Below are 144,179 nucleotides of genomic sequence, written 5' to 3'. Positions count from 1 at the left end.
TTCCTCTACCCCGCATACAGACAACGCCTCAAGCAAGCCCCCCCAGTATGTACTACTGTTAAAGTGTGGAATGAAGAAACTGAACTGGTGCTTCAGGACTGCTTTGGTAGTACAAATTGGGACATTTTTAAAGCTGCTGCTACGGGGACTGACTGTATTGTGGACTTGCAGGAATATGCCTCCAGTGTCACATGCTACATCCGTACATGTGAAGAAAACATTGTACCCACAAAACGTCGCAGGATATACCCAAACCAAAAGCCCTGGATCAACTGTGAAGTTCGGTCCATGCTACGTGCACGCTCCGCTGCATTTGCCTCAGGCAGCGCTGAGGACTACAAAAAGGCCAGATATGACCTGCGTAGGTCCATCAGAGATGCCAAGAAGCAATACAGACTGAAGCTGGAGGGTTTCTACTCCACCACAGATTCCCGTCGCATGTGGCAAGGACTGCAGCACATCACTGACTACCAGCAGGGGAACAGATGGGCCACAACCAGCCAGCCCTCACTACCAGATGAGCTAAATGAGTTCTATGCCCGCTTCGAGGCCCTCAACACCAACCAACAGAGAGGACCACTGACCACGGAGCGTGCACAAGACTCACCACTCACCGTGACAACAGCTGAGGTGCGTACAGCTCTGAGGAGAACAAATCCACGGAAAGCAGCCGGCCCAGACAACATCTCCGGGCGTGCCCTCACGGTCTGTTCATGGGAACTGGCTGATGTGCTTGCTGATATCTACAACCTGTCACTAGCACAAGCTGTTGTTCCTGTCTGCTTCAAATCCACCACCATCGTTCCCCTCCCAAAGAAAAACATTGTGACCTGCCTGAATGACTATCGTCCCATTGCACTCACCCCTATAGTGATGAAGTGTTTCGAGAGGATAGTCATGACACACATCAAAAAGAACATCCCGGACACCTTGGACCCTTTACAGTTTGCGTACCGTCAGAACCGGTCCACAGACATCAACACTGTCATTCACACCACCCTCACTCACCTAGAGGCCAAGGATACATACGTCAGACTGCTTTTCATAGACTACAGCTCAGCGTTTAACATGGTCATTCCCCATAAACTCTCTACCAAGCTCCTCACTCTTGGTTTGACACCTGGTCTCTGTAACTGGGTGCTGAGCTTCCTCAATGACAGACCCCAGTCAGTCAGAGTTGGCAACTGCACATCTCAAACAAGAACTGTAAGCATAGGGACCCCCCAGGGCTGCGTGCTGAGTCCCTTACTGTACACCCTCTTCACCTACGATTGTGTGGCCACCCAGAACAACAACAGTATCGTAAAGTTTGCGGACGATACTACAGTCATCGGACTGATTACTGGTGGGTGGGAGACGGCGTATAGGAGAGAGGTGGCAGAACTTGTGGCCTGGTGTCAGGACAATAATCTGTCCTTGAATGCAGAAAAGACCAAGGAGATGTTAATTGACCCGAGAAGGAAGACAGTGAAGCACATACCACTGTGCATAGGTGAGACAGAAGTGGACAGGGTGAAAAGCTTCAAATTCCTCGGGACTTACATCAGCGAGGACCTCACTTGGTCTCACAACGCACAGCAAAGGATTAAAAGAGCCCAGCAGCGACTGTACTTCCTGAGAAAGCTGAGGAAATTTGGCATGTCATCCAAAATCCTCAGCAACTTCTACAGGTTCCATCACAGTCTGGTAAGGAAACTGCACTGCCCAAGACAGGAAGGCCCTCCAGCGGGTGGTCAAAACTGCACAGCCCATCTCTGGAGCAGCCTTCCACTCACTTCAGGACATCTACTCCACCAGGGCCACCAGAAGAGCCCACAACATCATCAAAGACAGCACACACCCACAGCACAGACTCTTCACGCTACAGGAGTCTGAGATCCAGAACCACAAGAATGACAAACAGTTTTTATCCACAGGCCATCAGCTCCCTCATCAAGACCCCCCCCCCCTCCCTCACATCCCTGAACTGATCTACACACACACACACACACACACCCAGAACTGATTAACATACAAACACTGCTGCTACTCTCTGTACTGTCAATACTTGTTATCATTTCTTCCTAGAATCAATCGTGCAATATTGTCCTTGGATCTGTTCTAAGATTCCATTTTTCATTTTAATTTTAATTTTTTTTTTTTAGTTTGTACATTTTTAACTTGTTAAGTTATATATATATATATATTTATTTAATTTTTTATTTCTCTCTTTTTTTGTGTGACCAGGGAGATGTGCAAAGTAAGAATTTCATTGTGCAGTCACAGTGTGACGTCTGTCTTAACTGAACATATGACAATAAACCTCTTGAATCTTGAATCTTGATGAGTGAGTGACACAGCGCCACTTTCAGCACAGTACGTGAATGTGAATCACATCCTCAGCAATAGTTCTCTGTGTGCAGGCGAGTGAGTGACACACACTGACAGCGTCAGTCGCTTAGAAGACGAGATGATTCGGGACCAGCTAGCAGAGCACACAACCGATTCCAAGTTGCGGGAGAGGCTACTCGCTATCAAAGCCGGCGGAATTCGCCTTCCAGCTGGAGTCTACCGCTCTGTTGGTTTCGCACCTGGCAGCCTCTGACCCCACCCCCTCGCACTCTGCTCCGCTGGCACAGGCCGTAGTGGGGCGCCACAGCACGTCGGCCCTGTGGCTCTTCCTCTCACCCCACACGCGCACCAACCTGTCCAGCCACAGGACAGAGATGCCAACGCTAGGGTAGACTGAACCATTTCTCCAGAGTGTGCCGCTCTGTGCCCACCTCTACAAACCCCCAACCTCGTCTATCCCACCTGTCCAGCCCATCCACCATCCACTCTGTTGGCTCCAGTGTGGTACACCGTGGAGCTGGATGGTGTGTGCCTGCCATTGTTGTTGGACAATGCGGCCTCTAGGTCTCTGCTCAGCCAGTCCACATTTCGGCAGTCTTCTCCAAGCTTGACTTTCGCCAGGGCATCATCTGAGCGGCGTCACCAAGCAAGCTGAAAACACTCCTCAGCCGTGGACCTGGAGAGGATTCCAGCATTCTCCGTCCCCTAGTTAATAGTAACCTCACACTCAACACCAAGCTCGAACTGTTCGATGCTTTCCAATCCCTAGCAAACAAATGCTGTCTAATCCATAACCACATTTTAGACAAAGGGATTGACATTATGTGCCAAACCGAGACCTGGCATAGACCTGACGTATACTCCGCACTGAATTAATCCTACCCTCCTGGTTATACTGGCCATAATCCATCGCACTGGTCTTGAACACTGTTACCCCGCTCTCTTCTGAAACTCTCCACATTTGAATGTTTGGCAATTAAATGTAAACACCCACTCTCTTTAACAATACTTTAAGTAAATTTAACAATTTACCGCCCACTGAAAAACCACATCATCATCCAGTATACTAATACTTGTGGACCTGAACATCCATGTGGACACATCCTCCAATCACCTTGCTGCTGAGTTTTTAGAGCTCCTGGGCTGCTCAAACCTCAGACAGCATGTCAAGGTCCCCACTCACAACAAGAGCCACACCCTCGACTTGGTGATCACTGACTCTGTTTCCATTTCTAACCTCTATGCTTACGACCTATATATATATATATATACGACTTATATTTCGATATTTGTTTTACATAAGTAACAATTTTCTACCTCAAGATTAAATCTCTTTCTAATAAAGTCTTCTCCGTCGACATCATGGATGTAAATAATTGTAAGTATCTAAGGTTTGTCACATTATCTTTGAGACATTAGCTCTGTTCAATTCAACTCTTAGTTACGTTAGGTATTATACAGTTGACAGAGCTAATGTCTCAAAGATAATCTGACAAACCATAGAAACTTGGGGAACGAGTTCCAGACGGACAGCGACTCCAAGCCTGTGACTACTTCAGGGGCATTGCGCTGTTGCTCTAAAACTCAGTAGCCAATCAGCAAATAGCTTTCTAAATCAGTCAGAAATAAAGGTACAGTTGGGGTCCAATTATGTTCTCAAAAGTACAACTGCTGATGATGTACCCCCCAAAGGGTCATAGCTGATCCAGAAGTTACACATATGTACTTTTTCTAGGTTGATAGGGTACATATAAGTTCCAAAGTGAGAAAGGGTCCATGTCTATACCATTTTTTTAAAAAAATAGGGGTACAATAAGAAAAATGTAGGGGCAGCAGCACTCCCAACTGTCAGTCACAGTACTTTGGCGCGCAAACCAACTGGAGAATGGCACTGACTACAGAGGAGTTACTTCTCAAGTTGAAGGAGTCAGGTATACAAATAACTGAAGAGGAGGAACAGAGATTCAAAGGTAACGTTGATTTAAGATGATCAAGTGCGTTATATGTTCTATGCAACTTTTTTTGTCGAAATTGAATGAACCTTAACCAAACTGAACTGGCTAAATTGCTAGCTAGCATTAGCTAAAAAAAAACACCAGCCGATGGGTAGCTAATGTCAGCCATTTGACATCTGAAAATACAGAATGCAGACTGCATGGGCGAAATGTGTGGCTTTATAGACTATATCTGCTGTTTTATCCGAAGTTTTTTTCTAATTGAGTTGAACGGAATGGCTTACTTGCTAGCTAAAAAGATCGCTAGCGAGTTAGCTAAAAAGATCGCTAGCGAGCTAGCTAACTATTAACTTCAACACACTTTTAATTATGTTAAAAGTGTTGTCACTATTGTCATTTTATAAACAACTACAGTATATACGTTGTTTAACGTTATCAGGTCATTGTCTTAAACCCGCCCCATGTGAGATAAACGGTTGTGATTGGGGTGTCTTGGGGTGGAGTGGCTCAGTGGTTAAGACCGGTACCCTGTGTGCGAAAGACATCATGGTCGCAATGGTCGCAAGTTCGACTCCACCCTTGGCTGATTGTACTCAATTCCATTGTAAGTCGCTTTGGATAAAAGCGTCTGCTAAATGACATGTAATGTAATGTGATTGGTCAGCACAGGTTCAGGATGACTGGAAATCTATCTGGTACAGGAGCCAGGCATATCTGCCTAATGTTCTATTTCTACTACCCGGGTAGGTTTATGTATGATCTTATCTGTATCTCAGGTGAAGGAGCGGAATGATGATGGTCCCAAGATGCCACAACTGGCCACACTAGGTTCTTGGTCTCTTCACTGTCGAGTTCTGTGGTTAGCTCGCCACTTACCATCAGGGTCAGGTTCAGATGATCTCTCTCTCTCTCGTCCAAAAAAACAATCTATGCATACAGTACAGAATGCATTAGTTGCTATTGTCTCATTTCTATTGAAATCCAAACAACTCATCTCCATCAAATCAATTCACAACCATTTGCAAAGGATATAAAGACTCTAATCATTATACTGTATAAATGAATAGACACACCACATAAAATAGGTCAGTTCTGATAAACAATCAATAAATCGATCATGTACTTCCCATCTTACAGCATAAAAATAAAATCATGAAAGTTTTGAAACCAGATATTTATGTTTCTTAACATTTTAACTATTTTTATGCATCTTAATAACATTTTTAACATCAAGTTTTCATCAACCTTTTTAAAAATGTTAATTATTTTAACAAATAAGATGAACTTCTGTCTCTCATGTCCACATTTAACATGATGTATATCGGCAATTAAAATAACTAAATCACCATCATCTTACAATATGACAAGAAAGAGAGTGAATACTATTAATATGAACTATTAAATTACTATTAAATGGTTTTAAGTCAACAAAACTATAAAGGCACCTTTTGCAGTGAGAATGCTACCAACATTTCCTACAAAAATCAAAAAAAACTCACATTTAAATGCTAGCGATTAGCATGTGGCTGGCGCGATTAGCCCGCGGCTAAGGCAATTAGCGATCTTTTATAAACATTTCCAGCAACATAAAACAATCATAATCTGTGTCTATGTGATATCAAGCACTATGTATTAAGGTCAAAAGAACAGTGTTTCATAACATAATGGAGCACAGTTAGCATGATGCTTGGGTTAGCATTAGCATCCTTACCGGAGCTATCTTGAGGAGCTGGCAAATTTGTGCGGCTCTTCTCTCTCTCTCACAGCTTCCAACCTAATGGACAGACAATATTTTAATAGTTGGTACAAGCTTTTATGAATTTCTATCCCTCAGAGGATATTTCCATACCAGTCCTTAATGCTCTCTGGCAATGTCTCAACCAGAAGAAAGGAAAAGGTGAGTGCTCATTGAAAATTCCCAGGGGTCTATACGCCACCCTCTGGCGGAGTAAAGGATTACACTTCAGTAAACCTGTGAGGGTTACAAGTACAATTCTCAGAGCGACTAATGCAGAACTCTGGACTTACAGGGTCTGCCGCTCAGAAATTGTGTCTTTTTAGGCTCTTGCCTTTTTTAATGGCACACCGTAGTTGTGGCAAGAACTTTAAGTGACAGGCACCAAATGCGACAATGCTGGGAGTTTTCTCAAGACAACATTCTTAATGAATTAGGGATGGTTACAGGGACGAGTACAGAAACTACATTTTCATCACTCCCATTAGAGCTATGTTTCAGGGGTCATTATTGACAGTGTAAAATATGCATGTAAAGATGTATTTATTGTTGACTATTTGCATTCAGAGAATATTCCTCTTTTTTTCTTAATCAAATACATTTTCCATATTAACACACTGTGGCTTCTTTGCGGAAAGCTTCTTGTCCCAATGTGTTATGATTCACACCTGCATGCATACACAATCAAAGCTGATCCTCAGTGGAGTGTAATAAAACCAGCACAAGAAATGGACTTTCAGTCCTTGGACATGTACAATATTGACGATAAGTTGTATGTTACACTTAGAAACATCTGAAATGATTTAAAAGGGGGAGAAAATCAATATGTATATGCATATATAGATATGGATGTCCAGGGCTCTGTATATGTGTATATATATATAAATACATACATATATTGATGTGTAAATTGTGTAAATTCCAAAAATTGTTAAGGATTTTGAAATTTTGAATGTTTTTGTAAGTTGTTTTTTTCATAAATTTTAATGATATATTTGTGTGCCAAAATTATATAGTTAAATTGTTTAGCATTGATGTGTTTTAAATTCAAAAAATGGTTAATGTTTTTGAAATTTGTATTGTTTTTGTAAAATTTTGTAAGTTGTTTTTTTCCTCAATTTTAATGTGATATTAATGTGCCAAAATGATATAGTTAAATTGTGTTGCATTGATGCGTTTTAAATTCAAAAAATGGTTAATGTTTTTGAAATTTTTATTGTTTTTGTAGTGTTTTGTAAGTTGTTTTTTTCATGAATTTTAATGTGATATTAATGTGCCAAAATGATATAGTTAAATTGTAAATTAATGTAAAACATTACATTTATAAATACAAAGAAAGTTTATGTTAATAAACATTTTTCAAATTATTTTTGACTATTTCTTATGTTGTACTGGGTACAAATTTGCCATCATAAGGTACAAAGTGCTTGTCACTGGGGCAGTACCCTCTAAAGACCAAATTTGTACCATTTTCAAGGGGTACATTTTAGTCCTAGAGCACTTAGGTCCATAATTGATCCCAGGGGTACATACTGTATTTGCTCCCATAGGGTACAAACTGTAAGAGAACAAATATGTACCCTTGTTAAGGGGTACATAACAAGGGTAAAAATGTAAAGTGCTTTATAAATAAAATGAATTATTATTATTATTATTAGTATTAGTCTCTCCAGCGTTTTTTGGACTGATTCTCTGGTTTCGACCCTGCCTGTCCCTGACCTGTCTCCTCTGTTTCTGTTCCGGTGATCGACCCAGCCTTCCACCCCTGACTACAGATTCTGCTTGCTCCCTGCCTGTCTTCAATCAGCTTGCTGTAACGGAACAGCTCAGCCTCAGGTCCATTTCCTGCTATCTCCTCAGAGTCTGTTTGCTGCTTCAGCCACAGGGATCACCAGCTGCACCCCACGAAGCAGGTTAATACAATTGTGCCGTCTTTGAAATGTCCATTGAAAAGGTGAAGAATAAAAGTTATTACCGACTGTCTGTCTGCACTGTAAGAAATGTCCGTAGAAATTACGGTAAAAAACTGTCAAATAGCAACAGTAAAATACCGTAAAATCAAAAATAGTATATCACTGTAGTAAATACATTGAATTACCCTAAATCAAGAAACAGTAAATAACTTTAAATTTTACGGTCTTTGTAAGTAGAAAATACGGAATTTTACTGCAAATGTTATAAAAAGTTTACAAAATTCACAGTAAAATACCGTAATGTCACAAGCGTGTAATTACCCTAAAATTGACGGTATCATTCTGTCCGAATTGCAGATTTTGCTGGTGTTTACGTTTAAATTTACGGTACACAACCATTAAATCATCATCATCATTTATATAGAAAGTAGAATGTTAAAAAGTATGGTATATTTAAGCAATACATCAGGACAGGCCGTGGTATGTGCTTATTATATCACAGTTAAGGGGCGTTGTTCGGAAGCACTTAATGCAATTATATGTTAATAATATTATATATATTTTATTGTATGTAAAACATGACAATGAAAACGTTGTGTTTGTTGTTGTTCCATGTCAATAAAGCTTTATTGAATTGAGGAGAGAGACAGAGAGAGAGACAGATAGATAAGAGAGAGAGGCAGAGCGAGAGAGAGAGAGAGAGAGAGAGAGGACCACGGAGTTAACGGAACGGCATTTCTTCACCCACAGGAGCAGAAGCTCTTCTTCAGGTAAGCACATTCACAGCTCATTGAGACTGTCCGATTAACGTTAGCTAGCTGCAGAGCCACATTAGCTCTTATTCGTTGACTTTCAAGCAGAGGAGTTCAGGTAGCTATATCTTAAAAGTTGCTGGACGTGTTGCTATCTGCTTTTTGCATAATAGAAGAGTCACTTAAGGGCTCTGAGAAGTCGCTAGCTACAGCTAATGTTGCTAATGCTAGAAAATGTTTAGCTGTAACTTCTGTAGCAAGTCGGTTAAGACTTTGAGGGGTTATGTGCTTCATTGCAAACTCCATAGAAGGCACATTTTTTACCGGAGGCATAGTGTATCATCATCTGTTCAAACTGAATCAGATAACTTTGGCGCTCAAGTGAATGAGACAAGTACAGGGACAGTTAAAGATGAGGGTTATATGAATATATCAAATGATTTCAGAGATCTTTTTCTCAGAAATGTCTCTTTATTCTACTTGAAATTGCAGGGTGAGTTTGAGAAAATGTTTTTAGGAAGAGATGAGAACAGAACAGATAGGTTTGCTCACTATGTGCCTTAGAAATGTCTGTTAAAGTCCTTGTATTGCATTGGTGGAGATAATTTGGGCTTGCATTGCATTGGTGGCTTTACTGAAAATTTCCGTCACTCACAGTATTTTTGTAGGTACTGCCTAATAACCCAATCTCAATTTCAAGGTGACAATCCTAATCTGTGTGGACCAGAGCGCACCGTTGAGAATTACGAAGCAGCTGTCGAGCGCCTCTAGACTGAAGACACCCCAGATGTGGAAGGAGTAAAGCGCAAGTCAGTATTCAACAGTTTGAAATACTTTAATGTCTGTCAGCCAGGTTTGCCACCTTGCCTAGGTCAAGACATCTTTGAAGGTGTTTTGTCATATGATGTAGCACTGTATGTGAAGTACTTAATCAAGAAAAAGGCATGGTTCACCTACTCCTCTCTGAATCGGCGTATTAACAGTTCAAATACCGCGCCTCTGATGCTTCAACAAAACCATGTGAAGTTAGCCCTCAAGCAGCTAAACTCTCGGGACAGGCCGTACAGAACTGGAATCTTCTAAGGCTGCTGCCTCTCGTAATTGGTGACAGAGTGAAAGATACAGCAGATGATGTGTGGCAGTTGACTCTACAGCTGAAAGACATTGTGTGCATATCTAGATATTGTCATTTAAGAATATTTAGAGTCAAGAAATGCTAATACCCAAGTTTAACACCTTAGCCATACAATTTTTTAACAAATATTTTCACCTCAAACAGTCCCCTACTGTGAAATTTACGGTTGCCAAAACAGCATACCGTAATGTCTCATACATTGTGACCGTATTTTCCACAGCTGCCAGTATTTTACCGTAAATTCTACGGATTTTTTTTTACAGTATACGTGTGCTGCATTTGGGTCCTCCCCCGACCCATTACACGAATCAGTTCATGAAGTGATTCCAGTCAGTTTGTTCACTTATAAGATCTGTTTGTTCAAACGACACGTTCGTGAACAACACAATACTAATGTCTTTTTGTGATTTTGTAAGGCTGCTACCTTGGCCTGGTCTCTTGTAAAATATATTTTTAATCTCAATGTGACTTCCTGGTAAGATAAAAAGCCTTTCAAGGCAAATTGTGTTTGTGATGTTGGGCTATATAAATCATATTGACTTGACTTATCAAGTCACTTGATGGTTAATGATCTTACATATCATTTAAACACATGTTCTCTTGTACAAATATATTTTCAGTGGTTAGCAGGAAAGTACAAAATACAAGAGATTCACTGGGAGATCAGGGTGGAACTGCCCCATTTCAGTTTGTAAAGGTGAGCTGGTGCTTTTTGTTGAACAAACAAGCTCATGGTCCTTTAAGTGAGTTCAGCATAGCTATGGCATGTTTCTCATCTGCAGTGTGGGTGTCATGCCATCCACAATTTATTAGTTTAATAAGGAATGGAGCTCAAACATCAGATGTTTTGGTGTTGACAGTGAGGAGGAATGTTTTGCGTAGAGGAATACTTTACAACTTTCAGCTGCCAATTTTCTAACAATGCTCATTTGTCAGAGAGATACTTTTGGAAAGCACCTTTCATTCTTTTTGCAAATGTTGGGATTGCTTGTTGTCGGAGTTTGACAATGTGGCTTTTGTCTGACTTTCTCTGTTTCTTCATCTCCTTGATTGAATCACAAGATAAGACACAGCCAGAGGATAGACTCAGACTGAAGTATGGCACATGTACAGTGCACATAGTACTGCAGTGCTAATTCCAACAGAGACAGTTATCACTCACACGCACTGTAAATATACAGGAGGTGCATCAGTAACTGACACAAGTGGGTGGTAATAATCCATAAAATGATTACAAAGACTTAGATTTAACAGGAAAATTGAAACATCTCGTCACATTGAAGCTTGTTGTGTAATGGGTTTTTTTCTCTCGTTTTTTAAATCAGACACAGTCCAGCAAAATCCACTCAATGTTGTACTGGCAAACGGTCATCTGAAAAACAATCTGATAATCATGAGGAAGTTATACAGTTACTGTCAAACTTAGATACTGAAGGAAGTTCGGTTCAAGGAAAATTGAAATGAAAAGTCATGAGAACAATAAACAGCTACTTCATTCATCTTATGTAACAGGGAAATATCAACCCTGCTCTTCCATCTCATATACAATTGTAATGTTACTTAAGGACTCACCCACTAATAATGATAAAAACATTTTTTTTAAATAGAATATACATCGGACCTACAATGTAATACAAATTATAGGTATGGAATTCAATACAATGCATTTCCTTGCAAAGAAAATAAAACCTTGTCGGCCGGCAGAAGTCTCTATTTCATTCTTCACCAGCAGCAGTAGAACTTCCACAACAGCACGCAGGGGCCAGCGCTGTTGATTTATTGTTTTATATTTGTAAATAAATTATTGTTTTGCTATCAAAAGCTCTTTCTCAGTGTTGTATTTGTTGTTTTAAAGAAGGAAAACACTGTTCAGATGTTAAAGGTGTCACTAAAGCAAAAACTTTTAGCCCCAAAGTCACTGATCTGCTTGACATGCTTCTTTTCACAAAAAGCTTGTTTTCTCAGCTTTTTGGTCAAAAACTGATTTTGGTGATCAGCCTATGTTCGAATGCCGATTACTAAAGAACGGAAAAATGTAGAAATAAGCTTTTTTTCCAGATGAAAGAAGAGAGCCTACTCTTTCTTATGGTAGTTTACATAGTCATAGAACACAATATTATGTGGGTCTTATAAGATTGATCAAAATGCTCTAAAATGCCAGCTAAGAAAGAGAAAGGTGAAGGAACTAAAATCACAGTTGTCCGAACAGCAGTCGTTTTTCTCACAGCTAACCTTAAAAGGGAAGGCAGACACCCAGGCATCATTCAGGGTGAGTCACTTCATTGTAAAGCATAAGAAGACCTTCCAAGATGGAGAGATGATAAAAGAGGCATTAGTTGAAGCAGCTGACTCGTTCCAAGGAAAAGACAAAGCCATGGTCAATATGATCAGCTCAGTTAATGCATTCAAACGAGAAATGCAACGTTTGTCTGCAAAGTTGCAGCGCCAAGATTTGGGGAACTTTCATAATCTTGCGTCAGAGCTGGAGACACAACAGATGGCGTGTATGCAACTTGACATTGACATTGCGCTACAAAGAGCAGATTGGCAACTGTCTGGCAGAGTTTGGTAAATGGTTTTTGAACTTCACTTTAATCAAGCCTGTTGCTGCATTTATTGTTCTACCCTAAACAGGAAGATGTTAAGGTTGATTCACTGACATAAAAAATTGCAATGCTGTTTCACCTGAATCCGCCTGGAGTGGAGGATGAGATTTTAACACTACAAGCTGACATTCAGCTGAAGTCTAGGGCTCCTGGACAGTTCTGGAACTTACTCACAGAGGAAAAGTACCCAAACATGAGGAAATGTGCTACCTCAGCCTTTACTCACATGAAGATTAATACACAAACAAACAATATAAACACAACACTTTTGTTTTTGCTCCCATTTTTCATGAGCTGAACTCGAAGATCTAAAACATTTTCTATATACACAAAAATCACCATTTCTCTCAAATATTGTTTACAAATATGTCTAAATCCGCATAGGAGTGCCTTAGGTTGGCCACAATAAAAGGCCACTTTACTGGGGGGGTTTGGGGGGGTCAGAAAACCAGTCAGTATCCGGTTGTTACCACCATTTGCCTCACACAGTGCCTCTCCTTCGCATAGAGTTGATCAGGTTATTGATTGTGGCCTGTGGAATGTTGGTCCACTCCTCTTCAATAGCTGTGCGAAGTTGCTGGATATTGGCAAGAACTGGAACACGCTGTTGTATACGCCGATCCAGAGCATCCTAAACATGCTCAATGGATGACATGTCCAGTGAGTATGCTGGTCATGCAAGAACTGGGATGTTTTCAGCTTCCAGTAATTGTGTACAGATCCTTGCAACATGGGGTCATGCATTATCATGCTGCAACATGAGGTAATGGTTGTGGATGAATGGCACAACTGTTTTTTTAACTGAAGTACTGGCGATGGCCTGCATAAATGCTCCCAGAAGTTTTGGTCTTTTTTTGTTAGTTTTTTTTCTTTAAATATTTATCAGAATCAGAATCAGAATGTCTTTATTGTCATTGTCACAGATGTTACAACGACATTGGTTGAGCAATTTATCCTGTGTATTTAAAAAATAAATATCCACACATGCCTTCATATATAACCCACACACATGCACACTTCTGAGTAAAATCTACACATGCACACATATACACACCCACACCCACACACTTCAAACCCACCTACACACACTGTCTATTGCACATATTCCAAAGACCCACACAGCTATCAGTAAAGTGATAAAAAATTATAGAGACAACAGAGAAGGTGTCCTTTCCAAACAAGGAAAGAGTTCTGCAGGCATACTTTGAGGCCCAAACCAACCATGACTACACGTACAGTTGTGTGTCATGTGGATACAGCCCAGCGGTCGTTGCAATGGACCTCCACAAAAAAGGATTTTTTTTTAATATGCCAGGTGAGTTTCATAAGCTATTCTTTCACATATTTATCTTCATTCTTTGTATCCTCACATCGCTCTGAATTGTGTAACATCATATTAACCATGCCCTTGAATAATGCTGCATCAACTGTTGTGTTCAGAGTGTTTTTTTGTTTTAGTAATTGAGCTATGAATAACAAACTGTTGTTTTAACAGTGAGTGAAATCCCAAGACCACCTGATGGTTATGATGGTAATGTGGACATAAACCACTTTTGGTACGCTGTGGCCACAGAAATAATTAGTCAGGGATTAATTCCATGTAAGTCAAAATACAGAACAGCTTAAGAACAGTTGGATAGAGAGTTAAGTATATTAATATGTTGTTAATGTTGTGATAATAATAGCTAATACTCATCACATTTGTTCACAAAGATGGTTGGAAAAACCCTTTTGTTGTGCCCCTGAGCTATCATCACTGTGATTGGCCCACACACCCGGAGGTCAAATTCTGTGAAACATTCTCCATCATTACAACATGGCAAGGAACCAAAAAATTTAACACCAGTACAGCAGTAGTCTAAGGTATGCTATTGAATCTTTATGCACATTTGTTGTCTTCATCTACTTTACACAATAATGTATGTAGCATTTTTCCCCATCAGCTGCAATGTCAACAGGGTCATCTATCAAAGAACAAGATGAGTCTCAAGAGTGTGAGTCATTACTCTATTTTACACGTCATTAAAAGGAGAAATGTGACAGTTCACACTTAATTTTATTTATTTCATTGCTGCTTTTTACAGTAGTAAATGATGACAGTAAGCAGAGACCTCATGGAGACTTCACTAATCTCCACAAGTTATCAGCACACAAAGCATGCTGGGGACCGGAACTCCAAGACAGCCAGGAACAACTGGTAAAGTCAACCATTGTGTCACTGTGGTTATCTATAAATGTCATTCATATAATCATACATGTGTAAAGACTTTGCTTTATTTCACTAGCTGTTTCATGTCTTGGATGAGACCAAAAGTCACACGCAGCACCTCGCAATGGTGAATAACATCATCCTGACCCACTTAGACTATTGGACTTTGGGTTTGCAGCAGGACATAGAGGGAACGGCAGGCATAGAGGGCATAGGCGCATGGACACTCTCCCGGGGGGGCGCGAGTAGGCTACAGGATAAGAAGGAAAAAAAGAAAAGAAAAAAAAAGCCAGAAAATTCCCCCCATGTTGAAATGCAAGTGGTTGGATTATTATAACAAACAAATAAATCATCCTCATGGCGACTTTTTGGTACCAGGTACTATTTTTTAGTACCTGTAGGTACTAAGTAGGTACTATGCGATGATTGGTCAGACTGCCGGCCGCTGACTGGCCAGAGTCCCGTCACAGGAAGAGACGTCCCACACAATCAAGCCAAACAGCGCCAAACTGTAGATCATTTAAAACTACTTAACAATCCTAAATACGTGTGTTAATCTCCAACAACTACCAGGGAAACCTCTATAACAGGAGTCTTTTAAGTCTTTTAAAGTGGAGTGGTGTATTTAGGGACAGCACTGCTGATCGCGTGCGGCATCACAGACAGCTGCAGCTGTAGTCTGTGAAGAAGGAGGCTGTACTCGGGAGACGTGTGGACAGAAATCAAGCTGAACAGCGCCGAATTGTAAATTCATATCAAAGGTCTGGTGCCAATTCCCAATTATACCAATAGCCTAGTAATGATAATAGGCCTACTGATGATGATGATGATGATAATAATAATAAAGCATGTGACCTCATATAATTATATAGCAAAAGCCTAGTAATGATAACAGGCCTACTACTACTAATAATGCCTGCAAGCTCACATTAGAAGTCTGGTGCTGCTGCCAATTATAACAATAGCCTAGTAATGATAATAGTAGGCCTACTACCACTCATAATAATAATAATAATAATAATGATAATAATAATAATAATAATAATGATAATAATAATAGTGTGGGCCTAAAAAGAATTGCCTAGCCTAGGGCTATCTATCTATCTATCTATCTATCTATCTATCTATCTATCTATCTATCTCTCTCTCTCTCTCTCTCTCTCTATCCATCCATCCATCCATTTATCCAAGGGATGGTGTAGTGGGGGTGGCGCCGGGAAGGGGGGAGGCCCAACTGCTATGAACCAGCTTTGGGGGGGCCTAGCTTGCAAAAGGTTGAGAACCACTGAGGTTGCCGATCAGCACGAGCCAAGTCACAGACACACATTCTAATCCTAGGTTAATGGTTATTAATCACAGACACCATGAGCTGTGTGTGATTTGGCTCTCCTGGGGGAAAAAAAGAGCGGACTATCGCAGAACGAGTGGGACATTTCACAGAGCAGCATACAGCTGTTTGACCGCATTCAAATCACGATTAACAACTTTTATGAACATTTATCAGCAGAGAGCAACACAATTATGACTAACCTCTGGCATGTAAGAAAATGCTTTAAACGAAAGCGCGTGTTAACTCGCTGTAAAATAAAATCGCCCGATTGCCACCCGTCACTTATTAGTCACAACACCATAGGTGGGCACAGAGCGGCACACTCTGGAGAAATGGTTCAGTCTACCACAGCGTTGGCATCTCTGTCCTGTGGCTGGACAGGTTGGTGCACGCGTGGGGTGAGAGGAAGATCCACAGCTACCACAGGGCTGATGTGCTGTGGCGCTCTGTCGTCCTGCGACATTCACCTCGAGGACATCATGTGGGAAAGTGGGGCCTGAGAGCTGAGTCGCAGGCACCTCGGCTTGTGCCAGCGGAGCAGAGTGTGAGGGGGTGGGGTCGGAGGCTGCCAGGTGCGAAACCAACTCCAGCTGCAAGGCAAATTCCACCGCCTTTGACAGCAGCAGGTCATCTGGGGACATGAGCAGCCTCTCCTACAACTTGGGATCAGTTCATCATGTCAATCATCTTGTCTTCTCAGAATCAGAATCCTTTTATTGTCATTGCACAATGTACAACGAAATTATAGCAGCAAAAGAGTGTCAAAGTACACGTAAAAAAGTTCAGGTAATAAAAAAAAAAGGAACAAGGTGTTCAGTGCAAAAGGGATATAAAATAGACAAATAGATAATATGTACAGTGTTTTGTTACAATATATGCACATTGTCCTTGGGTGGTGTGTGTGTGTGTGTCAGTCAGTGTGTGTATGTGTGTGTGTGTCAGTGTTTGTTTGTGTTCAGTGTAGTGATGGCTTGTGGGTAGAAGCTGTTCCTGAGTCTGTTTGTTCTTGTTTCGCAGCATTAATGCCTTGTTAGATAGTGCCAATGTATGTTTGTGAGAATATAAGTGAATACAAGTGTGAGTGTGAGCTTAAAATTTAGGCTTAAACTTTACAGCATATGTCTAATCAGCCAATCACATAACAGAAACTTGCATTTAGGCAAGTAGGCACAATACAGACAACCTGCTGAATCAGAATCAGATCCGGAGATTCTTCCCCAGAGTGAGCTGGGTGGCGAGCTACATTGAATCTACTGATACTGAACCCCGAACGGGTGAAAGATTTGTTGATTTTCAGCTTCCCCACGGACTGTGTGGTAGGACAGAACAAATACACCACAACACTGATCAAACAAAACAGACAAAAGGGCCCCAACAATAACTTTGGGACAGAGGGTTTTGTTTTTTGCCAACTTTATTATTTTAGTTTGTTATTTTTCATCAAATGTTTTGTATAACATAACTGTTGTAAATTTTATGTGTTAATGCTTCCAGTGGCCACACAAAACTCCAACCAGTGTTTCCTGTGTCTTTTGGGCATTTATAAATTAAGGGCTCGTACCTTGTAGTCTTCTGTTATTGGTCCATTTATTAGTATTGAATATCATTAACCCGTGCTCAGTTATTACATCATAACAAAAGAGTTACACGCTCCGTCCTCCCCAGAGATCTCCAGTGAGCCCAGCTCCCCCTCGTGGGATTTTTATTAAACTGTCGCTGAACCTTGTGTTAAATAAAGGTCATTACCAACTGTCTGCCTGCCTCTGTGTACTGCATTTACTTGACCTGGCTTGAATAGGCAACTTTTACTAATACTTTTTTTTGTACATGTTTACGTACTGTATGTTTGATCATCAATTATATGTTTAGGTGTACTTTGTTTTAAGCATGATGTCGCAACAGCTCTATCCCTGCAAGGCAGTTTTCATATTTGCAGCTTCTTTGTATGCTTGTATAAACAATAACAGTGCGTCAGCCATGTGGAGTATTTGCCTGCGGTGGTTTAACCTCCCTGACAGACAGACAACACAAAACGTCTTTGTTTCATCTCTAGAACAGAAGTTGTATTGTGGTTGAGCTATTTTGCCACAATGTACTGTTGAGAGAAACCAATAAGAAACACACACCCAGCTGTTTTCATGACCGATAACATCACTGGCGTCATAATGATGGCTGCTTTTTTTGTGGATGTCCATTGCAGAAGATTTATGGTTTATTTATGTCATTGAAATGTACAGAACACACAGGAGGAATCTGGTCCGTACCAAATTTCAACAGCTCTTCAGAATATGTTTCCTGTTTGAGGTCATTGTTAGACAGATCTTCCCTACATGAAAATGAGGTTAGTAAATTTCTCACTCTATCACCAAAGTCCACTGCTGGTGGATTGTAGCTTAAGTCTAGACAAAGGAATTCATTGAAACAGTCAAAAATTAATGCATATGAACTTAGTAATAGAGGTACCATGGCGGTACCAACTTTGATAATGGTTAAGCTATCTATATTGAGCTATAATGTCTGGGGGTTGAATGCAAAAGTTAAAAGAGTGAAATGCTTAGACTTACTCCGTCGCAAGAATGTGGATGTGGCATTTATTCAAGAAACTCACCTTAGGGCGGAGGATGTGTCACACTTTCAAAATAGGCAATATAAAGTCGTAGCTTCAGATTGTGGGAGTTCTAACTCTAGGGGGACGGTCATCTTGACTAAAAGAAGCCTGGCCTTAGAGGTGGAAAAGATTAATGAATGGACATCAGGTCGCGTAGCATATTTATGTACATCTATATATGGAAAGAAAGTAGCCTTTGTATCCGTATACGCACCAGCAGTTTTTGACCCTCTCTTTTTTCCTGAACTTACCAAAGAGCTGTTGTCCCTATTAGATTATGAGCTGATTGTGGGTGGGGATATTTATTTATTTATTTATTTATTTATTCATTTATTTATTTATTTATTTATTTATTTATTTATTTATTTATTTATTTATTTCGGTCATGACATTTAGATCACTCATCACATAACAGTGCAGTTCACACAATATACATAACTGAAAGGGAAAGCGGGAGAAGCAAAGCTTAACTAGTCCCGCCCCCATTATCATCATACATTTCATTTCCTCTTTTTCTTTTTTTTTTTTTTAAACATGTTTCAGCATCCGGTAGCACTCAGAGATATAGTCTAGCTCTAGACAGTCAACTCAGACTCCATGTGTGTCTGTACATGTGTCCATGATGTTCTGTCGCGTGTGACATTCTCGACTTGTTGCCTGGCATATTCAACTTCCCAAAAATCACAAAATAATCCAATCAATAGAGGTCAATGCATCATATTTTTTTTTTTTTTTTTTTCCCTTTAGTCATATATCTCATCCCTAGGATTCGCCTCACTTTTCTTCTCCATTCTTTTCCTGGCACTGGCCGGTGAGGAAGAAGGACCAATGAAACCACACGTAATCTCCACAGGTCTCCACCCCATCGTCCGGGGCGGTAACGTATTGTGTCACTTCCTGTGCTTCCACTGGTGTTACGCTGTGTGTCTTCTGCGCTCTCTGCGGTTTTCTATCTACTGGAACGATCGACTGTTCTAACTGAACAAACGCTCGTTTTTATTACTAATACTAGTACTAAGACTAATATTCTCACCCACTACTTTTGTTCAAACTCTATCGTTTACGTAGATCACGTACGGTGTTTCTCTCTCTGCTAGCGTAAAGTTAGCTTAGCAGCGATGGCTTCTCTCTCTCCCTCTCCCTCTCCTTCTCTCTCCTGTGTTGTGTGCCACATGTTTAGCTACTCCTCTGCCTCCTTTAGCGATAAAAGTACTTGTAAAAATGTAGCTTGCTGGCTAGGTTGGAGGCGAGGCTTAGTGAAGTAGAAACTCGGCTCCGCACCATAGAAGCTAAATCAGTTAGCCACTCCCCAGTAGTCGGTGCGGACCACATAGCATTAGCTCCCTCAGCAGCTCCCGTGCAGCCGGGAGACAAACAGGGCAGCTGGGTGACTGTCCGCAGTAAGAGGCGTAGTGTTAAGCCTAAGAGTCCTGTCCACCACCAACCTGTTCACACCTCAAACAAGTTTTCCCCTCTCAGCACCAAACAGACTGAGAAACCAACTCTGGTGATTGGTGATTCCATCCTGAGGAACGTGAAAATAGCGACGCCAGCGACCACAGTCAAGTGTTTTCCCGGGGCCAGAGCGGGCGACATAGAATCTTATCTGAAACTGCTGGCTACAGATAAACGTAAATTCAGTAAAGTTATTATTCACGTCGGCAGTAATGACACCCGATTACGCCAATCGGAGGTCACGAAAGTTAATGTTAAGTCTGTGTGTAGGTACGCACAATCTATGTCGGACAACGTAATTTTCTCTGGTCCTTTGCCCAATGTAACCAGTGATGACATGTATAGCCGCATGTCATCATTCAATCGCTGGCTGTCGAGGTGGGGTCCAGAAAACAACATTGGGTTTTTAGATAACTGGCAAAACTTCTGGGGGAAACCTGGTCTCATGAAGAGAGACGGCGTCCATCCTACTTTGGATGGAGCAGCTCTCTTATCTAGCAGCTTAGAGCATTTTATTAGAAACCCATGACAAACCAGAGTTGAGACCAGGACACAGAGTTGCAGTCTTCCATGCTTCTCTGTGCTTCTTTACGAGCAGTCACCAATTAAAAACCATATAGAGACTGTGTCTGTCCCTCGACCTACTAAAGTAAAAACTAAAGTAAATAAAGTAAATAAATCAATAACAAACAGAAGAGGAGTTAGACATTCTAACTTAATAAAGATTAATACTAACAATAAAATAGAGTCAAATAATACCACTTTTAAATGTGGACTATTAAATATTAGGTCTCTCTCCTCAAAATCTGTTTTAATAAATGATCTCATTTCTGACAATTGTATTGATTTATTCTGTGTAACTGAAACTTGGTTACATGAAGAAGATTACGTTAGTCTAAATGAGTCAACTCCACCCACTCATGCTAATACCCATATTCCTAGAAGCTCAGGCCGAGGAGGAGGTGTAGCAGCCATTTTTAATACTAGATTATTAATCAATCCCAAACCCAAACTAGGATATTCATCGTTTGAAAGCCTTATTCTTAACCTAGCTCATCCTAGTTGGAAATCACAAAAACCAGTTATGATAGTCACAGTTTATCGTCCACCTACTCCTTATTCAGAGTTCCTATCAGAGTTCTCTGAGTTCTTATCTGAGTTGGTGCTTAAGACAGATCAAATCATAATTGTAGGGGATTTCAACATCCATGTAGATGCTGACCGTGATAGTCTTAGCTGCGCATTTAACTCGCTGTTGGAATCAATAGGTTTTATTCAACACGTTAATAAACCAACTCATTACCTTAATCACACCCTCGACCTTGTTTTAACTTATGGTATTGATATTGATAACTTAAACATAGTTCCTCAAAACCCTCTCCTTACTGATCATTATTTACTCACATTTAATTGTACAATAATGAACTACAATAACATAAATAAGAAATACAGCTACACCCGGTGCCTGTCTGATAATAAAATTAATACATTCAAAGAGACAGTGCAACCTTTATTTAACTCGGTGCCATATGTCAGTACATCTGAAGGTACCGTTTGTGATTTTACCCCCGCCCTCATAGATAACCTTGTTGATAGTACAGCGGCCTCACTGCGTACTACATTAGATTGTGTTGCCCCTCTGAAAAAGAAGGTGGTGAATCAGATGAGACGAGCACCATGTTTAACTCCAATACTCGTGCTCTTAAACAGGCGTTACGTAGATTAGAAAGAAAATGGCGTTCCAATAACCTAGAGGAATTTTATATAGCCTGGAAAGATGGTTTTGTAGCTTACAAAAAAGCCCTACACAAAGCTAGAGCTGCCTATTATTCTTCTCTAATTGAAGAAAATAAGAATAATCATAGATTTCTTTTCAGCACTGTAGCCAGGCTGACACAGAGCCACAGCTCCACTGAACCATCTATTCCTTAACACTGAGCAGTGATGACTTTATGAACTTTTTTGTGAATAAAATAACATCAATTAGAATAAATATTGATCATCTCCTCCCTCATATTGGGACTGACTCATCTTTTAGCACAAGAGCTTTAGAAGCACCAGGTGCACATTTAGACAGTTTCTCCCCTATAGATCTCCCTGAATTAACATCATTAGTTTCATCATCTAAGCCATCAACCTGTCAGTTAGATCCTATCCCCACCAAACTGTTTAAAGATGTCTTTCCTTTAATTAACAGCTCTATATTAACTCAAATTAATCTATCCTTATTAACTGGATATGTGCCCCAAACGTTTAAAATAGCAGTTATTAAACCCCTTCTCAAAAAAGCGACCCTTGACCCAGACATTTTAGCTAACTACCGACCTATATCTAATCTTCCCTTTGTTTCTAAAATCTTAGAAAAAGTAGTTGCTAATCAACTATGTGAATATTTGCGCATTAATGGCCTGTTTGAAGATTTTCAGTCAGGTTTTAGATTAAACCATAGCACAGAAACAGCACTAGTTAAAGTTAGTAATGATCTTCTCTTGGCTTCTGATAATGGTCTAGTCTCTTTACTTGTCCTGTTGGATCTTAGTGCTGCATTTGACACCATAGATCATAATATTCTACTGCAGAGACTGGAGCAGACTCTTGGTATCACAGGTGCTGCCCTCTGCTGGTTTAAATCATACTTATCTGATAGATTCCAGTTTGTTCATGTTAATGATAAAGCCTCACTACAAACTAAAGTTAATTGTGGAGTTCCACAAGGCTCAGTGCTTGGGCCTATACTTTTTACCTTATATATGCTTCCTCTAGGGAACATTATTAGAAAGCACAACATACATTTTCATTGTTATGCAGATGACACACAGCTTTATTTATCAATGAGGCCGGATGAAATAAATCAGGTTGTTCAACTCCAGGAATGTCTCAGAGACATTAAGTCCTGGATGACCTGTAACTTTCTACTTTTAAACTCAGAAAAAACTGAGGTCATTATACTCGGCCCTAAACACCTCAGAGAAAAACTTTCCGATCACATTGTCACTTTAGATGACATCACCCTGGCTTCCAGTTCCACTGTGAGGAACCTTGGAGTTACTTTTGACCAGGAAATGTCATTTGACTCACACATTAAACTAATTTCCAGAACAGCCTTCTTCCACCTGCGGAACATTAAGAAAATTAGAAACATTCTGTCTTTACGGGATGCTGAAAAACTAGTTCATGCTTTTGTTACATCTAGATTAGATTACTGTAACTCCTTATTATCAGGATGTTCCAACAAGTCTGTTAGAACCCTTCAGTTAATTCAAAATGCTGCAGCACGAGTTCTGACAGGAACTAGAAAGAGAGACCATATAACTCCAGTGTTAGCTTCTCTACACTGGCTCCCTGTACAGTTTAGAATTAAATTTAAAATCCTCCTCCTCACGTACAAAGCACTTAATGGTCAGGCCCCTTCATACCTGAAAAACTTAGTCTTACCTTATCGCCCTAATAGACCACTTAGGTCACAAAATACAGGCTTACTTGTGGTTCCTAGAGTCTGCAAGAGCAGAATGGGAGGCAGAGCCTTTAGTTACCAGGCTCCTCTCCTGTGGAACCAGCTCCCAATGATAGTTCGGGAGGCGGACACTCTCTCTGTATTTAAAGTTAAACTTAAAACTTTCCTTTTTGATAAAGCTTATAGTTAGAGCTGGTTCAGGGAAACCTGGACCAGCTCTTAGTTATGCTGCTATAGAACTAGACTGCTGGGGGATTTTTTATCTGTGGTGCACGCACATTCACTCTCTCACACTCAGGATATGATTTTGACTTTTTATATGTCATTAACCTTGTCTCTTTCTCTCCCTAGTTTGTGTATTTCCTTCCTTCCCTCTCTCTCTCTCTCTCTGTATTCTCATCATGCAGGTTGCGGGACCAAGATCCAGTTTTCGAGGCTACCCACATCATCACCATTATTATTGTGCTATAATTAAAAAGTCGATATCATTAACTGTATTAACTTGTAACTTGATACAGTTGTTGTGTATCTGCTCCTGGTCTCTCTCTCTCTCTTCTGTCTCTACCTCATCTCCCTCTTGTCCTTTCTCTCCCCCCTCCCCTTTCTGTCCTCCACCTCTCCTCTGTCCCCGATTTTCCTTTCACCCCAACCGGTCGAGGCAGATGACTGCACATTTCTGAGCCTGGTTCTGCCAGAGATTTCTTCCTGTTAAGAGGGAGTTTTTTCTCTCCACTGATGCCTAGTGCTTGCTCATTGTGTGAACTGTTGGGGTTCTCTGCTCTCTTTGATGTTGTCTATGTACAGTGCCCTGAGATAATGTATATTATGATTTGGCGCTATACAAATAAAATTGAATTGAATTGAATTGAATTGAATTGAATTTTCATGTGCTCGAGGGTTGTGGAGATGTCGGAGTGCAGCCCAACCATGACTCACTTTGTTATTTGTTTTTTTGTTTGGTTACAATTGCTTCCCCTGCCGTTTCCCACAGTGTCTACAGATTTCTGTCCCTGACCTTTGTCATACTTTCCTTCTGTGTCATTCTGTATCGATTAATAGTCATCTCTACATACTTATTTTTAAATACACTCAGTTTTGCTGATTTTTTCATCTCCTCATCCAGATTGTTCCACTGTCTGACCCCCGTGACCGATACAGTAAAGGATTTTAATGTAGTTCTTACCCTTCTCTGCCTAAACCTCATGTTCCCTCTTAGATTGTGTCCCTCCCCTCTGTTCAGGAATAATGTCTGTAGATTGTGAGGGGGGTTTTTGTTGACAGCCCTATAAATCATCTGTACTGTGCGGTATTTTATTAAGTCATAGAATTTAAGTATTTTTGATTTGGTAAATAGTTGATTTGTATGTTCTCTGTAACTGGCATAATGTAGGATTCTCAAGGCTCTTTTTTGGAGAATAAACAGGGGATAAGTAGTGGTTTTGTAAGTGTGTCCCCAGACCTCTGCGCAGTATTGCAGGTGTGGAGAGACTAGTGGGCAGTACAACAAGTACAGTGCCTTCTGGTTTAATAGTTTTTGTGCCCTCCAAAGTATGGACACACTCCTGGCCAGCTTGCCTTTTAACTGTTTGGTGTGTGGCTTCCAACTTAACATGTCATCAATAATCACTCCCAGCACTTTGTACTCATTAACCCTTTAATGTCTACTCCATTAACTTGTATGTTAATACTAGTCTTACAGCCTTTTTTCCCATACAGCATATATTTAGTTTTCTCTAAATTTAGAGATAGTTTATTTATATTAAACCACACATGAAGCTTGGCCATTTCATTATTGACTGTTTCCACTAATTGGTTTAGGTCTTCCCCCGAACAGAAAATATTAGTATCATCTGCAAATAATGTTAATTTCAGAATATTGGATACCTTGCATATGTCATTAATGTATAGTATAAACAGTTTTGGGGCCAGCACTGATCCCTGTGGGACCCCACAAATTATGTCCAAGCAAGTCGATGTGCAATCTCCCATCTTAACATATTGAGATCTGTTGTGAAGATAACTCTTGACCCATTCCAGTGCTATGCCTCTTATACCGTATCTCTCCATTTTAGCTATCAAAATATCATGGTTGATGGTGTCAAATGCCTTTTTCAGGTCTATGAATATTCCTATTGAATGTAATTTTTGATCAATGGCGTCAGTAATGGTTTCCACAGACTCAGTTAAAGCTAGCGCCGTCGAGTGGTTTCTTCTGAATCCATATTGGCTATCATATAGCAGATTGTGTTTGTTAATGAAGTTGTCTAGCCTATCGTTAAATAGTTTCTCCCGAATTTTTGACAATTGTGGTAGTATTGAGACTGGTCTGTAATTAGTAAATTCATGTATGTCACCTTTCTTAACCAATGGCACTACTTTCGCCACTTTCATTTTGGTGGGAAATGTCCCAGTTTGAAATGACAGGTTGCAGATGTGTGTTAAGGGTGAAACGATTTCAACTATTACTTTCTTGATTAGCTTCATGTCGAGGTCATCAACATCCGTGGATGTTTTTGCTACACATTTGTTGATCAGGTATGTAATCTCTCTGTCCTTCACTGGGGTGAGAAACATTGTGCTTGGGTTTCTGTCTCTGTCCTTATCAAAGTGGTCCCAGTGAAGGAGTGAGTCAGGAATGTCCTTTGCCAAATTCGGCCCCACATTGAAAAATTCATTAAATCTTTCTGCTATGATTTCTTTGTTATCTTCCTTAGTGTTTTTGTCCTTGAAGTAGAGAGGATAGCTAGGTTTTGTGTTTTTGTTTTTGATCACATCATTTAGAATGTCCCATAGTTTTTTAGTATAGCTCCTATTTTCTGCCAGAATGCAGTGTGCAACCTTAATTTAGATAGATCCACCATATCGGTTTCCCAGACTCAGCGGGCAGCCTCAGCTGCTCTTAACGCCATGGTAGAGAATGTTAACCTAGTTGATATGTGGCACATTCAGAACCAAGGCATTAGAGACTATACGTGCTTTTCTGCGTATCACAAATAACATTGGTAAATGCCATATCAGCCTTCACTGATGATATACTTATCTACTTAGCAAATATGAAAGGGTCGATTCCCTCTCTGTAAGCCATTTTTGAGGAGTTCAGTATATTATCTGGCTACAAGATCAACTGGTCAAAGTCAGCGCTGATGCCCCTTAATGAACCCGCAAAAGCAGTGGTTTTGCCTTAGGATATTCCCATTAAATCAGAGAGCATGTACTTGGGCATCCAGATTCAGCCTTCATTGCATAATATAATAAAAACAAACTATGAGAACATCTTTAAAGAGGTGGAGTGTGACATAGCTGTATGGACTAAATTACCAGCTTCACTACAAACAAGAATTGTCGCCATCAAAATGAATGTGTTGCCTCGCCTCAACTTTGTTAGCATGATGATTCCGCTCCCTCCTCCGGTGGGATATTGGAAAAGAGTTGACTCACTGCTATGACAATATATCTGGAATAGTGGACATCCCAATATTAAACTCTCCACCCTACAGCGCTCTAAGCAAAAGGGTGGGCTGGCTTTTCCAAATTTTATTAACTACCATCAGGGCCTTTGAACTACGCCCACTTGATCGCTCCTCTCAGGTAGCCTGGAGAGATATAGAAGATGCACTAGTGCTTCCATACAAACAGTAAACATCTACTTATTTGGCTTCATGACATAGCTCAGTCAAGAGTTTACTGTCAGAGCCGAGTTTAAAGGCTTTAGAATTCACTCTGTCGTTTATATGACAGTGTTGAAGCCACCACATAAAATAATTTTGTATCGGACCAGTAGCAGTTTGAACTTGAACTTTTTTTGTTCTCTTATGAGAGGTGCACACGTTTTTATTCGTATTTGTTCTCCTTGGTAAAAACAATCCAACATGAGCAATCTACCAGGAATTAAATCTTGTTTATGAATAATAGTGACATAACCAGTTTTAAAAAACATCCCCACACCATCAGCTTTACTTTCACCAATAGAAATAACACTTCGTGTTCAGAGTTTTCATATAGTACGGTTCTCTGACAGTAGCGCCGTTCCCGAGACACTCTGGAAAATATGATTATAATATGAATATGAAAACTCCATGAATTAAAAATATAGAATATAAAAATTCATAAAAGCCAATGTCCATGCCTCAAATTCAGTTTGTGGTGGAGGTGGACCCCTCAGAAACGGGGATTGGGGCCGTGCTCCCACAGAGATCCTAGAGAGATTCCTCTCTAGGAAACTATCCAGCATCAAACCAAACTACGAAGTTGGCGACTGGTGACATCAAAGCGGTGCTGGAAGAGTGGAGGCACTGGCTGGAGGGGTCGGAACTTCTGTTTCTGGTCTGGACAGATCATCGTAACCTAGAGTACCTCCAAGCGGCATGTCGCCTCTATCCCAGGCAATCAAGGTGGTCTCTGTTTTTTACTCGTTTTAATTTCACTGTGACTTATAGACCTGGTTCCAAGAACGCTAAAGCAGACACCTTGTCTAGACTTTTTGAACTTGACTCAGCTAATACATCACCTTAACCTGTGTTGCCTCCACAATGTGTGGTGGGCTCTGTTGTCTGGGATGTTGAGGAGCGGGTCCGGGAGGCTCTCTGGTCCACCTGCTCTCCTGCAAACTGTCCTCCCAGGAAATGTTACATACCCCCTTCTCTCCACCCCCAGGTACTCAAATTCTGCCATGCAGAGTATGGCAGAATTTGAGTAACCGGACTGCCCGTCTGCTGCATCAACGCTTCTGGTGGCCGGGAGTGATGAAGCACGACCGGGAGTTTGTGGGTGCCTGTCCAGTCTGCGCAACCGCCATGCCGTCCCTTGCCCAGCCTCATGGGAAGCTTATGCCTTTGTCGGTTCCATCCCGTCCCATGTTCCACATCTCCTTGGACTTTGTTACTAGTCTCCCGCCACCAGAGGGGAAGACAGCTATCCTGACGGTGGTAGACTGGTTCTCCAAGATGGTCCACTTCATCCCCCTCTCCAAACTGCCTTCACACTTCTGGTGTTTGTTTGTTTTTTCTTCTTTCAACTAAAACATAGGGAACTTGGGGTTGACGTCACTCCCATTACTGACATCATATAAATTAAATTTTATTTTTATAGCGCCAAATCACAACATACGTTATCTAAAGGCACTATATTATAACATTATAGAGAGAAGAGAAACCCAACAATGAACAAGCACTAGGCATCAGGGGAGAGAAACAGGAAGAAAACTATTCTCAGTATAACAGGGTCCTGAACTGCACAAAGTGAAGTGATTTTTTTGTCAAGACAGGTGAAGGCAACAGCATCACTATGCTAGTAAAACAAGACTGAAAACACAAAGACGCAACCATGAAAAGTTTCAGAAGTGAATTCTCCTGATAAACACTTCTTGTTCCCACCTGCCCCTGCTGCTGTATGTCACTATTGCTCCCTCAGGCAGGTCTGATAGTATTGCATGACAGAGCCTGTATTCAGATAAAGGAGGCAGAATACAACTAATGTTACATCGAGGCTTGATGTTAACATCAACAACAGAAGTCATCCATTAGGGCTGGGCGATATGGACCAAAAGTCATATCCCAACATAATTAGGTTGATATTGTAACGCCGACACAAACAGGCTGGAGTCGCGTACTCTTTGTTTATGCCTTTATTGGCGTTATAGTTCAGCGAAGCCGTTAGCCACAGTAGCACAGTTCCAAAAAATGACAACAACAACACCACGGCTCGCTCGCTTCCGTGACTGCCGCGCACCCACCAATCAGCGTGCCGCATCGGCACCAAGCAACATGCGCCCCGCTGATTGGCCAGGGACGACAAGTCTGTCACAGCATCCAGCTGGGTCGCTACACTACCCCCCCACTACAAAGTTCCTCGCCCCGAGGAACCTCCTGGAACAAACTATACAAACGTGCAAAAAGGCAAAGTGCCAAACTCAACACAGCATTTTCGGGCAAGTAATCACATATAGTCCTACATAACACACATACAGCAAAACTCGACACCTTACCAAATAAACTAAACCCCCCCGTTTTTGAACTAGGAAGATCAGGGTAGACTGCCTTCACTTCCAGTGAGACCAGGGCGCATTCTTGCCCTCTATGAACCTAAGGTCCCACCCCTAGCTACACTACGCTCCTATCGAGCACTACAAATCTGGATAGCGTCTTGGCGGCCTCCTGTCTCTGTGAGGACGCTGGGCCATTGAAGACCAGGCTGGGCCTCCCTCTGGTGAAACAGCCGGAGCAGAATGAACAGGCGCTTCATTCCTCGCTGACTGAACGTCGGAGCCGTCCAATCCTTGGAGATCGCTGCCCGACTCAGGATGCACCACTGGAGCCACGTCGCAGACTGGAGTCCCTCTCCCTCTATAAGGAGCCAGCCGGTCTCGATGTAGGGCGACTCTCCTCCCTCTGGTGGCCAGCAGCACCCGGTAGACCACCTCCCCCAGTCTCTCCAGAACTCTGCAGGGCCCTGACCATGCGCTGTCCAGCTTGGGACACCTCCCCTTCCTCCTCTGGGGCAGATAGACCCACACAAGCTCCCCCGGCTCGAAGTGTCTTCCCCGAGTCCTTACGTCGTAATTGCGCTTCTGTCTTCCTTCCGCTCCTCGCTGATGGTCCCGGGCAAAACTGTGGGCAGACTGCAGTCTGTCTTGGAGCCTCCTGGCATACTCCCGGCCAGGAGCGGGCAGATCGGTGTCGGGTGGCCTGCCAAACGCCAGCTCGACTGGTGTACGGAGCTCCCGGCCCAGCATGAGAAGAGCAGGGGTGCAAGCGGTGGATTCCTGTACCGCTGAGCGACAAGACATGAGCACCAGGGGTAGGTGGTCATCCCAGTCCCGCTGATGCTCCGAGACGAGGATGGCCAGTTGTTGGCCCAGGGTACGGTGAAACCTCTCCACCAAGCCGTCACTTTGAGGATGAAGGGGGGTGGTGCGCGTTTTGTGGATCCCCAGACGCTCGCACATGGAGGAGAAGACCTTCGACTCAAAGTTCCTCCCTTGATCACTGTGAAGGGTGTGGGGGGTCCCAAACCTGCTGAACATACCTCCCACCAGCGCATCAACCACCGTCTCAGCTTCTTGGTCCGGGAGAGCGTAGGCCTCTGGCCACTTGGTAAAGTAGTCCATCGCTGTGAGGATATAACGATTCCCTTTATCGGAGCGGGGAAGGGGGCCCACCACGTCCACCGCCACCCTCTCCATGGGGCTGCCCACAGTGGATTGCTGCAGGGGTGCGTGAGATCGATCCGGGGGGCCTTTACGTGCAGTACACGGGTCACATCTGCGACAGAAATCCTCCACATCTCTGCGGCACAGACTCCAATAAAAACTCTGCCGGAGGCGGCGAAGGGTCTTGGCTACTCCAAAGTGTCCTGACCCCGCTGCTCCATGGGTGGCTCCTAGCACCGTCTCCTGCATGCTCTTCGGGACCACCACCTGCCACCTTTTGTCTCCTGTAGCTGGCTCTGTCCAGGCTCTCTGCAGAACCCCCTGACTCAGGCGTAGCGCCCCAAACATAGACCACAGCCCTTTGGTGGTGAGCGAACCTCTTGCGATCTCCTCCCAAGGTGGCCGATGCTGCACCTCCACCCACTGCCGCACTGGCTGCAGGTCTGGATCTTGTTCCTGTCCTCGTTCACAATCCTCCAGGCTCACTTCCATTAAGCCTCGACAGACTACCACTTCCCCCTGCTCCTGCAACTCACGCTCCCGGGACTCCCTCCTCTCGCAGGGCTTGCAGTCCCCACCAGCGCAGGGGCGGCGAGAAAGGGCATCAGCATTGGTGTGACTGGTGCCCGCTCTGTGCTTAGTGGTGAAGTCGTACGACTGCAGCTCCTCTATCCACCTAGCTACCTGCCCCTCTGGTTCCCTGAAGTTCATTAGCCACTGCAAAGCTGCGTGGTCTGTCCGCAGCTCAAAGGGCCGGCCGGAGAGGTAGTACTTGAAGTGCCTGATCGAAAGCACCGCGGCCAGGAGCTCCCTGCGTGTCACGCAATAACGCCTTTCAGCCTTGTTAAAAGACTTGCTGAAATAGGCCACCACTCTCTCTCCGTCCAGCCCCCTCTGGGAAAGTACCCCGCCTGCCCCAGCGTTACTCGCATCCTTGTCCAAGATGAAAGGCAGGGACGGGTCGGCCGGGGCGAGCACTGGTGCTGTGCTTAAGGCTCTCTTCAGGTTGTTGAATGCCTCCCGACAATCCTCAGTCCACACAAAGTCCACGCCTTTTTCCAGCAGCTTGAAGAGGGGTGCTGCAACGCAGGAGAAACCCCGCACAAATCTCCGGTAGTACGAGGCCAGCCCTAGGAAGCTCTTCAGCAGCTTCTGGCTGTCAGGCGTCGGCCACTCCATCACTGCCTGCACTTTATCCGGCAGGGTGCCAAGCCCCTCTCCTCCCAATCTGTGGCCCAAGAAAGTAACTTCTCTCTGCATGAAGTGGCATTTTGCGGGATGAAGTTTCAAACCTGCTGCACGTACCTTCTCTAACACCAGCCGCAGGGAGCTCAACGCTGATCCAAATGTGGCACCATGGACCAGTATGTCGTCAAGATAGACCAGGCACTGCTGGCGGGGCACACCACTGAGCACTCGGTCCATGAGCCTGGAGAAGGTGGCTGGGGCATTACATAGCCCGAAAGGGAGAACTTTGAACTGCCACAATCCACGTCCGGTGCAAAATGCCGTCTTAGGTCTTGCCTCTGGGGCCAGTGGCACCTGGTGGTATCCGCTGCGGAGGTCCAGGGAGGTGAACCATGAGGAGCCAGTGACCAGATCCAGGGACTCGTCTATGCGCGGCAAGGGGTACGAATCCTTCCTAGTCACCGCATTCAGCTGCCTATATTCGAGGCACAGTCTCCAGCTACCTGTTTTCTTTGGCACCATGACTACAGCTGAAGACCAGGGGCTGTCAGACGGCTCAATGATGTTAGCCTACAAAAGGCTTGAGACGGCCTCCTCACATGCTTCTTGACGCGCCAACGGAAGGCGCCTGGGCCGGCACCTGATGGGCCGGGCATCTCCGGTATCGATCGAATGTTGCACCAGGTTCGTCCGTCCCACCTCCGCATCCGTCAGAGCAAAACTGTCCTGAAATTCCAATAACAGCTGCCACAACTGCTCTTGTTGCCAGGGAGTCAGACCAACCGAGTTCTTTCTCCAGATCTCTTCCAGGCACTGCAGTGGTCCTTCTCCTCCTCTCCGCTGCTCAGTGGACGAATGCTGAACTGAGGACCACATGTCGAGCCGGGCTGGAGCGGTTTCAGGCCAAGCGGACTGAGCAGGCAGGGTCGGGCTGGTTTCGCCTACAGATTCCACTGTGCTGACTGCTGGTGAGAATGGCCACACTGTCATCTTAGTCGGGAACGGGTTGCGGATCATTGTCACTGTCGAACCCCCACAGAACTTCACAGTGCCTGAACCAAAGTCCAGCCGACATCCTGTGGCCTCCAGGAAGTCCAAACCCAGAATACAAGGGTCCTGCACCACCGCCACACAGAATCTCTGCAACACCGACCACCCTCCCACGGACACTTCGAGCGTCACCAGTCCCCTCACAGGTGCCAGCTCACCAGTGACTGTTCGTAGCTGCGTCGCTGTCGTCTCCAGTCGGATCCCCTCCGGCAGCACATCCGGTCTCACCAACGTTACAGTAGATCCAGAATCGATCAGTGCAGTGCATGGCACGCCCCCCAATTTGACCTTGATGTAGCTGGACCCTCCACTGGTAGCTTGTCCCACAGCAACCAACAGCCCTCGTCCTGTACAGTCTGCTCCTCGTCCTGAACCCGAACCCGTCCTGGCCTCCGGAGAACGCTGCTTGGTCCACTTCGTCCGTGGTAACGGTGGTGAGAAACATGTAGGGGTAGGTACCAGTCTTGAGCCCGGCATATCCCCTTCTATGCGGACTCCTTGTCGTTTCCCGGCCGCTGGCGTGGGTTGGTGCATTCACGAGCCAGATGACCAGGCTGACCACACCCCCAGCAAACCCTGGGCCTCTGTGGGGGGCGGCGGGTTGCTTGCAGTGACACTGCTCTTATCAATTCGGTGATTTCTGTAGCCCATGCTGGTCTCTCTCCGGCTGTCGAGCTCTCTGTTGCGGCCCCTGTAGCGGCAAAACACGCACTCTTCCTGTTCTCCATAGCCCCAGCCCACACCGTCTCCCTCTCTGTCGCCATTTCCAAGGCCGCCTGTAGTGTTGGGGTGGAGCAGCTGTACCTGCACGCGTAGTTCGACTGGAGAAATAGCCCTGATAAATTGATCCCGTGCCAGCTCGCTCTGAACACTAGGGGGCATATGAGCATAGGCGCGGCGGGTCAGGCTCTCTACATCGTTGGCTACGGACCTCAGAGTTTCACCCTCCCTCCTGCAGCGATTACTCAGTTCGTTACGGAGAAGCCCAGGTTGATGGCACCGCCCAAACCGCCTCTCAAGCGCCCCCACTAGTGCCTCATAATCATGCCTGTCTTCCGGGGTGAGCAACAGGAGGCAGGACAAGGCGTCCCCAGTCAAACACAGAGCCAGCTGCATAGCTTTAGCTTCATCACTCCACTGCTCTGCAGCAGCCAACAGCATGAATTGAGCATGGAAAGCCTCCCAATCTGACTGACCTGAGTACTTGGGTGTCTTCACAGCCGTGAGCAACGCGGGACGCCGCGCGCCGCTCCTCTCCTCCATATACCGTTGTTCGGAACGCTGACGGCCACTGCCGGGGAGATCAAAGGCGCCAGCCGCCGCCGAGCCAGTCATGCCCGCGTCAGCGGCCAATTCAGCCACAGCTGCCCTCAGACGGTCCTTCGAGTCACGTAAATCCCTCCCGTACCTCTCGACCACGTCCTCCATCCGTCCATACGCTCCGTCCTCTTCCATGCTCTCCTTTTTTCCCTCTACGCCGCCGCCACTGCGGTAATCCATGACGAGCCGGCTAGCGGCTAACAGGCTAACGTTGGGCGAACACGCCGCTGCGAACGGATGCCGCCGGCTGGCGAGTCTGGTCCGAAAGCACTTCTGACACCAGTGTAACGCCGACACAAACAGGCTGGAGTCGCGTACTCTTTGTTTATGCCTTTATTGGCGTTATAGTTCGGCGAAGCCGTTAGCCACAGTAGCACAGTTCCAAAAAATGACAACAACAACACCACGGCTCGCTCGCTTCCGTGACTGCCGCGCACCCACCAATCAGCGTGCCGCATCGGCACCAAGCAACATGCGCCCCGCTGATTGGCCAAGGAACGACAAGTCTGTCACAGCATCCAGCTGGGTCGCTACAATATCGATATACGATATATATCCCGATATTTTTTCCGCAAAGTGAGAGCTGTGAAATGAAATGTTCAGTCAAAGTCAAAGCCAAATATGAGTAGTTTTGTTGAAAACTCACTACTCAAATAACAATAAAATGTTAACATAAACACTGTATAACAACAGGAGTGCCTTTTTTGAAATCAAAGCTCTGTAAGGTGCACATTTAAAATAAAATAAAATATATATCTTCAATAAAAATAGCCTATAAAATAAAATAGGCCAATCTTTTTCTAAAGTAAATATGAGAAAAGTACAATATCAACATTTTTTTTCATATTTTATTTTAACTTTTTAAACTTATACAACAGATAGAAAAAACGTACATACAAGAGGGTATACAGCACCTGAAATTGCTACATGAAGTAGTTTAAGCAATAAAAGAAGACAGTACAATAATCAAAGTAGTCCAGTGCCTCCTGTTCCATGGTTCCGTCAAGAGAATGAATAGAAAACAAAACACAAACTCACAAAAAAAAGAAAAAAAAAAACCCAGAGAGGAGGATCTAAAACCTTAGCCAGTACAGAGAAAACACATACAAAATGTCATACAAATACATAGCAGCCTTTCATATGTTGGTCATTTAGGTCTCATCAAGTAAAGCCAAAAATGGCTTCTACGCTTTCTCTTAATAGTTACATTACATTACATTACATGTCATTTAGCAGACGCTTTTATCCAAAGCGACTTACAATGGAATCAAGTACAATTAGCCAGGGGTGTGTCGTTTTTGTCAGGCTTCCTTCTTCTTACGAATGATAGGTGATGAGTTGATGGTGTAGAAAGAACCCCTCAGACACAAGACTCGTACCGAACAAAAGGGATTTTATTTGGTTAAGTCAAGCATCAGACCGAGCGCTGCAGCAGCCCGGGAGAATGTTCTTGCCGAATCTCCGAACAATTCTCCCTCAGAAAAGCAAACCTAACCTTATATAGATTCTCTAGCATTCCTATTTGCAGGGATCACATGTTTTGACCCCCGCCTTTCTCCTGTTTCTATAATGCAACAACTTGAAAAACAAGTCGGGTCCAGGTATACCATGCTGTCCCATGATCTTTAAATTGGACAATATCACCATTTAGTCAAACAATAGACATCTGTATTTCCTAACTAACCATATCCAAGACAGACCCTCAAGCTTCTTGTCCTATACAGGATGCCTATTGTACCACGTATGGCCTGACTTGTCATGTGTCCAAGAGACCCTCTTGTCTCATGTTTACTTATTAATGTCAATCATCAATACATTTAAGTATTAAACATTAGCTGTGTTAATGTGTTCTTCTTAGTTCATATGCTTCATCAGATACTACATTTCCCCCCTTCGGGACTCCATAGAGTCCCGAAATGCGACACGGCCAATCACAGTATGTTGACATGCGTGCCTGCTTGCTTCAACAAAATCCCTTCATTCAGTCTTTTATCTAACTTGAGAAACAGTTTGAAACTTCAATTTTAGGATCAGCTAATTGAGTAATTTTCTATTTGATGTCCTATTCGTACATTATTTTAACTATTTTAGACTAGGTGAACTAATCATCTATCTTAATTAAATCAAATTTGGCTACACTTAGCCACATCCGTCGATCTCCTTCCAGCCACACTCCTTTAAAGCAAATACTCTTCATGTGTGGGTGTAAGGGAACCCATGGATCAGCTGTTATCTCCCAATCAGAAAAACCACCCCTCCTAAAAGGTGGGAAAAAGACTAGGAGACCTTTTCTGGAATAAAATTGGAGAAACTCCCATCCTTGAGCCAATCAGGACAAGAAGTCTCCATTAAAGTTTAACAATTACCATCTAATTTTATGACCCTTTGCCAATTGGTCACATAATTCACACTTTCTCTATCAATGTTATCAAACAGTAATATTGATTTACAACAAAAAGATTTCAAACATCTATATCAGTGTCAGAGATTATGTCACAAAAGCAAAATTCAGGTTTCTGTATGTAAACCATTAACAATCATATCATTCCATGTGTTATTTGAACTTCAAACTTCAGTAGTGTTGCCTCCTAATACAATGTAATATAATGTAATGTCCAGAGTACGTTGAATCAGTGTATCCATACTGTCGTGTTCAGGGCCCCCAGTCCATTCTTTCCTTTGCTGCTGTTTTGAGCCGTTGCTCCCTTGTACTTGAAGATGTTCAAGTTTGAAAAACCATTCAAACCAGTTTGTTCGATTGACACAACGGCATGCTTCTTTAGCCTGGATTGCTGATGATGTTGGTCTCATCGCAGTACAGGATTCTTCTTTCACTGGCTCATTCCGCTTCTCTTTGGACCCTCTTCTGGTGCATGAGTTCACAGACAGCATGAGTCAACTTCCTTGACTTGAGCAAGGAAACCACCATCTTTTCTGAAAGTAAACAGACCTACAGCCAAGACTATGGATGGCAGTCAGCTAATGTGGGTTATTTGATAAAAACAATGCAATTGTGGGTCCTTTCAGCAGCAGTATTAGCATAGGTCGACCTGTTAGCATTTCATGCAGCATTAGCACTGGTGTGTATTAGCATGCAGTGACTCAACATACGTTCAATTCAGTGAAGTGTTAGTACACATTTCATTTAACTTAGTTGTCAACATTGCATCAATTCTCTTAAACCAAACCTTGACTTTGAATATGATATGATAGATACTTTCACATGTTGTTTGTTTCTTAGTTACCTTTATGATATTTAATACATGTCAACACAAATACTGACTCAGAAACAATCCATCCATTTTCACTGCTCCATCCTCCATGTGAGGATCGCAGAGGTGCTGTCCTAATCTGAGCTGACATAGGGCGATAGGTACACAATGGACAGTCAGTCCATCGCAGTGTCACATATAGACAAACAACCACTCACTCTCACACTCACACCTATAGTCAATTTAGAGCATCCAATCCACCTAATCCCCAACTCAGAGATTACATTTAGTTTAAATAATATTCAGTTCAAATCCAATATTCAATTCAAATCAAAAACATTTTTCATCAGTTTTTTTTTTTTTCTGCTCCAAGGTTGTCAGATGGTACTATAAGCCAATGACCAAAATGGTTCAGCACTATCACTATGTATTGTTTTATTGTTTCTAATGCCTACAGGGTTCATAATTAAATCCATCTAGAAATGAGATTCTCCGTGGACTACTTTTCATACAAAGCTTACAAATGTATAACATTTTTCCATGCACAAATTTCAATTACAAATGTATCTAATTTTGTTTCATCATCTCAAATGCAAGTTCATTCTTATAACTAATATTTAATTTATTTTTCCAAAACTGTTCCAAAAATGTATTTCCATTATTCCCCCCTCGCACAGACTTTAACTGTGCGAGTCCTAAACTAGATTTATCAATGACAAGTCACATTGAACTTAATTCCAATCCGCTAACATCTCGTTACATCATGTTACTTTAAACATAGTGTCGTGCAGGGAAACAACATACATATTGCAATGGGAGTTAATACTTCAATCAATTGCTCTTTTGAGATCAAATAATCTTTTATCATTGATTTATAGTCTTCATTGCTAACTCACCACTTTCCTTAATCAATAAATGTTCACATTTGATTGTCTAATAGTCTAATAATAGACATAAGCTTGTTCACAACACATTTCTTCCCAATTGATTAATGGAACTTTAGGCAGAAGCCAAATTTGGCATTTTGGTCGTCACTTTTTCAAAAGTTCCACCCTTGTATAAATATTCTCCCTTTAAATTTACTGAATTCACACCTTCACTTTGACCAGGCTGAGCTCCACAACCACGTTCCACACAATCAGGGTCAGTTTGTGAACTTGTGCAGTGTTTCACAATGTGTCCAGTTTCACCACATCCACAGCACACATCTGGTGTGGCAACATCATTTAAGTCATTGTTCATCGCTGTAAGTGACCTCGTCAACGTCACTGTCCATCACTGGAACTTGTGTCTTCTTGTCATGGTCTTTTCAACACCCAAAGCTGTATCTGTGCCAGCTTTCTTGTCATGGTCTCAATTCCCATCTCAAGGATATGTTCAGTTTTCAACACCTCTTGGTCTGTTGTAGAGGGAGATTCACACAGTAATGCTCTCCACATCATCTGTTGATAAGCGTTGAATTTAGTCTCTGCCTTGGGATTCACCATCCATTTCGGAATTTGGAATGCAGTAGATTCTCCACTGCTGCTGTTCCAAGACCTGGAGTCTCAAAGTGCCAAGCTTTTCTTTCACTATTTTCTCCTCATAAGTTCTCATTCACTCACTAGCCCCTTCATGAATGTCTGGCAGTCTGGAAGTCAGCCTCCCAAGGTCAAGTGTGTTATACATTACGACCCTCAGTGCCTTTAATCAAAATAGGATATTGACCCCAAGAAAGTCTATATGGTGGGTGCATGTTGGGTCTACATTTTAGATCATATCCGGGCTTTGAATGTAATTTCTTGCTGCAGCTTTCCCTGTTTGTTAGCCTGCAGTTTCCCAATTTATCTATCTACCTAGCCTTTCTCTGTAAAGTGTCATCCCGTGCTGTATAGCAATTTAGCATTTCTGTGTTTGGCCTTTTAGCATCACTGCAAAGATTTAGAATCAAACATTGTGACCTGTCACTTCTAGAGTTGAAGCAATCTGTTATTTCAGATTAGCATGTAGGACAATCAATAAGTTAAGGTGATTTTAGCTCTGTCTTTAAATCTAAATCTCCATTAATGTCGATGAACCCTATTGATACAGCCCTGCAGTCTTCAACAAGCTCTTCTGATTTTCTCCGTTTTGTTTTTATTTATTCATTTATTTTTATTTAATTTTTTACATCCATCACTATTCTCATATCATTTCTGTATTGTTGGCCCTCTGTCTTGAAGAAACCTATTATTACTAATTCTAGTCATCTTTTCTTTTGTTGTTTTCTACATTTGGCCTATGTTTGCTGATCTCTAATTCGGACTGTCATGTTCCCATACACATTTAAATCAAACATATCTCTTTTTGACCAGGCATTCTAATCCTGTATCTCTGAATGCCTTTCGTAAGGTCAGGATGCCTACTCCCCACACCAATGTCTGATGTCATATACATTGTTAATTTTTTCCAATATTTTTATATAAATCTTGAGATTTGTTACTTTGAACTTTTATTCATTATATTTTTCAATTTTACTGCTTCAGCAAAATACAATCAATTTCAGAAACATCCTAAATATCTGAATTCATCTACCAAATTTCAAATTTCTTTAGCCAAATCTAATTAGTAACTATCCACTTTTGAATTGTATGTGTGCAGTCTACATACAGTGGCTTTAATCCTGTTTCCTCCTACTTAGAGGAACCGGGGGAGATGACTGCATGTCAGAGAAAAAGATGATAGGGTTACATAGATAGCCCCACCTACTTTACACAGACTTCTCCAGTCTCATTTCTATCTCAGACAGCGAGGAGAACACTGCTCCAGGCCACGCCCAAAATCACAGAAATTGTGACTTTACATTAATTTTCCAGTTGCTATTTGCACCACTTTTCATCACTAAAACTTGAGTCACTTAACAGTGAGATTTTATTAATTTATCTTTCAATTGTATTCCAATCAGTTAATTACCATTGTATGTATCTTAACTTTACCTATAAAATTAATAAATGTCAACACCATCATAAACACCTTGAAGCAGAACACCATTTCCAGATTAGCACATTTGACTTTGTACTTTTTCATTCAAACATTGAAATTCAGATGGCAATGTTCAGTTGTAACATGGATGAGTTTGATTGGCAACACATTCTGGACAACTTTCAGCACAAACACATACTCTTCAAAACACTCTTCACATTACACCCAGAGACACACACACAGAATAGACTCTTATGTTTACACAGTTTTTCTCTTCCTTTTTTCTTTTCAGTCAGTCCGGTCCGTTAGTGTAGTCAGGGTAGTCAGTTCTCTATACCTATATTAAATGTATGTATGTTTGTATGTTTTCAGGAGATATTCAATTTGGGCAGTGCTTGTGTTTACTTAAGGCCTGAGAAGAGACAGAGCGTCCCCCATTTCTTCTCTGCCATGGGATCCCTGAAGAGAACATAGCGTCCTATGTCTCTCCTTATGACTTCTGATATCTCCTGAGCCTAATTCATGTGTCAAAATGTTGCTTCATACAGTCAAATATACTTTTAAAGAAGTCCATGAAGACATAAATGATTATTGATCACCCAAATTATTTCAGCCCTATAGTGACTGGAATATACATGTTACAGATTTATGTGTTAGTTAATGACCACTTCAGTAATGTTCTCATCACATCAACCACATCCACACAGCACACTCCTCTTCTCCTATTATGAAAATAAAAAACATTTCTAATGAAACATATTCATCTTATCTTATGCTCTGTGTTCCAGAGCAGATTTCACTGTTCATGTAATAAACCATTCACATACATGTACCCAACATCTCACAGACGATAACAGAATCCAAAAGCGCTTCGTATAATTTATCAGCTGGGGCTGTTAAAAGCACTCTTGAATAGCTCAAACAAACAATAGCCCATTCATTCTTTCACATTCACACTCCAATAAAACATACAACCACTTAGAACAAACTAACCATTTGTTTTGGTGTTGCCAAAGACTTAGTGTCTTGATCAGGGACACTTCGTCATCAACAATTACACAGCAAGACACAGAAACAAATTAAGATTTCACAACTAACTCTCCCCCACCAATACATCATCATCTCCATAGTGACAGGAAATCCTGCTCTTTTCAAAGAATAAAATCTCTCGGCTTGGCTTTTTCAGAAAAGCAGGCTCCTCCTCCTCTTGATCAGAACCTTTCTATTTAACCTAATTTAATAATTATTAATAATTTGTGTGTTGGTAGGTAATTTTGGTTACAAAACACCCAGTCACCATTATTTACTTTAATAAATGCGTTCATTTATTAGTACTGCTGCTTTCCTGTAGTCATTTATTTATCTATCGAATTTTTATTTTATTTCAAAACATACTAATCAAACCTTCAACCTATTCTTTAGTTCCCGCTCATTTCTTAAATTTTTCCTGACTAATTTGACAATGTGTGCGTGTGTGTGTGAATCTAGCCTGTAAAAGATTCAGCTCTCCCCAGCAGAGCAACGGTGCTCTCTTACCACAATGAATCAACTCTTAGAACCCGTTGTTCACTATTTCTTAATCCTATTATATCACTAGTTATAACCTAACCCACGATATAATAAATTAAAGCCAAAATACAAGCTCTGACTTACTTACTAACTTATTTTCCTTTATTTATATAAGTCTCTCCAACTCTTCAAGGGTCATCCACACCTAATTTGTCTCATGCAATTTCATGCAAACTACCAAACCCTTTTTCTCTACATTCATTTTTACCCTCTACGATCAGACATTAAATGAGATAATGCTCCAAACATGGTTTATCTTTTTATCACAAATGCATTTTTTTTCTTCTTTCCTCTGCGTTTCTTCTTTAAGACTAAACTAAATTATCTCCTTTGACTCTATTTTATTCAACTTTCTTTTGTTCTCTGCAATGTTATTTTGTATATTATATATATATATATATATATTAATTTTTTTTTATTCTTATTCCCCCAAATTCAATCTGGATTAATCTGGATTTTTCCTCATTTTATTTTTATTTTCTCCAATATTCTACCTACAATGTCTGCTAGCCAGACCATACTTTAAAACTAATTTTATTTACCAATGGATCCAATATAACAATCAAATCCCTAATAAATTTCAGTAATCGCTCATGAGATTGAAGACACCATCTCTCCCCCGCAGCCCTTCTGGCTTCAATGACCACATGTCAAAAATAGCTTTTCCTCCTCACACAAACTCTGAAGACGAGCTTATGTCCACACACACATAAAACAACACAAAGCCATGGCACACAAAGTAAAGCATCACAGAACAACACAAACCAACACAAGACAACACTTAATCCAAATTTTCAATTTTACCCAATCTCAATTTTTTAATTTCGATCTTAATCTTAATTTCAACACTTTCTTTTTATCTTTGTAAAACGTTTTCTCTTCTTCTCTTCCTCTGCGCGCAGTCATCTACGATCGATCCATTTATATACCGGTTTTTCCTACCGAATTTTGTTTCCACGATTATCTATCCTTGATAAACTTCTCCTCCATGCGTGCACGCTATTAACCTCAACTTTCATCATCTATTTTCATCTGCAGTCTCACTTCTTTGATTAAATAAACCCATGCATGGGATTTTCACTTCTTTCCTTTAGAGATTTTCCTTTTCTTCTCTTTAACTTAAGTTTTACAACTTCTAAGCTCAATTTTCACTTAGTAGAAGAATACCATGTCTTACAGTTTCTTTCGAAATCTGGCACCGCATATTCAACTTACTGTGTTGTTACTCATTAGCTGAATTTTCACGCTTTCCGCCCAAAGTACATGACTTACAGGTATTTCCTTGCAGTATACAAATAGTCTAGTCATCGCTACTCATTATTCTAACTTTTTTAATCTCTTTCTCTTTGACTATTATATAAAATGTTCACGCTTTCCGCCCAAAGTACATGACTTACAGGGACTTTATTCCCTTGCAGTATACAAATAGTCTAGTCATCGCTACTAATTATTCTAACTTTTTTAATCTCTTTCTCTTTGACTATTATATAAAATGTTCACGCTTTCCGCCCAAAGTACATGACTTACAGGGACTTTATTCCCTTGCAGTATACAAATAGTCTAGTCATCGCTACTCATTATTCTAACTTTTTTTAATCTCTTTCTCTTCGTAGAGGGGACCTACCTCCCCCCTTTTTTTATTTAGACCTAAATAAAAACAAATTTAGACGAGGCCTCCGCACCATCAACACACCGCAGCCCGTCCCCACACAAATGATTCTTTTCAGTGTGCCCACAGGACCGCCGCATACCAACAGCCAAATCAACAAACCCCCACTGGCTCCCACTGTGAGAAAAACACTCACCTTTTTAAATGCCGGCTGGGAGCGAGAGTGGGTCCACCTGAAGAGGCCGCTGGCGCCGCTGACCAGGAACAAAAATACCCCCCCGTTCGTGACGCCAAAATGTCGTTTTTGTCAGGCTTCCTTCTTCTTACGAATGATAGGTGATGAGTTGATGGTGTAGAAAGAACCCCTCAGACACAAGACTCGTACCGAACAAAAGGGATTTTATTTGGTTAAGTCAAGCATCAGACCGAGCGCTGCAGCAGCCCGGGAGAATGTTCTTGCCGAATCTCCGAACAATTCTCCCTCAGAAAAGCAAACCTAACCTTATATAGATTCTCTAGCATTCCTATTTGCAGGGATCACATGTTTTGACCCCCGCCTTTCTCCTGTTTCTATAATGCAACAACTTGAAAAACAAGTCGGGTCCAGGTATACCATGCTGTCCCATGATCTTTAAATTGGACAATATCACCATTTAGTCAAACAATAGACATCTGTATTTCCTAACTAACCATATCCAAGACAGACCCTCAAGCTTCTTGTCCTATACAGGATGCCTATTGTACCACGTATGGCCTGACTTGTCATGTGTCCAAGAGACCCTCTTGTCTCATGTTTACTTATTAATGTCAATCATCAATACATTTAAGTATTAAACATTAGCTGTGTTAATGTGTTCTTCTTAGTTCATATGCTTCATCAGATACTACAGGTGGAATCGAACTTGCGACCATGATGTCTTTGGTACACAAGGTAGGGTCTTAACCACTGAGCCACTCCACCAATAGTTTGGTTTATTCCCTCTACTAAGGCGAATCTGTTCCATCCTAGAAACACAAACCATTTCGTTGAGCCACATCTTAAAGCAAGGAGATGATGGAGACTTCCAGTTAAGTAAAATCAATCGCTACCATGCCTGTTTTGAGGGACTGCTTACAGTGGGAAGGGAGGGTCGATGTCCTTTCAGAGGAGCCAAAGATTGCCAGGTTACAGTCTGGTTGAATGTTGATTTTATATTGCTTAGAGAAACAATTAAATATGTCACTCCAAAAGTTGTCCAGTACTGGGCAGTACCAGAATAAATGTGAAAGCGAACCTTCGGCTGATTTGAATATTCTATTAAGTTTAATTTTGGAATAATGCAGTCTATGTATGACTTTAAATTGAATTAACCGATATCTAGAGTTTATAGAACAGTCCTGTATACCGGACAGGCCCTCCTCCCATACTTCATCTGACAGTGGAACTCCCTGTTCTTTTGCCCATGCCTCCCTGAGATGACTGGTACTCGCTGGGGTCTCAAAAGCAGTGATAAAGCGGGAAATCAAATGTTTGGAATTTGGTTGTAAGAGAAGTGTACCAAAAAAATTATGATTGTGTAGTCTATTTGGAAAATTAGAAACATGTTGCCTAACAAAATGTCTCACCTGTATATAACGATAAAAATGTGAATGAGGGAGGTGATATCTAGCCTGGAGCAGAGAGAAAGAAGCAAAACTGTTGTCTAAGTAAAAATCTAAAAAGCAACGCAGGCCCTTCTCCCTCCAATCCAAAAAAACCCCATCCGTCAATCCTGGTTTGAACAGGTGATTGCCTGTTATTGGGGCATTTACAGAAACATTTGGTAGTCCAAGGAATTTTTTTATTTGATTCAATATCTTCAAAGAATTATTAAGAACAAAATTGTAGCTAAATAACTTGTGAGACGGTTGTGCATTTGAAAAGAGCAACGCTGGGAGCGAGGTTTGTGACACAGACATGGATTAAATTTTTAGCCAGAGCGGAGTGGAACAGTCATCCCAAGGAGGACCCCACTGCCAGAAAGGGAGAGCCCTTGCATTTGCCGCCCAGTAATAATGTCTAAAAACAGGGAGGCCGAGACTTTTTTAATTCTTCTGCAGATGGGCTTTAGAAATACGAGGGGGTTTATCTGCTAATGATAGGACGGCTGAATCCAGTTGTTTAAAAAAAGATAATGGCAAATAAATAGGGAGGTTTTGAAGAAGATACAAAAATCTTGGAAGTGCAACCATTTTAACAGCATTGATGTGGCCAATCATTGAGAGAGGGAGCAACTTCCAGTTCCTAATATTAGCTTTTAGTTTATCCATCATATCCAAGAAATTCAATTTCAGTAAAAGTTTGGGGTTTTTGGAGATCTTAAGGCCAAGATATGTAATATGGGTAGTAACTAATTTAAATGTCAAAGATTTCAAGAAAGTAGGACACATGTTTGTCAATGGCATGAACTCACATTTGTCCCAGTTAATTGTATACCCAGACAATTTACTAAATGATTTTTAGTAACATTTACATTACCAAACTTTACCCCATGAACACCAGGGTGACCCCTTATGCCAATTGCAAGTGGTTCCAAGGTAATATCAAAAAGAAGAGGAGAAAGAGGGTCACCCTGCCTTACACCCCACTTTAACTCAAAAGGTTGGGATCTATCTGAATTAGTGAGAATTGAATATACTGGTTCAAGATCAATTATTTTCACCCATTCAATAAAATTATCCCCAAATCCAAATTGTTTTAGTGTCCTCAGCATGTAAGGCCATTCAATCTGATCGAATGCCTTCTGGGCGTCAAGAGATAAAACAGCAGCCTGTGTATTCTTCCCATGCACTGAGTATATAGTATTTAAAAGTAAACAGACAGTGCTAAAAGAAAACCGACCCGGGATAAATCCAGTCTGATTAGGGTGTACAATTGTGGAAAGGCCCGAATAGCATTCAAAAGGTCACTTATAGAAATTGGGGCCTCCATGTCATCTCTTGCTGTCCTATCTAATTGGGGAACATTTAAATTGGTTCCTAAATCCCTGAAGCAAGCATTTATCTCTCTCAGATTGGTTAGGAGTCCTGATTCCAGAGCCTGATTTGGACTTTATCCTGTGAATGGCCTGTTTAGCCCTTTCACCTCTAAGTTGGATAGCTAACAGTTTCTCTGGTTTATCTCCAAGTTCAAAATATTTCTGTTTAATTTTCAATAGAAGACTACCAACACGTTTATTGAGAATGATATTGTATCGATTCTAGTGTAGGACTTACGTACATGAGAGTCAAAAGAAAATTCCTTATCCGTAGGATGCTGCAGTCGCCATATTTCAACCATATTCCTTGTTTTAATTAAATCATTCAGAATTCCTACTGAGGTTATTGCAGGAGGTGGTTTTGTAGAAAGTCTATCTAGGACCGGTCAAGATAACAATTAAAGTCGCCTCCAATAATGACATTAGAGGTAGAGGCCGGTATCAAATCAAATGTTTTACGGAAGAAGTCAGGATTGTCAATATTTGGGCCGTAGATGTTAAGCAGCCTTATTGGAAAGGAGTTTATGTGCAGAGACCAATTTAAATTTATCATTTATACTGCTATGGGTTGTACTATCGGATACTGAGATTATCTCTAGAATAAATCTATCTGGTATCCTCTCAAAAGCACTCAAAACATAATAGAACGAAACACAAATAGAACCTACTTGTAACCTGGGCGGTATTCCATCAACGTAGCTAAGAATTGCCAGACTTAGGTGTAAGCTTGAAGCTTGACTAAGCTCCACCTCCCAATCCAGCTCCAAGTCGTTCCATCAAGTGAAATCAGCTGGCTCCACCTGACGCTTAGTCAAGCCTCAACTGTTAAGCCTCAACTTGTGCACGCCCACAGGGAAAATAAAAAGCCCATTCTGGAAACTGTGAAAAATGCCGAAAAGCAAGGGAAAAGAACGTGCAGAGATGTTCTCCGCAGCGGAGCAAACCCTCCTCATGGAGGTATATGAGGATTACAGCCACATAATCCGAAAGAAGGGCAATACCGCGGCAATCAATAAAGCGAGGGATGTGGTGTGGCAGAATATTGCCGACAGGCTGAATGCGTAAGTGACAAAGAAAATGAAGTATTTCAGCATTATCATGTTATATAAATCCCCCATCAAAGGGACAAAATATATGTAGACAATAATCTACCAATTGATTTCTTGATGTATTAAAATAGCATTATTGTTTCACTGCAATTTATGTGAAATTCTCCATATTTTATCGTTTGTCAGCCCTAGTAGTAATGTTAGAAAGTGATATTCATCACATTTATCACCTGATTGTTATGCAAATCGATGGGATAGCTTTCATTTATTTCCTGCATGGCCAATTGCTCTGTTTAATTGGATAGAATTGATATCATTTTCATTTAAGCCTGTCATTTTTACATGCTGTATTTGTGCTACTTCTGTATTTTGTCCCAGATGCTATATGTTGAATTGTTGTATTTTCATTTTATTTGATGTAAAGCACTTTGAATCGCTAAAATGTGCTATATAAAGTTGCCTTGCCTACATTTTTTATAATAATAGGCTACATTTAATCAAAGTATTTTACATGACTCATCACATTTATCATACAATTGATGGTAGATTATTACATGAAGAAATGCAATGTTGGTTATCATTCTATAGGAAATAATCATATGACAGATCTTTTCTCACATAGACTACTGAAACCTCTCACACATACTACTGAAAATCAAACCTCTCACAAATACTAGTGAAACTTCTCACATAGACTAGTGAAACCTCTCACATGGACTACTGAAACCTCTCACATGGAATACTGAAACCTAGCCTAGTCAAACTGATAAAGTATCTCAAAAATATCGACTTAGTATCTGAAAATAATGACTTATAATGACTAAATCATTATTTTGAGATACTTTATCAGATACTTATCACAAGATGCAGAGTGGGATATTTGTCCCCTTCCAGTTCACGCTGAACATCATAAAAGGGCTCCAAAAATGACAATAACATGCCCAAAGTTACGCATGCAGCGGTGTCAGGTCTTCCCAGCTCCATCAAGCAGACAGCCAAATTTACTCTTCACCACACGTTAAAAGCGATGATTCATAACAAATAACATATAATTTACAACCTGCAAGAAATGTGTTTTATGAGCGGAAAAAAGTAAGCCCGAGGCCCAACCCAACTCATTTGCATTTCCAGTGAAGACTCTACTGTGAGCCAATATATAGCTGTTCAGTCCGGGCTGTTATTTGGCTCGCACTGGACGGCTGGTGATCCTCTGCATCTCTGGAGGGTAGCTGTTTTCTGGTTTTATATGTTTACCAGTGGGAGGGGGCATTGTAAAACAGAGACGACCAATGAGACTTTGGGATCCTACTCCAGGAATGTCACCTCTAGTTATAAAAGAGGCAGTTCTGTTCTGTGAATAGGCCTTATTCATAAAGAACAATAGATTACAGACGCAAGCTTCTTTTCCACATCTTCCGCCGCCAAATAAAAACACATCTCTTTCGACTGTACCTCGTCTAAGAAAAATTGCACTTACTTGTACATCACACTTATGAGTAGCACTTTATAGTTTGGCATACTTGAAGCACTTAATTACGTCTAGCTCTTGTTTCTACCCAATAGTTGAAATGCACTTACTGTAAGTAACTTTGGATAAAAGTGTCCACCAAATGACATGTAATGTAAAAGCTTAGGCCCCAACACCAACTATCAAAGTGCATGGAGAGTCAAAAAAGAGTCAAGCAAAATCTTTTGTATAAGGAATAACTTGATTCATGAGGTCATTATCATATACAAGAAATGCATGTCTTTCCTCTCTACAACAGTAACAATATCTAGTTGTGATCGAGTAACAATTGCAAATTTTATAGCATATGATTCCATGATGATCTATGATTTTCCTGGTAATGGGCTAATTGTTTCTAATTAGAATAGAATAGAATAGAATAGAAATACTTTATTCATCCCCAAGGGGAAATTGTTTTAACATAGCAGCAATGCAACAAATATTATAAACATAAAACGTAAAATGTGCAACAGTGGTAAAAAATAGTGCAATAATGAAGGAGTGGCATAATGGAGTGCAATGTCATACTGTATGTCACGGAGAGAAAATGTCCATTGTGCAAATGAGCAGTTTTTTTTTTTTTTTTTGTGACTATTACAGAGAGTTATTGTAAGTTTTGATGGCTGATGGCAGGAATGACTTCCTGTATCTGTCCTTGTGACAGCGGAGCTGTCTGAATCTCTTGGAGAATGTGCTCTCCTGGGCCTGGAGGATGTGGTGGAGAGGATGATCGGTGTTATCCATGATGGAAAAAAGTTTATTCAGCATCCTCCTCTCCACCACCGTTTCCACGGTGTCCTGTTTGCAGCCGATGATGGAGCCGGCCTTCTTTATCAGTTTGTTTAGTTTGTTAGTTTCACTGGCTCCAATGCTGCTCCCCCAGCACACCACGGCAAAGAACAGTGCACTGGCCACAACAGACTGGTAAAATAACTCCAACATCTTGCTGCATACATCAAAGGATCACAGCCTCCTCAGAAAGAAGAGCCTGCTCATCCCATTCCTGTACACAGCACCGGTGTTAGCCTTCCAGTCCAGTCTGTTGTTCAGACTCACACCAAGGAATTTGTATTCCTCCACCATCTCAATGTCCTCCCCCAGTACTCTCAGAGGTTGTGGAGCTGTCCTCTTCCTCCTGAAGTCCACCACCATCTCCTTGGTCTTGGTCACATTCAGAATCAGGTGGTTCTCACTGGCCCACTTCACAAAGTCAGATACCACTGTCCTGTACTCCCCCTCCTGTCCATCCCTCATACACCCCACCACCGCAGAGTCATCGGAGAACTTCTGCAAGTTGCATGACACAGAGTCATATTTAAAGTCTGAGGTGTATATGGTGAACAGGAAGATTGCCCCAACATGCAACTATTATATGTATTATTATTATTTGCTAAAGGTGTTAATTAGGTGGGATCACCCTTCACTTGTTAATGCAATTCCATAAATGCAGTTAGAAACTAATTTTATAAACATTATTGATTTTTTCATTATTGAAGTACACCAACACCTACTCAATTACAGTAACACAAGTAAATGTAATGTATTACTTTCCACCTCTGACTGTACGTAAAAAATGAAATTAAAAGAAGTTATAAACTGCAGTCATCCAAGTCATTCGGTGGCACTGTTATGGAAACATCTGGCCGCCTGAAACTACTGTCTCTGGTAGTGCAGAGACATACTATTGAAGACAGGAGTAGAAATGAAGCAACACTGCCATCTAGTGTATACACTGTATCAATGTGCAGCAGTTAAACACCCTTACCTGTTCACCTGGTTTGTCTTTGTGCACATAATCTACTTTAATCCAAAAACAATGAACACACTGGGTTTGGCTCCATGGCCTTTTTTTGGATGATGTATTCTGTCATTTCCTTAATATTATTATTGAGATTATTATTGTTATTGTTATTTAAAATTTAGGCATTTATTTTCTCACCAAAAACATCTGTATTATTCTAAATAAGTAGTAGTTAATGGTTTCGCCAAGAATAAAAAAATGCAATAAATTCATTAATGAAACATGAGATAATGGTAAAGATTAAAGTTTAAAGGACTGTTGCTCTAGTCAAATTTAAAAAGTATCGATTATGAGTTCCTGTGCTACACAAAGTAACCACAGAGTGTCACTATAACGCTAATAGTTCAGTTTAGCACCCGTGTTGTTTTCGTCAATGATGACGATGACGAAATTATTTTGTTGACGCCCCTTTTTTTCATGACGATAACGAGACGGTGACGAGATTAACATCTCATGTTTGACGACCAAAACATGGCGAGACGTGTGTGAGTTTTCGTTGACGAGACGAGAATGTACGTAAATGTCAGTGTGTGGTTTGTCAGACGTTCAAAGTGCACGACATTTCTGCTTATTGTGCGCGTAATCTGTCAATCAAAACCTAAAAATGACTTGGTCCGTGTTTCAAGACGATTTGCGCTCCTCGCCCTGATGACGCGACGCGGTTGGGGCGCACTGAGGACAGTCTGCTCCGATCGACAGTCGCTCCGGGGGCAGGCGGGCGGGAGAAGCCGGAGCGAGTGCACATGTCCGCGGCCCCGGGAAGCGGCGAGGTCCGGGCGGGGGTTCGCTGTAAACCACCTTCATGTCAAACTTATGTGTGACACTGTTGTATGATGAAGTCGGCATCAATTCATGAAAAAAACTGTTGAAAAGTGGAAATATGGAGATTAAAGGTTTCTGCCCAACAGTAATCTCCAATAATTATTGACCTATAGGTATTTGTTAAAAGACTATACTTCTTTCTTTTTTTTTTAAACTAAAACTATTTAAAAAAAATATTTTTTCAGCACATTGCAAATAACAGAGTAAAAGATTACATAATTTTACTCACAATTGCATTGCTTTATTTTTTATTATTCACGAAAATTAACACTGAAAAATAAGACACAAAAGAACGATATTGCTTCAGTTTTTAGTTTGCATCGCTCTCATTTTTAACGCATTTGTAATCTTACATTGCAAGGTGCAAACCCAGTGTGTATGTAGTAATGTTGTTTGTTGACCCAGGTGTAAATCTTCCCAGTTTAGTGTTGAAATTATACATGGTCTGAACAAAATCTACTGCTTTGCTGGTCAAATGCTACCGACTTAACATCTTTTGGCTTTCTTGAGTGATACTCCATTTTTGTCAGATTTTTATTAATCATTATTATTTAATTATTTTTAACAAATGGCAATAACAAATGATTGACCCCCCCCCCCCCCCCCCCGTTGTTGTTTTTTAAATTAAAACCTCAGGATGAAGCTATGAGTCAACATTCAACATTGGGGAAAGGGCACTTTGTCTTATAGGTCTAATCTTATTTTAACATTACACTGAGGAGTACACACACATTCAAATTGGTAGTGACATATTCAAAATAAACTCTCATGTAAAGATTTTTTATCTTGTTCACATATGTGAAATAGATAAGTGAAGAAAAAGCTTGAATACAGTCAATGTTTGATCAATCAGTGAATTCCAATTGTGGTACATTTTTTAGACAACAGCATTGTTAAACTAAATCCATACAACTATATTTTCATTTGAAAATGGCATTTTTGAAGAATAACAATCTGCATCCAGACAAGCATCAGCTCTGAATCAAACGTAATCTGCTCTCTTACAAAGAGAGAACTTTACCTGTTTATAGCTATCGGCATCTTACATACACATGACAAAATCAATCCTGGTCTGTTAAGCTGTGACTGAGATATACACCTCTGAACTTTTTATGCGACTTCTGTTGTAAAATCTAAATTGACACCAAATCTGTGATCTGGATCACACCCAGAATAAATTTACTCTTAGTATCTGATCCTGCATACACATGCCAAATCAACGATTTTTTATTTTTACAGTTTTGCCCATTATAAGAGATTGGAATTTCTAAAACATTTGATACTTTTTGTGACATCATCACTGGGTAGATTCTTACCAAAATCTTTACGGGAACACACTTGGGAGATCACCAAACCATCACAAAAAAATTGATCCATCAAAAAAACTGTAGAGAGGAAGTTGCTAACATTAGGACAAACTTTCTAATAAACCCACACTGTTAAAAACATGCAGTGTGGATGTAGCTCCAGTTAATCATAATGAGCTCTGACTTTGTGGTTGTCATACTTCTATAACGTAGTCCGAGTTGCCACAGATCACCCCAGCATCTTCATTGTGGGCACAGTTATGAGCCCCAACGCCAGCATGTTTGCACTCGAGTAGGCTGGACTCTGTACCTTCACACTGAACATCATCCAGAAGAATTCTCAGATCCTTCCCCTCACCAAACTCAGAGTTCTTGGCTGCTTTCCGGGCATAGTGGAATCCCAGCTGCCGACAAACCACCGCAGCATTCTCGATGGACCACAGGTCGTCACACACAGTGCCCCACTCCCCGTCAATGAAAATCTCCACCCGTCCGTGGTCGTGACGACCCTGTTCGTCTCCAACCAGCCTCACCTTTCCACTCCAAAGCTCTGGTGTACTCTTTGCTCTAGATTTTTCCTTCCTACGCCGACCTTTCCGTCGTGAATGTCTGGGTGGTCTGGTGGTTGCAGAGGTTGGTAGAGACATGGCCAGGTCTAGTTCTGGTTCAGCTAAACGGTCAATGAGCTCTTGGTGCCAGTCATGTGATTCTGTGGGTTGTGGCTCTGGTATGTTTTTGTTCAGTGGCTCAACTCCAATCAGCACTGATAGAGAGGCAACAGAAAAACACCAAATATGAACATAAACAAATAATGTAGCAGAAATGTTAGTCTGGTGTTTTGTGGTGGGACTGACTCACTTTCCTGTGGAACAAACTTGATGAGATTACTTTTCACTCTCACAGGAAGAGGATCATAGTGACACTGTCTCGGTGGAGCACGCCTGAAAAACATTTTACAAAAACAGATAATTGATAGAAATTAGAAAGAAGTCACTTCAACTGCATCAACTGTCAGAGGCCACCTTTACACCTGGCATTAGAATGCTTTTTCTGTGATCAGATGAAGAGCACCTTTTGTTACCTTCCCCTCTTCTTCTGCAAAGATTTCCACCAGCAGACTATGGTAACATGTCCTATGAACTGCTATATAAACAACAACAATAATTTTGAGCCATCGTGAATTTGCAGTATTCTTCTGCTATTTCGAAGTAGGGGAATAACTCGTCTTTGACAAGTGGAAAACTAACATTTTCACATTAGCTGTGCTTGGAGCATTAGGTGTGACAAAACAAGTAGAGACCCAATGGCCAGACTGGTTTCAGTTGAGACAAACAAGAGGTGGTGTAGCTTACCCAAGTGTGGTGGTAGATGGCTGGAGTGCCTATGCTCCTAAGCATCTAGCTCGGTCATCAGTGTAGGTTTTTTTGTATTAGGATTTTGAATTTGTGAGAAAAGCAAATCTAATGTCCAAAATGAAGTAGCATACAAGCAGGGATGAGTCTCTTTGTTGTCTGCTTCACATTTCCTTTAATCTGGGGGGACACTACAAGATATTTTGCCCGATTTTACAGACGACTCACAGTTTGGCAGAGTCTGCTTCAGTCAGCACTAGTTGGGGACAGTCGGCATGGCTAGTTGCCACAGAAATCTGCTAGTGTGTGAGGGGGTAAAGACTCAAATCGTCAAAAATGTGTGAGAGTAAGAGTCCCAACCTCAGTCACAATGAATCAAACAGGTCTGATTTTTTTGAGCCGACTCTGGACATAATCGAGTAGCAAATGACAGAGAGTAGTGTCAGAAAATGAGAGGAAGTTATTTAACAGACACTTTCATGCAAAGCGACCTACAAGGGAATTGAGTACAACATCAGGTGCAGGCTTAAATGTGTGATCCCCAGTCTTTCATTTATCATAAAAGAAATCTGCTAAAACCTGCTGGTGGGGGGGAATGGCTCAGTGGTTAAGACCAAAAGACATCATGGTTGCAATGGTCGCAAGTTTGACTCCACCCCTGGCTGATTGTAATCAATTCCATTGTAAGTTGCTTTGGGTAATGTAATGTAAAAAAAACAGTCTGTTAGTGTGTACACACTAACACCAAGTCAATAACAACTTTAAAGCTTAAAGTTTTTACAGTAAGCTATTTATCCCCAGATCTGAGAATTTGAGACTGTGGAAAATTACACTGATTCCCACTCAAAACCTTATATCACATTGTTTCTCAATAAAACTAGTCAGACAAGACAGTGTCTCTGACACGCAAAACTGAACTATCCCTTTAAAATGATCTCTAGTAAATTAGGTGACACAACAATAAGTAATGCAAGATATCTTTAGATGTTTTCTTTTCCCAAAGAGTGCAGGGCTGTCACAACAGCACATCCCTCTAGCTCATGTCTGGTTGTAATTATTAACAGATGTGTGTGCTCGATGTCCAAAGAGCAGGAACAGGACTGTGAGCACGTACTGCACACGGCACATGCCACACAATAATTCTGCTCTTAAACATAAAATAATGGTAACTTTATTCACCTGGAGGGATCCGCCACTTTATAAACGACTCCTGATGGTGACGTAGCGCTTGGTATTCCAGTCGACATGAAATACAGCTCACCTGATGGAAAAAAACACAAAAATGTAGTTAGCTAATGTGCAAAGAATACTTAAGTATTGAGCTTTGCTGTGAGGTTGTGTGCACATATTTCTGCATTACCAGCTTCATCTTCAGCAAAGGAGATTATGTACTGGTGATAGTTGTTAATGAGTCCAGGGAAGGCACAGGTCAGGCCCATCCCCATACAGATCTCATTGTATTTCCACCAGCCTGTGTTTCTGTCCTCCTGTAGACTCATCAAACGCCTACAACAGGAACAATACAAATCATTATAGAATTTTATTTGCAATTTATTAAACTTTGGTTTCTGTTGTGTCACATTTCACAAAGAACAATTAAACAGCATTAAGCCAGCCCCACACTAGAGGATAATTGGCCAGATTCCAGTCCTGATCTGGCCCTTTCTACAATCGTGGGGCCTTCCAAATTTATCCTGTAATGCGAGGGATTAACAGACGCATCACGGATGCATCAGTCTTCCAAATTTCAAATCATATGTATTAAACATGTTTGATATTAACAGTGCAATCTTATAGTATTGGAACAGTGAGGCCAATTCCTTTATTTTTGCCATAGACTGAAAACATTTGGGTTTGACATCAAAAGATGAATATGAGACAAAAGATGAACATTTTGGCTTTTACTTTCAGGCATTTACATCTGGATCTGATACAGAACATAGAAGATAGCACCTGTAGTTTGACCTCACCCATTTTTCATGTGAGCAAAAATATTGGAACAGACAGACTTAAAAAGGATTGAAGTAAATAAGACTTAATATTTAGTTGATTTCAATAACTGCATCAAGCCTGTGACCCACTGACATCACCAAACGTTTGCATTCTTCTGCTATGATTTTTTTCTTTCAGTTGTCTGAACAGTGATTGGGGTGTGAGCAGAACCCTGCAATAACCAATGAGAGGAAATGGATGTTGCAACGTAGACTTTCCGTCTTCTCAGCCATGACTTTATCCAGTTTTTTGTGTTTCTCAGCACAAGAAATCACACACACGACAGCTATTAACTGATGATGCCCACAGTCCAAAATTATGCGAGTTTCTGTGAGATCCAAAATCCCTGGAATCCCTTTCTGAACTTGTTTAATTAAACACCAAGTGTGTGGTCCTGCATCTTGACTGGATCATCTCTGTGCTTTCTCAAGATTAAAACATTGAAAATTGGTTGCAAAGTTCATTGTGTCAATCAAGTCAGATTCGAAAACCCTAGTGTGGGGCAGGCTTTAGGGACCATTCACAATAGCATATTTTGGGTCACACAGCAGTGTAGCTGCCAATGCAGCATAAAAACCCGGATTTGTGTCCCAATCCGACGGATGGCTTTAGGTGCATTGAGGTTTCTCCCACATTCCAAAAACATGCATAGGTTGCTTAGACACTCCAAATTGACCAAAGGGCAATGAGCGTTCGACATGTCCAGGGGGTACGCCACCTTTTGCCCTATGTCAGCTGGGATTGGCTCCAGTGCCCCACAACCCTCAATTTCAGCAAATCTTTTTCGACTCACGGCAAAAGAAGTAGGTGAAGCTGATTGTGTTTCACGCTGATATAAAATCTGACACCATCATCCAGAATCAGTTCCTGAATCAGTTGGTGGAATAAAGGATGCACATAGACATGGCAATTTTCTTAATTTTCCCTCCACAAAGGTATTGCAAAGCTGGGATGAGGAAAGGGCAGGGCACTGCTAGTAATCAGACATCTTTGGTTAATATGTCAATTAATTGAGTGAAGTTGCAGGAACTTCAATCTTCACAGCAGTTCCCAGGTTTTGTTATGGGAACAGAAGCACATCCCCACGTGTACAACCTCTGAGAGGGGTACATTACATTTAGCAGGTGTTTTTATCCAAAGCAACTTACAATGGAATTGAGTACAATCAGCCAGGGGTGGAGTTGAACTTGCGACCATGATGTCTTTCGCACCCAGGGTACTGGTCTTAACTACTGAGCTACTCCACCCAAAGGGTATAAAGTGTATGAAACATGCTTAAAAATACATTTTGTAGCCCATTATTTCACCAGTTTAACTCTTACCCACTCATGAAGTCTCCAAATATATACATGCCATTCAGGTTGGGGTATTCACAGCCTCGGTACACATAACCACCAGTCACTGACTTGCCCATCTTGTGTGGATATGCATAAATAGGCAGGACATCATCTGTGAACAAAACCTACAGGTCATAATTAGTATCACTGTGGCTGTCCCTCATCTGATTTGAGTGTGAAAAATAATTATGATTAATAATTAATAATTATTGTCAAGTATTAAATATTAATTTGATCAAATTGGGGCACCACCCTGAAAACAGGGAAAAGAAAATAATTTATTTAATCAAATGACACAATATCAATTAAGCAACTTGTATCAACGAGGCTTATTAACACAAAGTTAATTTAATGATCAAGGTTTTTTGAGTAGTTTAAATCAATAAATGTCACTCACCACAGCTAAAAATCACACAAGCTATGTACAAGTAAACACCACTGATTGTGTGTGTGTGTGTGTGGACATGCATGACCATGGAAAGAAGAGTCAGGAAGTGACACGGTTAATAACCGGGCGATGCCACTCCCACTTCTGGAACCAAAAGCGGAGGTGTGCGCAGTAGCAGTGACTGTAAACGCACCCCTCTACAAATACCAAATACACAAATACATTTCTGCTTGCACAACGGGGACCTGACGGGACTTGTGGATGCAGGATAGATGGATTTCTCCCAGATGAGGGAGTGCTTCAATGTCACTGGGTCACTTGGTCCACAGGCATTTCCAGGGGTTCCCTCTGGACGTAGGTGGAGCTCCAAGGAGCCTGGCCACCAGGAGGTGGTTCTTCTTTTCCAGGGCTCGATTTCTCTTGGCCTGGAGATGCTCAGTTTTGCATCACCACAGACTGATTCTGTTGCTCTTTGGCTAACAGCCAAGCCTTGTGCTTCTGCACCAGAAGCAGTTGTCCAGATCGTATCCCTTTAGGTGAATTTTCTCCTGGATAAGGCTAGCCACTACCTCCTGTGGTCTCATCACTGGGGTTCTGAGTGGTGCTGGCAGGGCTCTTCGGCGGGTCATTTTCGTTCAGCTAGGCTGCTTACATCGCAAGCTAGGTTTTCAACACAGACCAAGTTATCCTGTGCCCTAGGGCAATGTAGAGCTTCTTAAAGGGATAGAATGAACACAGGGAAAATTGACCCATGAATAACAGGGTGCCACAGCTTCAGTAAAATGGGCTAGGTGCAGCGAGAATTGACCCGTCACTTATAAACAGTCACAGCTATCTTGGTGGGCTATGACAATGGCTGGGCTGTGTATGGGGAAAATCTTCCTGTGACTCACTGATGATGACTTAAAACTACAGTTATTGTGTCAGCTGTGTGAGTGGATCAATTCACTGTCAGCTAGCACATGCTTAGAAATACACCATCAGGAAGGTTTATTCTGTTTAGTTAGCCAATAAATCAAATTCAAACAATTTAGGAGGTGAAACTTCAAGAATTCAAGTGAAACTTAACAACAAGCTATCTGGCATTTGTACAAGCACACTTATGACAAAGTTGGTATACTTGAGAGCCTCACACAGGTCACTATTAATGTTGGGGAACAACAGTTAATGGCAATAATTTGATTGTTAAAAATAATTAAAAAATTATTAGGGAAATCAATCTAAAAAAAAAAAAGCAAAGCAATCTATGCCTTTAAAATCAGTCTCCGCAATCACTGTAATTGACTATAATATCAAAAGATATCCCAATTAAACAGTATTATCAAAATCACACAAGCTATGTACAACATATACACCGGCATCTGTGGCGTCTGTGAGTGAGATCTCATACAAGAATGAATGAGAGAGAGAAAATTATGAATGGCGAATGTTAGGGCTGGGCAATATGCCTGAAAAGCATATCATGATATAACTATTTCATATTGATCAATATCAATTGATCATTTTTCATGACCTATTAAAAAATGAAGAATAATAAATAAATAATAATGACTGCACACAGTCATTGCAGGGCCCTCGTGTCCAGATGCAAGCTTCCCCACACAAGTCGGGGAGTGCAGCAGTTCCCTGACCTCAATTCAAAATGGCCGACATCACGTTAGAAGAAGTTTGTGTCAATAGATGTGTTCAGGGTCAGTCTCTCGTGTCACGTATGAAGTTTTGAGGCGATCGGTCACTGTATGGCGAAGTTATATGTACTTCCTGTTTCGTGGCGAATAGTCGAAATTCGCCAAACTTCCAATGGTTGCTGTGGCCACGCCCTTTTGGATCCGCAAAATCTTTTGACAACATTTGTCGCATTTTTTATGTCAGTGCGATAAACTGACTGGCCAGAGTGCCGTCAAAGGAAGAGACGTCCCACACATAAATCAAGCTGAACAGCGTCGAACTGTAGATCACTTAAAACTACTTATTATTATATATTTAACAGAGGAGTCTGGTGTATTTAGGGACAGACCACTGCCGCTGTAGTCTGTGGAGTAGGAGGCTGTACTCCAGAAGTGTGTGGACAGAAATCTAGCTGAACCATGCCAAATTGTAGATAAGTTAAAACTACTTAACAATCCTAAAAAACGTGGCTTAATTTCCAGTAACTACAGAAGTCTGGTGTAAAGTCTCTAGTCACTCGTGTGTGTGTGTCGCGTATAAAAGTCACCGCAAGTCAACACAGTCTCACTCAGCCGTGCAGTGATGACTCCGTATATGACTCAGTATTGTGCTTAAAGAGGAACTAAACCCCTGTTCTGAAGCTGACTCCGCCCAATGCCTGATTTTAAAAATCTACAAAAAGTGGGCGGGGAGTTATCAATAAGTGGGGGGGTGAGTGAGCACCGCAGGGGGCGTGGCGATCGAGTGACAGCAAGTGCAAATCGTGGCAGCTTGCTGTGGTATTTCCAGTGGCATATTAGAGCTGCACTTAGAGCATCATTAACTTTGTCTCTTTCTCTCCCTAGTTATAGTCTTTCCTTCCTTCCCTCTCTCTCTCTCTCTGTATTCTCAACTTGCAGGTTGCAGGATCAAGATCCAGTTTTCGAGGCTATCCATATCATACATATCATCACCATTATTATTGTGCTATAATTAAAAGTTGATATCAGTATAATTTTTATCAACACTCTCTGTTGCTGCTTTATAAATTACATTGCATTGCTATAAACATGTAATCATTGACTTTATAAACTTGTAACTTGATACAGTTGTTGTGTATCTGCTCCTGGTCTCTCGCTCTCTCTCTTCTGTCCCCCATTTTCCTTTCACCCCAACCGGTCGATGCAGATGGCTGCACACCTCTGAGCCTGGTTCTGTCAGAGATTTCTTCCTGTTAAGAGGGAGTTTTTTTCTCTCCACTGATGCCTAGTGCTTGCTCATCGTGTGAACTGTTGGGGTTCTCTGCTCTCCTTGATGTTGTCTATGTACAGTGCCTTGAGATAATGTACGATTTGGCGCTATACAAATAAAATTGAATTGAAAATAAAAATTGAATTACCCATGCTGATAAGTGATAAGTCACCGCAAATAAATTAATAATCTATGAATCGATGATGCAAGGGCAGATTGCTCTGGGTAGTTCATTCATACAGCCGCCCGCTTCCACAGAGACTTGTTTTTTTGGGGTTCTTCTCGCATGGAAATCCACTGTAAACACAACAAACGGAGCAGTGTTTCTACCGACCGAATAAACAGGAGCACACTGAGCTCGTGAGGACTCTGATGTAGTAAAGTGAACTACGATGTGGTGTCAACACGGGATCTTTTATTCTGAAAAGTAAACTGGATGTTTCTATCCGCCAGAAATACGAGTGCTGCGTATCCACTCCGAGTCCCCCCCCCACTGCTGTGTCTCTGAAGGGTTGGCTAGAGAAGGACGGTTAGTGACGGAGAACCGGGACAGTGACGACAGCCCGGTAAGAGCCAGCTAATATGAAAAATCAAATGTAATGGGAGATGTTTACCCAGAGAAGGCAGTACAAACATCCATTTTTAACACAAAATACTTTCCACAAAACTACCAAGAGTTGGACCTGGATCAGTGAATAATATTACTAGATAACCTAATACACTAGTTTTAACCTGAAAAAAGTGGTTTAGGGGTTTAGTTACTCTTTAAAATAGTGTTGTTTGACTACATAAATGGGATCATTGACTTTTAAATAACATCTGCATATCACCGTTGTGTTGATTTAACATTAGGCCAAATCCATTTCAATCTTCAATTTCAAGTATGATTTAAATCAGTTACATATTTCCCATTCTTTAGACAGTTGTTGGAGGTGAAAGATGGTGTTTGGGACCAGTCAGTACCAGTCATGTCAGTCCTCAACAGCACACAAAAGTTAAGGGAGTCCCTCTGGTCTTGACTACAAGTCTAGTGTGTACTGTGAATGAACAAATGATCACGTACAGCGTGAGTCGATGGTGGTTTAACCAAACAGGTTGACACAGGTAAACCCGAGTCAGTCTGTGAATCTAACATTTCGACAGCCACCATCTCAATGTGTGATCTGTCAGCTCGCTGGACACTGCTGCTGCTGTATGTTACGTTATTGTTGTAGCACCATAACAACAACAATAAACAGGCCTCTTAAAAAACGCCACTTAAAAAAGGCGATCAAACACAAAGACATGTTCAGACATGTTCAACACAAGGAAAGAACACTGAATTCTATCTCTAACTGCCCAGAAACTATTGCTTCTTACTGTGAGCTGATAATGAGGTGTTCGATCTATCTTTGTGTCCAGTTCAATTCGGTGGAGTTGTGGAGCATTGACGGGCTGTTGTGCGGCTCGCAGCAGGACAACAGTATCGACCAGTGAGCGTAAAAGCGGCATGCAACAGAGATTTGGAGAAGAGAGTGAACTGAAATGGATCGGTTGTATTTATGCACTCAGCCAGTGGGGATTGTTCAGCAGAGGCGGCCAATGAGACATCAGGATTGTGCTTTTGGTATTTCAGGTAGTGTGAAATGCAGGGAATTCTCGGAGCAGGAGTTCTTAAAACAGTCCTTTGTTTGAGAAAAAAGGACTCTCTTTGTGTTGAACCCCCACCTCTCACATGGAGTAGACTGTGCCCATGAAGAACAATGGAGATTACAGCCAAACAGGACTTGGGTGTCACAGGGTCACCTGCTTAGGGACTGTTTTTTCTTTATCATGTGTGTTTACTAACTCTCCTGTCATTGCAGATCTTGCCACCCCTGTCTGCCCTGAGCTTCCCCGCCCACTTCCACACCTGGCCCTCATTATCCTCATCAGCCTCCCTTTCAAATACAACCCATTCTCATTCACGGTCTGTCAGATCGTCATGCCACAAGCCCTGCTGGTTTGCTCTGCCCAAGACACTGCCTGTTATTTTGGCTATGGGTTTTCTGTGCCCCTCTCCCTCAGTTTAGTTTGCTGCCTATTATTTTTGAGACTTTAAATACATTTTGGGGTTTTTTTGACACTCTGAAAGGACTGGGTTTTGGACTCCCTCCATGAGCAGTTGCAGCAGCTCTCCCTGTCAGTACGGACTCCAGCAGCAGAGGCTCGGCTGCCTCCTCCAGAACAGTACTCTGGTGAGCCAGGAACTTGCAAGCCTTTCCTCGTTCAGTGTTCCCTCCTCTTTAAGCTCCACCCCTCCTCCTATTCGTCGGAACGAGCTTGTGTGGCATTCATCATTTCCCAGTTCACGGGGAGAGGCAGTCAGCTGTTTGCTCCTCAGTTGAACTTTTCTCTGCTGAACTGAAAAAGTTTTTGATCACGCCACTCTAGGAAGAGAAGCAGCCAGAGGACTGCTCAACCTGGTTCAGAGGAAAAGGAGTGTTGCAGACTTTTCCATTGAGTTTCGCACCATAGCCGCAGAAAGTGGAACTCTGCTTCACTTTACGATGCCTTTTATCATGGTCCGATGATATTTAAGATGAACTGGTGGCTCGAGACCCACCCGGGGGTTTGGATGCCATGATTTCTCTCACCATTTGTGTGGATGGGTGCCTCAGAGAGCGGAGACCTGTGTTTGCTGCCTGTTGTTTTTTAAACTTTAAATACATTTTGATGCTCTGAATTTGTGCTTTTATGGTTCAGTGTTTCCTAAGACCTAACAGTGGGCCCCCAACGGGAAGGATTGTCTAGTAACCATGCAGTCTGAGGATTGATGCCCATATAAGACACTGAACTTCCAAAATGCCCCTGATGGCGTGTGAATCAGAATCAACGTGTTTGTGTGGTCATTAGACTATATAAAATTGCATTTCCTATTAGAGCAGTTAATTTACTTTACTGTGAAATCTAGCATTTGATATTCAGCAAAAATAACTTGCATAAAAGAAAATTAAAAGTACATATTATGAGAATCAGTGTCAATTCCAGGGTGAATTATGCTTAATGATCATACGGGAAGACTTTAGAAACCAGATCAAATCTCTCTCTATTGTGAAATTTTAAGGCTGTGCCAGACCACTGAGTGTCATGTCATCTCTCTAAAGCTTATTCTTTTACATATTCTGAACAATTATGTTAGTGCTTGAAAGAGAAATTGGGATAAGTGAGGTTAGGTAGGGGCTGACACCAGCTGATGGCACAACCAGATGCAATGTCACCTTGTAATTGTCCAATTTACAGAATTTTTCAAAGCAACTGTGAGATAAGTATAATGTTGCACTGATGCACTGATTTTAATGCTGTGCTCTACAATTCAACAAATTATTAATAATTATCAATCCACTGGACTTATTGATATTGGTAAATGGTTTGTATTTAGATTAGATTAGATTTTTTTTTTTAGTCTTCATGACCTAGCTTTACACTACAGTTTTGCCATTGACTCACACTTTCATACAGTAAACCTTTGTGCAGCACATTTTCTGTCACTCATCTTTCATACCCATTCACACACAGCCATCGGGAGCAACTTGGTGTTAAGTGTCTTGCCCAAGGCACATTGGCATGAAGATAACTCACAGTCACAAACTCATGTTATGATGCATAAACTGGCCATAAAAAGTGGATGTAGGTTTCCAGTTTGCAGGGTGAGTCAAAGGAGGAAGTAACTGTTTATTGAGTAGCCACCAGGGGGCAACTTGGTTAGTTGCAAGAAGAATCTTCCAAAAAGTGCCTTGCTGCAGGTGACATCTGTGAACTTCCGCTTTCAAAAACTGACAAGGCCCCACTCAAATTGCAAATCTTGAGTTTCCAGCCACGGGAGGGCCACATCCACTGTACTTCTAGTGCCTGTCCCATGCCCGGATAAATGGTGAGTGTGGTGTCAGAAAGGGCATACAGTGTAAAATCTACAGCCATAAGGGGCATTTAGCTTAGCAGCTACTCTCGTGCCCTCTCAGTCCGACGTCCGTGAATTCAAACAAATGTGAAATAATTGCATAAACACCAGCTGTTTAACAGGTCAAACTGAAGGAGGAGATATAAGAGATGGAGGGAGCAAAAGATTCAATGACATTACAAGCAACAGCCATCAGGGGCTTGTTGTGTGATAACAACATTCGCTGTGAATGTTATCACACACCAAGCTGTCACTCTCAATAACTGCAGTGGACATTCCATGACAGCAACAGACTTAGAGTGAGTGTACTGTGAAGTACACTGTCATTGCAACGTAAACAAGGTTTGACCTCCAAACCATCTAACTGTAATGCCTACCAAGTGAGCTGTTGGCACACAGCTTCTTGTCATAGCAGGAGAAGCCCTCTTTAGCTCTCCAGCCGTAGTTCCGACCTTTCTCGATGATGTCGATCTCCTCAAACTTGTTCTGACCTACGTCCCCACAGAAGATGCGTCCTTTTCCCTCTTTGGTATGAGGGTCACCCCTGTCCACGGAACACCTCCACATGTTGCGGACACCGTAAGCATAGACCTCAGGTCGAGCTCCTCGCTTGTGTATGAAGGGATTATCTGGAGGGATTCTGTACAATGGGCCCCTCTCATTGTCATCCACATCAACACGAAGAACTTTACCGAGGAGAGACGACCTAAAATAGATGTAGCCATAAGGAAAACATGTTACAAATGTGACTATTTATGCCACATAAACAGTTACAAATATCACTGCTGAGAATGGGTCAGAGGGAATGTACAACCTGGACAGGTCACTAGCCTATGACATAGAGGAAAAAAATAAGTAACTGCAGTCCCTCAAAATCGAAGGAGCTGCAGTTGCTTATTTTTGGGAGACTGTCCTCCAATAAAACGTACATATAGGTCGTATGCAGGAATTACGACCTATGTTTACGTTTTCAAAACATGCGCCCCTAGTGGTTGTATACATAACAGTAACCACTTCCGCCTTAGACGCCGTATCTAGTGGCTTCGCCGATGTCGGCACCGGCAGTCGGCTCAGTAGCGAGAGCGCTGCGCCGGAGCAGAGTCGACAATGGTTCTGTCCCTAATTATACCACCTTTTTAATATTTTTTTTTATTTTTACTACCTAACCCTGTCTTTTTGCCCTAACCCTACCCTCAGTAACATCTGTGCATATTGGAGTTGGAAATACTACCTTTATGTCGCATTCAGGGGTTTGAAAAAAACGACCCACAGTCACGTTTTCAGAAAACGACCTATATGTACGTTTTCAGGGGTTGAAAAAACGACCTATATGTACGTTTCAGTTGGAGGACAGGTTGATTTTTGGACAGGTCACTAGCCTGTATTTACATGTTCAAGAAATTGAGGGCTAGCCTAAACTTGTTTAGTCAGTCACTGGATACTAGCCCATGAGTGGAGGCAAAGAGTTTTCCAGTGATTGGATACAGGGGAGATCTCCAAGGTGTGGGTTTACATAAAACTGCTAGAAAAAGGTGTGTGCTGGCAGAGCATGCATTTGTTATTCCCCTTCCTTCATTCTGCCAATTCTGAATTATTTAAATGGATCTGCATGTTTGAAATTGAAAAATCAGCATCTGCATTCCCTGGTTCAAAATCAAAGGCTAGTGAATGTTTTAAGGCACTACTGAAATGAAATAAGATGAATTCTGTGCTCAGATAGTGATCGGATAGTGCTTCACCACATGCAGTTAATGTGGAATTAGCATGTGTCTCTGGTGTCCACATCACAGATCACATCACACACCCCTCTGTGCACTGCCACATCATCAACAACAGCGTTTGCCACACGTGAAGTCAGGCTATTGTATAGATTCCTTTTGCTTTTTGAAGCAAGGGAAGAAGTTGTCTTAGTTGTAGAGGTTGTAGGAAAACCTACAAAAGCAGAGGAGAGTGTGCACTTTTGTCAACACTGTCACGTTAGTTGTGCTCGGAGCCACCAAGTACCTCCACTCAGTTCAGTTGTTGTGGGTGGAGCAGAGATGCATTGCATTTGTAGGTGCCATATGAATTATTTATGTATTTCATAGTAGTTTCAGTTTGTGATTGTTTATGTTTGGGATTAATATTAGTTCTGATGATTAAACCACATTTAAAAGTATTAAGTTAGGTCCAAATTATTATTTAATTAGTATTTTCACTATATTGTATATGTTGTACTCAAGCATTGGTATTTAATTTTTCTTTAAAGAAGTACACAGGAGGTGGGGGATGGCTGGAGAGTGACAGAAGTTCACTGTTTTCGGACCATGTTCAGACCATGTTTGGGGGAATAAGAGTCGATCTGTATGATTTATGATTTTTTTATCGAATAAATCTTAAACATGAGCTATTGTGGAGGACACTTTTTCGGGAACACGTGTCAGCCATAAACTCAGGACTTGGATGGGATTTATTGGAGAACCCTACAGCATTTATATTTCTGTTCAATCTGGTCCGACCACCTCCCATAGTGGTTGGAGACACATTTTGACCAGAGTGAACAGAAGTATAAATCCGATGGCAATCCGATCACAGAAAACACATTTTAATGCCAGGTGTACAGGCGGCCACTGAGTCTGGTTCTGTCAGAGATTTCTTCCTTTTTAAATGGGAGTTTTTGCCAAATGCCTTATCATTCATCATCAGTGTTCCTGTTGGGTTTCTCTGTAATAATTATAAGGTCTTGACATGTAAACTGCCTTGAGATAATGTACTATATGTTATGAATCAGCGCTATATAAAAAATGTTATTGAATTGAATTAAAAACTTGCATTGCAGCCAAAATGGAGTCCACAAAGAACAAATTAGAATGTTCGCCCATGGGTGGGTAAAAATATAAATCAAATGCATTATCATTTAATCTGCGAAAACCGTTTTAAACCCAGGATTGAACTGTTTTGGGTTTTTTTTTCAGTGCGAATGTGGTTATCTTTCTTTTGATATTAGCATGTATTTTCTTTGAAATTCTTTCCCATTTTAGAATTTCTAAAGTCAAGCTGAAATGAATAAATTGAATAAAATAAACTGAGACCTAGACCTTGTTGATTGTTTTGGACTGAGGGAGAGAGCCATCCACCTAAAACTTAATCTAAAAAGATTTATAATTCAGATTAAAAGTGCTTACTTGTTCTGGGCGTTCCCATATTTCCCAAACGGGTCTCCTGCCATCCCACCATCACCTGTGAAAATGTACAGGTAACCATCATCTGCAAAGAGCAGTTGCCCTCCATTGTGGTTTGATGCTGGTTCATCAATCTCCAGAATTACCCTGAAAGAACAAAGGACATGACAAATACTGTAGAACCTTGTGTCATAAAACATTACATGTCATGTAAAACGAAGGGAAAGAGTCAAAAAAAATAAACTAAGACTACATATTCAAAGGCAGAAAGAGATGAAGAAAATAAAACAAACAGAAAAATGCCTTCAAACTAAAACAAGGGGAAGAGGGACAGGAACAAGGTTGTGACAGAGCCACTCCCTTAGCCCCATCACTGAACAGCACACGCGCACACACACACACACCTGCAGATAGAGCACATACAAATGCACCACATATCCCCTTTCTTCCTCCATTTTTCTGTCGCTCAACAGGTACTACAACCCACCCTCCACAGTAATTATTTGGCTAACAAAGGGTGCACACTTTGGAACTAAGCCTTTCCAAACTTTCAGACATAAAAAGGTATTGTATAGGTATATAAGTATTGTAATTGAGTAAGTAGCCATAAACTATATAAAATTATGTTTTGTGGGGCAAGCTGTTCAAAGGGGGCTTCTAAGAGCCTCAGGACGAGTGTATGTGTTGGTTACGGAGAAGGTAACACCTTTGCACATTTGCAAACTCATCTTTGGATTTTTGTCTGTCAGTTACATTTAGAGATATTGGAGCACTGTTGTTCATTTCCTGCTTTGTATATAGATACATTTTTGTAAATAGCTTTTTTTGAGTATTTTCCCTATTTTTGTGTATTTTCTCCACCTGTAAATATTTACAGTTCACCTTAGGAAATAGGGACATTAAGAGGGCCTTAACTCAAGTCAGTCAACTGCGCCATACTTTTTTTTCTTGTTTAGAAGAGTAAGAAGAAGAACCCCACGACAAAGGACAAAAACAGGCAAAGGAACCAGAATTCACTATAAACAAACAGGATGAAGCAACAAAGTGTTGTTGTTCTAGTTGTTCGCTAATCAAGCCGTAGGGGTGGTGGGGGGGGTGCCTGAAATGATCTTCCACTGTTTGGCCACTGGGTCTTCCCCTGTTCCACTGGCCAGCAACTGCCACTGTTGTGGAGTTCTGGTTCCTGATTGGATTAAGTGTTATAGAATAATGGAAAACCTTCTCCTAGATTTACTGTCAGAGCCTGAGATTGACATAAAAATTCATAATGGTATTTTTTTTAAATATATTGTGCCGCTCTAGTGCTTACCTCTCAGAGGTGTGATCCACCACATTCATGTCATTGGCGGATACGTGGAACTCACTGATCCTGATCCTCTCATCAAAGCCCACTTCCACTGAGTAGTACACATACAACTTCCCATTGTATTTGTACCTGGGGTGAAAGGTGAGTCCAAGAAAGCCCCTCTCGTCACCCTCCCATGGTGATGTTAACACTGCTTTGGTAATGTTCAAAAATGGTTTCTGCAGTTTGGATCGATCTGGTAGGTAGGTCCATACCAAGCCCACCTGTTCTGCCACAAAGAACCGATGTGTGCCGTCATTGGCATGGACCATGGCGAGAGGGTTCCGCAGATCGTTGGCCACTTCTTCCAGGCACAGTTGGAGACAGCCTTCTGAGTCAGACTGAAGTCGGCCCAGATTCTGGGTGAGCCCCTGGTTGCTGAGGAGGTGTGGGTAGCAGTAGTCCACATCATCTAGCTCCATGCGACTGCAAAAATTTGTTTGATTTTCTTTGACTTTGAGTATGTGTGGGTTGTCAGACAGGAGAGGAATGGCAGCATTGCACTTAATCCAAAATTCAAAGCAATAGTCCTGACAGAGGCCGGGAATGGTCCGGACAGGGGTGCTGGGATCCTCGGCGTCAAAGAGATGAGCTGCATATGGAGAACACTCCTTGATAGATGGAGAGGAGAGGAGAGGTGAGTACGAGGAAAAAGTAAATTAAGTAGGCACTCACTCACTCACTGAAAACATAGGACACAAGGGAAAAGATATTTTAGCCATAAAATATATTTGTCTTTTTATTTTGCCAAAGGACAGACTCTTCTGACTGAGAGTAAAGCTTGTGTCACTTTGTAAACTGCCCACTTCCAGAACCAAAGTCCTGAAAAAAATCTACAATTTTATGTCACAGCACAGAGGAGTTGTTGATCCACTGCTGTATCCATCAGTATATGCAAATGTCTTTTTTTTTAAATTCAGTGTTTGAAAGAATAGACCAGATGATCCTGTGTCCCAGCAAAAAAAATAGTATGTCTCTGCAGTAACAAGGAACAAGGGTTGTGACGGAGCCACTCCCTTAGCCCCATCACTGATGCAAATGCACCATATGCCCCATTTTTTCCTAATTTTTTCTGTCACTTAACAGGTACTACAACCCACTCTCCACAGTAATTATTTGGCTAACAAAGGGTGCACACTTTGGGGCTCAGCCTTTTAACAATTTTAGACATAAAAGGGTATTGTATAGGTAAGTATTGTAATTGAGTAAGTAGCCATAAACTATATAAAACTTTTTTTAAGCCCAATGGGTGGGGCAAGATGTTCAAAATAGGCTTCTAAGAGCCTCAGCAGGAGTGTATGTGTTTTCAGCGAAGGTAACACCTGCATTTGCAAAGTCATCTTTGGATTTTTGTCTGGAGATAGTAGTGGGAGGCAGCCAAACGTTTCCTTAACAGTGCCACCTCATGACTTGGATTACCAGAGTACTGCAGTTTCTAACTTTTTTTAATTTAACATTTCTTACAGTACAACATATGAAAGTAAGACCATTTTTTAACATACAATTAGAAAACAAAAAACATTTTAAAAATAAAAATATATACAAAAGTAAACCAAATTATAAAAAGAATCAATAATTAATATAACATTATATAAAATCAAAAGGGTTTGCAGTTTCTAACTGCATTTCAATTCAATTCAATTCAATTTTATTTGTATAGCGCCAAATCATAACATACGATATCTCAAGACACTGTACATAGACAACATCATGGATAGCAGAGAAACCCAACAATTTACACAATGAGCAAGCACTAGGCATCAGTGGAGAGAAAAAACTCCCATTTCACAGGAAGAAATCTCTGACAGAACCAGGCTCAGAGATGTGCAGCATCTCCCTGGTTGGGGTGAAAGGAAAATGGGGGACAGAGGAGAGGTGGGGGACAGATAGGGGAGAGAGAAAGGACAAGAGGGAGATGAGGTAGAGACAGAAGAGAAAGACCAGGAGCAGATATACAGCAATTGTATTAAGTTATAAGTTTAGAGAGGACAGGAGTCAGAGATTACATGTTTATAGAACTACAATGTCTTTTATAGAAGCAGCAGCAGAGTCTGTTGATAAAAAAATTATACTGATATCGACTTTTAATTATAGCATAATAATAATAATAGTGATGATATGTATGATAATAATAATAACAACAGCAAGAACAATAATTCTAATAGCCTCGAAACTGGATCTGGATCCTGCAACCCACCACGGCTAAAACATCAACAAGTCGGCCCAGCACAAACAAAGAAAATTGATTTTTTTTTTTAAATTTTGCAAGTTAAAGTTTCGAAGAAGCCACAATGCTTCAAATCCCAGTAATGTGGGTCTTAAAACCATAAACTTGTATTTGAATTAGGGTTGTTTGATTGCTGTGAATCAATTCCTAGTTAGGGTGTGGTGATATCACATTCCAGTGCTTTTGTTGTTTTTTCGTCCAATCAGCTGATCATCACAGAGGAAACACATAGCTAATTAATATGCAGCCGCTGCCACAGAGGCTCCTCACTGTTACTGCTGCTTCGAGAAGCTGCATGTCACCGTTGAAAGAAGATGACCAGGAAAAACACATTGCAGAAGAAATAAATTGTGACTGTACTTCTTAACAAAGACACAGTGTCTGCTATGCTAGCAGACTTTATCGCTAACACGTTAGCATTTAAGATAGCATACGTTGTCTTGTTCTGTACTGTGTAAAATAAGTTGAGCCAACACACGATGTGCTGCTAACTGTACTTTTATTCACAACTCTTGGGAATATCCGTCTACATCTCTGGCAACGGTAAAACAGGAAGTAAAAACACGTCACATGTGCCAATCACATTCGTGTACACTTCAGGGACCGATCGGAAATCGTATTACCTAAGAATATTACATCCCCCTTCTTTTAAGAAAAATATGAAACACAACATTCAAGGATAACTCTTTCTGTTCAATAAACCCTTGCTGAAACATATTGAAATTAAAGTAGCACATGTACTACTGCCATAAAGTAAGGATTCAACAAACAGATTTCAATTATCACTTAACTTGCTCAAATGTCGTACTGGATTACATATCTTAAGTAGAACACATTAACACTATCATTGACTTATATGTATCTGAACACCATTGAGCATATTTCTAAGTCCATAACAACTCTGGGTTTAGCCTCACGTCCAGACCTTGTCTGATACCACACAGCCGTGGGGCTGTCTCTCCTGTTATGTTTGAGGTGTGCTGTGTGTCAGTGTGCAGTGTATGTTGTGTGTCAGGTTTTGTGTTTTCTTCAATCTGAGTGGTCAGTGTCTCTGTTGTGTCCAGGAGATGTCGTCTGTTTTGCCTGTATTCTTGTCCTCTGACATCTGCTTAGCTGATCTGTCATAGTATTTCTTCTGCTGTTGTTGTTTGTGGGTTATCCTGATGTGAACATCTTTGTGGCTGATGGTTTTTAGGTTGCAGCTGCTGATGGGTGTTGTCTACTGGGGTATTGGGATACTCAATATAGGATAGGGGTCTTTCTGATCAGCTTTGGCCTTTTCCATAAGGGACTTTGCAATGTGAACAGACTTCTCGGCTAAGCCGTTACTTTGAGGATAGTGTGGGCTGGAGGTAATGTGTGTGAACCCCCATGTGTTGGCAAAACCCTCAAACGCTCTACATCTGTACTGTGGACCATTGTCTGATATAACAGTCTCCGGTATCCCGTGTCTTGCAAAAGAAGATTTCAGCTTATGTATAACAGCAGCAGCTGTGGTGCTGTGTAGTCTGTCTAGCTCGAAGTATCTGCTGTAATAGTCTACTGTGACTAAATAATCCTCATTGTTCCACGTGAACAGGTCAGTAGCCACTGTTTGCCATGGCCTGTCTGGGATCTTGTGACTTATCATTGGCTCCTTAGTGTTTGACGGTTTATGTTCATTACAGATGTGGCATTTCCCAACTAACTCCTCAATCTGTTTGTTCATCCCAGGCCAGAAGTTGATGTCACACGCTCTTTGTTTGCACTTTTCCATACCCATGTGACCTGCATGGATACGGGATAACATCTCTGTGCGCAGTGAGTTGGGTATGATGATTTTGGGTTGGGTATGATGTTATTCATCTGCAAGAGCTCGTCCCGGTGGTTCCAATATTCTGCTATGTTCTGAGGGCATAGTTTCCTCTCCTCAGGCCATCCTGACTTAATTGTCTTTATCAGCAAGATGAGTTGAGCATCCTTTCCAGTCTCTGCCTTGATGTCTTCAAGTCTGGTGTCACTGACAGGTAGGTTGCTGTAAACAGTGTGCACCTGCATGTCCATACCTTCACTGAGGCTGGTGTCCTGGTCAGGCAGTGACTTTCTGGAGAGATATTTCGATGTGTCAACTTGGAGTCTGAGTTCCTTGCTCGGGTCAAAGTATCTTAACACTGGACCTGGTTCCTGAGTGAGCAGCTCTTTAATTTTTTCGAATGCTTCCTCCTGCTCTGCGTCCTATCTGAATTCACTTGAATCTTTTAACATGTGACGCATGTGTGCATTGACATCAGACAGTCCAGGGGCAAATTTGGACAAATAGTTAATCATGCCAAGGATTGTTTCCAGCTCACCTTTGTCTTTTGGTGGCTCCATGTCCCTCACAGCTGCAATCTTAGCTGGATCAGGCTTGATTCCATCCTTGGTGATTCTGTGCCCAAAGTAGCTGACCTCAGTGGCACAGATTGTACTCTTATCTGGGTTGAGCTTAACTCCTCGCTCCCTGGAGTGCTTCAACATGGCACGGAGGTTGGTATCATGTTCTTCTTTAGTCTTGCCATAGATGAGGATATCATCAACTATTGCTGTGACACCCTGCAAACCCTCATAAGTCTCGTCAACTTTATGCTGAAACTCATCTTGAGCAGAGATCAATCCAAAAGGTAAGCGGAGGAATCTGTACCGTCCAAAAACAGTGTTGAAGGTTGTCAGCTTTGAGGACTCATCTGAGAGCTTAATGGCCCAGTAGCCTGACCTTGCATCCATTACACTGAAGGAACAGGCTCCTGCCAATTTGGATGTGGTGTCTTCAAGGGTAGTTAATGGGTAGTGCGGGCGTTTGATGACTTTATTTAGGTCTCTTGGATCAAGACATACTCTCAGTTTTCCTGTGCGTGGTTTTTTATTTGCTGCTACCATTGAATTAACCCATTCAGTTGGTTCAGTGTCTTTCACAATAATGTCTTGTTTTTCCATGTTTTGTAATTCCTAGTTGAGGCGGTCACGGAGGGCCAAAGGGACACGCCCAGGTGGGTGAACTACAGGTACTGCATTGGGTTTAATGTGAATTGTGCACTCTCCAGTCCTATACCTGTGAACACATCAGCAAACTCATCCATAACCGATGTCTCAGGTGAGCTGTGCACAGACAGTATGAGTTTAATGAGTCCAAAGTCCAAACAAGCTTTTAATCCTAGCACTGGAGGAGCTTGTGTGTCAACGATGTGGACCTTTAATGTGAGATGAATGTTTTTGTACCGGCATTTAATGTTGCATTTTCCTCTGACAGATAGCCTCTCACCCCCATAGCCATAGAGAGGGCGTGTTGTTGGTTGTAGTGTGTCCTGTATCCCAAGCCTTTGGAAAACATTAGTGGGAATGACATTAGCTGAGGCTCCAGTGTCTAGCTTAAAGGTGACAGTAGTTTTACTTGGTCCAACCAACACATCTGCATATGCCTGTTCAGTTTCTTATTGGTTACTGCTGCCTTGTGTTACTGCATCGATAAAAAAGTCTTCATTGTCTGTCTTGCTGAGTGAGTCAATTTCACTTACAGTGTGCACTCCTTTTGATGATGATTCAATTTGCTGCATATTTTGCACTGTTTACCTTTTGCTGTACAGCTGTCTTTTGCTCCATGAGGCTTGTTTCCGCAGTAGCCACAAGTTTTATGAGGCTCTCTGTCCCCATCAGGTCTGTAGGTGCTCTCCATATTTCCTGTTGCCTTGTCCTGGGGCGTTTTCCAAGCTGTCTTCCTTCAGTAATGGCGACTGATAGCATGGACAGTCTGCTCGTGCAGGCCGCGAGCTGTGCTTGTGCCATGTCATGAGACCTGACAATGTCTATAGCTTTATCTAACATCAAATCGGAACCGACACTCAGTAGCTTTTCTCTTACTTTAGGTGACTGGATCCCAAACATGACATGGTCTCTCACCATTTCCTCGTTGTTTGCATAATTACAGTCCTTCACAAGCAGTCTCAGATCCGTCAAAAACTGTTCAAATGGCTCGTTAGCTCCTTGGACTTTTTTGTGGAATTTATAACGAGCAAATATGATGTTTGATTTTGGCATGACGTATGCTTCATAGCGCTCATAGTACGTATTCAGTACCTTTCATTCGTCGTCTGTAAGTGTCCATGTGTTATATATGTCCCGGCCCCTTTCGCCGATTGTCGTCCTTTATCTCCACCGGGTAGCCGAAATGTTGCCATACTGCTGACTTAAATGAAAACGGAGGATCTGCTATTTCTGGGTTGGTTGCCATGTTTCCTCACGTTCTTCTTCAACTAGCGCAACGTTTGCAGGCAGGCATCACATGATTCATTGGATCTGAACGGGAGGGATAACTCTGGGAGTTGGAAGGGGTGTGTCGCGATTCTGCCTTCTCACACCGCAACACAGGATCGTGGATCTGAGTGTCGCGTTTTCGGTTTCATATTGCATATTGTTACAGCCCTACATATTACCTAAGAATATTACATACGTTATGCTAACTCGTTAGCATTTAAGCTAGCGAACTTAATCGTCCCAAACTTTCTCCAGAGCTTATGAACAAAAATCTGATGGATCGGCCGAAAGAGAAACAGAGTGACAGGACATGAGAATAAGTGTTTATTTCTGAGATGACGACATCCACCAAGAAGCCTGTGATGAAAAGAAAGTACCCCCAAACCTCTTTTCTGATTGGAGGCAATGAAGTCTGCAGGAATACTTTTCAGTTTCTTATGGGGTGAGTCATTAACGTCATTAATCAACGTTATGTTAGTGTTCATTCGAAGTCACATTCAGGGATTACATTTTTTTTTTCATGCTGGATGTTGTCTAATAATCCATGCGTTTCAGAACATTATGTGGCTACATTGTTATTAGCTAGCTCAGTATTGTCGTCTTAAAATGCAAATTATACGCACACTGAAACTTCTGTTCGATCAGATGATGGTATTATAAGATGTAGCGGGAGCATGTGAGTATGGAGGACTGGAAGTGCCAAAATTGAATAAATAAATACAGCATTAAATAATTACTAAAATGTGTCATTAATGAATTAAAATACCAATTAATTTGATATATATTTTTTTATATAAAAAAAAACACATCTAATTTTTTCTATTTAATTAACTATTTCATGTTCCTGTGTTGCAGTGCATCATGAATTTATTTTATCTGTCAAACTCGCCCATCAAAGGTAGTGAACACATTCCTATACACTGGGTGGTGCTATTCCCCTCTAATTTGGTTTAGATACTCTATCAAACAAACCTTTATTTACAACCACTAAGAATCAATGTCCTGTTAGCCCCAATGTTGGGACAGCGTTGGTTGGGACCATGGATGTATTATAAGAACTGGATAGAGCACCGCCCCCTTTGCCTTGAAGACAATTTTGTCATGGTAGCCACTCATGGTACTGCAACAAAAAATACTCATGCGGCCAAAAATTAAGAGACACCTGTAAAAGTGTTCACAGGACACCTCGAGACATGGACACAGGCATGTATAGATCTTTATATATTCTATATTATTAATTCATGGAGTTTCACATTTGTCAAACCTTCGTAAAGGCCATAAAAAGCCCATAAAAATCTTATTTCCCAGGGTGATGTCACAGCTGTGTACGAGCACAGCAAAGCGCGGTCATGTAGCGATACTGTCAGGGAACCGAACGATGTGAAAACTTTATGAGAAATGTGAATAAATGAAGGCAATGAGGGGTTTTCTTTTACATTTTTTAAAATATTAGGACAAAGCAGGTTTTAGTTATTTATTCGTCACTCATGAGGATTTATTTTCAAACTTATTATCAATGTTTTAACGAGCTGCTGTGCTGACATCGTGAACACGGGGCAGATGACGGTGTGGACTGTGGAGCTGTGACCGTGTGATGCACTGAGACCTGCGCTCACTTCACCACTGACGCTTGTCTTATCAGTTCATAAAGTTACTGATAAATGTGATGAACACATGAATTAGAGTTGAAGATAAAGATGTTGAGTGAAAGAATCTGGACTTATAAAACTAGGTTTATTAGTTGTTATAATTTGATGAGTCTGCATATTTTCTGGCCTGACTTTACTTTATTTTAATATTTTATGATTATTATAATAACCATAAAATGTAATTATAACGTTAAGTTAGCTTTATTTGTGAACCACCTACACAAAAACAGAAAATTGAACTTCGAAATTTAAACCAACATGCCAAGCATAGCAATGAGACCAAACATCATATTCAATGGAATGTTTTTTTTAATCATCATAAAGTACTTAATGTTGTCATTATTTTCTTGGACAATAATATATAAAATCCCTGAGTTCTGTGACAGCAACATTTTGTATTTTACAACATTTATGAAGATTAGCATACAGTATATCAGTGAATGGAAAATCAAGCAAAAAGCATCTAAGAAAACAACATAATTCCTGTAACACATTGTTGGTTTTGACATTCATTTACAAATCCATGGTTTAAAGCCCGAAGCAAATGTGCAATTACTATTCATGAAATCCGCTTGCGCACGTCAGTAGCATACTCCCATCATGCCTTTCGCTGTTCATGGACGCACCAAGCAAGTCGAGAACGCAGACGGCTCATTCAAATAGCCGAGAGGCATTATGGGAAAAACACTACTGCGTATGCTCTATGGGCCGCATAACCCGGAAATAAACCAGGAAGTTCTTATAAAACATCCATGGTTGGGATAGGTGTAGGCATAGGTGTTAGATACGCCCGGGACATGTCCCCAGCACTATTTATGATTGTAAAGGCCCAGAGCCTGTTACTGGTATACTGGTGCTCTGCTTCTTTACCTGCAGGTCTCAGGCTGAGCTGATTGAGTAACTGGGAGCACCTGGGCAGGCCTTCCAGCCTATTTAACCCCGCCTCCCCAGAGCTCAGTGTGCAATTCTTTTATCTGCACCAGGATGATTTGTTTCACCCTGGTGAAAGAAATCATACGTTCACAATCTGCAAATAACTCAAAATGTCCCTCGGCCCCCTTGTTGCTGGTTTTGCCATGGCCGGGCACAGATGAGGACACAGAGAGAGAGAGTGAGAGGAAAGGAAGGAAGAGAAAAGGAAGGAAAGACACAAACTAGGGGGAACAAGGTTAATGACATATAATGAAGTCGTATTCATACCCTGAGTTTCTGGAAGTGCATTGACAAGTGAAGGGTTATATCACCTAATTATCACCTCGAGCTAACTACTTAGTTATAAAGGTTTATTCCAGCCAAATACTAATAATAATACATATAAGAGTTGTATTAGAAAAAAATGTAGATGGAATCATGGCTATTATATTTGCAATCGCTAGATCTCAACTAGACATTTAAACTGTTGTAGAGAGGAAAAATACATGCATTTCTGTTATATAACCCTTCTGTCATCAATCCAAATTTTCTGGCTTAAAAAAAAAAAGCTTCACAGTCACACACAGAAGCAAACATGTAATAGACGCTGGGTCTGGAAATAAAATAGAACTGAATCAAAAGGTAAACATATAATAATTTTTTGTTGTTTCTAGTGTGTTGTGTAGGAGATGTTAGTCATACAATCAAGTTATTCCTTATACAAAAAAGTTTCCTCGACTCCTCCACACACTTTGATAGTTGGTGAGGTATCATCAGAAACCTTGACTGTAATTTTACATTTAATATTACATTGTATTCAATCCATACATACATTTAAGATAAATGTGAAATAAAGTGTGACGGTAAATGATTATGTGATATGATACAGGTGATATGATATAAATGTCCTGGGCGAATCTGCTCTCAGTACTGGTGATAAAATATGAACATTCTGAAAGTACCAACAAATGATATTTAAGTTCTTGTGACTGTACAATGAAGTCCACCAGTGTCTTTTCCTCTGTAGTTCGGTCATTAACATCCTGCATGTGAGCTGGAGCTTCCTCAGTGAGAGAACTCTGTCTTGGAATCCTAAATAATGACTGAAGGGTTTCCTGGATCAAGTCTCTTATTCCAGACCAAGCCTTTCAAATGAAGATAACAAGAGCAATACAAAGTATTACATAGGAAAAGGAGTTACTGTACAACTGACATTACTCTCAACAGACAAAACAGGCTGTCATCTACAGTAAGTGTAAATGGTTACAAATGTATACAGAAGTTAAAAATGTTGTTAAAAGAGATGAGAGATTGAGGCACAGTTCGTTATGGCACTATGACACAGTTTGCTGCTAAAATTACAAGTTAAAAGTGTTAAAAAAGACACCCATATCTTTTTATTGTGTCTTCAGTAGTGATAAAATGCCAAAGTTATTGTCATTGACTTGTCATCGTCACTAGACTACACTACAGTGTACAACGTTCAAGCAACAGAATAGTTCTAAAAAAGGCTCACTATTACAAATCCCAAGCTAAATGTCTCATTTAATAATGGAATCTCAACATGCAGTGAATGGCTGATAGACAGGTAGCTGTGCTCTGAACTTCATCATACATTCATAGCCTATACAGTAAACTTCCCCATGTAATACAACCATTCAAAATAGTTTTAACGTCAAAATTAAAATGAATTTCACATTCAGTGCTATACTTACATTCGACCCGTCTTTGGTGTCGTCTGGTCTGGACTGCTGGAACCGCAAGAAATGAAGCGCTGCCTTCTGTGTTCAACTGGTGAAATTACCGCCGCCTGAAACTACAGTCTCTCCGGTACTGCAGACAACCCAACTTTTTAAGTTCGGTAAAGTTAGAAAGATATTGACAGATTCTGACTTTTCGGTTCAATAACGTGTCAACGAAACGTTCTATAAACATAAGCGTGGTCTCTTCTCAATCAGAATTGTGTACTTAATGAGTGTGACGTGAGGTGAATGCCCAGGGACCGTCTACAAAGTGCGTTGCTGAAAACACAAGCTCGCCAAAAAAAAATCAACAGATTCACTGCTCTTAACTGTAGTGTTACAGAAACCACCTCGGACAAAGATGACCTCCTCATGGTCATACTACACCTATTATTTTGGACAATAAGTGATTTAAAACTATTTTGATGAATTTTTATTTCAAATAATTTTCATTCATTTTGGTGACTCACCAAAATAGTTTGAAAACATGGTGCCCCAATCCATTACAGCTTTAACTACAGGACTTGCATTCCCATTTATTAAAAATCATGCTGTAAGGTTACCTGTAACTACTGACCTGTTACCTAGAATTTTGCTATTATCAAATGCATTGACGAAACCATTATCAGTCTATAAAAGTATTTTGTCTCTATCGAGTTCAGTGTGGTTGTTGGTAATATTCTGTAAGTACAGATAATGTAGTTGCTGTCATAGCCAGGTCAATCCTGTTCCTCCCCTTTGCTGTCTGTGTCTGTTTTGTCCCCGTTTTGCCTGTGTGTGTGTGTGTGTGTGTGTGTGTGTGTCAATCAGCTGCTCACCTTGTCTTCACCATCTACACACCTGGCTCCAATCTCATCAGGCTCCCTATATCTACACCAGCTCTCCTCCTACTCAAGGTCAGATTGTTGTTTCACCTCATGTGGTAACACCACCAGGCTCCTTCAGTAACTTTTGAAGGCTCTTGTTAAAGTTTTGATCCTGTTTGCCTCACTAACTCTCATTATCCTCTGCTCAGTGATCCTGACCTGCCATCTGCCTGCCTGCTCTCCACCAGCTCACCTGCCTCACCACCCAGCTCTCTCTGCCTGTTCAGCTGCCATTTCCTCCCCGGCTTCATTCACTACCAGTTGCTTCCATGCCATGCTATCCTGATTTTGGTGAATGTGCAATGTACAGTAGAAAAGTTATTGAAAATTATTTGAAATAAAAAATTCAGTAAAATTGTTTAAAATATTTTTTGTCCAAAATAAGAGTTGTAGTATGACCATGGGAAGGTCATCTTTGTATGCCGTTATTTTTGTGACTGTACAGTGTACAGTAGTAAAGTTATTGAAAATTATTTGAAATACAAATTCAGTAAAAATGTTTAAAAGCGTTTTTTGTCCAAAATAATAGGTGTAGTATGACCATGGGAAGGTCATCTTTGTCCGAGGTGGTTTCTGTAACACTACACTTAAGAGCAGTGAACCTATTGATTTGTTTTGTCGAGCTCGTGTTTTCAGCGACGCACTTTGCAGACGGTCCCTGGGCATTCGCCTCACACCCGTCTCGTCTCATAGAGACACATGTTATTCTTCCAGCGCGGAATTCTGGTCACTTGGATGAAAATGTTACTGTAACTCATTAAGTACACAATTCTGATTGAGAAGAGACCACTCTTATGTTTATAGAACGTTTCGTTTACACGTTATTTAACCGGAAAGTCCGAATCTGTCGACATCTTTCTAACTTTACCGAACTCTCTTTTTAACTGCAAGTCGGTGTTTTTGCTCTCAGCTCACACTCTTGGCACATGATGGAGGAGTGTTGCACTAGTGCCCAAAGACCTTTGCACACACACACACACACACACACACTTACCTGGCACAGCAGCTCCATCACGGAGCCCGCACATTTTGCATATCCATAATAATCAAAGTTATCCATAACGTTATAAAACTTGGCCTTCAGTTCCTGGTCTTTCTGATAATCACAGCAGCCGAACTCCTTATACATGACGCAGAATTCCAGTTCCCTAAGCGGCCGAAAGGGAGGTCGAAAATCCAAACACTGCGGATGAAGCAACACAGGTGCGACCCACAACATAAGAACATAAAAACACACGACACCAGTGGGCGAGAGCCACGAAAGACGCGGGGATCTGAGGTGATTAATATGCATTATGCCGAGCGGGCAGAAGAGGAGCCCATGGAGGACAGGGGCAATGCAGACGCGTCTTCTTCTTCTTCCTGTGTGCACTTTGATCGTTTCTCTGACGTGGTAGTGGTGGTGATCTGCTGCGGGGTCAACCCGTGCTGTGGGGCTGTCGTCAGACTGCATCAGATACAAAATGGGAGGCAGAGACTCAGACTGTTGCTGTATGTGAAGCTGGAGCAGCCACATCATTTGACGGACAGGACACAGACAGTGTACTCTACAAAAAGCAGCACATCATCTGGACTTAGTTTTGCCTTTCACCGATATCTGCAATGCAATGAAGGTTACACTGTTGGATAACACTGCATGCTAAACTCCTGCTATCCACTAGATGGCGACCTTACCCAGTCTGAATCTCTCAATTGCTGCACTCAAACCCATCCATCCATCTAGCCAACCTCAGCTGACATAGGGCGATAGGCAGGGTACACCCTGGATAGATCGCCAGTCCATCACAGGGCCACATAGAGACAAACAATCATTCACTATTTTTCACTCAATTTAGAGTGTCCAATTTTCCTAATCCCCAAATCTGCATGTCTTTGGACTGTGGGAGGAAACCGGAGGAACAGCAGGATTGGCAGCAGTTAGTCTCCTTGTTTTCGAGCATTTAACAGGCAGAAACACAACAAACCTGCCTTTCACAGTGTGAATGTACACTGAGGAGTAACTGTAACAAAACATAAACCACAGCCATAGCTGAGCACTGGCTGTTCTCTGCCAGGCAGAATTAGTCAAAGTGAATCATCTCGCGCCTGTAACCCTGCCAATGAGATAGGAGGGTATGGAGTTCAGTCTGAGGGTCTGGACTGAACTCCAGACCCTCCTATCTCATTGGCATACAACACAGAACTACAGAAATAAAGACATTTTATTTTATTTCTGTGATCGTTTCTATATTTATTAATTCACTAATTGATTTACTTAAGTCTGTATGTATCTGTAGACATGTCATGTTTTGTCCTCCATGTCTCTTTTGTTATGTTTATTATGGGGAACATCCATAGGCTTTACTCATTCCTGGTTTTTAAAGTGTTCCAGTGTTTTTAAGTGATTATGTCTGAAGACATCTTTCCTTTGTTTTGTTTTTGCAAAATTTAATGGTTTTGCATGGAGAATTTGTTTCTATGCTTTTGGAGTTAAAAGTGCAGATGTCGCACTTGTAAACGTTTATGACCCAAATGTGTATGATGTAGTTTGTTTGAACGGGTGTTTTCACTGCTCCCAGATCTCAATACATATTCTCTCTTATACTTAATCCTAACTGTTGGCTTGAATCGGTTTTGGACCGAGCCTTTAAGAACCCTGTTGCAGCATGTATGTCCACCCGCTTTATTCAGGCTATTTTTTTCTGATTATGGTGTCCATGTGTCAGAGAATACTCTTTCTTTTCACATGTCCATCACATAATCAACTGATTCCCCTGGTTCATTCCTGTGCTTATCAAAGCATTGTCATCTCTGACCAGGTTCCTATTGTCTTAATCATGTCCTTTCCTGGCCTTCCTCAGAGAGCCAGACAGTGTTGACTTAACTCCACTTTGCTGTGGGACGATAATTTTGTTAAATTAATGGAAAAGAAAATGTAATTTTTTCTCACCACTACTATGTCTGCAGACATTTCTAGTGCAGTTGACTGGGATTCCCTCAAGGTTTATCTCCAGGGACAGATTATATCTTACACTACTCAGGTGAGGCGACAATCCTTTAAAGTGTGATCAGACCTTGCCCACCAAATCAGAGAGATTGAACAGTATGCAGGGTTAGTCAAGTCAAGTCAAGTCAAGTAGTTTATTTGTCAAATGTACTATATGTACGACATACAGCACAGATGAAATTGCAGTCCTCTCAGACCCACGGTGCAAACAGGCAGTTACATAAGTAAACATAAATAAACAATCAACAGACATAAACTAAACAATCAACATGAAGAGAATCTTCGATTAGTCCTAAGTCTCCAGATCTCTACAAAGAGCGGTTGGAACTTAAGGCAAAATTTGACCTGCTCACCACTTTTTCAAATGAACAATCACTTTTAAGAAGTAAAACCATGTTTTATATATATGGAGACAAATCAGACAAATTACTAGCCATCCAACTTAAAGGCTCTAAGGCAACAAACAAAATATATAAAGATCTGGTTACCGATTGGCCATATAACTACAGATCGCTTTCAGATTAATGAGGCATTCTGGGATTTCTATACCCAACTATACACCCTTGAATCTCAGACTGGTAGTGATGAGATTGTTGACTTTCTAAGTGGTGTCAGTGTTCCCAGTCTTTCACCAGATATAAAGAAGACGTTTTTTAGAGGAGCCTATATTTCGGGCAGAAATAGCGCTAACCATTTCCTTGATGCAGTCAGGTAAGTGTCCAGGCTGCTTTCCCCATTGTTATGTTCAGTTCTCTCAGAATCTTGACAAGGTTCCCTAACTCCTTCATTTACCGAGGCTATAGCTAAAAAAGGCAAAGACCCGTCTAAATGCACCTCCTACAGGATTATTTCCCTCCTAAACACAGACGCTAAAATTTTAGCAAAGGTATAGCCCAGAGGTTGGACAATGCCCTGCCCACTGTCATATCCAAAGACCAAACTGGCTCTGTAGGCAGCAGGAGGCCTGGCCCTTCCAGACATTCGCTTTTATTATTGGGCTGCTGACTTGCGCTGCCTTGCATTTTGGTCCTCCCACTATAGCCAATCTGACTGTTCTGACTGGATGAGATGGAGTTTGTCAAACAATAATTTGTCAATTCTTGCAAGAATGGCACAGGAAAGGTATTGTATGTTTTAAAGATCTATTCATTGACAGCAGCTTGGCATCATTTGAGCAGTTGAGTGAAAAGTTCAGCCTCCCTAAGTCAAATTCAGGCAAGGCATTTTGTTCTTTCTCAGATGTCCAGCTCTGTAACATCAACAGACTTGACTATTGTTGACACTGTCCTTTCTATTGATCCACTTAAAAAGAGGCCAATTTCCGCTATTTTTGGCATGCTGTTGGAGCTTATGAGTGCTTATAAGCTTTTTGGGTGTAACAGTGATAGTACTCTGGCAGTGACAGAGGAGAGACTATTCTGTATATTGTTTGATAGATATTATTTATTTATTTATTTTTATTTATTTTTGCATTCTTGGAATTCTTCTACCACCGTCCATCTCAACTTATACCCATTCACTTCATATTTATTTGGGTACATAGATACATGCTGTAATTGATATATTCTTTGTAATGACAATTCAGCAGTGCCCTTTATGTTATATTGAAAAAAATAAATCAAAAGAAAAGTGCAGTTAAGGATTTGTGTTAAAAGTTGTAGGAAAGGTCACCGACTGAACTCTAGCTCTGCATCCCAGTGACAACCAGCCAGCCATGTAGTTCAGTTTTTCATATTTATCATTTGCCATCATGTCAGTATCAGTATTTGCTTTCTACCATACACAAATACAAATGTCACTGAACTTTTGCTGTGTAATAGTAACAATGAGCACTCAAACACACCAAACCAACAATTACTAAACACTAGAAAATGGACTGCACAAAGCTGTGCTGTATGAAAAGTGTGAGTGAATGGGTGTGAATGTGAAACCAGTGTCTCTCTCTCGCTCTCTCTCTCTCTCCCCCTGTCTGTTTGTCTGTCTGTCTCTCTCTCTCTCTCTCTCTCTGTCTGTCTCTCTCTCCGGTCACCGGCTCCACACTCATCACAGTGTCAGTGTCTTCACTGAGCCTCACATCTGTGTCCGGCAGCTGCTACCATGACTCTGCTGTCCACAGAAAATACCGCAGTCTTCCTCAGACTGTTAATTTGATAGCGTGACATTAAAGCAGCTGGGAATGGAGGGTCGCGGGCAGGATGGGAGTCAGCTGGCCGAGGAGGAACTCCTGAACCTGGGGAAGGAGGATCTGATCCGGAGGCTGCGGAGGCTGGAGAGCCGCAACATGGAGCTGATGCTGGAACACGGACACTTGATGAAGGAGGTGAACCGGAGTCTGCAGGTCCACCTGCATGAGATCCGCAGCCTGAAAGAGGTCAACCAGAAACTTCAGGACGACAACCAGGAGCTGAGGGAGCTGTGCTGCTTCCTGGACGATGACCGACAGAAGGACAGAAAGGTGTCCCGGGAGTGGCAGCGCTTCGGCCGCTACACGGCTAGCGTCCTGTGGAAGGAACTGGGACTGTACCAACAGAAGCTGCGGGAGCTGGAGCTCAGTCAGGAGGCGCTGAGGGCGGAGAACGTGGAGCTGAAGGACATCGTCCTCATGCTGGATGAGGAGAGGAGCGGAGCCGGATCCCGGAACTCAATCGACAGCCAGTCCAGCCTGCAGGGCCGGCTGAGCGGCTCGGTGTCAGTTCGGGACGTCGGGGATGGAAGTAGCACGTCCAGTACCGGGAGCGCTGGTAGTCCAGACCATCAACCCCCCAACCAGTCACAGAAAACAGCATCTCTGAGAAGATCAATGGAAGATCTGTCTGCGGCGTACCTGCAAATAGGTGAGTCGTCCTCTCACTAATTCATTCATTCATTCATTCATTCATTCATCCATTAAGGTCACATTGCGCCCTGTTTTAAGGTCATGGTCCTAGTCATTTTGGTGGCCTTGGCAAGATTAAAGTTTGGGGTCCCCACTTTACCAAAATGATCACCATTATGATTTTAAAGCTGCTGCAGTGAAAAAACGTTTTTTAAAAATGTGAACAAATGTGGCTTACATAAAAAAAAAGTTAAATTAGTTGAAACTGCTGATTAAGTCAATCAGCTCCACACACAGTGTTTAGATCTCAACATTGATGTGCTGCACACAGGAAGTGATTTGTTTAGTGTCAAATCAAATGGAGGCTACAGAAACATGAGTTAGTAAATTGAGACTGCTGCAAATAGGTTGGAGTATGACTGAAAAAAAACATTAATCAAATTAATGTTTGTGTAAGCCTGGGTAATATGTCTTATAAATAATAATATCTACATTTTTCTTTTGATATGTTGCTTCTTAAAGGAGTGACAATACACTGTAAATACACTCTAATAAAATATCTATTGTTTATGATCATCTGTATTACATGATCTTAAAGTACACTTACTACCTTTCATTTCAGATAATAGCAGTTTTAGCTTTAGCTTTTTGATGTTAAATGAAAGATAGAAACAATGAAATTGACTTTAAATATAGTCAAATTTTGCTATAACACAAGTGTTATTAAGTGACTTTTCCTTTTAAATATTAAACTTAGAAAAAGTCATCACCGACACCTTATCACAATATGACAATATCCACACACATCTCGTCTCACTGAAAACACTGACATAAATGTTCAGTCAGGTCTGATCGTATTTCTTTACAGAGCCTGTTTTCAGATGAAGGAAGTTGTGTTTTTGCTAACGCCACAGTTGTGTAATGTCACTGCTTTCATGGGAGCTCAGCTCCCACTGGCTCCCATGCAACTTGAACCCTGCGTTGGATTATCTCTCACATATGAAACTCGTTTGTCCGCCCTTGATCCTATAATGTTAGTACTAATGACCTGTGGATGAAACTCAATAATCAACTATTTGAACGGAAAAAGTGTTGAGTCAAGTCAAATATTTGTTTCTTCCTTATATATCTGGCAATTTAAAAAAAATAAAAATAAAAAATTCTCCCATGAAAAAGGGCAGCTTTGTTGCCACTGCAACTTCTTTGTTACTTTCACCAAACAGGTTACAGTATGTGGATTTATCCTTAAATTTGTCCTGCTATTAGCAAATTCCTGCCTACAGTTTTTGATGGATTTTTTTGATGGGTAGGCGATCACTCAAGTATGTCCATTAAATTTTGATGATTACATTTTCAAGAAATCCCTAGCTCTTATAATGGGCAGAACTGTAAAATGGTATGTACTATATGCAGAATAAATATCTAATTGCAATTATTTTGACTGAAATTTTGATTGTGATATGAATCATGAAATGAGAGGGAATGGTAATTTTTACATACTTATTCGCACCTTCATTTGAATAACATTTTAAATGATTATTGTGTGATATTTGTGCAAATCTGTGAGAAACAAAGATTCTTTCTTCATTTTTTCTTCAGTCTGTAGAATATGATGTGTATGGGCCAGGACAATAATGAATCTAAAATGGTTATTTGACATTTTGCGCCGTCTGCGATTTGAAAATTGCAGTAGGCCATTTTGTGATTTTCATAAAATTTCGATTCATTGTTCAGCCCTAACAGACAAAAAGACACACACACACCACTAACCACCATTATTCAATGGTAAATGCTCTGTATTTATATAGCACTTTTGTAGTCCACTCAAAGCTGCTTCACACTACAAAGCACACATTGGCATGTCGACTAGCAGAGTCAGGAATCAAACCCACAACCTTCCAGTTGAAAGACCACTCTTTGAAATGTAAACTTTCAATGACTACATAGGCTGTAGCACTCACACCACATTATAGAGTAGTATATTGTTATTACGATGTCATGATTAAATATTGTGATGTAACTTTAAGATCATATCACCCACTCACTATCAGACTAGATCTAGCCTCTAGCCTCTAGCCTTTCTCAAAGTGTGAGTGACCCCAAGTGGTCTGCAAGGTGACAAGCAAGAAACATATGTTTTAAAATTTCAAATGTCACTGTTTTAATTTCAGTGTTTCTCAAACATATGCCTTCATATGTTGTTTTCAATATCAAAGTGAACTTGTATGTAAAATCAAAAAAAATAAAATTTTGTGGCATTGTCTGACTTGGTTTGCAATACTTGCTGACCGCAACCGTTCTGAGGCTATTTGGAGTTAGGTGGTCCGAGAGTGTTTTTTTTAGGGTCCTTTTTGAGAAACACTGGACTAGATGTTCACTGGCCCTCAGATCATTTGCGTTTGAGAGCCCTGGTGTTGGGCAGTTGGGCAATACCATCATGCAGAAAGGTGTTGGACATTACTCTGCATGTTGCCAGAATCACTTCCTGTTTTACGTCCCAAAATAACTTTTGTGTCTTGTGCACTTTGTGCAGGAGGAAGTTCAATGAGTTCAGATTTGTTTAGTGTGTAAAATTCAACATGACAGAAGCATGAGGTTGATTCCTGAAGACTCCAGTGTGATCTTAGAATGATTGTCCCTTTGGCCTTCTTGCTTACTTCTACTATTTAACTTGATTCATCTGTAGTCACCTTGCTGTCTCATCATCCTTTAACTTAATGGTGTACTGACTGGCCTAGCTCGGCTCAGCACAGATGGCCCCAGATGAATTAGTTCAGCTCATTACGGAGGAAGTCAGATCTAATGAGGATATAGCACTCCAGCACAATGACACTGAGGTGTCAGTCAACTGCAGCCACTCACAGATTAAGATCAGGATCATGTGCCACTGGTTAACACACTTCGGCCTGAAGCTAAAACCTGCTAACTGACTCATCAACAGTAAGATAATGTCTGAAAAATCTCACTGATTATTTTTTTGTTCTCACAGAGGAGGTCACTGTTGACAATTCAAACTTTGTATCTCAGTTCCCTGCAGGATTAAAAGGAGGTTGGCTAAACTTTTTTTGATAATGGTTTAAAGTTGCTGATGAGCTTGATTTTCTTGTTTTGTACCACATTTTTGCATTTCCGTAGATACATTACGAGGCAGGTAAAAATAAACCACTCAAAAGATGACTGATGAATCAAACTATTTTTTTAATATTGTGCATTGACCAATTACTCTGCCGACAACAGTTGATTTTGTTCTTAGAAAAAAATAATACATGCTGTGCTGACACTCATTTTAATATTCAGTTTATATATTATTTTATCTAAAATATTAGGTGCATTGCAGTAGAGACTACAAAATGCAGATTGGATAGACAGACTGCATGTTGTTCAGTGAGTGTTTATTAAAGTTGCAGTGTGTGATGCTTGGTGATTTTTGTCTTGTTGATGTCATTATTCTGTGTTTGGTCTTTTTGTAACATTATTTGTATGCTGCATGATGAGCAGTATAACTCAGAGGCAGAAAAAGTCCTGAAATATTCTAAAAAGTAAAAGTACCACTACTTTGATAACATTTTACAAGTAAAAGTACTGGCCTATGTTGTTCTTAGTACATACATACATAACCACCACATACACCACAACAAAATTAAGTAATACAAACAACCGAACAAATATATACAGAAAGTACCTAGCAGCGGCCTATTATGCGTAAGTGCAAGTGTGAGAGAAGTACATGATGATTAGTGCAGATTCAAATGTCTGATAGCTTCGCGGTAGGTGCTGTCACTGAAGCAAAATGTTTTACTTTTAATGCTTCTGTATCTCCTGCCTGGTGGGAGGAGATTAAAGAGGTGGTGTGCTGGGTGAGATTGGTCTGCTATAATTTTATTGGCCTTTCTGGTGAGTCTTGATGAGTAAAGTGGTGTGAGTAAGAAAGTCTGGCACAACCGATGATCTTAGAAGCTCGGCGCACAACCCTCGCCAGCCGAGTCTTATCTTGTGAGGTTGTGTGACCATACCAGACAAGCATGGAGAATGTGAGTATGCTTTCTACTGTAGACATATAGAAGTGGGTCATGGCTGGTCGACTGACCCTGAATTTTTGGAGCTGCCGCAGAAATTGGAGTCGCTGGTGGCACTTACTGATTATAAGACTGGTGTTGAGCTCATATGATAGGGATTGATGGATGTTGGTCCCAAAAACTCAACTGCTTCTCCATTGATGGAGAGAGGGAGGAGGGGGATGGTCTCCTTTCTGAAATCAACAACCAGCTCTTTAGATTTAGAGATGTGAAGTAAGAGGTTGTTGTTCTCACACCACCTTACTAGCTCCTCTACATCACTGCGGTAAACAGTTCCGATTTTAATGGTGATAAGACCTACCAGAGATGTGTCATCTGCAAACTTAAATAACAAAACAGAGTCAGAGTGTGAACGGCAAAAATGTGTATACTGTAGAGTACAGGAGGTGATAAAAAACGCAGCCCTGGGGCGCACCGATGTTCAGGGACCTAACCAGTGAGACATGGTTACCGATTTTTACCACCTGTTTTCTGTCACTTAGAAAGCTATAGATCCATTTGCATAGAGATGAGTTGACCCCAGTTCCTGTTACGTGTGTATGAGTTTTACAGGGACGATGGTGTTGAATGCGGAACTAAAATCCACAAAAAGAATACAGGCATATGTGGATCTGGATTCCAGGTGTTGGAGGATGGAGTGCACACAGAGGGACACTGCATCATCCACACTTCTGTTGGCTCTGTAGGCGAATTGGAATGCTGGACAGATGTTTGCATACCAGTCTCTCAAGAACCTTCATAATAACTGATATGATCACAGCTGACTTGAAACAAGCAGGCACGGTTGAGAGTTGAAGGGGCCAGTTCATTGGTCCGTAAGGGTGTGGGGTCAGATTTATTTTTCAAAGTATCCACAGCAACTGAAACAGAAATTGACTTCTTCACTTGGTTAGGACTGGAGGAATCACCAGGCTTTCTGTTTTTCATGGAGTTTATGGTCATTTCATGGCATCCCAAACCCCTAAGCTTAGTGCGGTAGTTGCCCATTTTGTACTTCATGCTGATTTTCCAACCATAGTATCCAGTAACAGAGCCCTGTTCCTGCATGGATATTTCAGGATTAAAGCTTCTGCAACATCATCTAATTGTGTAGAGGCAGGGTTTCCTGTTGTGTACTTCATTATATCAGAAGCCAAGGCCTGCAAAATGTCTTGACCTGACTTTGGGACTTGGGTTCAGCCGCTTGCCTTCAGCAATGAATTCCTGGTTCGCCTTGGACAGGTGCATCTCTACTTCATAGATGAATGGAGGAAGAGGGAAGCTGAGTGGCCAGCCTTGATATCTTAGGCATCTTAGACAAGGTTGAGCTGGAGGTTGAAGTTGAGGTGGTTGACTCTGGATGAAAGTATGTCAGTGTCTGCAGAGGAGTCATCCGCGCCATGAAAGGATGCATAAGGAGTATGGCTTGGTGCCTGTGTTGACTGCTCACTTGGTATAATCACTTTTACTGTTCCTTTGTCTAGGATATCTGCTGTTGAAGTCAGGTTCATAAACTGGTCAAATCACTGTCCAGGTACTGCAGTCTGAACTCTCCTTCAATTCCACACAGTTTTTGAATCTCAAATCTAAGATCTAAGAGCTTCACTAGTGTTTACAATACCTACTTTAAAATCTTGAAGAGAATATGGAGTGTGCTTTCTTTCTTTTGTGGGACTTGAAAGTACCATAAACATTTGTCTGGAAAGAGCAGCCATGAAACAAACAATTTACTGTTTCATGGTTCTTGAGATGATTATTGATATGACAAAAGGACCCCGTTTGTAGACTTCAGCTCGGCCTTCAATACAATCCTCCCCCTCATCCTGGAGCGCCAGCTATCCCTGCTGCAGGTACCAGTCTCCACATGCAAGTTGATCACCGACTTCCTCACCAACAGGTCCCAGCGGGTGAAGCTGGGGTCGCGCATATCCAGCTCCAGGCCCACCAACACAGGTTCTCCACAGGGCTGCATCCTTTCCCCCGCCCTGTTTTTAATTCACTTACACCAACAGCTGCACCTCTCTTCACCCTTCGGTCAAGCTCCTGAAGTTTGCAAACGACACCACCCTGGTTGGCCTCATCTCCAGGGGGGATGAATCTGCATACAGGAGGGCGATCGAGCAGCTACAGAGTTGGTGCAGCTGCAAAAACCTAGAGCTTAACGCTCTGAAGACAGTGTAAATAGTGGTGGACTTTAGGAGGAACGCAGCTCAGCTCCCTCCCATCATGCTGGGGGATACCCCAGTGGCCACTGTGGAGTCCTGCCTCTTCCCCGGGCTGACCATCTCCAGCGACCTGAAATGCAGCCAGAACACCATAGCCCTCACGAAAAAGGCCCACAAGCGGCTGTTCTTTCTTCGGCATGAAGGATGTTCCTTCCTCAGGTTCGTTTGGATCCTCGGTTGGAAAGAATGGAGGAGGCAATATTGAGTTTGAGCAAAGCAGTGCTTGTTTATTCTTGAGTTACAAATGGCACAAAGCACGAAGTGTAACCCGAGAGTCGCAGCTGGAGTCTGACTCGGGTCCGGAATTCTGTGTATATTATAGCTGTCCTAGGGGGTCGTCTGAGTCGTGTGAGTCATGTCCTTATAAGGAGTCGTTTTGTCTGTTCGGGCTGATCTGGCAGTCAGTCATGTGGTGTTATGCAAATCTTGTGGCACCAGTGTAGTGCAGTTAAAGCGTAGTTAAAGTTGTTTAAGGGAGTGAAAACAAGATATGAGACTGGTACATCTGGTAAACAAAATATGTAAGTCATGTCAGAGGAAAATACTGTCTTCAATTAATATGTAAGTCATGTCAGAGGAAAATACTGTCTTCAATTAATATGTAAGTCATGTCAGAGGAAAATACTGTCTTCAGGCATCTGAAGAAATTCAGGCTCAGTTTTACACTGCCATCATAGAATCCCTCATCACACAGTCTGTTATCACATGGTTCCCTGATCTGCTCCGCTGAGAGGGTGATTGGCACCCCCTTGCCCCCCCTAGAGTCCCTCCACAACACCAGGGCTGTGAGGAGGGCAAGAAAAATCATGGCAGACCCATCTCACCCAGGTTTTTCCCTCTTCACAATGCTCCCCTCTGGAAGAAGGGTTCGGCTCCCGAGGACCGTTAAATCTCGGCATCGCCACAGCTGCCAGGCTGCTGAATGACTCTCGGATATTTAGAATACACTGTTGCACTTGCACTTTGCTATTATTATTATTATTATTATTATTATTATTATTATTACTATTATATTATCTTTTTCAGCACCAATCAACTTCCATGCTTGCACTGTCGTCTTGTCATGTTTTCTTGTTTGTTGTTCCTTTGTTAGCCACACTCATGACTAGCTGCAAAAAATTCCTATTGTGTTTTACACTATATCGCAATAAACCTATCCTTGATCCTTGATCCTTGATCCATAGGAATGAACGGAGCCAAAGGGGCTCTATCCAGTTCTACTACTAATACATCCATGCGATGTACGTCAGAAATACGAGCGCTGTGTATCCACTCCGAGACCCCCCCCCCCACTGCTGTGCCTCTGGGGGTGTGGCTAGAGGAGGACGGTTGGTGACAAAAGCATGGGAAAGGGACCACAACATGGGAAGAGCCAGCTAATATGAAAATTCAAATTTAATGGGAGGTGTTTAGCCAGAGAAGGCAGTAAATTATGGAGGACCAAAAGGGACAAAATTAAATAAAAAAATACACCATTAAATCATTCATTAAACGTGTCATTAAATAATGAAATGTGTCTTTAATTAATTAAAGACATAGTAAATGCCCCCATTTTTAACACCCATTTTTAACACAAAATACGTAATTCAAATACTTTACACAATACTATCAAGAGTTGGACGTGGATCAGTGAATAATATTACTAGATAACTTTACTCTTTAATGTATACTGTATAGTCTAATCCATTTGTTATAATCTTAATAGTCTTTTCTATTTTATACATTATACTGTCTTTGCTGCTGCGTCACTGTGAATGTCCCCATTGTGGGACTAATAAAGGATTATTTCATCTCATCTTATAAAACAAACTTTTGCACAGGACATCACACAAATCACTCAGAAACAAGAGTGAACAAATAGAGATGTTATAATGCAAATAGCGGATCAACCTACAAGATCAATAATCAATAATGGGCCAATGTTGATTATTTAAAAATGGTAAAAATTGCCCTGATATACTGGTTAACTGGTCGACCTCTAAACTTAGACTCCTCACCAGGAATTAACGTTAACATCACCCTCATCTGCTCATTTCAGCCAAAAGTGCCACAAGCAGTTAAAACACTATCATATCTAAATGTATGTTAGTAGATTTATAATTAAGAGATATCAGTCAGTCATCATCTACCGCTTTATCCTCCACCAGAGGGTCGCGGGGGGTGCTGTGCCAATCTCAGCTACATCGGGCGATAGGCGGGGTACACCCTGGACAGTTCGCCAGTCCATCGCAGGGCCACACACACAGATAGAGACAAACCATTCACTCTCACACTCACTCCTATGGTCAATTTAGAGTGTCCAATTTACCTAATCCCCACATTGCATGTTTTTGGACTGTGGGAGGAAGCCGGAGAACCCTGAGAGAACCCACACACACACGGGGAGAACATGCAAACTCCATGCAGAAAGGCCCTTGTTCCAACCGGGGCTCGAACCCGGGTCTTAATTAAGGGAAGTCATTTTAAGAATTCATGTTCTTTGTACAACTTGAATGCATGGATCATTGTGATGTAGCAAAGTTTGTGGGTGAATAAAAAGGTGAGCTCAGTGTGTGTGAGAGACAGATTTACAGCTCGTGGGATAGAAGGGCAGTATTGTTATGATAATAAGGCAGCATGGGAAGGTCTTTGTCTGTGTGTTTGCAGCTATTAAAGCGTTGAACGCACCATGGGAGAGTTTCTACAAAGCATCTATCTGCTGTTGGAGAAGCTGCTGTTCACATAAGAATGATTACAGTTTTACTTACTTACTGACCCACTGATCCACAAAGCATATAAGTGATTCTATAATAATAATAATATTACTACTGATAAAGGACTTGGGTGTTTTCTCAAAAGCTTTCTGGCTTTAAGGAAAACTCTACTTAAAGGGGACATATTATGCAAAATCAACTTTTTAACCATTTTAATACTGATATTTGGGACTCTGGGGGCCCTACCAGTCGCCAAAGTGTGGAAAAACAATACTCAGTCATGTTTTCGTGGTTCCGCTTAGTGTAAGTATAGGCGATAAAACGCTCGATGTTGAATTCCCTGCGCTTATGACGTCAGCATGCGCATTTCACCGTGAATGTTACCGCCCCACCAGTACGTTTACTTCGCAAGCTCCACCTTAGCTCCACCTTGTCCCTGCCAGAGTGCAGGCGAGGGAGGAAGAGCGGTATTATGTCAACGTGGCGGGACAAGTGTGCTGTTGGTGGCTGCACAGTGGAGCACAGTGTTTTACAGAGGATTTTATATATGAAGCTAATGTGCCGGATAAAGTCAGCAATCGTGTGTTCGTGTGTTCGCACCACTTCACATCAGACTGCGGCCAGCGGTTGCCGTATTTAGTCAGGGGACGTATTTCACCGACGTACAAACACACAAATTGTTAAGAAAAGATCACATAGAGCTCATAACTGACCATTCTGACACGTCCTAATTAAACATATTTGTTCAGTACGTCCTCCATGACCGGAGCACAGACTCAGTCTGATACAATCACATAAAGCAGCTGTTTATGCAGCTCGCCGCTGACGATCAGCGGTGCTGCACTCTCTGTGCAGCGGTGCTACACTCTCTGTGTCACCGATAGCCTAAACTGCCGCTGGCGATCGCTGATCGGAAGCGGCGCGCTGAATAAACTGTATGTTGCTGTATCAGACCGGAGACTGTCTGATACAGCGGTGGCGCGTTACACGGTGATCGCCAGCTCGCCGGAGCACCGGAGGTGGTCAGCGGTGGTGAGGTCTCCGGAGCACAGTCTCCGATCTGATACAGCAACATACAGTTTATTCAGCGCGCCGCTGGCGATCAGCGGTGGCGCGTTACACGGTGATCGCCAGCTCGCCGGAGCACCGGAGCTGGTCAGCGGTGGTGAGGTCTCCGGTCTGATACAGCAACATACAGTTTATTCAGCGCGCCGCTGGCGATCAGCGGTGGCGATCAGCTGATCGCCAGCGGCAGTTTAGGCTATCGGTGAAACAGAGAGTGTAGCACCGCTGCACAGAGAGTGCAGCACCGCTGATCGTCAGCGGCGAGCTGCATAAACAGCTGCTTTATGTGATTGTATCAGACTGAGTCTGTGCTCCGGTCATGGAGGACGTACTGAACAAATATGTTTAATTAGGACGTGTCAGAATGGTCAGTTATGAGCTCTATGTGATCTTTTCTTAACAATGTGTGTGTTTGTACGTCGGTGAAATACGTCCCCTGACTAAATGCGGCGACCGCTGTTTGCAGTCTGATGTGAAGTGGTGCGAACACACGATCTGATACAGCAACATACAGTTTATTCAGCGCGCCGCTGGCGATCAGCGGTGGCGCGTTACACGGTGATCGCCACCGCTGATCGCCAGCTCGCCGGAGCACCGGAGCTGGTCAGCGGTGGTGAGGTCTCCGGAGCACAGTCTCCGGTCTGATACAGCAACATACAGTTTATTCAGCGCGCCGCTGGCGATCAGCGGTGGCGATCAGCGGTGCTGCACTCTCTGTGTCACCGCTGATCTTCTGTTCCTAAGTGTTTTTAACTGATTTACAGTTGGACAGTGTTCGGCTCGATCCTTATGTAGGACGTCTCTTCCTGTGACGGCACTCTCGCTGACATGTTGATATTGTCAGAGAGCTAGTGGAGGGAGGGGGAGACGAATAGAGCTGTAAAGAGGACAAATCAGAAACCCCCTGGAAGAAGTGGGTGTGTGTTTGCCTGTGTCTCATTTGCATATAAAGGGACCTTGCACGAAAACCGAGCGTTCTGAAAGGGGCGGGTTTAGCAGGGTTATTGAACTACTATGATTCTTCATCCTTATGGTATTTTGACCAAAGCATGTCACTGACATGTTCATTAGGACACCAGGGAACTATTTTAATGGGGGAAATAGGGTATAATATGTCCCCTTTAAGATACCCCTATGTGTCTGTCTGACCCCTCTAAAAATGAGGAGTTGAAGAGCAGAAATGAGAACAGACTCCTGCTGTGAGGCTTCAGTACCACTGATAGAGAAAGAGGGAAACTGAGAGCAGGACTGTAGCTAAACCAGCTCTGTGTTTGTGTAGAGTATGTCATTAAACTGCAAACAATACAATAAAAATGTGGCTTGTCTTTGTTTGTTAAACAAGTGATTTGATACTGGAGTGTATGCCTGCACGATTCTAGAAAAAATGTGAATCATGATTTTGTTTGCTTAGAATTGAGTTAGCAATTGTTTATTGCACTCATGAACAAAAGATTAGAAACATTCAATTAGGCATTCAAGTAAAGTGACAAACAGTGTGATTTCTTTAGGCCCTGAACATGGCCCTATAATAGGCTTATTGTTATTATTATCGTAGGGGGCTTAAGTGACATATGGCATGTTTCCACTAACTCGACTTGTGATGTCTTAACTATGGAAAATTTGTGACGCTGTCAGACTGCATTTTTACATGATTGGAAACCAAATTTTTATACACTTGGTGACTTCTTTATTCATTCAAATCAGTGCTGTTAGCTCACGGGGACAGGACTACTGGTCTACTGCTACCACTGTATGATGATAACAATGATGAAATCTGAAAAGTACTTTTCCTGAAAAAGCTCCATTGCTTTGGAAAAACATCCTAATTCTAGCTATTAGAGCTGCAGAAACACTATTTATCTCTAAAACATGTTGAAACACACAATTACTCAACAGCTTTTCCAGTTCAACCTCCACTATGTTTCTATTTATACTATATTGTTCAATATAATGTTTGTAAATGGAGGTATTTCAATTATTGATGTTTGTTGTGCAGTGCTTTGCAACTGTTGTTTTAGAAATCAGAATCAGCTTCAGTGGAAGGACACAGAGGAACTGAGACAGACAGGACAGTACTGTAACTGTATTTGTGCTGACTGACTGTAATGTAAGAATGTCCTCTTATCTCTTTTATTTGTCAGCACTCTGTCCTCATGTACAGTGTGTGTGTGTGTGTGTGTTTGTGTGTGTTCCAGTTTTTGCCCCGAGGTCAGCACTCTCTGTACCGGTGACTTTGAGACACAGTGTCAATCCTGTACAGCTGAATATTTGACTCCTCTGTCAAACAGCTCTCTCTCCATTTGTGCTGTTCTGCCCTAATTGTTTTACTCCGAATTCACAGTTAAATAACTGTAGTTGAAATCTTTATTATCTTTATTCATTTATTTATTTATTATTAATCTTTTTTAATACAGTACATTTCAACATTAAAGGGTAACTGAACTCTCTTTTTCTGATGCTAACTCCTCCCAATGCCTGGTTTTGAAAAATTTGTCAAGAAGAGGGAGAGTTTGGAGAAGTTGATTTCACACCTGACACAGCCACACCCCCAACGCCACACCCCCAACGTTTATAAAAAAGGGGAGGGGTCTTCATACTGGTTGGAAGCCAAGGACAAAAATGTATACACACACACATATATATATACATATATATATATATATATATATATATATATATATATATATATATATATATGTATAGATAGATAGATAGATAGATAGATGGATAGATATTCCAGAGGAGTCAGGCTCGACTTTAGACTCGATTTGACAAAATGTAAAGAGAATTGCAACTCGACTTGGACTTTAACATCAGCGACTCGTGACTTCACTTGGACTAGAGCCTTTTGACTTGCAAAGACTTGCAACTTTCCCCAAATCCCAAAGATTAAAAAGTATGTTGTTAAGGAGCGCACCAGGTTGTTTGTTTTGATCCGTCGACAATGCGGCACTTAGAAAAAAATGATAAGAACTACGAGGTGGTCAACAAACGCTGAATTGCAGTAAGCAAAACATGCGGGTCAAAGAAGTTTATACTAGAAAATATTTTTTGACAGTCAATGTGGCCGGTAATATTTCAAAATTCTGGCTGTACGTATTTAATGCCGGACATACAGTATCCTTAAATAGACACACGTAACAAGAAACACGCACATACGCGAGCACACACACAACACAGATAAACGGAGCTGTGGATGCCACTCTGGGAGGCATTTTCAAAAAATACCATATGGACGGACCGGCAAAAAAAGTATGCATATTCACCTAATAGAAATACCTTGGATGGCATCCTCCTGTCTGACACTGCTGTCAGAGTGTCCAGCCCCACCCCCACAACATCACTGGCCTTTCTGATTAGCTTGTTGAGTCTGTTGGCATCTGGTACTCTCAGTTTGCTGCCCCAGCACACAACATCAAACCCAGCCCTAATCGTGCCCGACCCCTAGACCTGGCTCCAGAAGGGCGCTGCACTCCCTTTCTTCGATTCATCATTGGAGGTCTTTGAACTGTTCTTTGTCCAGTCCCTCACCTAGGACCTGTTTGCCTTGGGTAACCCTACAGACAACTGAGCTGCTACAATCATTGGCACACGTAAACCCCTCCACCACGATAAAGTGGTGGCTCCAGGAGGGGGTGTTTTAATTCTGTTGGGGTTTTTTTTCTCTCTAATGTATTTGCTGCCACTGTGCAGCACTTTGAATTGCCTAGTATGGTTCTCAAACTGAAATTTTCACAGGAGGCAGATTTTTTCCCAATAAGATAATTTGCTCTCTCATAAATTAGTCCTTTATCCGTCCAGCAGAAACACCTTCTCTGCATTTAACCCATCCTCTACTAGAAACCTTCCTACATTCAAGAGCAGTGGGGAGCCACTGAAAAACACCTTGGGAGTAATGGGGACTTTGCTCAGGGTTACCCAGCCCCTTTTTTGACATGGTGAAGACTCAAACCTTCAAACCTCCAGTTACAAGCCATGTTCCCTTTCCACTTGGCCATGGGCTGTAATAGATTGAGAAGTTTACAAACTTCAGTTTCCTGTCAGAAAAAGTTGTCCAACAGTGACATAAAGCAGCAAATATATTAAGATATTTTAGACTTTATTATTTTTTATTAGGCAAGCCTTTTGTTAAGCGGCTTGAATTAGTGTTTCCTTCATGTCCTCACTAACAACCATGTTTTCATTCAGTACTATTGTAAGACAGTGAGACCACACCCTGTAGACAATAGACGAAACGTCATCACTCTGTATATTCTGCTCTTTGATTGAATTAATCAACTAGGTTCAAACCTCATCAGTGGGGACAGTCCCACCACTCTGTGTAAGTGTAAGTGTAAACATTGTCTTGTTTGAAGTGTGTCTCAGTGCAGGAAGTAGACAAGTCAAGGTGGCTCAATTGTCATGTGAAAAGACCCCATGGTGAGTAAAAGGTCCCCAGAAGGAAATAGCATTCCTGAGTAAATCACAATGGATATGTAAATGTAAAGTGTCTGTATTCTGGTGGGATATCTTGGATATAAGGGACAGAGCTCCCATTCACCTTTGAGTTGGACTGCTTAACAGAAGCTCCCACACATCAACTGTGTGTCATACAACTTCCTGGCTGTATTTTTCTACCACTGGACATTTCAATAAACTGGTATGTTAACCCTTCATTTCTAATATTGCCTTGTTGAGACTTTTGTTCTAAATAGTTAAGAATCTGTTATTGAAGATTTATTTAGTCTAGTTATATGGTGAGATTTAACACTCATACCCTCCACCTCTGAGTTGAATAGAAAAGATTGAGTATCATGTCCTGTAAACTGTTGTGTTACATTTATGACCTCTGAATACTTCAACCCAGGTGTCTCGGCTATTCTTCCATGTTCAACAAGGGCTATACCCTTCACCTCTGAGTTGAATAGAAAAGATTGAGTATTATGTCCTGTAAACTGTTGAGTTACATTTATGACCTCTGAATACTTCAACCTAGGCATTAGGGCTAATCTTCTATGTGAAAAAAGGTCACTGAGTGGTTTTTATAATATCAACCATCCCTGAACTAGACCAGTGTCAGATTTCTTGACAATAGGATTGAATTCTTAAAGGGTTTACATTTTAAATGATTGGTTAACTTTAATTCCCACAATATTTAAAAGTAAAGTTAATTGTTGTTTAAATGGAGTCAGATTGAATAAATATTTACTATACTTTACTTTACTTTGGAAAACCTCTTGCTAACGCCGGAAAGACAGAATACTTCTTGGGGAGAGATTGTTACTTGGTAGTAGATATTTCCTCCCCTACAGTTTGGTGACCCTGACGTGATCTCGCGATTGCAGCAAGCAAAAGGCGAGCGAAGTCAACTCCGGCGGATCGAACAATGAGGTGTGATTTCCTCTGTGTCTTCCTACAGCTTCTGTGGTGAGTACAAACTTACAGCTCTCATAAAGATTAAGGGAAAGTTTAAATTCACATAACATATAGACACATAGTATAGAACGGATCGACATATCCACTGATAGATCGGAGACCGTAGAAATCCGATGGGGGGAAAGGTATCAACACACAACTCACTAGGACAGGGATGTTCGAGTGTAGAGATAGATGAGCAATTAATGGACACAGTTGGTTTGCAAGTCTATGAGACGTTAGTTCGTCTGCACAAACGTGGCGTAAGTTTGCAATGGAAAAACAGTGAAATTCTTCACTGGTATTCCACAAAAGGTGTCACACTACAATCTAAAAATAAATTTCACGATCTCCCTGTAGCGATTATGTATTTGCTTAGACGCAATGATTTAAACTCGATAGCTGAGGGAGAACGTACTTTGGAGAACATCCAAAGTTTAGAAAGACTGCGATCAGAAGAGTTAAAAAACCTGAGAACACAAATTGATGCATTCCAGTATGATAAAGTCAATTGGGCAAGACAAACCAAAACAATGGATGCAGAAATTAAGCGATTGAAACAAAAACTAAACTCAGGAAAGCGCTACACTTCCCAACTGGAAGATTACTGTGGTGAGGCTGGCTTTCCAGTAGCAGCTATTAAAGAGGCTGCCATTAGCTTTAAAAGCCTAGACAACCACAATCAGGAGAACAGTGAAGATGAGGACATAACTCTCATTACCAGGTGCCCTGTAACTCAGGATGACACCGACAATGAGATAGAACCAGAGTCCGTCTCTCAATTAAAACACCGAAGCCAAAATCGAATGGACACTCGTCTCAAAACAGGCACAATTCCCAGAAAATCTGTGAAAATATCTGTTGTAAAAACAGTAAGAGACGCAAATAATGATGTCACTACCATTACCCGAGCATTATCATGTGATGAAACGTCAAAACACAGAGAAGTAATCGGCATCATGCCTCGCCGCGGCCCGTTTCAAACTTACTGGGACAAACTAATGCTTCAGGCTTCTGTGTACAATCTGGAGCCCCGAGATGTGTGGCAAATAGTCTTGCTTACCATTCCAGAAGAGCTACACTCTAAAATCCCTCAAGAACTCCGATCTGGAACAATTCTTGAGAGACAGCTCGGAGAATCTAATGACGACATTTACAGTCGTATAAAAGAAGTCTTAATTCAGATGAGAGGACCACCACAGGCCGAGTGGCACAGAATCCTCGAAATTCACCAATCAAATACTGAAACCTTTGAGGCATTTGCAGAGCGTATGTGGGTAACCTTTAGAGAATACAGTGGGGCAGAGGATTGCAACCGTAACCATGAAATCCTCTTACAATTGCTGCGCAATAATGCTGGACCACACGTTCAGAATGCGTTAGCTATGGGCGGAGACCCACCTCATAACACATTCAACGCATTCGTTGAATGGGCCACAAAAATAGAGCAGAGATCAAAAACCCTAAAAATGCACACCGTAGCCGCAACTCAATGGGTAGCTGAGGGAGACAATAATGTCATCATTTGTGACTATTGTCATCGTCCGGGCCATAAAAGAGAACGTTGTTTCAAATTACATGGTGCCCCACAGTCAAAATTTAAATTCAGGAAAACAACTGGTAAATCTCCGCAAGACCATTCAAAAACCAATACCGTGAGAGACACAGAAACTACTAACATCAGGGACACAGATGTGAGTGGCCTTTACTTAGACATCCTCGCTGCTCTCGAACAAATAAAGGAACAAAAATAGGGACGCGTGGCCTCCATTGGGAGCATTGTTTCCAGCGGTAACCGTGTAAAAGTAAAATCTAATCTTGGAGGCCGATTAGTAGACATTTTGATTGACACCGGTGCCGCTTGCTCCTGCACAAACATCCCACTACCCCTGACAAATGAGACCATTCAAATCAAGGGAATAGGTGACACTTTAATGACAGCGATCCTTACAAAACCAGTCCGACTTGATTTAGGTGTGATAGTGTTAACAGAGCCGTTCTGGTATTTACCTGTTAACAGCGAGGGTACAGTCTTAGAGATGGACATAATGGAAAAGCATGGCTTTGTCATCCACTGTTTAGAAAAACAGATTGAGGTTATCACAGACAAATCTTCCAAGAAAAAATCTGTCAGAAACTGTGAAAGCATTATGTCCATCACCACCCATGACCCAGTACAACAGCTCATCAATAAACACAGTGATGCATGGGCCAATCATGATCATGATTGTGGCATCATTGATTTTGAAGTGAGTATTGAGGGAACCCCGCCTCGACCACAAAAACAATTCAAAATCAAACCAGAAGCAGAAGCCGCTGTACTTGACATTGTTAAAGAGCTTGAAGTTACAGGGATAGTCAGACAATGTAGTTCAGCTGCCAACTCCCCATGTTTGCCAGTACCGAAGGCATCTGGAAACTGGAGACTTTGTATTGATTATCAACACTTAAACAAAGCTCTTCCAAAAGCAACACCTATTGTAGCCAACCCAGCAACAATACTGACTAAATTACCTGATAATGCAGCTTTGTTTTCTGTCCTTGACATCAACAATGGCTTCTGGTCTATCAAGGTTAATCCAAAAGACCAGCGGAAACTTGCCTTCACTTTTAACCACACCCAGTTCACCTGGCAACGGATGCCACAGGGCCTACACATCAGTCCGGGTGCATTTCACAAAGCCGTATCAGACATTCTTAGTCCACATGCCAACACAGGGGAAGTAGTAAGCTACGTGGACGACATTCTGATTAAACAACAATTCTGGTGGCCAGCAATGACTGAAGATGTTGACAGCTGGTGTGCCTCTGGCCTTGTGTGTGCTGCCTACAATCAAGGGAAACCTGGCCACACTAAATTGTGCAGACCTAATCCACCCAACGGTCTGGGGGAAGCACTACAGATGGATTTCATTGGTTCACTTCCCAGTGCCAAGGGGGGGTACTGCTATTGTCTCATCATAATTGACAAAGTCTCAAAGTGGGTTGATGCCATCCCCACTCACAACAACACGGCAAGAACAGTAGCACAGGTTTAGCGAACCAAATCATCCCCCTGTTTGGACCACCTCTGCAAATCACATCTGACCAAGGCGGCCATTTCAAAGGTCAGGTAATGAAAGACATGTGCAACATGTTGAACATCAAACCACGATCTAATGTTTTTACGAGTAAATCGTACAATCAAAGAAAACATTGCAAAACAAAGAACACAGCACAAGAACCAATGGATTGACGCATTACCCACAGTTGGTGGGTAAGTTGGTATCACATGACCCAGTGTAAATTGTTTAAAGGTACACTTAATCAATAATCATATCTGCTTTTCTTTGCTCTTTGGATCTCCATAGATGGGTCATGTCGGAAAAAATGAAAGATATCAATTATTCATAACTGTTGTCTTCCTAAATGATGTATGCTGATAATGAATGTATTGGATGTATTGGGTTCTTTGTCACTTTTCCACTTATTCACCCAGAACAGATTTATCCAAATTCCACCACCATACGCTCAATAGGCAGTGTGGTGAAGAATCAGGTGATTAAATGGGACCACATCATGGGGTATATGACATTAAGAAACACTGAGACCTTGTTTACTTCCCGCACATGTTGTCATGAAACTTCCAGCTATGCACTTGCAACACCCTGAAGCCTTTCTCACAGAATGATTCCAAGCTCATCAGCGTCCAGTCTCTACATGGATACTCGGACGCCATTCAGGTGCCACATACACAGTGGCGTGTTACCAATGAAATTAACTCTTTTCCTATGAGGGTTTGACCTGTCCAGCAAATCACAGTTTCTGCCTAGAAGTTACTGAGGACTTTTCCATGGGTCAAATCAACATTTTTCGGCAGAGTACCAAAAAGTACCCCTGGACTTAGACATCTCTCCCTGGTGGGAGGACAATTTCTGTGGAGGAGGCACCCAGGTACAGGCCAACCTGGCCAAGAAGACAGTGGAAATGCTGTCCAGCTCATCTACACACTCTGCCCTGGTACTCAGCCCCCTGCAACTGCCAGATCTGCAAAGACTGAAATGATGGAATTATGGGTGTGGTTATGAACTGTCAATTTTCTGTTTGACCCCTATCGTTTTGTTCCACATGCCTCTCAGGGGCCAAAGGGGGGAAACTGTAAGACAGTGAGACCACACCCTGTAGACAATAGACGAAACGTCATCACTCTGTATATTCTGCTCTTTGATTGAATTAATCAACTAGGTTCAAACCTCATCAGTGGGGACAGTCCCACCACTCTGTGTAAGTGTAAGTGTAAACATTGTCTTGTTTGAAGTGTGTCTCAGTGCAGGAAGTAGACAAGTCAAGGTGGCTCAATTGTCATGTGAAAAGACCCCATGGTGAGTAAAAGGTCCCCAGAAGGAAATAGCATTCCTGAGTAAATCACAATGGATATGTAAATGTAAAGTGTCTGTATTCTGGTGGGATATCTTGGATATAAGGGACAGAGCTCCCATTCACCTTTGAGTTGGACTGCTTAACAGAAGCTCCCACACATCAACTGTGTGTCATACAACTTCCTGGCTGTATTTTTCTACCACTGGACATTTCAATAAACTGGTATGTTAACCCTTCATTTCTAATATTGCCTTGTTGAGACTTTTGTTCTAAATAGTTAAGAATCTGTTATTGAAGATTTATTTAGTCTAGTTATATGGTGAGATTTAACACTCATACCCTCCACCTCTGAGTTGAATAGAAAAGATTGAGTATCATGTCCTGTAAACTGTTGTGTTACATTTATGACCTCTGAATACTTCAACCCAGGTGTCTCGGCTATTCTTCCATGTTCAACAAGGGCTATACCCTTCACCTCTGAGTTGAATAGAAAAGATTGAGTATTATGTCCTGTAAACTGTTGAGTTACATTTATGACCTCTGAATACTTCAACCTAGGCATTAGGGCTAATCTTCTATGTGAAAAAAGGTCACTGAGTGGTTTTTATAATATCAACCATCCCTGAACTATAGACCAGTGTCAGATTTCTTGACAATAGGATTGAATTCTTAAAGGGTTTACATTTTAAATGATTGGTTAACTTTAATTCCCACAATATTTAAAAGTAAAGTTAATTGTTGTTTAAATGGAGTCAGATTGAATAAATATTTACTATACTTTACTTTACTTTGGAAAACCTCTTGCTAACGCCGGAAAGACAGAATACTTCTTGGGGAGAGATTGTTACTTGGTAGTAGATATTTCCTCCCCTACACTATTTACTATTAAATTTGTCATGCACAGTTCTAAGTCCATGCAAACATAATTGCTGAGAGTGTGCCTGCCTGCCTGTCTCCTGCAGTTCAGGGAGCTTGCACCCCCTACAGGATGTCATGTTCCAGTACCTCATACAACCACATTTTTATGAACCTGAACTGTCCTTTAAAGGCTTTTAACGCAGTATAAAAGTTCTTCATAATACATCAGCACAGCCCATAAGGAATTCATTGTAATTGATTCTATATATAATTTGGATTGACATTGGCTCAGTCCAAGATGTCCTTAGAACTGACTTTAGTTTGTTTTGTTTTGTTTTTTGTTTTGTTTATTCTGTGTAAGATGCATCATCTGGCTACATCACACAGCTGGAGAACAAGGTGAGGATACTGGAGGGTGAAAATCAATGGCTGCTGTCACAGGTAAGTGTACACAGCACAAATTGTTTGTATCATCCTCATCATTATCATCACGTGAAACCTAAAGTTCACCAGAGTGAGGCATACAGGACATAATTGGTACTGTTGGTTAGATATTTAGTCCATTGGATATGACACTCCAACCAGCAGTCCAGCTAACTCTATCTGTCACTACTGGTCATAACATGATTCAGCACCAAAACAAGTAAGATAAGACCAGGGGCCTGTTTCAGAAAGAAGGTTCAACAAACTCTGAGTTGAAACCTTAACTCTAGGTTGACCAACTCTGAGCTGTCAAACTCTGAGTTTGCGGTTTCAAAACAGCTGAACAGCAGTAGTTCAATCAACTCTGAGTATGTTCACTCTGAGTTAAGCGTGTGCGTTGGGAATGAAAAAAGCTACGATTCACCATGGCAACGGGTAAACAAAGAGCACAGCCTCCATTTTAATCCAGTTGAGCAGAAATATTAAACACATGCCAATGATCATGACATTTATTGTGAAAAACAGGAGTAAAGAGAGGAGTCAATAAATGAACATTCAGAAAGTCACTTCTAAACTACAGTGAAGTTAAAGCGTTTCCAGCTGCATCAGAAATATTCACATCAGCTATAATCTCCATCATGGTGTGATCTATGACAGGAACATTTCACAACCTGACACATGATGTCTACAGTACCAGAGAGTGTCTACAGTGATGATAAGCCTACAGTAACACACGGTAACACAATCTGACACAGGCTTAATGTGCACACAGTCACAGTGTTGGTGTGAACTATGGTGGAGCCAGCCCTCTCAGCCCCCTTAATGAGACATGAGCTACCCTGGAAACATGATTTGTGAGATTTTGGGGGGGGTCTCTAAAATGTTGGCAAAATATTGTTTATTGATTGATTTGATTAAGATTTGATGCGCGTGTGGAGGTTAGATTTGTGCTGACGTAACACAAGTAGACGTACAGACTTGTAATGATGGATGTGTTGAGTTGAGTATGTACTTTCTTTGTCGTGGAGATGCAATCTAAACCGTGTAATCTAAACCCCCCCCCCCCCATATATGTGAGCCCCCCCCCGGAACCTGCAGTAGAGTTCACACACTGGAAGTAACATCTGATAGGGATTTCGATGTTTGGAAAGACGTAAATGTCATTAATTTGGCAGGTGAATGCGCTCTGATACTTGTTTTGATCTCGACTGTATGAATGAGGAAATGAGACGAGTGTTAGACAGCTGCTCAGGCTTAGCAGGAGGAGGAGACGGACAGAAACTCAGGGTTTGTTGTAGAAAACCTGCCAGCGAGCAGGTTAGGTTCATGGAGTATGTTGCCGGGGTAACTGACTCAGCGTTAAGCTGAACTGGCTTTGTGAAACCGAAAAACCAGAGTTTCCCTCATCTCAGGGTTAACTAACTCAGAGTTTTCACTAAACCTGTTTTCTGAAACCGGCCCCAGTTTGCTGTGGTCCATAGACTCAACTTTGAGAAAAGACTGCTGTATCTACAGAAGCAAGTGATACATGGAAAATGACTTTGGTACATAGTGGTATACAGTTGCTTCTATCCCAGAACACAACAATCACATTCAATTCAATTCAATTGTTGTGTGGGTATTGTTTCTATATGATCATTTATTGCCAACAGTAGTTACAGTTGGAAATTCAAGGAACAGAACATCTAACAATAAAGCAGATTATCATAAGAATATACTGTATGTACCCACTATTGATTAAATATAAACACTTTATTCTTCAAAGCAGAAACTGTGAACAGTATGAAGTTCTCAATGAGCTTTAACTGAGTCAAGTCTGTTATGATTATCTTTTATTAACAAGCCTAAAATGTATCATAAACTTCATAGACCACCCTATACTCTGACATGTTCAGCTGTGTGTGGTGACAGTAGATAGTGGACACAAGTGTCTTTGGTCATTTTGAACAGCACTCCTGAATTCCTTTTCCACTCTGCAGCCTCACAGCAACAATGGACCTCAGTAGTTCTCGATGTAGCTGTACTTTTTCTTCTCTTTCACCTCTGTGACAATAACCATCAGATCTCTCGTGTAAGTAACTTTGGTACATTGAATAGAAATATGTAATTTTTACTATTACTGGCATTTGAACAACGTTTTAGTGAAGAAAATGCAGTACTTGTTTTGTGCAGTCAATACTATTATAACCTACTGTACTAAATGTTTATCTGATGATGATAACGTTAGTAGAGAAATTAATAATAAAAACAACAAACTGAATAACCAAACCAAACTCAAGTGAGTAACAAGCTGGTGTTATATAAGTAAATGTGACCATCAGAATATCCCACCACCTTAACCTAAAGTCTGTCATTCTTTACCAAAAGCAGTGACGGCAAGATTATATTTTACGGTACTCACAAGACAAAAAATAAAAATAATATACTGTGAGCTGTGAATATCACTGAATATCACCGGAAACAGCCACTCTTCTCTGCCAGTGTTTACCAAGTTACATTTTCTTACCTAAACCAAAACAAACACACTATCAACCAGGTGGAATTTGGATGGTCAGCTCTGATACAACACCAGCTAGTAAAGTTTGCATGTACTCGGCGACCATCTTCAGTTTCATCAACTGAAAACCTTCACAAAGTTAATTCTTGTTTTGTCTCTTGTTTGAATAGACTCTCTTTTTCCTTCCTTGGCTTCTTCTGAAAGTATCCACTTTGGTTTTGTTGGCTCTGCCATGGCGTTCTCCTTCTTTACATACTGTGTACTGTAAAGTGGAATGCACGCGCATGCACACTGGGACCCGTGACGCATCCTGGATGAGAGGCTGAAGAAACAGCCAAAGTAGGAAAAGTACCAACGCTGTTTAAACGATCATCTCCAGTCCATAAAACAGTCAAATTATTATCAACAGCTTATAATGGAAACTTATGAAGAGATGAAGCACTTCATACATAAAAATATGATACAGGCGATTTTAATAAGATGAGAGAAAAGGTCTGGCTGAACTGGGGACTGACTGAATGCATGAGTAGCACACTTATTTAAGCAAAGTAACCGTGGCCACGAAATAAGTATAATGTGCGCACAAAATACTAATTAATAATATCATCATTCCTGGACAGTTGGGTAAGCAAATCGAGGGCACCCTCTCTAAGGTCAAAGCTAGAGGCAGTAGAGTGGCTAAAGCTACATGGTGGACAGAGACAGCGTGATAGAGTTTTATTTTAGGCTGGGAATGAGCTACAAAGACATTCTGAAAAATCCTGTCATTGCAAGGAACCATTATTACCGAGAGGCATTTAAACAGAATATTGAGAGGCAGGTTTCTTTACCGGTGCAGGTACGACTTGGACTAGATTTCATTGTTGACCAACTTCAAGGCCCTGGAAAGGAGCACGGTTACCAGTGGACGTATACAAAGTGTAAACAACACAGTATCAGAAAAGAAGACGTAAGAAACCTCCTGTCTCTACTGGACCCCATTGGTTCCCAAGTTCGCCAGACCAGACGTTTTTAAAAAAAATTTTATTATCTTTCTGTAATTATTTTTTGTAAGGTGACCTTGAGAGTCCTGAAAGGCGCCTATGAATAAAATGCATTATTATTATGTAATCTTAGAGATTTAAGTCACTGTGCGTTTTTTATTTAATAGAATAGAATAGAATAGCCTTTATTGTCATTGTATAACATACCACAAAATTAGAGTGCAACTCCTTTGGGGCAAAGAACATTAACAATTTAACAATAATAATAAAAAAATAAAAAATATTTAAGACACTTAGAACACTGAAAAATGTGTGCGATGTATTGATTCTTTAGACTGTTGTGAAAATTAGACACATCACAATGCAATTTGAGCTACTTTTATTTGCTTAACACAAACTTTTGTATTTCTCACCCACTGCAAAGGCAGAGAATAAAGAGTACTGCATTTCACTTATTATAGACCCTAATCACTGTTTGCCAGCTGTGATTTAATCGTTCTTGTTTGTTCAACAGGAGGTAATAAATGACATCCAGGGGGTTTGGAATGCTCACCGTATAAGACCCTCCATAAACACCAACGTGCCCAGTGGGATACCTAATGTCATGTACATCATGTACCTCATCTTTGGGGTGCAGAAGACTGTCTTGTTCCGCTGACTGAAGATGTGACCTCATGTAAAGACAGCTGCACATTTGTCAGTTCAGTCCCATGTGATGTGGACATGTTTGATTTGTGCATAATAGTAATGGAGGAATCGAGCTCGGAGTTCCTATCTACCATGTTCCAGGCACTTGATTTATATTCATCTGAGGGACACGGTTCGTCCAGTAATTTGAGGAAATTTAAATGGACCAAACATACAAATCATGTAGTACATTGGGTACTTTAGTGCATGTTTGCTTAATGTACATATTACTTTTCATGTCTGTGTGATTATCTTGTATTCTTGTTTAAACCAAAATAATGAGAAAAGACTGTATAACTTATCGTTTTCATAAATATAATGTTATAATCAATTAGACAAGAAGACCAAGTAAGCTACTATATAGTGTTTATGTGTGCATCATTATGATGGTTGTATCATCAATGCTCCGTATGTTTCCTGAGCCTCTGTTTTAAATGGTGAAAGAGATTAAAACAATCTAATATTTCATAAAGAATTGTGTCTTCCAAATCACAGCACATTTATATCACTTGAAAGTGAGGTGTAAATTAACTGGGTGGTGTCATTAAAAATGGTCAAGTGTTCAGATGTATTGAATGTAACAGAGAGGACATCACCATTTTGTACAAACTTGAATGGTTTATTCAAGTCAGTCTTTTTCAAAATACACCATAGTAAAAAACAGAACAGGTTGTATTTTGTACATAACAGGATAAGAATAGTTTTCAAACCTCCTGTAGCCAGCATCATACTGATAGTGTTACAGTGATTTAAACTTCTTTAAAGTGTAAACAACTCCTGTAAACAACTCACTGAAAATATCAGCTCACATTCTTGTTTCTACTGGGGTTGCTACAAACAACTGTAATATTAAAGGCGACATAGACCGAAAGCTCCAATTAACGCTGCTTTTGTGTGTGTATCTGTGTCTTTACCTCGTTTATGAAACCCTAAAGTTTCAGAACAAACAGTTCAGCCACTGCTGAGAAAATAGGGTTTTATTGTTTTCCTGTTCTCTGCAAAGCGGAAAGGCACTTCCGTTTGCTGATGATGTCTAATCAATTGGATTTTGGTATTTGAAGTGGAGTGGTGTACTTATTCCTAGTCAGTGTACCTGCTGTAGACAGCGCTCAGCACTCTCCAAGTTTGTAGAACTGTAACTGTACGCTATATTTGGAATAATTTCAGCTTATCACTTGCTCATAAAGTAGTAATTTCTCTTGGCACTAACCGGAGCAATACAGTGTGCAGCAGGCACAGTTGCACTTTAGGTGTAGGAATACTGGAGTTCTATGGTGTCAAAAGAAACGGCTGTTTTCCCACCAGGTGAAGCACTGAAAATATTCCAGATATAGTGTACAGGTAACCTTGTCATGCACCGTCAGTTATGTTAGTTAGTTTTAGTTCAGAGTCACTTCCTGTTTTATTTTGTGTTAGTTACTTTCAGTTCAGGGTCACTTCCTGTTTTATTTTGTGTTAGTTAGTTTTAGTTCAGTGTCACTTCCTGTTTTGTTTTGGTAAGGGGTTTATCTACTTCCTGTGAGCACCTTGTCTGTCTTGTTCTGTGTCTTGCCTGATTCCCTGATTGTTTTCACCTGGTGCTTATTACCTTCACTCCCTACATATACTCCCCTCTCCCACTTTCAGTTGCCAGTGCGTCTTATGTATGTTGTCAGCGGCCGTGCCATGCCACGTTTCGAACCAAGGAAGAGATCTTTTGAAGTCATAGTCAAGCTACGGTTTTGTTGTTTTCTCAAGTTTGAGATCTAGTTTAGCTTAGCGATTAGCCTTTGTCAGAGCTGTCTAGCTCACCTTTTGTTTGTTGATTTAAAGAGTCAATAAAGCTCTTTTAAACCTTTCTCCTGTTCCTGGTCTTGTGCATTTGGGTCCAAGCTTCGTGAAAGTTCGTAAAAAACCTGGTGTATTCTTTTGAGGTGGGACTTCTTTTAGGTGTCTAAAATATATGTTGTTGCTGTACACAGGTACAGCAACGCAGCAATGTACTGCTCTGCTTCTGCAAATTGTGAGTGTTGAGTGTGGTCTACTACAGGTAATACACTGAAAAGGAAAAGGTGCCACATACAACCCCACTTTGAAAAAAACTGAACTATCACAACAGCCATTTCAAAACAGATGAAATAAAATGCCCCACATAAAAAAGACACAACAGGCTACATAGTTCAAATAACAAAATCATCCTGTCTAGTAAGGAGCTGTCACATCCTTATTGTTATTGTCTGGATAGTTGTAATAACCAATGGGCAGCTTCAATACACATCCACATGTGTGGGACTGTGGCCTTAGGAACAGCTGAAGATTGTTGCAATCAATTTCCCCGATAAACCTTTTCAGGTAACGAGAAACTGTTGACTGGGCTGTTTTCTTCTGTGGAAAGTTTAGAAGTCCCTTCACTGTTTTTGCAGTTGATTTTATTTGTGCAATGAAATGATGCAGTCCTTCTGCATCATAGTAAACCAGCTACAGGACGCCAGCACTTAATTACATACATTTGGGCCTGAACAATTACTTTGTGTCCAATCTGTGCCAAAATAGGGAGCAGTGTGTCCTTGGTAGGGATTTGCTTGCATTCATGTGCATCAAGTACATCTAGCAATTCATCTGTGTCCACTGAATTAAAGTCCTCTAAAGCCTTCAGAAGGACAGATCTTTCTTCTTGTGATACGTACATAAAAAGGAATTCCTTGAAACTACTGGTTGTCGAGCCATCCAGAAATGGTATCGCAAGTTTCACTGGGAAGTAACCAGCTTGTTTCCACCCTACTACAAACACCCTAGCTGCAGCCTGCCATTCTTCACACTGAAAGTCAAGCCTGATGAAGACACCTCAACTCCCTGAGTGCAGCTGTCATAGAAAGCCATCCAAATATGTATAACGTAAAGGAAAACTTACTGTTGTCTAAAAAAATTAATCAGACAAACTAAATAGACATAATGAACGTTTACAACATAAATGAGCTCCTTGCTTACTTGCTCCACTAAAATCATCGTAATTTGCAATTTAAATAGTTACCTTGCAGTTAGATTTTTTGATAACACAAGAGAAAACTATTACACAACATAAGCTTTCATACTGTGACTGAGAACATGTTTTATGAAATTACCGATTAAAGGTGACATTGAATGCTTGTATCGCACATATATGTTAGTTATGGAGGTCTACTTACATATATTAACTTGTTTTCATGGTCAAAATCCTCCTAGTCGCTGCAAACGAGCCGATCGAAATATCTCCTCACTGACACTCTTGTCAACTAAAACAGCGCGGCTGACTAGAGCATCAGTTCTGGAGATATCACATTCAGAACGTGGACTGTGTTGTGATCGGCCAGCCAACGAGAGCTTTTCCACTGTCCTGTGATTGGCCCTCAGATACGTAGTTCCCCCTCTGGCACGATGGATGCTCTGCATCTCAGCAGCTACAACGAGAGTAGTTCTTCTCCTGCGGTTGAATGTACGCAACCGGATGTGCCCAGAGTGGTGAGGTTTCCTGATGACATCATCAACAAACGGAATTGCCATTTCGCTTTGCAGATCCCAGGAAAACAATAAAACTCTATTTTCTCAGCAGTGACTGAACTAAAAACTAAACTAAAAGCAGCATTAATTGGAGCTTCCTCTTTAATATTGCGTATAGTAGGAGGTGCTAAAGGGTGTTTTACATACAGTGATTGAAGAGATGTTGCCTGCATTAAAACCAGCTAAAGATAAAGATGACGTTTCTGCACTTATGTATTGCTATCCAGAAAAATCTCAAATATATGACCCATGACTTTATCATACCGTTCTGATGCAGTAAATCATGCCTTTATTTAGATTATCCACTTGTCCAGGGTGTACCCCGCCTATCGCCCGATGTAGCTGAGATTGGCACAGCACCCCCTGCGACCCTCTGGTGGAGGATAAAGCGGTAGATGATGACTGACTGACTTGTCCATGTGTATATAAGAACATGCCTCTTGCAAAAATATTAATGATGTAGTCCCTGTCAGATCATCTGTAGTGAGTTCATGGCTCTGTGCTCTGTGTGATGCTTAATTTTGGATACCATCACCGGATAATTAATTAATAATCTCATACAGGTACTGAAACACTGTGCCCTGTTAGAAAGTTTGAAAGTATTAGAGCTTCATTATCTAACACATCATTGTGACAGAAACACAGATGAATCAATCAATATTTTATATAATTGCTCTCATCACTGACTTGATTGAAACCCCCTTTAAAACCGTTAAAAGCTTTTTCTAATTATCTAAAAAAACTGCACAAATACGTCACAATAAAACAGTTTGGATCAAATACGAACATTGGTCTTCATGCAATCATATGACTAATCCAAATTCAAATAACATTGAACCACATGTAATAACTGTAATATTTAAATGCAGGTTAATAAAATAGAGGTATAAAAAAAATGGCGCAAATGCTTTCATGCACCTGACCTGAGGCTACAATATCTACTCAATGGACAAACTAAACATGTTTTTTGAGTTAAAGCTAAATAAAGGCTACATAGGTTTCCTAACACACTTATGCTGCTTTCACACCAAACTATCTACCATGCTACGGAATCACTTCAGTACAGTTTTGTTGGGGCAGTCGATGTATTTTGGATGTAAGAGAAGAAATTTCTTTACATAATCAACCATGGCTAATATCAGACAAACCCACAACCCCACCTGGAGCTGGAAACAAATTGGCAAGTTTCCCCATTTACTTTGGGAGCTCCTTATGGATGACAATCACTTCTAGCAACACTTTCATAGCACTCCAGGAAATCACAGCCTGGCACAGCTAGCAAGTTGTCATTAGCTGCTTGCTGCATACAGCGACAGTTTCTTCTCTGCAGACTTTTACACAAGAGATAGAGTGCATATAATAACCCTAGGAGATATTCTTGGTGGGATTAGGCCCATGGACTTACAAAATATATACGTATAAAGGTAAGACCAAACACAATTTTTCAATTTTAATTTAAAAAAAGAGAGAGATCAGCCAAAAAAATATATTTAAATATTAAAAAACTGAATTTGATCTTTTATCAAAAATTGTATTTAGTTTTTCTTGCTATCATATTGTTGAACAGTATGGAATTGATTAGAGCATAATTAAAAGCTTTTAAAACAACTTAATGTTTCAATTAAGGTCAAAATAGAAATATAAGTTTCTATTTTAGGTTCAAATATTTGTACATCCGACGAGTGCCTCCCCAGTCATGAACCTCACTGTATGTCACTGGTTGTAAATCATCAGTAATTTCAAATGTCTTATTTTTAGACTTTAGTATTTGAGGCAGCAGTTTCCCTGTCAGCTTAAACTGTTGTTCATGATGGACTTTGGCAGAGGAGAGTGAGCAGTTTAACTGTAACTTCAGTTTACCGGTGAAAGCTATTAAGTTTTATAAGATCCCTCTTGCCAACAGAGGGAGCACACAGCTCAGGCAACACTTGCCACATAAAACCACACAAAACTGAACTAACTTTAACCATATTGTGTTCACATATTCACAATAATTGAACAGAAAGAGACAGAAACACTAGAAGTGATGTTTATCCGTAACTGTTGTCATAGCTATCCCTCTATTCTCAGTTGCGTGTCTACCTGATTACAATGACTGTGACTCCTTCCTCTCCAGACTGCTGCTCGGAGCCCCTCCCCCACAAGCCTCTACCTCCCTGCCGGACAGAAACCAGAGGCAATAGTCCATGAATTGAAGGTAGCCAACTAACCTGCCAGTGTTAGTAGATTGTCTTTTGTACACATGAAAGAAAAGTTGACATGAATCAGCTAAAAAATTTATCCACACTGAACTGGCATTTTGGAAGTGTAATGAGTCAGGGAACAACCCAAATGCAGTACACGGAGGCAGGCAGACGGTTTGGAATGACACTTATTTACGAGCAGACAGAAGACAGGCAGGGAACAGGCAGAATCCGTTATCAGGGGCGGAAGGCTGAGTAGATCACCGGGGCAGAGACAGAGCAGGCATTGTCTGGGGACAGGCAGGGTCGATACCGGGGAATCAATCTGAATAACGCTGGAGAGACTAGTGCAAGCGACGTAGAACAATCTGGCACTGAGTGAGCTGAGAGGCAAATTTATATACCGGGTACATTTTTGATCAGAGCTGAGCCCAACAGGTAAGGAGAGTTGGACTAATGAGCAAAGAGTGGCTGGCAGGGACGACACTTGATGTCCGCAAAAGTGCAAAGTCGGGTGGGGGGGGAGTCCGAAGAGGGGCTAGTACTCATCAGAGACCGCCACACCCATCCCTTGATCCTCAGCTGTGGAGAACAGGTTGTCCTCAGAGGAGGAGGGACCCTCAGGGCTAATGACGTCAGCATCAGGTGGCGAGCGGAGGAGCCTGTGGTTTCCAAGAACTCTGGACCACACCCTCTCTGATGAGGGTGTGGTCCAATATGTGCCTCGCAGGGACCCAGGACCTCCCATCCGGACAGTAGCCCTCCCAGTCCCCAGGTATTGAAGCCCTCTATCCGGGACCGCAGGAGACAACGAACGGTGTAAGCGGGCCCCCCATCAATGAGGCGAGGAGATGGAGGAGGCCACCTTCTTGGACTCCACTTGGTCTCCTACATGGTCAGTTCACCCCAGAAATGGCAGCTTGGTCCCCTCAAGCCAGTGTTGCCACTCCTTCAAGGCCAACTTAAAGGAGACATATTATACCCTATTTCCCCAAGTTAAAATAGTTCCCTGGTGTCCTAATGAATATGTCTGTGACATGCTTTGGTCAAAATACCATAAGGATGAAGCACCATGTGCCGTCACAGGAAGAGACGTCCGACACAAGGATCAAGCCGAACACATCCGAACTGTAAATCAGTTAAAAACACTTAGAGACAGCACCGCTGATCGCCAGTGGCAAGCTGCATGAACTGCCACTTTATGTGACTGTATCAGACTGAGTCTGTGCTCCGGTCATGGAGGACGTACTGAACAAATATTGTGTGATATGCTACTCTTCTTGTGTTTGGAGATTGTTTGGTGTTCACCTTAAGATAAGTTTTATTTACTTCTATTACTTTACTTCTACTTCTACTTCTATTTTTGGTGTATTTCTGAAGCAGCGTTACAGCACAACATACAGGCCTGGCATAAGTGCTACAGAGTTTAGAGTTATATTTGGGGTGTTTCTTGTTGATGAAGACATTTCTTTATGGAAAACTTATTTAAAAAGAAAGTACAGCAAAAGTTTTGTTTACGTGTGGATAAGGCCTGAAAGTAACAAAATGTAGGATTTGTTCTGAGGTCCTGTTGTGATTACAACTGTCAATAACCAACTGTTATGTATGCTGTAAAGTAGAATTGGGTAGTTATTTTTGTGGCACGGACCCGAAACCAGAAGTTACATAGTGCCAATGCAGGTGATGTAGACCTGCTCAGGCTTTGAGTGTGAATGTCACCATTGTGAGTTGATATACCCTCAAAAACTATTTTTGAGACATTATTTGAAGGTCGAAATCCTACATTGTGCTACTTTAAAGCTGCTGTCAATGAAACAAATCTGTGAGAACCATCTTAAGACATGGACACAGGCTCTCATTTAGTAGAGTGGCTTACCAATCAAAAATGGTCAACACATTCTTTTATCATAGACCTAAGCTGGTGTAAATTCTTTAAACGTTTATCCTTGTGTCCCCACTGTCAGCCACGTTGTTATGGCGCATTTCCACCGGCTCTACTTGCCTCGCCACGGCACGGCTTAAGTAGCGTTTCCACTAGCATAGTACCTGCTCCGGCGAGGTTCCAAGCGTGCTTAAGTAGGTACTATGCAATGATTGGTCAGACTGCCGGCCGCTGATTGGTCAGAGTCCCGTCACAGGAAGAGACCTCCCACACACAAATCAAGCCGAACAGCACCGAACTGTAGATCACTTAAAACTACTTAATAATCCTAACAACGTGGGTTAATCTCCAACAACTACCAGGGAAATCTCTATATTTAACAGGAGTCTTTTAAAGTGGAGTGGTGTATTTAGGGACGAGTAGGAGGCTGTACTCCGGTACTCTGGAGACGTGTGGACAGAAATCAAACTGAACAGTGCCGAATTGTAGATAAGTTAAAACTACTTAACAATCCTAAAAACGTGGTTTAATCTCCAACAATTACAGAAGTCTGGTGTAAGGTCACTAGTCACTCAGCCGTGCAGTGATGACTCCGCCCACATTAAGTAGGTACTTTTTTGTAGTGGAAATGCAACCTAATCGTGCCGTGTCGTGCCGTGCTGTGCCGAGGCGAGGCGGGCGAGTAGAGCTGGTGGAAATGCGCCATTAGTGAGAGCAGCATCCACGGATCGCCTCACCCCTTTGTTGAATCCATGCCTCTTTGGCTGCAGTCATCCTTTTGACTATAGGAACAACTGTGGTGGAAGAAGAATTGAGATGCATAGAGCAATGTAAAAGTAACACAGTACTAGTACATTTTTGAGGTAGACATGTGAAACTTCCACTAAAACAGTCTATCAGTTAGTAAAGTAAAAAAAACACAACAATGATGTAATACACTGTACTACAAAAACACCACTGGATTCCTGAAACATGTTTTAGTGTCAGCTGAATGTGAAGTTTAAAAGAGATGAAAAGTAGAAATACAATGACAGCCGTCCTCATGGAGACCAAAGGCTGACCCCTAATTTCTGAGGCTAAGTAGAGGCTGTTGAAATGTGTAAACCTGTGTGTGCGTGTGTGCATGGGTGTGTGTGTGCGTGTGCTTGTGTGTGTGCGTGTGTGTGTGTAGGTGCTGGAGGTCCATGAGAAGCTAGACAGCCAGTGGACCCAGGAATACGTTGAAGATCACAGTGAGAAAGAGAAGGCCATTGTGAGGCAGATGTGCAATGTAGGTTTGTTTGTTTGTTTATTTATTTATTTATTTATGTCTTTCTTTCTTACTTTGACTTAACGCTAGTACTGTAGTATTATATTGTATGTGGAGTAATACACTAGAATACTCCCTTATAGTATATAACACCATAAATAATATATATATATATATAATACTGTATATGGTGTAATATACTGTACTATAATACTCTCAAAACATAGTATACATGGTGTAATATTGTAGGGTTTATTGTAGTGTATATTTTCACTCTGATGTGTTCTGCCTTTTTGTATAGCTGTCGATATCTTATGATATTTTATTTCTTATTTTATTTTTCTTGTTATGTACTGTATATTTTGTTTATTTTTCCTCATAATTAAATGTGCTGTATAGCTCATACATTCATATCATATTGTATATTGAACATTAAACCTAACTTAACTTTGATTTATAAAGATGACATGACTGTAATCATTTACCATAATCTCCGGATTCACTGAACTTTCATTTATGTATAATTAATAATCATACACCATGAGTGAAATATCACATGTGATATGGGAAATATGTGTGATTGACAGCAGTTGTTTCCCTCTCAGGTGGTTTGGAGGAAGCTGGGTGATGCCACTGGCTCCAAGCCTTCCCTCAGACAGCAGCTGTCAGGAAACTATTTGAAAGGAGCATTACAGTTGTCAGACAGCAAGTGAAGATGCCCAGGGTCCAGGAGTTTGAACTGGAAACATTTCAGCCAACTGTTTTATTTCTCTGCTGACAGATTACATTAAACTGAGTCATAGTGGATGTGTAGTTTGTCATAGTAGGACATTGTGCTCTGTGTTGTCTCTGGAAGACTTTTCCAAAGGCAAAAGCATGTGTCATGATGTGGGCCTTAGTATAGAGCTCGTCACATGACTCAGGTTTGCTCACAGTGCCATGTTGACTGGAAAAGCTCCTGAAAAATGAACGCCCAATGCCAGTTTCAAGCTTAGAGAGTTCATCGGATATTGAGTATAGAAACAGCCAGAGTGGACATTATTCCAGACCTGCAATATTATAGCTTCAACTTTCTGATAAATGGTAAATATTTATGTCGCGCATTTTAGTCTTGATGACTTTACATTAGTATTTGCCATTTACCCACTCAACACATTTTCTATCACACATCTTTCGTTTTCACAACCGTCAGGAGCAACGTGTGGTTAAGTGTCTTTGCCAAGGACACATTGGCATATAGATCGGTGGAGCTGTGGTAGCTGCTGCTTGGTTCATGTCACCTACAGGCTTAATGTGACATATATAAACTTAACGTGGCTTGACGTCGCAGAAACAAAACCGGCAGTCTTTAGCGTTAGTCAGGTTGCTAACGCACTCCTTTAGCTTCATATTATGAGCGTGCTCCAGTGTTTGGTGATGTAAAATGTACAGATAACAGTACCGTTTGTGCAGAATCTTAACAGTACCCTGGTACCGACCCAATTAGAAACCAGTACCAAAAAGTACTGGTCCTCGGTATACATCCCTGCCCATACCTACAGTCAATTTAGAGTGTCCAATTTGCCTAATCCCCATATTGCAGGATTTTGGACTGTGGGAGGAAACCAGAGGACATTGAGAAAACCCATGCACACACGAGGAGAACATGCACATTTTATGCAGAAAGGCCCTTGTTCTGACTGGGTCGCAAACCTGGGTCGTTTGCATGTTCTCCCCGTGTGTGCGTGGGTTCTCTCCGGGTTCTCCGGCTTCCTCCCACAGTCCAAAAACATGCAATGTGGGGATTAGGTAAATTGGACACTCTAAATTGACCATAGGAGTAAGTGTGAGAGTGAATGGTTGTTTGTCTCTATCTGTGTGTGGCCCTGCGATGGACTGTCGAACTGTCCAGGGTGTACCCCGCCTATCGCCTGATGTAGCTGAGATTGGCACAGCACCCCCCGCGACCCTGATGGAGGATAAAGCGGTAGATGATGACTGAGGTATATACAATCTAATTTATATAATAGACATAAACAATTTACGAATAGTTACATTTTTTATATATATATTTACATTTTACATAATGTTTTATTACTTATTAACTTATTTTGAAATGCTAAAACACGGAACAGAACAATTACAGATGTATGCATTAACACTGCTAACATTGTTCATGGTGGTAAATCAGTGGTAGAGTTGTCTTTCAACTTGAAGGTTGTGGGTTTGATTCCTGGCTGAGCTAGTCTACATGCTGATGTGTCCTTGGGCAAGACACTTAACCCCATGTTGCTCCTGATGGCTGTGCCAGCTGCATGTGAATTGGTATGAAAGATAAGCAAAAGCAAAAATGCACATATACTGTATATGTGCTGTGCGAATGGCAACACTGTAGTGTAAAGCAGGGTTGAGTGGTTATGAAGACTAGAAAGGTAAATACAGACCATTTACATTACTATTATTAGAGAGATACCCAACAGTTGAAAGACATAACAATGATGTTCCCACACAACTAAGCTGCAGGCTTAGTTCCATTAAGTAAAGTACATATTTCCAGAAACGTCCTCACCCCTACCACGTTCACACCAAAATTATATACTCCTTCCCCATGCCAATCTGATGACATACTGTATATTATCATATCAATAGCACCACCAAATGGCAGTGTTCAAAATCTCACAATATCAAATACTTTATCAAAAAAGTTAGAGAAACCATTAGGCAACCATTAGAAATATTCTTCTGATTTCTAATGGTTTCACTAGTCTATGTGAGAGGTTTCACTAGTCTATGCGAGAGCTTTCACTAGTCTATGTGAGAGGTTTCAGTAGTCTATGTGAGAGGTTTCAGTAGTCTATGTGAGAGGTTTCACTAGTCTATGCGAGAGGTTTCAGTAGTCTATGCGAGAGGTTCAGTAGTCTATGTGAGAGGTTTCACTAGTCTATGCGAGAGGTTTCACTAGTCTATGCGAGAGCTTTCACTAGTCTATGTGAGAGGTTTCAGTAGTCTATGTGAGAGGTTTCACTAGTCTATGCGAGAGGTTTCACTAGTCTATGCGAGAGCTTTCACTAGTCTATGTGAGAGGTTTCACTAGTCTATGCGAGAGCTTTCACTAGTCTATGTGAGAGGTTTCAGTAGTCTATGCGAGAGGTTTCAGTTGTCTATGCGAGAGGTTCAGTAGTCTATGTGAGAGGTTTCACTAGTCTATGCGAGAGCTTTCACTAGTCTATGCGAGAGGTTCAGTAGTCTATGTGAGAGGTTTCAGTAGTCTATGTGAGAAGTGAGTTTGGATTATGGCCTATACGGCCCCTCATAGTGCCGCCCTTGCTTCCAATCAGCCAATGAGAAGTGCTCTGGGTCCCTGAACTTCAGGCCACACTGCAGAAACTGAAGCGTGCGCTGTACACGTGCATGCACGCGGAACCGTTCAGCAGTACACAACGCTGCAGGCGCTGGGAGGATATCTTGGCCGGGCCCCACCGACCAGAAACAGAGGACACGCAGCATCCGGCACAACCAACTATTCAACCAACTACACAATGTGTCTACAGAGGAAATTGCGTTCATCAAATGAAAACTGCAGACATTTCATTGGGGACAAATTTATTATTAACTTGTGCTCAATGACATTTTTGACACAGGAAAATATAAAGGCTTGCAATCCTCACCTGCACAGCAGCACCCTCTGGTGGGGCACTGGCCCCTATTGCCAAGACGCCACTGGTAAATGTAAGACTTCACAATCAAGTTTCACATCAACCAACATGGTGAAACAGAGACACACAGAAGGAAGTACTATGTTGAGCACTGAAAGTGGCATACATCTTTCACTTTAGTCTGTATTCATTAAAAAATAAAATATTTGACTATTGGACTGTAGCTCAATTTATAATTTGTCTTCTATACTAATTAATGTTTTGCATTTTGTGTGTTGTCAGAACTTGAACTTTTCAATTAGAAAACTCTTAGTCAGCCCCTGACATTAGATTCCAAGTAGGAATGAGCTGATACTGATACTCAGTATCAGTCTAACACTGGTCAAAACCACTGGATCAAATATTGGACAGATAAAAATGTGAAATCCGATACAATCCAAAAATTCTATATATCGCAGGCTATCGCACAGATGGTAATTAATCTGATGTTAGTGATATCCATGATGTCCTCGCGTAGTCAGGACTATAGTCCCATGCCACAACCTCTCATTTAACCTGGTACAGTCATCCTATGTAAAGTGGCCTTAGTAAAAAAACACACCATCTTTGATTCCACCATCCTGTTAAACTTTCTTTCTTAATCGGCATCTTGTTTTGTGGTTTCTTTATATATATATATTTATATTATATTATTTATATATATATAAAGTCTGGTCTAATGTTGCACAAAATTGAATACTGCCAATGTCTTCCCATATCCTTCCATTTAAGCTAACTGTGGCATTGTTTATCAATTATTTATTAAAATACTGATATTGATAAAAAGCTAAATTAATGAGGCTGAATCAATTCATTTGGCTATATTTTGCCTTCTTTTGAAAGGTGCTGCCAAAAGGAACTTTAACATGAATTTGACATTTCCAGTATCATCCATCCACAGGAGGGTCGCTGTGCCTATCTCAGCTGACATAGGCCCTGGACAGTTCACCAGTCCATTGCAGGGCCGCATATAGAGACAAACAACCATTCAAACATTCAATCTCACACCTACAGTCAAGACGGAGAACCCGCAGAAAACCCACGCACACACGGGGATAACATGCAGAAAGACCCTTGTTACACTCGAGGCTCGAATCCAGGTCTTCTTGCTGCAAAAGGCAAGAGTGCTAACCACCCCACCTACTGTGTGGCCCATTTCTAGTATCAGTATCATTATTATTATAGTTACTAGAGCTGACTGGCTGAACGGAGGTGGGAAAAGGACAAACTATATGTGTCTCTGGTGTTACAGAGGGCCAGTCTATCAGATTACCAGAAGGCTGTAAAAGAGGCACAATTTCTCGCCTCTATCAATTCAAGTAGCTGCAACCATCCTAGGGTGTTAATTAATTAATTAATTACATATACGTACATATACATATACATATATATATATATATATATATATATATATATATATGTATATATATATATATATATATGTTAAACTCTATAGTGAACCCATATGTGAGAACTTATGATAAGACACAAACTAGCAGCTTTCAAGGTTCCCTCCCTAGATACCAAGGCATCAGGCATCTGGACCGGGTCCACATATCGCAAGGCTTACTAACTACATCAGTATCAGTATATGTATCAGACCTGGCACACTGCTCGCGAGAATCTGCAGTGTCATCTGAGTTGGAGAGCACATGAAACTGTCCAACTGCCCTTTGGACACTCTCCCTGCCAGAATCCTGAAGGAGGTCTTTAAGGTTATTGGCTCACATCTTGTTAATCTCATTAACACTTGTCTAAGGGCCTGTTTCCACCGGCTCGCCTCGCTTTGCCTCACCTTGGCACGGCACGGAACGGTTAAATTGTGTTTCCACTTGCATAGTACCTGGTACTTTTTTTAGTACCTGCTCTATGCGTGACATCATCAGACCGTCCACTGATTGGTCAGAGTGTCACCCCAGAAAGAGACATCCGACACAAGAATCAAGCCAAACAATGCCGAACTGTAGATCAATCTTAAAAACGTGGGTTAATCTCCAACAACTACCAGGGAAATGTCTAAAATCTCAATATTTAACAGAGGAGTCTGGTGTCTTTAGCGTCAGCAGCACTGATGATCGCGAGCAACATCACAAACACTGCCGCTGTATTTCAGTTCAGTGACTCTGTCAGATGGAGTCTGTGCTCAGGTCATGGTGGAAGTACTCCACATAGCTGGGGGGCACAGGCCTTGAGCACCCTGGGTCGTTTGGAAAGCGGCTCATGCTGAAAATAACTGCAACATTTTGTCACATTTAGCTTCACACAAAGTTTGAAAAAGTGGTGGGAATTTTTGAAAGTCACTTTTTAGCACATTTACAACAAAATTTGTTATTAAATAGTTTAAATAGATAGATTTAAATAGATCTAAATATTAAATGTTACACCTAAATGTTAAATCTAAATGTAAAATCTAAATTCTTAATCTAAATCTAAATGTTAAATCTAAATCTTTTTGGTGAAACTAAATATACACTCCACTGTCGGTCACTTTCTCTAGCCTTTGAGGCGAGTGGGGCGAGCATCCATGGGCTAGCGGAGAAAGTGTCTGAGAGTGGACTATACCACTATAGGGATGGGATGGGGATTTTTTTTGTTTTTTTAGGTACATATTTTGAATTTCTTTTAAAATTCAGTAGAACGTTGACACTTTCTGTTTGTGTACATTTCCTACTTCTATTGATTCTTATTTTATTGTTTTTTCTTACTGTTTTATTGTGTATTTTACACCTGCTAACTTATAGAGTGCTTTTTTCTATTTTATTTTTATATGAAGCACTTCGAGTACCTTGCAGATATTGTAAAGTGCTATATAAATAAACATTGATAGATTGCTTATTAATCTTTAATAGTCAATAACTAATACTAAAGCACATCTTTATATGGTACTCGCTTGATCTGGGGTACTGTTCCCAAACAATTCTATATACATACCCATTGAATACTACCAACACACTCATATTCTCAGTGGTTTATTATGTTCTCACTTAAAAAAAAACCTTTACATCCGAAACAATGTTTAAAACAGTGTGGTATTCACAACATTAAATGTTTTCATACAACATTTGATTGGCACCAGCCAGTTCTTAAAAATTTAATCAATAAAAATGAGAAAGGAACATTTTTAACTGCAACAACTGGAACTGTAGAGGTTTCGACATAAAAAAGCAGAACAAAAAAAACCTTAAACACTGTACAATGGATAAGAACTGCCTTTCTTTAAAATGCTATGAACATGAGTCTATATGTGCTGAGACATTTGTTTCATATAGTCTGTGGTGGTGTTGATCATTCAAGGATTCTTAAGTGTGTTTGTTCGTTATACTGACATATTCTGCATAGATTTTAGCCAACTAACAAAGAGCTAATAAAATCTACACCTGCTTGAGTCTATGATATCAAACAATATGTTTGACACTACTTGCTGCTAGACAACTTATTTTACCGACTCTTCCATACAGAAGTCTATAGAGAAAATCAGGGCTTTTATATCACGGCACACAGGGGTTATTGATCCACTGCTGCCTACATCAGTAAACGTTTTGGTGCTGAAAATCTTTCAGTCAGATTTACCTAATTAACACAAAGTTACCAAATGTGGCAGCAATAGACCAGCAGCTCCCGTGTGCCTGTGAACTAAAAGTGCCAATTTAATTTTTGGACTTGGGTGAGAGACAGTTATAGACTTCAGTTTTCAGCTGGAAAAAGGCTTTTTAAAAGGCAAGATAATGAGCCAAAAATACACTTAACAGCGAGTGTTTTGTTAACTGGCTAAAATGTGTTTTTCCTTGTGTTTCCGCTGGCAGATTTTTTTTCAGTGAAAGCAAGCCTCAGTGTGTCAGGCTGGTTTTTGACTTGAGTTACTAAGGAGTTCACACAGCAGTTAGTGATGACAGTATGTCAGTACTTGAACAACTATCCCACAACTATAACACTGCTAGTTCAGCTCACACCAACATGAGTCTCCAGAGGGGGATCAGAAACTCCCAGATTACGAGCATCAACCTTCTTTTTTCTTATCATGTAAAGAAGAGATTCTGAAGTAGTGATTTCTCATACCATAAAAAGTAAAAGCAATGTTTAATGTGCTCACTGTGGTGACTTCTTATCAGTCAGTGCACTTTTAAAACCTATCTCATCCACGTACCCAGATTCAGCCCACTGATAGGGGGCATTCCAGGCGGCAGTGGAGGAGGTAACTGATTTTGTCCTATGGTGGATGGCACTGGGTAGCCATTACTCAAAGTAGGTGGCATCCCCATGACTGAGGGAGGTGGAGGTCCAAGCAGGTAGCTGTAGGCAGGGATTGGGGGAGTGTGGTAGGACGTGTTGCCCAGGGGATAGTGGTGGTAGCCAAGTGGTGGGGCACAGGCCTGGGGCACAGTGGTGTAACAGGAAGCTGCCTCCGGTATCGTCATGGCCTGCAATTTCTGGTAGCCGTCGCTGGAGACTAGGGAGCTGGAGCTGGGTTGTTCCATGGGTGGAGGAGGTGGTGGAGGTGGGCAGTGGGGTAAGGGTGGGAGGGCTGGTTGAGAGGGGAGTTCTGGAGCTGAGGGATAGGAGGAGGAAAAGGACGGTTTACGATCTGTGGGACACATTTCCTAATACAATATAAATGAAAAAGATTGTTTACGTTTCGCTCAGTTTCCTTGTGGATGTGGCCTTAGGGGACTTTTGCACACCATGTGACAGATCGTGCTTTTCAGCAACATGCTCTTAAGAGCCTGGGTCCTTTCCACATGGAAACCAAATGAAATGTAAATCTTTTTCTTTGTCGTGAATGAAAACATATGGAAAAGATGACACGTCAAGATGATCGGAACTGATCATGAACACTGATCAAAATGACTCACTCCCTCATTCTCTACCGCTTTATTCTCCACATGAGGGTTGCGGGGGGGGAGCCGGAGCCTATCAGAGTTGACATAGCCCTGAATGACGGGGAACACCCTGGACAGGTCACCAGTCCATCAAAGGGCCAATACAAAGAGAAGAACAACCACTCACTCCCACATTCACGGTTCTCCAGTCAATTTAGAGTGTCCAGTTAGTCTAATCACCAATTTTGGACTGTGAGAAGAAGCCGGAATAGCCATGCAAGGAGAGAAAGGGCCTTGTTTGAACTGGGATTTAAACTGGTGATTGTCTCGCTGGGGCCCCAGTGGTTAGCACTCTTACCTTTGCAGCAAGAAGACCTGGTTTGAGCCCCGGTTGGAACAATGGCCTTTCTGCATGGAGTTTGCATGTTCTCCACGTGTGTGTGGGGGTCTTATATGGGGATTAGGTAAATTGGTCATAGGTGTGAATGTAAGAGTGAATGGTTTTTTGTCTCCATGTGTGGCCCTGCGATGGACTGGCGAACTGTCCATCGCCCCCCCCCCCCCCCCCCCCCCCCCCCCCTCCCCCCCCCCGACCCTCCGGAGGAAGATAAAGCAGTAGATAATGGGTGGATGAATTGTCTTGCTGTCAGTGGTAGCCACTGCCCTGCTGGATGGCCCCTCATCGGAATGACGATTAGCTTAAACAACCCCTCTCTATCCGAATGAAATTTCTTTAGGAACGGGCCTTATCAGACCAGTATTCAGCTTTGTGTATTTACATAAAGCACTTCTATACCAATCCAGCTCACCAATCATTAAGATTATTTGTATCCAAGTAAACAAAGTTGATGATGGAGAACGGCTGACAGTGTTTAAATAACACAAAGGACACAGACCGGCTGTTATGGACACTGGTGGAGGAGGCGGAGGAGGAGGTGGCGGAGGCTCTAGACTCGGGAGCTCTGGAAAATAGAAATACATTTATAAAGACAAACTATATATAGTAGTAGTAGTAGTAGTAATATGGTATTTGACTTAGTGAGCTCAAACTGGTGTGTTTGGTGTCTCATAGCTGAAAAGGATTGGTTCTTACTTGTGGCCTTGTTGTCTTCTTTAGATGACAGCTTAAAAAAAAAGTCATAAAATCCTCAGTTCAAGACATACAGTAGATACAAGCGTATACATAACACACACTGACATTAGCAGAGATTTAAAAACCCTAAATTGAAGTACCTGAGCTACTTTGGGCAGTCCAGGGCTGGTCTGAGGAGAGGGTTTCTTGGCCATCACTGGTGCTGAGGGGGTCAGGATGGTTGGTGGCAAGGGGTTTTCCACTGTCGCCCCCATCCCTCCATCTCCAGGTATCTGCTGCTTAGCCTGAGAATACAAGTCCAGGATCTGGTGGCAGATGTCTTCAAGATGGAGGAGAGCAGGGGAGAAAGGGGGAGTAGCAATGGGAACAGGTGAAAAGGTAGAAACACTACAAAATATTATATACTACACATACTGGTTTCCTATAAATGACAGACTGTGGTGGCTGACACAGTTTCAACATGAACATGAAGCTTTCATAGAAGGGCTGAATGATATTGGAAATAAGTGACATTGATATATTAAGTCTTTCTGCTACATATATACAATTTATATTGTGAGATGAACAATTATCCAGGAATTGTCTGGTCTGGAATGGAGTGAAGAGAAGTATCATCTGTATAAAAATGAGTAAAATCATCTTTCTTTTTTTTAACTTAAAGGGGACAGCATTAGTTTATACTAAATACAGTTTTATTATTGTGTCACACTAACATCAGTGATGTTAGGGGTTGGCGATATGGGCAAAAACTAATATCTCAATATTTGGGGGATTTTGCTGATAATGATAGTTCGTCAATATACTTTTAAAATTAGATTTTAATTGTTTAAGTCATTAATTGTTGCTTACAGATTATATCAATGGACACAGTGTTTCGGGAAAACAACCTTTATATTTATTATTTTTCATTTTTAAATGTGTTCATTTTCAGGCTTTTTGTCAGTCAGCAATAAACTCATGTTACAAAGACAAAACCTTAATCTTTCATCTGTCCTGAACTTGTGAACACACACAGAATTTAGCCAGGCATCTGACACATGCTGCAAGGCACAAACCTTTAAAATGTTACAGAGAGAAGACAAACCCAACAATTCACACAATGAGCAAGCACTAGGCATCAGTGGAGTGAAAACCTTCCTTTAGACAGGAAGAAATCTCTGACCGAACCAGACTCAAAAGCCATCTGCCTCGACTGATTGGCGTGAGAGGAAAAATGGGGGATAGGGGAGACCTGGTTTCTTTGCTCCTTAAAACAAAGAAATGCTTAAAAGTGTTGTTCTTCAAGGTTCTGAAAACACTGATCAACATTGTATGGACCAACAGATTAATTGATTATAAAATTAATCTTTAGATGAATCTATATTGTGACTATGAGCTCAGAATAACAACCTGTACGCAGCTTTATATCCTGATTTATGTCATACATCGGGATATAATATTCAGTCTCAAAATATCCTGATATTATTTAAAAGCCATATCTCCCAGCCTTATAGAAATATTGATTTGATTTATATTGTGATAAATATCAATATTGAATTATACAAAAAAGTATATTGTATTTTTCCCATATCTACCAGCCCTATGTGTACATTGCAGTGCTGATTCTTAAACAATATACTGTGCAGCCCTAACAGATAAGAAAGCAATTCTGTGAGAAACACTGCACACATTAATAAAATACAGTGCATCTTACCCTCCAGCACCTCCATGGGTACATCATGGACAAACTGCTCCCACCAGCGCCGGGAAGACTGTTTGGATGTCCACTCCTGGATGTCAAACTTACAGAGACGTCCAGCCAGATACATGACAGCCACTGCTATGATCTGTGGCTCCCACTGCAGCGCCACCATGGTGCAAAGGCTTGGTACAAACACAACAATATTATTTTAGTTGTCATTATTACTTTTTTAAAGTTTTTTTTAAGTTTGTCTGGCATATGGAATATTCTAGCAATGTTACTAGGAGACATAGACCTGATGCCTTATAACATGTAAGGCTAATCATATTTTTTATATTTACCATCAATGTAAATTCTAACTTCTATTATTTGACAAGAATACAATTCTGATGATTACAATTCAAATGATCCAAAATAGAGAGTGAATATAGTGGCCTTCACGTAGCATAAAATCATAGCCTAAAATGTATGATTTGTCCATTCTGGGCTACTGCACATGATGGGCCCCATACAAGTAAATCTACCCCAATCTAACATAAAGGGCTTACTCTAATGTGATAATAAATGAATGATAACATAACTATTAATATCATATTTAGTTTCTGCTGATGTGAGGATGGTGCTGATCAATAGCATATACTCAGACTACAGGTAACAATTACTTTTTATGATCAATTAATCTGTCAACTATTTTCTCGATTCATTGACTAATCTTTTAGCCTATAGAATGTTGATTGGTTTCCCAAACTTTGAAATGCTGTTTTGTTCATAAAACAAGATGAATGGATTTTAATGATGTTACCAGATTATATTAAATTTTAAGAAATTGAAAACTTCAGAGAGCTTGTTTTGACTATAAAAAATACAGTACATTACATTACATGTCATTTAGCAGACGCTTTTATCCAAAGCGACTTACAAGGGAATTGAGAACAACCTGCCCTAAACTACAATCTACAATTTGTAATAACATTTTGCACTTTGTCACTATCAATAATGAATTAATACTGACTAATTACTAATTAATAAATAAACATCAAGTACTTATATATCATTACGCAAAATGCAAGTTGAAGAAACCAAATAATGTTTCAGAGGAGATTTTAAATTTATCTAAATAACATTGTGTGTTTTCACAATATCTAAAGATGTAATTATATATAATCTGTAATATAACGATGAACTTTTGTTATGAAAGTTTTGTGGCAATAATTACTGTTGCAGATGCACAATATTATTATCCCTCGATATAACTAAACCAGTAGGTTGAATAAGCTGCTACTGCCTTGACTTCTATGCTGGTGCCCACTACAGCTATTATTCTTTAAATGTTTGTGTTTTTCAAGAGAATGTGCAGTATATGCAAGGTTACTGCAACATGAGTATTAAAATATGTTAATTTCACTGCAGAAGACACAAAATGATCTCTGCAGTACAGGGAGACACGTAGAGTAAAGAACATACATATTTGGACAAAGACACCCCAAAGATACCCCACCACAATCAATCCGAAATGAAACAATCAAGATGTGATTAAAGTGTAGACCAGGGGCTCAGAAATAATTGTACAATTGACTAATAAGCAGTTTCATGGCCAGGTATGTCCTGTTACCTCACTATTCAGGGTCAGACCAAGCAGATAAAGGATGATTACAAGTGTTGAATTTGCATTTGGTGGCTTTCACTGAAATGTTCAATATGAGGTCCAAAGAGTTGTCAATGCAAGTGAAGAAGGCTATATAAACCTATCAGAGAGATAGCAAAAACATTAGCAGTGGCCAACTCAACAACTTGGTACATTCTTAAAAAGAAGGAATTGAGTCTTGACATAATATCGGGGGTTTCGGCCAGATTTATTGTATCTGCTGATTGGGATTATGGTTGACAACACTGAACTCCTTAAGACCTTCTATGACTCAGCTTTATGGAGTGGTCTGCTGGGGCAGTAGTATCAAAGCTGCGGACAAGAAGAGGCTGGACAAAAAAGCCAGCTCTGTCCTTGGATGTCCCCCTGACCCAGTGGAGGTGGTGGGAGAGAGGAGAATGGCTACCAAGCTATCATCTCTGATGGACAATCTCTCCCACCCCCTGCAGGACACAATCACAGCACTGGGCAGCTCCTTCAGTAACAGACTGAAACATCCTAAATGTCTGAAGGAGTGTTATCGCAGGTCGTTCCTTCCTGCAGCTGTTAGACTGTACAAACACTGCTCTCAGTAGAGCACACATAACCAGGCTCCTCATTCCTTCCTTCTACGTGCAATACTGTGTATATACTGTACATAAGTGCAATATACTTATTTATGCTGTAAATATCAAGTCCATACTGTGTATATTCTGCTAACTGTCTATAATGTACATTCTACATTCTACATTCTATTTTTATAAGTTTAAGTTTAAGTGTTAATATCTTTTTATATTCTAATTTTCTTTTTTGGTAATGCATGTTTGTTATTTATTAGCTTTATCTTTACTGTCTTGCTGCTGTAACAATGTAAATTTCCCCACTGCGGGACAAATAAAGGACTTCAAAATTGACTTCAAATTGCTCAGGATTGAGTATACATATTACTCCCTCCCTCTCTGGCCTGTACAAAGCCAACTTCCTGCCACTAATTTGCAGGATTAAAGATGACTTAGCCCACTGGACGGCTCTTCCATGTCTCCTTTGGGGAGAGTAAACCTCTTCAAAATTAATAAAGTATAAAATATACTTTTGTAGAGGCTATTTCAGATGATGAGTTGCAGTTTATGGTTGTACACAGGCTTCAACTTACTCCTATAAAACATAACAAATTCAATCCTCTGCTTTTGTGTGGAGAGTAAGTTCTGTAAACAAAAAAAAAAAAGAACAAGAACTATTTTTGTCAGGAATGTACGTATTGTTATGCATCCGTGTTTCTATGTTTCATGCTGTATTGACAAAGCTAGAAATAAAGAGCAATATTTTTTTAATTTAAAAAAAAGGAATTCATACCTTCATCAATGTAAATACAGAGGGTTTAAGTGGTGCAAACCACTGATAACACTCAAGAACAGGAAGGAATATCTAAGAAACTTCTGGCAAACAGAGGCGAACAAAATGTATGTCTTTGTCCAAAAATATACGTACCTAACCGTATATATAATTTACTATCAGTTATCAGCTCAAGTACTCCCAATATATCGGCAAATTCCAATATTGTGCATCCATAATTATTGTTCTTGAATTAAAGTCCAACTCTAACAGTGGTTTACTTTAAAATTATCTCATAAATCATTATTTAAATCATCATTATCAATAACTCAGCTCACCTGTCATTCACAAAGGTCCAGGCCATCTGAACCAGCCTCTGCACCTTGTTCTTATCACCTTAAAAAAATCAGATGTTACACAATGATTAATCTAAATAGGTTTGGAAAGCTTACTATGTTACTTCTATACATTTCTGACACCAACCCTATCATGAGGCTCTCATGAGCATTTATTTCTTTACTTTTTTTATCAATATTAAATGTTTGAGGGAGAATGTGAGGTAGTGTCCAGCTGTGCTCATGTCTGATGTTGCCTCTGTACTCTTCAGTACTGAGCTGTCTTCTTCATTCTTCAAACTTAACTCATTACTGATTGAAAAGACTTCTTCACAGATCTCAAAAACCTTGACGACAGAAAACTCCCCAAACAGAATGTGTACAGAATTAACCAAAAACTAGTAAGATGCACCTTTGAGCTGCTTTGCATAGCGCAGAAGGAATTGGTAGGGATGTTCCACCTGCAGGTCAAACTTGATGGTCTGCAACAGGATGCGCTCCAACACCATGACCTCCTCCTGTAAGAGATGGTACTCTTTAAAAGGGATATCTCAGGTTTTCGAAGTGTGGTTGAATGAAGTACTGAAAACATCCCGTTTAAAAATAACCCAAAAAGTTGGCTTTATAAATGAGGCAGAGCAATTCTGACTAAGATTTCCACAATGCAGAAAACGAAGACGTTAGCGTCACACAACCAAGGTAACGCCTCTGACAAGCCCCCTGGCAGGAAACAATGCAGTTGATCGCAGTAGAGAGCACAGAAATCAGGCAATGTCAGAAAACTTTTCTCTTTTCCAGCAGTTATCTCTGTGCACTTGTGTGCACAATGTAATCTCTCTAATTTACTTGAAAGTTGGGTGAAGCACACTTCTGGGTGTGGACGTAGCCCAGACTAGAGCCGGGTGATAGAGTTCTTCACTTTCTGTTATGCACTTAAAATGACCTGAAAATTCAAGGTATTAGCCTATGTTTTGGTTTGTTTTGTTTAAATGTCTTTAAGAAGGCATGATGATTCTTTTTATTTTTTGAAAGTACACTTAACTGTACATATCGTTAATAACTTGTATGGTAAAATATTTAAAATAAATAAATAAAAGAGGAAAACCAGAAAAAAATAAATGGAATTTAAGGAAAAAAGATTTCATAGGGCTATATGACGCATTCCTGTTCACACAGACCTTGGGGTCATCTCCAAACTGTGCAAACTGGCTATCGTTGAGCAGGTTGCGAGCCGTTTTGATGATGTCTTTGCATTTCTTTGGAGTTTCTTCCACTTTGCCTGCGAGGAAAAGACAGCATCCTCCTGTCACCTGCAGTTATACACAACACAGAAAACATCATAATTATAAAAGGAGCAACTTGAGATACAGTTGAAACCAGAAGTTTACATACACTATATACAAAGTGTATCAGAAGCTTCCAAAGACATGACATCTTCATTTGGGCTTTCTCAAATTGTTTAAAGGCATAATAATCTTAGCGTATGTAAAGTTCTGACTTTGAAGAAAGTAATAAACATTGTCTAAAAAAATCCTTCTCTCATTATTCTGGCATTATCAAATAGAAATAATTTTGGTAATCCCAACTGACCTAAAACAGGAAGAGTGATTGTCTGATTTCATGTCAGACAGTGAGAAAACAAGCATATGTGTCTTTTTAAATAGTGTATGTAAACTTCTGGTTTCAACTGTACATGTAATGATATGAAACAGGTAAGTGTGGTCAGATGTGAGGTTGTGGGTCTACCTGGGATGACCATGACTCACTGACTAATAACTGATATGTACACGTTTTTATGTACACATTAAATGCAGATATGTAATGCCTTCAGGGGTGATGCTCAAAGATTGTCTCATATACTTGCGAATACTACCATAAGACCACAAAAACATGGAGGAGTAAATGAAGTATCTGGGCCCAATTATTGATAACAAGCTTACATTATGGAAAGTGCTGTTACTTTTTAAGAAAGCATAAGTTTGTGAAGTATGGGTTCTTAAAGGGAGAGTTAAACTTTTTGGAATTGGTTCTGAAAACATAGCACCAAGAACCAGCCTGAGAGAAGATGGCTCACTCTCACTCAAAACATAATATTAACACGTTTACTTATTTATTTCTTATACGTTTTTTATGACTGGAAACTTGAAACTCTCCTGCACCAAAGTCCATTGAGAAAATCTGCATTTTTAGTTTGCAGTGACAGAATCTGCTGGTCTACTGCTGCCACGGTTGGTAAGTTTGCATCACTAATGACTCATTTTAACCACAGAAGTCACAAAATATAACATTATAATATAACATTTGAATTTACTGATGGAGGCAGAAGTGGATCCACAACTCAAGTGAGCCGTGATGTAAAATCTCTTTTGATTTTGTCTAAGGATTTTGGTGCAGGCAGTGAACAGTTTACAACCTAGCATGGACTTCAGTTTAGAGGAGACCAAACGTAGATTTTATTATTAGAGAAGTCTGTTTGGGGGGCAACGGTAGATCAGTGGTAGAGCAAGTTGTCTTTCACGTGTCCTTGGGCAAGACACTTAAACCCACATTGCTCCGGACAGTTGTGCTGGCAGCATGTGAATGGGTATGAGTGATGAGCGATAGAAAATGTGCTGCACATAAATGTGTGAGTAAATGGCAAAAAATATAGTTTAAAGCAGCTTTGAGTGGTCATCAGGACTAAATACAAACCACTTACTAATGTAAATAAAATCTACCATGTTTTCAGTGAGAGCAAGCCTCCATGTTTCAGGTTGGTTCTCTGTTGTTTCTTTTAAAAACCTGAACTATCACTTTATGCTTTGTATGTCCCGTCATGTTTGCCATGTACGCTTCAACTGCAAATTCCCAGTAGCTGCAAAAAAAAAAAGTTTACATTCATTCACACTTACATATCTGGGGAACTGCTTGAAGGAGTGAAACATGTAGAAGCGGTGAAAATAAACAATTCCTGTGGCCAGTGTGTCATAGTGTCTGGGACCAGAGGTTAAGAAGACTGACTGCAGGTAGATGGAAGGAGACCACAACACACAACTAATTACCTCTGTGTTCGAATTACGTGGGAGCCAATAGGAGCTGAGCTCCCATTAAAAGGTGCTGGGCTCCTATGAAGGTAGTCAAATTGTAAAACTGTGGGGGTCTTAAAATATAACTAAAACCCAAGGGCCTAGGTCTGTCTATGGACGTGCACAAATTATGTGAGTGAGCGGAGTTTACATTCATAATTGCAAGTGTATTCCATGAATATAAGACCTCCCCCTCAATATCACAGAAAGCCTCATATTTGTGACAACACTCAGTATTGAAGCAGAATCATATCAAAGTTACCACAGTGAATTTGTACGTGAAATTTAGCTCTACACTTGGAGGGAGCAAGTCAATGTCATCACACTCAGTGCATGCCTAAAGGCAAAAAAGCCACAGGATTTTGATTTGACAATGTTCAACTTAAAGCTGGGTGATTTGGCTTTTAAATAATATCTGATCTCATAAAATAAAGTTAATAGCTTTCATTTAAGATAATATTTGCTATATTTATTTGGCTTTTTTTGTCATTAAATCAAGGATTTTTGTGTTTTAGAAAAAACGAAATTGCCTATAAATATGGTCAAATTCGGCTAGAACACAAATAATTAGGCTTAAAAGTGTTAAGAGAGTATTTAACAAATGTATTCAATTTAACGAATATGATGATGATTATCAATCAGGAAAAGTCATCACAGCTATCATAATATGATTTTCCAAAGTCTACGACCATATCTTGTCTCATATCATGATAAATAAATATCCATATACTGTATTGACCACAGATCTCCTGGTGACTCCCGCTCCCTCTGGCAGCGCCAGAACTGTTATTTGTCGATAAAATGCAAGAAAAATATTAAAAAGGATAATCTAAAAGTGATAGTTTTGTCCACTAATCAAAATTATTCAGTCCGATTAATTTCTTTGTTACATGGAGCAAAGAAACTAGAAAATGCTCACATTAAATAAGCTTTTTAAAAGTATGTGCGCTTGTTTGAATTATGAAAAAAATACCGAACAAAATAGCTGTCGACTAATTTAGTAATCAATTAATAATTGCAGCCCAAGACATTGCGGAACTATAGTGGAGGAGGATGACGTTTGTCAGCTAACATGAAGCAACTGAAGGATACAGCCCGAGCCGTGTGCCCACATCAAAGATGAAACGAGCCCCCTCTCTGCGGTACCGGGCCTCGGTGCCGGGGTCCAGTCCCTCGGACCGAGAGGGGGTGTGGGCCAAGTCCTTCTTGTCCCAGTACCAGCATGGTCTGATAAGGTCCAGGATGACTACTGCTCTCGCTGCTCCTGCTGCTGCTGGAGATGGAGGAGGAAGGAGAAGAGGTGAACACTGCCGCTGTGCTCCTTCTGCCGCTGCTCCGACCAGCACAGTGTTAGAGAACCTGCTAATAGCTACTCCACTCACATGCTACCATGACTCACGAGAAGAAGAAAAGAAACAACACTCGTGTGTAAACAGTATCCGCTTCTAAATCGAGATTCTCACCAGAGACTTATGGTGAGTGCTTCAGTCCACCTTAAAAGATAACGGCTGTAGAGGATCACGGATTTTTCGGAGGGCTTTGGTGACGGAAGTGACGTAGCGTCGTACACAGGGACCATGGATGTATTATAAGAACTGGATAGAGCACCGCCCCCTCTGCCTTGAAGACAATTTTGTAATGGTGGCCACTTGTGGTACTGCAACAAAAAATACTCATGCGGCCCAAAAAGCAATTTTCCCATTGACCACAATAGTAAAAGAGACGCCTATAAAACTGTTCACAGGACACCTCGAGACATGGACATAGGCATGTATAGATCTTGATATTCTATATTTTTAATTCATGGAGTTTCACATTTGTAAACCTTCCTAAAGGCCATAAAAAGCCCATAAAAATCTTATATCCCAGAGTGACGTCACAGCTGTGTACGAGCACAGCAAAGCGCGGCCATTAGTGTTGAGAAGTTCGACTCTTTTTACTGACTCGGATCTTTTACTCTCGGACAGTAAATTGAACAAATCTTTTTTTGAGTCATTTTGTTCATTTCATTAATTTTTACAGCGGGTGGCGCTGTAGCCCTCTTGTGGGACCGCAGCTCTCAAACACTTACTTAACACATATGGAATCCTAGGAAAGCAAATACATACCACAATGAAGTGAATTGTGTCCTGTATCCTCCCTGCCATTGTTGTTTAACAGCATGACTAGGTAGCTGTCACGTGACAAATGAACAAGGACCTGAGGACGCACGCACAGTTGAGTGAGTCGTGAACTAATTATTTCTGTTTCCTGTCCTGCTGACTGAGCTTATGCAGCTATATAGCTAGATATACTGCATGAAAATGAACGGATCACTCACTGAGATGACTCATTACTCCCGAGTCATATAAAAGATTAGTTCATATTGAACGAATGTTCACGAATAACACATCACTAGCAGTCATGTGGCGTCTCAGGAACGTCATCGTACGTATTTTAGGGAACCTTACAATGTGAAAACTTTATGAGAAATGTGAATAAATGAAGGCAATGATGGGTTTTCTTTTACATTTTTTAAAATATTACAACAAAGCAGTTTTAGTTATTTATTCGTCGCTCATTAGGATTTATTTTCAAACTTATTATCGATGTATTAACAAGCTACTGTGTGGATTCATACTGACATGACGGTGTGGACTGTGGAGCTGTGACCGTGTTATGCACTGAGACCTGCGCGAATACGTCCACGTAACGATGTGTCCTGTGAACAGTTTTACAGGCGTCTCTTTTACTATTGTGGTCAATGGGAAAATTGCTTTTTGGGCCACATGAGTATTTTTTGTTGCAGTACCACGAGTGGCCACCATGACAAAATTGTCTTCAAAGCAGAGGGGGGGCAGTGCTCTATCCACTTCTTATAACATCCATGACTGGTACACCCTGGGTATATCCTGGATATAGTGAAAAAATGTGTTCACCAGGAGCCCAGTTCCCTGCCAAATCCGTCATTCATTGAATGCAGTTCATTCGTGCAGTACGTGAGTGAGTGACACAGCGCCACTTTTTTTCAAAGAGCACAAACAGGAGAAATAAAACTTTGCCAGGGTAGCTAATAAGTTATTAAAAAGAGAAAGAAATAGACGACCAAACATTGACAGTTTTAATTGCCTTCTTGTTGCTAGAGCCAGAAATCAAAGAAATATAGTGCACAACTTCATGGGTAAAAGAGACAAAATTAGGTTTTTTACCATTGAATTTACATTTATGAATATGAAATTATGCCAATAGAATTTATAAATTAATAATGAAGTACATATTCTCTCTATTTTGAGTTCTATAAAAGCAAAATACCACATTCTCCCATAATAAGACAAAGTCTTTATAAATATGGTCAATGATGAATCTGCTGAAGTTTTGCCAAAATGATCTGGTGTGTGAACAATACCAAAAGAGGTGTAAAACAGTTTCTGGGTGGTCTTCACAAAAAGAACAGTTTGCATTTATGTCTCTTTTAAATTTAGTCATATAATGATTAGCAGGGTAATATCTGTGAATTATTTTGACTAATATTTTACTATCATGTATTTGTTAGGTATCAACCAAACCTTTTCCAATCAATGTAGTTTACAAATCTGTTCCAATAAAATGTAACATTTGGAATAGAAATAATAATAGAAACAATTCTGAAACAGGGCACGAATGTTCTTGTTATTTCCATGAAGTTTAGAAAAACAGATCTTTCCAACAGGTGATTTAGCCACAGCGGGGAGGGAGACAGAAGTGGGAGGTGTTCTGCCAGTATCTCCAAAAAGCATTATCGTGCCTGATGGAATGGCATCAAATACGATTGCAAATTCTTGAGGCGTAACTGGAATATTATTTGTTAAAAGAAACTCTCTATAAGAAAAAAATCGCCCCTCTCCGTTAAATACTTGGCACACCAGGAGAATTTGATTCTGTACCCAGTTCTCAAAAAAGGTGACTTGTTTTTATATAAAATATCTCTGTTATTCCAAATCAGATACCTGTGAGGTGAGTTATAAATTAGAGACCATGCTAAGAGGACCTGCTTTTAAAAATTGGACAGTTCAACAGGGAGTTTGTCCACATTGTAATTGCAGTTCAAAATAAAGCTCAGACCACCAAAGCGAGAGAATATATAAACAATATAGTTCTAAATTGAGACAGGGTTTTTTAGGAAATGCTTGGCCCAATTTATCTTAAATGTATTATTTAGTGTATTAAAGTCCAAAAAGTTGAGCCCGCCAGATTCATAATTATTCATAACAACACCTTTTCTGATATAATGTGTATGATTCTTCACTTTTTGATCTTTGGAGATAAGAATACCCAAATATGTAACTTCTTCCTTGATCGGAATGTTGCAAATAGTTTGTATATTACAATCTTTTTAAGGTAATAATTCACATTTATTTATATTTAGATATAGACCAGAGGCCTTGAAAAGTGGTTAATTACATGAATGGCGACAGGTATCTGGCTAGCATTTTTTTACAAAGATTGTGGTGTCATCAGCAAGCTGACTGATGATGACGACACAGCGCCACTTACGTCACAGTACGTGAACGTGAATTACGTCCTCAGCCTATGGCAAGCCATTTTAACATTTAAACGCTAAGTTTGTCTATCCGGAATTAACATTGTAGATATCAACAACGTCTTTCTGACGAGTCGTAATTACATTTTGGATAGTCGAAATTGTCATTCAAGATATCTGTAACGTAATTGTGACTAGTCAAAACTACAGCTATCTGCAATGAAGTCATTGAAAACGACATTCAACTCGTCACACATCTTAAATGACAATTGCAGATATCTGTAATTCAGTTTTGACTAGGCAGAATGAAAGTTAAAGATATCTCAAACGTCATTATGACTAGTGCATATTATTGTGCATGACGTTGCTCATTTTAGATATTCATAAATACGTAATTTCCCCCTCCTGCCATAATCAAAGAAGACGTGGGTTTACTTCCTGTGGTATTTACGAGTAGCGTTTACTTAGCCTGTATAAATGAGGACACAGAGCTTCACGTTCTCTTGCTTTATTGCTGGGAACTAACAACAACATACACCCCGGGCATCACATCTGGTTAGCGCTTGTATTACCGTAATTGTGTTAACAGTACGTGCAAGCTTATGAACATTAACATTGACATTGACATTATTCAGTCCACTCACGTAAAAAAAAGATAATCAGTCGACAAACAGTCGCACTGCACATTCGGTAAATTTCCCCTTAACTTTCCCCTTAAGTCTCAAATCGGAAGCTGGCAAATCGGAGGCTAACTTCAGCGTCGTTAGTTCTATGTGACTTGATGATTTGAACAACAACACGCTCTGCTCCCGCCTACAGTGGGCCTAATTTGCATACAGATATCTGCAACGTAATTTCACCTAGTCAAAACTCTAATTCAAGATATCTGTAATTACATTTTGACAAGGCAGAATGAAAGTTACAGATATCTCCAATTTCAGATCTCTCTAATCAAAATTCATATCAAGATATCTATAACTTCATAATAGATATCTACAATTAAATTATGACTATCCCTAACTCCAGTTACAGATATCTACAACGTCATTTCGCCTAGTCAAAACTTAATTTAAGATATCTGTAAAGGAACATGTAGATATCTTGAATTGAGGTGAATTAAAGATATCTTGAACTGG

At 41.0% G+C, this 144,179-nt stretch overlaps 3 protein-coding genes and 1 long non-coding RNA gene across 8 annotated transcripts; 2 read left to right on the top strand and 2 right to left on the bottom strand.

Annotated features, from left to right (window-relative positions):
* Positions 1-52,889: 52,889 nt before the first annotated feature.
* Positions 52,890-82,593, bottom strand: hhipl1 (HHIP-like 1). The gene is made up of 9 exons (XM_058615676.1): positions 82,049-82,593; positions 69,357-70,003; positions 68,051-68,194; positions 65,264-65,592; positions 57,667-57,793; positions 55,713-55,858; positions 55,532-55,613; positions 53,859-53,941; positions 52,890-53,763 (listed from the first exon to the last, which is right to left on the bottom strand). Exons 1-9 carry the CDS (start codon positions 82,571-82,573, stop codon positions 53,195-53,197), a joined length of 2,652 nt encoding a protein of 883 aa, XP_058471659.1. The 5' UTR covers positions 82,574-82,593; the 3' UTR covers positions 52,890-53,194.
* A 3,440-nt stretch (positions 82,594-86,033) lies between these two features.
* On the top strand, positions 86,034-113,931 carry LOC131444705 (coiled-coil domain-containing protein 85C-A-like). Of its 5 annotated transcripts, XR_009233762.1 has the most exons (5): positions 86,036-86,874; positions 107,866-107,945; positions 109,907-109,998; positions 110,595-110,763; positions 111,922-113,931. XR_009233762.1 is itself a non-coding variant. In XM_058615280.1 (3 exons), the coding sequence occupies exons 1-3, from the start codon at positions 86,217-86,219 to the stop codon at positions 109,931-109,933; spliced, it is 765 nt and encodes a 254-aa protein (XP_058471263.1). In that variant the 5' UTR covers positions 86,036-86,216; the 3' UTR covers positions 109,934-113,931. The 5 variants fall into 5 exon arrangements, 1 of the variants encoding a protein (XP_058471263.1); XR_009233764.1 differs by having other exon boundaries at positions 86,034-86,874; positions 107,866-107,903; positions 110,595-113,931; XR_009233763.1 differs by lacking the exon at positions 110,595-110,763 and having other exon boundaries at positions 86,035-86,874.
* LOC131444706 (uncharacterized) lies at positions 101,781-105,662 on the top strand. Its single transcript, XR_009233765.1, has 2 exons — positions 101,781-102,299; positions 104,861-105,662. It is a non-coding gene; the product is annotated as an uncharacterized LOC131444706 (long non-coding RNA).
* A 13,620-nt stretch (positions 113,932-127,551) lies between the features above and the next one.
* Positions 127,552-140,692, bottom strand: LOC131444882 (cyclin-K-like). Its single transcript, XM_058615584.1, has 11 exons — positions 140,654-140,692; positions 139,638-139,930; positions 138,372-138,453; positions 136,659-136,790; positions 135,893-135,998; positions 135,484-135,541; positions 132,202-132,371; positions 130,649-130,827; positions 130,509-130,539; positions 130,312-130,377; positions 127,552-129,144 (listed from the first exon to the last, which is right to left on the bottom strand). Exons 1-11 carry the CDS (start codon positions 140,690-140,692, stop codon positions 128,726-128,728), a joined length of 1,575 nt encoding a protein of 524 aa, XP_058471567.1. The 3' UTR covers positions 127,552-128,725.
* Between the last annotated feature and the right edge of the window lie 3,487 nt (positions 140,693-144,179).

Source organism: Solea solea, chromosome 18, assembly GCF_958295425.1.
Source record: "Solea solea chromosome 18, fSolSol10.1, whole genome shotgun sequence".
NCBI lineage: Eukaryota > Metazoa > Chordata > Actinopteri > Pleuronectiformes > Soleidae > Solea > Solea solea.
The sequence above is the reverse complement of the archived record's forward strand: the minus strand, read 5'-3'. Positions and strand labels throughout refer to the sequence as shown.

Bases quoted from the DNA above. Each gene is read 5' to 3' on its own strand.
- hhipl1 (XM_058615676.1), bottom strand. From the start codon at position 82,573: ATGATGTGGCTGCTCCAGCTTCACATACAGCAACAGTCTGAGTCTCTG. The intron at 65,593-68,050 runs GTAAGCACTTTT...CATCTATTTTAG, and splicing joins TATGGGAACGCCCAGAACAA to GTCGTCTCTCCTCGGTAAAG. The intron at 55,859-57,666 runs GTAAGAGTTAAA...TTCCTGTTGTAG, and splicing joins TTTGGAGACTTCATGAGTGG to GCGTTTGATGAGTCTACAGG.
- LOC131444705 (XM_058615280.1), top strand. From the start codon at position 86,217: ATGGAGGGTCGCGGGCAGGATGGGAGTCAGCTGGCCGAGGAGGAACTC. The intron at 86,875-107,865 runs GTGAGTCGTCCT...ATTCTGTGTAAG, and splicing joins TGCGGCGTACCTGCAAATAG to ATGCATCATCTGGCTACATC. The intron at 107,946-109,906 runs GTAAGTGTACAC...TCCACTCTGCAG, and splicing joins ATCAATGGCTGCTGTCACAG to CCTCACAGCAACAATGGACC.
- LOC131444882 (XM_058615584.1), bottom strand. From the start codon at position 140,692: ATGGCAGGGAGGATACAGGACACAATTCACTTCATTGTG. The intron at 135,999-136,658 runs GTCTGTGTGAAC...CATCTCTTACAG, and splicing joins AGTTTGGAGATGACCCCAAG to GAGGAGGTCATGGTGTTGGA. The intron at 130,540-130,648 runs GTACTTCAATTT...TTTTTTTTTAAG, and splicing joins GACTGCCCAAAGTAGCTCAG to CTGTCATCTAAAGAAGACAA.